We start from the raw sequence: 144,179 nt of genomic DNA on the forward strand, positions 1-144,179 counted from the left end.
ATCTTGTCTTTTGTATTTTTGCAAACTTTTCCTACTCAGCCATGAAAACTTTGTGGGTGTTTGCATTTAGACATTGTTATGCACGAATTGTTAAATAAATACACAAACTGATTGATATTCATGTCTGCTGTCAAAAGTTAGTTACCAAGGAAGTGAGAAGTATCAGCGGGACACTTGATTTCAGCATAATCAAGGAGGAGGCAACTGTGACTTAAACATTTACATCTGTTTGATTAAATGTCTTTTAGCTCCCCATTGACTTGCACTAGTTAAACAGTGGTCCCCTGCAGAAAACTGGTCTCCTTTAGAAAAGTGAAGCCTTGTTAAAGTAATGGAACAATTCAACAGAAGCGTAAACTGAACAGCTTGCAGCGGTCTAAAGAGTGAGAAACTTTGGTTCCCCATTGACTACCAAATGCAAATATGCCATAGCAGCCAGTTACTAACGCACAACAGCATGAAACACTTTGGTTGTCTTGAAGAAACGTGTATTTTTAGAAAGAAAAAAAGTGGATTTCTGTTGCAGGGACTTCTTAAAAAAGGCCCCCAATCCATTCCTCCATTCCTTAACTGCAGTGTGTAGCAGCAAGCCCCTGTCAATATGTCCTAATTGGAATGAATTGAGGTAAGAGTAGTGAAGGCAGGTCATGCTGTTTCTGAGTGGGAGACGGAGATTTAAAAAAAGCCAAAGACAGATTTAAAGAAGGATTGAATGAGACAAGGAGAGAAAGAGTTGCTATGCACCAAATTATACTAAAACTGTGGAATCCAACAGTCAATATTTTTGTCAGAAGTCCATTCTCTCATGTCTGGTGTGTGTGTGTGTGTGTCTGTGTGTGTCTGTGTGTGTCTGTGTGTGTGTGTGTGTGTGTGTGTGTGTGTGTGTGTGTGTGTGTGTGTGTGTGTGTGTGTGTGTGTGTGTCTGTGTGTGTCTGTGTGTGTCTGTGTGTGTGTGTGTGTCTGTGTGTGTCTGTGTGTGTCTGTGTGTGTGTGTGCGTGCGTGTGTGTGTGTGTGTGTGTGTGTGTGTTAGGGTGTTAGGGTGCATATGATATGTAAATTGTAGGGCTTCTTCCCCGCTGTTTGAATCAGAAGGCATTGGCCTAGTTCCCATCACTGTCTAAGCAGCCATAACATGCCGTCAGAGATAAGAGAGGGAAACAGAGAGGAGATTGAAATGCAAAGAGTGTACAGAAGTGATGTGTATGTTTCCTTTTTGCAGAGTAACCTGTCTGACTTGAGCTAGATTGTGAAAATGGATGCACTGATTGGGAAAGGATGTACCGATCCTGATTCCAATGTTTACAATAACAACTATGACATGATATGTTTTCAAGAAAGTCAGCATTAGCAGTACACATTCAATCATGTGAAACAACCTTTGTTAAAGCTTTCTCTTACAGGAAAACATTTAGCAAAACACCGCTCCTAAATCATGTTCAGCTCCTTTACAACTCTCTACTCAATATGAACAAGGTTTCAGTTCTTAAATAACCTCACTACATTATGTTTGGGAATCACACCGAGCCATATTTCACCTCCTGTGTATTTTTCAAAAAGAATACTAAAGGTCTGATCTTCCTCCAAGACACTTTAATAGACCCAGACAACAAATGTACTTTTTAAACTTAACTTTAAAACAAACCATATATTTTTATGGCAAACACAGTTGTTTTCAAACCATTGGCATCTTCTCAAAAACTGTTGCACCAATAAACAAATCAATAATTACTAATGTTTTGCCAAAAAAATTGTACATACGTATTTTTGACTTCATACATCAATCAATGCTGTAGTTTATCTCTAGTGTTGATACAGGCTCTGGTTCTGTGGGGTTAGGGTTCACGGTAAGCCTGAGCCAGCCCTAACTGTAAGCTTTATCAAAAAGGTGAGTCTTACGGTATGTGTGTGTGTGTGTGTGTGTGTGTGTGTGTGTGTGTGTGTGTGTGTGTGTGTGTGTGTGTGTGTGTGTGTGTGTGTGTGTGTGTGTGTGTGTGTGTGTGTGTAAACATCCATGTTAACTCTAGCCTGTCCTTTCTCTTAACCTCCAACCCCCTTTACTTTCTTTGTTGGTGGACATGTTTTAATAAATATGTCAGCTGGGAAAAGTCAAACCTCTCATTCCTCTCTCTGCCTCCTTCCCTTTCATTTGTCCTCAAATGTATCCACTTAAAGCCCACTTTCTCCTTCCCTTCACTGCTGCTCACACCGATGGTTAAAGAGGAAGCCGGCGCATGAGTTGAGACTCTGATTAAATGAGTCTGGGGTGTAGGAGGCGAGCTAATGTTTAGCATTGTCTGGCTGATTAAAGCATGGCAAACAACTGATTGCTATGCAGCTCTGCTCCTCACTGCTAACTCATACACAAGGCTGCTCTGTGCTCTCTCTCCACAGCTCTCCATCTCCACATCTCTCACTTTAATTCTCCATCTTTCTCCAGCCTCTGTAAATCTCTCAATCCTCTTCTCTTTGGGTCACTGTGATTTGCTTTATACCTATCACTATTACTAAGTTAGAACGCTTCATTTCCATCCCTTCATCTATGATTGTATTTGCTATCTTTTGCAGGATAGACCTCAATAATATTCTTTTTTTTATAATAATAATTATAACAAAGAAATGCAAAACAGACAAAAAAACGTTCAAGGTACAAACAAATAAAAGTAAATACATTCTCAAATAGTCTCTGTCATGTTCAACAGGGGCAAGGAGAAGCTTAGAAAATGTTTCTGGTCCGACCCCCTCTCGCGTACATTTTCCTTGAAAATCAATGATGAGGTCATCGTCATCAGCGCCTTGTTCGTCATGTTTTATACACATAACCATTTTTTTTTATAACAACAAATAACTTTTACAATGACAACAAATAACCAGTGGCGAGCCGTCAGGGCCCTCTAGGCCCTCTGTGAGGGCCTAAGATATTCCAAAAAATAATATTTAAAAACATTAAAAATATATATATTTTTTTTAAATATATATTTTTTTAATATTATTTTTGTTATATTTTTCATTAGTTTTACCGAAAAAAACTTGATTTAATAAAATAACATTTCCAAAGAAATAAATCCTTCGAATCTGCCTGTTCAGTCTCTGTTTGAATGTCAGTTACTATAGCGGGCCTCTCTGCGATTCACAGAGGGCCCGCTATAGTAACTGAACGAGAGAGTAATGTCAAATGACACAACAATTGACCAATCATATCTTCCCTCTAAATGGGTGGGTTTTATTATCGCGGACTTTATGACGAGTTCCGCCCGCTGTGAAACGTTTCTTGTTTCCATAGCAACAACAACTTCCTGTCAACAGCGTGAACTCGCCTTCAAAATAAAAGCATGCCAAATTACATTTAAGACATACAACTGCAATGAAAGTAACAAACACAATGCAATATCATTTTCAATGTCAAAGAACACAAATTGGGTTCACAGGTGTTGTTTTGTGTGGTAGAGGGTCGCTGTCATTGATGCGTTTTGCACCCTGGGCCATTGTTTTGATATTCCGCTGAAGTATACGCTGTGACGTAATAACTCTTTTTTTTTCTTTTTTTCGAGGGAAGGGGTGGGGGTCAGAGGGCCTACGTATAAAGCTCACGGCTCGCCACTGCAAATAACAAGTATGAGTTCACAGGTCCCGCTCATAACCATTCATGATTTGGTTTCGAAATAATAGTTTTAGTTTAGATAAACTTGTACAATAGTTCAGATCATCATTGCAGTTAGTCCACAGATCAGCACCTTTTGTTGTGATGCAATGAAGTTGATGGATCCATTTTCTCCTATCCTCTTCATGTGTACATTGTATTGTAACGCTCCCTATTCCTCTATCTTCCTACACTTCTCTATCCCTGAATGAAACTCAACCCCTCTCTTATTCTCTGTCCCCCCTCACAGCTATTTTCTAAAATGTCCCCAGCTCAGTTACGCTGCCGACAGCTCAAATTCAATTATTGCAGAGCGTGTGATAATCCCAGGCCACTGATTGGTCACAACACAGCGACACAAGGACGGTCGGAGAGGTAAAGGGAAACAAAAGGAGACATGGTTAATATCTAGATATGGTAAGACTTGTCAAATGTATAAGTGAACGGAAGGAGAGATAAGGAATAAAAAGCTCAACATTTACCCTATTCCTTTGTATCCCCTTAAAGCCCCTGGTATCCTTCAGACTCGAGCTAAAACAAACAACCCTGCCCTTAAAAGCCCAGCCCATAATCCCTGTGTAATCACTACGGCAGCCTCACCACGCATAACCAAAACGTGAGAGTGAAGACAGAGACGTGTGTGTGTGTGTGTGTGTGTGTGTGTGTGTGTGTGTGTGTGTGTGTGTGCGTGCGTGTGTGTCTGTGTGGAATCCACATCAAAGGCCGGAAACTAGAACCACTAAATGCAAAGACACTGGACACATGTATCTTCTGGTACAACAATCGTGTCTGTTTCTTCTGTTTTTTTTTTAGCCAACCACAACTGGAAAGTTTCATGCACATGTCTTATCCAACGTTGCATAAAAAGTATATTTAGTGTTCTCGCCCCTGTGCTAACACAGTCCTTCAAATATCTTTTGAAACCAATACCCTTTTTTCACTACAGTTACGCCATCAAGCATTTTGTGTGACCGTTTTCATATTTTGAGATGAAATTATCATTTTTCATGTTGCACAAATGTCATTTTGTACAATCCACACATGATATTGCCTTGTAAATTGATCTCATGTCCCATGGCTCTAGGGGCTTTATGCCAATATATTACATCTTATTTGCTTCAATGTCATGTCAAGCCAGAACAACAGCAAAACAAAATGGTAGTGTCATCTCTATGTAGGATAAATAACTCATCTCTCAAACCATGATGAAGGAATTCAGCACCTACCAGAGGCTTGTTAACTATCTTAATTGGTCAACATGTGGTCAATCCATCAACTGGATTCAAATCAGTATCCAACACCGTCCTGTTCGATAGGTTGCAAAGATCACCGCTGAAGCTGTCCCTAAACAGCCTGCTACAGTACATGTGTGCACACAATTTACTCTGAATGTCCAACCATTTAAAGCACCAGCCTTTAAGTAACACTCGGGTCATGTTGCAGTTAGTGCAGCATGTATTTCTAAGTGGTGTGTGTTTCCTTTCTCGTGTCCAATCACCCGTAAAATGGCAACAGGCAAACAGGCTTAAACATCCTTAGTCACACACACACACACACACACACACACACACACACACACACACACACACACACACACACACACACACACACACACACACACACACACACACACACACACACACACACACACACACACACACACACACACACACACACACACACAGTTGTCTGAAGTAGTGCAGTTTGGAGGTGTTAATACTTTATAACCGAGACGTGTTCAAGGTGAAGAGGGAAACAGCTCTGTCATCGTGCCGCTTCCTCTCCCTGTCCTTGCACTCTTTCCTTGTGTTTTAAATTGACTTTTAGCTTCTGTTTCTGTTCTTTTCAATATGTCTGTACAGTTGTGTGTGTATGCACGTTGGCCCGGCTCACGTTGAATATACTCTTACTGTTTGGGGTTTGTGGGTCAGTGTGTTCGTCTTCAGATGTTTACACCGTGACACACACTCCTTAATGTGCCATGTTTCAGTTTCAGATGCTGGTCATTACATACGTTAATGTACACGCTTTGCCGTTTGCTATGTCAATCTGACATGGTTTCACGCTGGGCAACATTTCCTCCTTCAAACATCTTCTATTTTTATTCTCTGTTATCCTTGGGCTGAACATGTGCTGACTAACACCATCACATTTCTAACCTAAAGAGTTATTCTACAAAGTGCTTGTTATGGTTATGTGATTCTATACAGCAAGGACACTCGTGAAAAGCAGCCCCAAAGGCATTCAAAGCAAGTCTTCCTTAACGTAATGATACTCCAACGAGTCCTTTCTATATTACATTTTCAGTTTACCCATGACCTGACAACCCTCGCTTATATGTTGCATTCTATAGAGCGCATGCTGACAGTTAGCCAGTTAGAAAACACTAAACAAACACATGTGAACACCAGTGAACATCCAGGGAGCGGACTGCTGCCCCCCCGCTGTCTCACGGAGAGATACCGCAGGTCTTTCCTTCCTGCAGCGATCAGACTATACAACCAGCACAGCCCCTAGTTGACCCCCCCACACACACCACAACACAGACTTTATCACCCCTTGCTGCTAAATACCAACAAACTAGTGCAATATGTGCAATATATAAATGCCGTTAATAACTGTGTAATATACCTGGCTGCTAAATCCTTAGAACTGTTACAAGGTGTGTATTTTGTATTTTGTAAATTGTGTAACTTGCTGCTGTTAAATACCAACCACCTATGTGCAATATGTGCAAGATGTGCAATATATATAGATGCCGTTAATAACTGTGTAATATATACCTGGCTGCTAAATCCTAAGAACTGTTACAGGATGTGTATTTTTTTTTATTATGTCACTTTTTTTTTTTTATTATATATTTTTTCATTATATCATAACTTAGTACTTTTTTTTAAAATGCATGTCACATATTTAACATAAGTAACATTAAGCTGTCTGTGGCTCTTTTTCCTGCTGTAACTACGCAAATGTCCCCTCTGTGGGACTAATAAAGGTATTCTGATTCTGATCTGATGTCAACACAAGTGTGCAGGCAGCGATAAAACTGTCTTTTGAAACAAACGTCATGATAGGGTGAAGATGAACCTTGAAAAAAAAAAGTATATGTTCATAAAATCGATAAGTTTAAGAATAGAAAACACTGTTAATGATAGACATGGTTTAAGAGTTTAAAAATCACATAGAGAAAATGTATAAATTAACTAACACATCATATACTTGGAGATATCGGCAATATGTTAGAAAATGGACTGTATACTTATACAACCCTTTATCCAGTCTTTACGACCCATCAAAGCGCTTTAGTCATCACAAGTCATCATTCACATTTCATTCAGACAACAATGTGCCATTTACTATAAGCTAACATTCACACATGTTAACACAACGTTGCCAGGAGCAATTTGGGGTTAAGTCATGATCGAAACCACAACCTTACGATTGAAAGACGACCGCACTCTCTCACAGTCACAGTCGCCTGTGATTGTTACAGTGAAATCTGATTTACAGTCAAAATCAAATCCTCAAACATCACAAAACATGTTTGTCTCAGTGGGCTTTAACGATTACACACAAACAACAGTGCATTCAGGTTCCTGAGATCAAATCGCCAAAATAATCGAGTATTTGTTTTATCCTCTACTTCAATTCAATGTCTTACATTTTGAATTTGAAAAAAAAGTTGAGGTTTTTTTATCCATTTCTTTTTGTTCGTTTTTTTTACTACAAATGCCCCCAAAAACCTTTCCAGGAGAAAAATCTCAGTTTGAAAGTTGAAGACTGATCGTTTCTGATCCAGACGTTTTGTGGGGTGAAAATTGGTTGAACAGTTTGGTCCTCGATCATCAGAAACAGAAAGGTGAGAGGACAAGCTTCATAAAAAATCATGAAAAGAAAATATATGTCTCTGACCGGGGAGGAAAATCAATCCATCTTTTAGTTTTCAGATATCTTGCTGCCCCTAACTTAGACACATATTAAAAAACAACTAAATAATATGAAGAGATTGGGTTAAGGACTTAAAGCCAATGTGCATTAAGCATTTGAATACATCCAAAAGACTGACTCATTCATTGAAATGCATTCTATCTGCATACTAGACATCCAGGAAAGAAAGGATGGGTGCAAAAAGAGTCTGCAGTTGTTTACAAGTTCCAAAAATATCCTTTAATTACATTTGACAACCTGCCCTTTATCTTAATCTAATTATGTCATTTTGCATCCAATGTAATAAAGGCCTGCCAAATGCAATAATGAAAATGTGTATTATCATCTAGTGTTCCCCGCTGAATGGAAGCCCCTGCTGGCCCGGTAACAAATGAGCACGGTGTCAGAGCTTTTCAAACCCTGCCATTATCAAAACACAGACATTTACAAAAAGGACTGCCTAGCGCTCAGAGCCATTCAAAACAAATTGACATCCGGCGCTGATGCTTTGTGAGGAAACGTTTCCTGAAATGTCTCAATGTAGGACACAGAAGAGCTGCAAAACTGTATGATTATATATATATATATATAGTATTACCATGTTGTATTGTTAGTTAGTGAACTGGACCTAGCTGTTAATTAAGAAGAAATATCTCAACAAATCCTAAAAAACACATGATAGAACATCTTGTTTTGCCAAACTATAGAACCACATAGACTTTTTATCAGATGTCATTATGTTGTTTAGCAGAACATGTAAATGTGACCTTGTTACAGACCTACAGTCCTTTCAGAATAAACACAGGTCTCCACAGGGTCATTCTTAGTTAGGATAAGGCAACATCATTATTTAGTCAGGTTTGGGGATACCATTGTTGTTGGGAAAAATTATACGGAAGTGGCGTTGTTAAGTGCGAAAGTATTGTAACAAATACATATTTCTGGTTCCACCCAGGACACAAAGATGTCTCCTGGCTAAAAGTCTGTACTTTTTGGATAAAAAGTTTATACTCAATCAGTTCTTACTCAATCTCTTGTTCGACCTTTCAGCAAACCGTCCTGATCGTCATAATAACTACGGCCCCTAGAGGGCTTTATCGTTTGAGCCTCTGACATGACGTCTCGTTTTTGTAATTGTACACATGTAAAATACAAATCATACAATATTTACTTAGAATAGTTACATTGTACACATGACTAAATGATAGACTACCTGTTTGCTTGCTAGCCAAAATATGTTACAGAACTGCCTCCAAATGCGCTGAAGGTAAACGGATAAAAACTGATATACAGTAAGTCCTCCAACGGAGATATCTCTGTTGGAGGACTTACTGTATATCAGTTTTTTTCCGTTCGTATCATATGATATTGACAATATGATTTAAGTAAAAGGTGCATTTGAAAGCATTAATTATACAGAACTTCCTTTGATTTTATATCAGTGGAAGCGTTTTTTTGAGCTCTGCTTGTTCTAAAGAGGACCCTTTCTGTCAAATGTGGGGAATAATGTCTACAAGAGGCAGCAAACATGTGAACACCATTCACTTTAATCTGATACCTTGTTTAAAGAAATCTGTGTATTTGACTGTATACTGTGAACATCTGGAATATATCCACAAGAAAGCTGTAGGCTACATATGTCTCTGACACACTTCTGCAAATACATATTTAGTCAGAAAACGAGTTAAATGATGACACTTAAATATAATGATATGAATAAATAAAAAGTGTGGCTTTACTCAAATACATCCCAAAAGGAGACATTCATAAACCTTCCGTTATACCTGGCTGAACTCTTTTCCCTAGAGTATATTCCCTCTTTGTCCTGATTGGCCAGTTGCTATTTTAAACGGTGCTGTTAATGAGCCAATCATCTTTCAGAAAGAAGGGTCTTCCACAGACGCTCCTCCCTCTTCTCCTGTCATTGGTTGCCTTTGAGATTCTAAGTATACGCTTTCAGCCAATGAGGAGAGAGCAACTGTTGCATTCAAAGACCCCCCCCCCCCCCGCCCCCTCCTTCTGCTGCAGCCTCTCAGTCTGGATTCAGATCTGAAGAGAGGAACAGTGTCATGATAAAGGGGGAATTATGTGACCTAACACTTATGCATTAAATACAACAAATATATCGCAGCATAAGTGTTTTTTTACACACAAATCTACATACATTTAAATACATTTAAACCACAACTTTGCTTCACATCTGCAAAAGTCAAAAGTGGCTCTTTCGAGATGTATTGCCCTTAATATGTTGTATATATAATTTATGTAATGCCACGACTAATTCCCACATCCCCATGTTGATTTAAATATGAACGTAATAACGAGATATCATATGATTACTGTAACAAGCCCGAATAAACCGACAGAGGAGAAAGTGAGAGAGGATTACTCTAGTTTCCAACGCCCTCCATCGGCAGCGACATCTCCCTCCCTCTCTCTCTCCCCCCCCCCCCCCCCCTCTCTCTCGCGTTCTCTCCCCCCTCCTCCCTTTGCTGCTGCCGCGCGCCCGTTCGTCTCGCTCACACCGCTTCCGAGGCTCGTGGAGAGAGGACGGATAAACGGCGCTGACTGAACCGGATTTCATACCCGGAGGAGGGAGGGATGCCACGGTGATTTCCCTTTTTATTCTCCTGACAACCACCTCTATCACCACCACTCCTTTCCATCACTTCAGTATTGGAACCTTATCAAGAAGACTGTCTGTCATCATTTTAATTTCATCTTGCTTGATTGGTAAGGGGATTTTTCTGCCTCTGCGCTCCAGCGGATAGAAAAAAGGACATTTTGGGTTTGTTTTTTTCTCCTCCAAGCGCACACTCCTAACAGAACAAACTGGGGTTCCCATCAGTGGATGTGTTGGACATCTGATAGAAGAAGCAGTACTTGTTGAGAGATCGGCTTGTATGTATTGGGGGGGATTTCCTTGGAGAGACGGACGGCTGCGCACGGACTCTCTCACTTCCAAAGGTAAGGCTTAAGTTAAATAATTCTGCATCCACACAGTCCCATTCATCCCCTTCGTTTCTGCGGAGGCTTTTTAATGAGCGTAAAAACCGGAGAGAGAGACCGGAGTGAGGGCTCTCGGTTCCCGGGATGCTGGTTCGAGTCTGGATTGGTCCAAACGCAGGGTTGTCACACATCAATTACACATTAAAATATCACCATGGACGTTTATGTGTGAGATACTAAGGAATATCACCACAGAGTGTTTGCGCATTACAGGTAAAGTGAGAGTGTGTTTGCTCTGCTGCTGAATCTGAGCTCACTTTCTTCAGTGGATGACGGTTGGATTGGTGCGTTTTATTCACACACTGTATTTCTTCACATTTCGAGCGCAGTGTGTGTCTGAGTGCGTTTTTTTCGCTCGTTTGGTGTGTCCCTGCGCGTCTGCGAGAGTGCATATCTGTGTGTGTGTGTGTGTGTATGCAAGTGTGTGTGTCTGGCCACGTATAAAGGCAGATCTCGGTGTGCATGCAGGCTCTCTTTTCGCTGCCTCCCGGAGCCTGTGCGTAACGGCGACGCACAACTTTTATTTGGATCACCGTTCACATGGGCTACATGTGGATCACATCATTCATAAAGGAGAGAAACCATTCAATCACTTCAACAATTCAAACGAGGCATACTTTTCTTGGAGTGGCAGCTATTTTACTGTCGTCCTCTTTTATCACAGTTTAAATAACCAACTCTATGCTCTCTCATCGTCATTTCCTCAGACTCGTCTTTGCACGGCTCATTTTCTCTGGAATCAAGCTCTTGAAATGAGAATCCCTAAAGATCCAATATGGTTAGTATTCAGTCCATTTTAATACTTAATACGGTCTTTGCTCTCTCCATGTGGTGAAAGTGCATAAAATTGCTTAGATATCATTGTGCCCGTAGGGTCATTTCAGACACATTCTGCACTCAATTATGTCCGCGCGCGTTGCTCCGCGTGCCTGCAGGGCCACATTATAGACCAGCTTTTAATTGTTGCGCATGCATATACCATTGAAATCTTAGTGCTGGTTGCTATATGATAAATTATGGATGCACGGGGCACCGAGCTGCTGATGAGTCGGTTTCAGTGAGTGAGATATCGGGGTATAATTTGGGCAGCTGCAATTCCGCTGCGTTTTCAGGGAGAGGCGGTCTGGAGTCTTTGGTATTCATGGCACAGCTCAAGATTGCTGCTCTGAAGCAATAATCTCTCCCTCTCCACCTCTCTCTCATTCTGTCTCCCACACTGTTGCTCTATGAAATGTCTCCCCCCTTCTCAGGCTCTCTCCCTTCTGTTTTAGTCTTATGGGAGCCATTGAGAAAATCATTTGCTGTTGTGTTTTCTTGTTGTTTCTTTAATCTGCAAACCCTTCGGAGGAACTTGCTGCAGTTTGTTAAACAAAGAGAAACTTATTGTATCCTCTCAGGTGATTTTTTTCTTGTTTACAGTGTTGTATCAGCGTTTTCCTCCACACATCCTTATTGTGTGGTTACTTCTCAGACAGTGCTTCGCTGTTTATTCCCGCCCCCCTGCATTTTCCTAATTAGTCTTCAGACCAGTCAACATTTTTAGAAGAAACACTGAATTCTTCCTTTTGTCTTCCGGCTCTGTGAGTTTAATTTGTGGCCACTCAGAAGACACATCACAGGAACATAATGCCTGTGTTGAATTGCAGCTTTTTTCTTCTTATAGTTGCTGTTTGACCGGGCTTAACATCACAACATTCTCACGCATGCAGTGTTTTTGTAAACAGCACAACAGTATTGCCCAATTTGTGCTCCATGATGTTTTGCTTAATTCACTCATTAATTCTTCTAGCGCCCTGCATTTCGGTCATAGTAACTCAGCTTGAAGGGAGAGAATCAAGAGGAAATGAGAGAGGAGAAACAAGGACATAAGAGTGAAATCAGTGTTTCATCAGAGAACCACCGCCGTCTGAGACCTGCAGACAGAAAGTGCTCGTCATCACTTGGCTATCTCAGGACATCTAGCTGCCTTCCTAGGGCTTTTATGTCTGGGAATGTGATTGTATATTCTTTAAAAGCAGAAGCCCCTTGTATCATGGTGAGCAGTATAGCAACCTGGCTGTGGATGACACATGAAAGCAGTTGGGATATAACACTTTTCACTGATGTTCAGCCAGGAAAATGGCAGAGAGAGTGACAGTAATGTCGGCAGTTTTGTGTACGCAGTGGCAGGACCTGGCAGTGGAAATGCTCTGTGTTCCTTATAGAGATATCATTACATGTGTGCATCGCTTCAACTCTGTTTGAAAAGACACAACTAGGCCAGAGAATGAAGCTACGCTGCTAATCAAGGTTACAGACTGTGTTTGCGGGGAGTATACAATAAGTGCTTGAGGATCATAAAGAGAGAAAGTGCCTCCACTTAATTTAGGAAAAATAGACCTTAGAAATCTTTGCATTGAGATTCTTTGGACTTTTTATTTGAGTTGCCACAGTTAGTTCTAGTTGGCATATGTAATCCCCGGACAGATGTTGTAAATCAACCTAAAAACACATTGCATTTCAAATAAAAGTAGATTCAATCAGTAGAAACATGCAAAATAGATGCTTGTAATAGCCTGATAAACAAACAACAACACAGACATGTGGCTTAGCATGTGATGACTTCATGAAACATTCACACTGTCATGTTTCTTTCTTGCAAGTGTGTCTTTGATTGTGAGCCACTTTTAAAGTCAGTATTGCCAAAGCTACTCTTCCCTCATTCTTCAAATGCATGTAGAAGGAGTAACGCTTGGCCAACTGGAATGAGTTTAAAGGAAACTGACGGCAAACACTGACGTAGCTCAGCGGGGGGGGGGGGGGGAAGAGAGATAGAAGGATTAATTTATTACACTGTAATCGTTATATTTATATTTAATTAGGCTCCAGCTGCTCCGCTCTCACAAACCGTAGCATTGTACATGTGTTTATTTGAAAGTGTACAAAGAGTGAGAAGGAGAAGGGAGATGAGGAGGCAGAAATCAAAGAGGAGAGTTAAAGAGCTGGGTGACGACAGAGGGAGCTGTTGGGCTTTCTGCAGAAACGACGCTCTGCTTTTTACAAATCCCTCTTTTTTCTTTCTGTCTCCATGACTTTTGTTTTTTCCTCCTTCGTCCCTCTCCCTTTTCTACGAGACAGAGAGATGGAGAGGTAGTTAGGATCCACACACACACACACACACACACACACACACACACACACACACACACACACACACACACACACACACACACACACACACACACACACACACACACACACACACACACACACACACACACACACACACACACACACACACACACACACACACACACACACACACACACACACACACACACACACACACACACACACACACACACACAGTCTGGATAAGCATGTCCACCCTGACTTCTGTTACCTTCAGATTGACATTACCACCAAGAGAGAGAGAAAGGGGGAGGAGGAGTAAAGATGGGGGACTTTTTTTTTTTCTCTCTTTGCTTCTGCTCTGTTTTCTCCCCGGTCCCTTAGACACAGAAACCCGAGTCAGCATTACAGACAACGGGTTCAGCTTCAGCATGTTTTTAATGTGTCTCAACCCCTTCCTGCTCCGAGTTTTCCAACAGATTTTAAATTGTATTTGTGCTGTCCTCTTCTCCTTCTCTATTTGAGACGACATACAGAGAATCCTTTCGGTTTGTTTTGATCCACAAACAGTTTCAAAATGCACGTCCAATCATAGGACATAATGGAGATATGTGAAGTAGGACAACCTGTTAAACTACAGTGTGACACTGACACTCAACCAAAGTATTTCAAGTATACAAATCCAGAATTGAAGAGTTCATGTATCACATAAACAAGCCAGAAAACACAACAAAACATATACTTTTTAACACCCAAACAAAAAGTGTAAATGTCGTAATGTGTACTTCTATTATTGTAAAAGATTAAGATCACGTTCATTAATCCCCGAGGGGAAATTCATCTTTTCACTCTTGCATTACGTTACAATTACACACATAGGCCTGAAATACACACACATGACCTATAGACATGCACTAATGAAGAGGTACCAGTCCACACTCTGTATCTTTGGTCTGATTTGGCACTTGAACCAACAACCCTTCTGTTCCCAAGCCAAGTTGTAGAGCGACTACCACCATGTATAGTCCCCTTTGCTGCTTTACTTTGATTTATGTGCTTCTATTTTGAACTGCGTCAAGAGAAGCATGCAAAACGTCTTTGTACCTGAGTGTAAAGACAACAGAAATATATTCTAATCCTCACTACTAAATGGCCCCTAATCATTCATTCCATCCGTTTGAACACTGGTCTTCAATAAGTAAGGTTACAGTGATTTATATCTACAGCAGTGCGATGGGATTATAACTCTAATCCCCAGATTAAATATCCGAGGCAGTAATTAGTGTTTCTGACCTTTAATCTCTCTACTTGCCCTCAGGAGGAAAGGAAAGACAGTGGTTGGTTTGTCTCCATTTAACGAGGGATATAAGGTAGATTTGGGGGAGAGGGGGGGGGGGGGTATTTCCTGGGGTATCGGAGCATGTGAGGATCACAGGTGGTTCAGTGTTGTTGACATAGCTTCCTGGCAGTATAATGTCCCGGGTTGAGTTTCCCCCGGACGTTTAAGCGTGGGCTTTGTTTCTTTTTGCTCATGTGGTTTCACTTAGCGCTCGGCATTCCCGTCACGAGAACAGTTTGAGTTAGGAGAGGGAAGTCACCCACATGTATAAATACGGGTTTAATAAGTCTTTTCAATCCAAATTGACATTTTAAGTCAGTCTTTTATCTATTAACTGTGTGAAAACTCTTTTGTTCATCTTTTTGCCAGCAACCCACTGCATGCTGGGATTTAATCGAATCACTTCTTAGACCCTGAATGAAATTAAAGCTAATGTTAGTACGCCGGGGAAGAAATAAACGTGTGACAGCGTAATTAATAAAAGTGTCCCGTGCTCTCGTTATCTTAGAGGAGAGTCACATTGAAGTCATTAAGGAGAGGCAGAAGCTGGAAGGATGCTCATAAAGACCTGGAGAGACAGGAAATAAAAGGCACCACAAATAAAACTAAAAAAGAACAAGGACACCACTTAGAGCAATTAAACAGCAACATGTGGCGGCACAGGAACACTCCAGCATCAACTGAATGACAACTTCTCAAAAGTCATTCTGCTTTTTCACCGTCTCTCATCCTCCTGAGAGCATAATAATAATAAAGCTGTATTTATATAACACTTTTTATACCACTCATGCAGCTCAAAGTGCTTTACAAAATGGCACATGACAAGTTACAAACAACCAACAAGAAATTCCCCTCAGATTCTTTGTTAAGAACTTGAAAAGGTTCATGCAGCACAATATATATCAGGTTAATAAACACAAGCAGGTAACAGGTGTGATAATAACAAAATAATAAAATACATATAATAATAATGGTTTCTCTCTGACAGAGAAGACACAAGAGTCGATGCAGCAATATAAAACTCCATAAAACAAAGTGAACATATAGGTACAACAGAAATACAAATGAAAAGATTAAGACCTATAGAATAAATAAAACAATATTATAGGTAAATAATAAAGACTAAAATAACTAATGCCTCCGGCTGTTGCAGGAAGTGTGACGGTGTTTAAAGTTAGAACACGTTGTTTCTCTATAGTTAGTTTAACCTTTCCTCTCGTACATGTTGTACAGATTTACTGCCAGATGACGATGCCGTGGTGTGTGTGTGTGTGTGTGTGTGTGTGTGTGTGTGTGTGTGTGATAATGCCAGATCGATGTTAAATCAGGATTAACGAGTGATTTCATTGATCTCACTATTGATGATCAGAACGCAGCGTTGACGGTGGACATTGATCGGATTAGAATGAGAATGGATTACTCCGGATAGAGAGCGCTATCGATCAGGGCACGTTGTGTGTTCACTTGTGTGTGTGTGTGTGTGTGTGTGTGTGTGTGTGTGTGTGTGTGTGTGTATGTGTTTCTCTGTAGCGCACATGACATTTTGCAGGTGCATTGTACAGTTCTTTTATATGTATGTGTGTGAGGGAGCATATCTGTGCTATCATTTGTTTTCGGTGACAGTCGTTAGGTGCAGTCTGGTGGTTTGTAGTCTCATGACGCCGGTCACATGACACAGAAGCTAAGAAAAGAGAGGTTATTTTTTTTTGTATTGCCAATTTTATCTGCAGGGGCTTTAAGAGAAGGAGAAAAGGATAACTGATGAAGGTCAAAAACATAAACCCATCCCCCTAATGAATATCTGGAGGTTTTCCATGCGTCTTTCAATCACAAAACTACTCCAGATTGGGGTCAGGGATTGTGTTGGGGTTTTGTTTTAAATGCCAATTAATAATCCACAGTTGAAAGATTTCCTGTTTGACAGATTTTTGCGAAAGAGAGGAAGAAGGAGGAGGAGAGGAGAGTCTCTGCACGAGGGTCAAGGAGAGAATTAATGAGTCGTTTGCCTCTCATTATTCAGGATAATAATTAACAGTGTGTGTGTGTGTGTGTGTGTGTGTGTGTGTGTGTGTGTGTGTGTGTGTGTGTGTGCGTGTGTGTGTGTGTGTGTGTGTGTGTGTGTGTGTGATCATTTTGTCTTGAGAGACACCAATGAAGCCTCCTGTCTTTCTCTCGTACTCCTCACAGACTTTTTCCCATTTTCAGCTTACAAATATTATTTTAGAATCATTTCAATCAATCAATTTATCACAACTTATGAGTTGAATGTTCTTAAATTGCAATTGGACATTACTTACACTACATATTGATTATCATACTTTTTTATCATTTATTTGTATCAATCAATACACGTCTTTAATAATTTTCTCTCTGTCCTTCACCTTCATCTTTCTATCTCTTTCCCTCTATCATATTTCTCCGCTAAGCTTGCCAGTATGACACACACACACACACACACACACACACACACACACACACACACACACACACACACACACACACACACACACACACACACACACACACACACACACACACACACACACACACACACACACACACACACACACACACACACACACACACACACACACACACACACACACACACACACACACACACACAGTGAGTGTGTCTTTTCAGACAGTGTGTTGTGGATTACCATAATTAACATGGTTATGTTAATTGTTGCGAGCTAATTTTGCTGATGGAACACATTTGTAAAGGTGAACTTTATGGACAGACGGTTACAGCCCCAAGTTACAGTGTTACAGTGTGTGTTAAGTGTGTGTGTGTTTTCCATGTTAACGTCTGGCAGACTGTCTCGAAACAGGTGTGCATCGTCTGCAAAGAAAATGTATTTTGCAGAGTTCCCAGACACACACCCGCTGATGCTAAAAGCAGAAGCTGAACAATCTGTCATAGGCTGGAAAAAATACACACACACACACACACACACACACACACACACACACACACACACACACACACACACACACACACACACACACACACACACACACACACACACACACACCACACACACACACACACACACACACACACACACACACACACACACACACACACACACACACACACACACACACACACACACACACACACACACAGGTCAGCTGAAACAGCCCATGCTGCTCAGAGCTTATCTGATGATGGCAGGGTTAGATGGAGGACGTTGTGAGAAGAGACCAGCAGATAGACTGATAGGTAGTTTAACTAAAAAAAACGTTGCCCTGATGGCTCAGCGATCTAAAAAAACCCGCAGCTGTGACCTCCGTCTGGCCGAGAACATTCGTCATCCGTCCCTCTATGAACGTTTCCTTCTTTGTTTTGCCTAACAAGAAAATGAGGAATTCAATTGAAAGGCGCCGTGCACAGAGGACGGCCATAGTTGCATAATGAACATCTCTAACATATCGCTGGAAGACAAACTGTTATGATGTGTGGTGTCCGATGTCATGGTGGAGGGGGGGGGGGGGGGGGGGGGCTCTGGCGTCCATTTGTAAAAACGCTCTCTCTGGAAATGAATGGCCTAATCTCCGTGTTTACCAGCCCGGCTTCTTTTTTCTAACTACATTATTTATTTAGCATCTTTAGCTTCCCATTGTGAGAGAAGCATTCTGGAATATATTTCCCGCAGCGTTTCCCATAAAGAAAAGCCTTCAGTGTTTTCTGTGGTGCCTTCAAAGGAGCGTGGAGAAATATGGCAATAACATTGGAAACGATTTACCGGCAAAACCGTTTTGTTTGGTTGTATTATTAGCCACTTTCACACTAAGTACTTTGCCGTACTTAGTACCTAGCACTTAGTACCCCCATGGAACTAAAGAGCAGATCGCGTTCACACCGGAATAAATTCCCTGAGGGAGGATTACGCAAATGAAGCCGCTGACGTCACTTCTTCTTCTTCTGCTTTGGGTTTACTGGCAGGCCGCAAACCACTTCAGGGCGTATACTGCCACCCGAAGTCCCCGGCCGGAAGTCCCTGGAGTTGAGTAAATCGCCAGAACACCGACACCTCCTCCACCGCTCCCATGTTTTTTTTGTTGTGTTGTCATAAGTTAGTCTCTCTCCGTTGGTGCGCGGGGCTAATGCTAATGCTAATAATGCTAATGCCAGCAAACACAATGGCGGCTTCACAAAACCTTTCCGAGTTTTACGGGGCGTGGTTTGCAATTCGCCCAGCCAATCAGAAATTGGAACTTTTTTCTCCCCAGGAAAGTCCCACCTCTCTAGCAGGGACTAAAAAGGGGGGGAAAGTTCTCATGAACTAAGTTCTCTTTTTGGTGTGAACGCAAAATCCCAGGAACTATCGGAAGTAAAAGGGAAAAGTATTCCGGTGTGAAAGCGCCATAGTGAGAAATGTGGCAACAATAGAGTCATGGCAGCTGATTTTTCAAGTTGTCTGCCGCTGTAGGAGCTTGTTATGACATTGTGCTGAGAGAAGGCTCATTCCTCTGCTGCATTGTGGGTAGGAGTGTGTGTTAGTAATGTGTTTTTTACCAATGATTCACATGTGTTTCAAGCAAATAAAAGTCATGAAACACATGTGTTGCCCATGCTTGGACAGCTATGAGACCGTGAGGAGAGAAATGTTTCTACTCCATCTGGAAGAGGAAAGGCTTCTTGGTCACACACATTTTAAAGTTTCAAAGTGTGTGTGCACTCCCAGCATTAACCACTCAGCATGCTGGCAGCGCTGCTCTTAATGTCAGAGCAGCGCTTTGATCACACGGGGACTTATCGAGCACTCCTCATCCTCTGCTGTCTCTCCTCTCCTCTTTCCTTTCACTCCCTCCCTTATCCTCTCCTCTTATCTCTCCTCCATTCCTCCTCCGGTGTTCTTTAGTATTCCTCCCCCTCTCTCTTCTCTGAACAGACCTGATAAAAGTCTAAAAATAACCCAAGTTGAGTTTTATTATAAATATATATATTGTGATAAAGTCACGAACAACTGCTTTCTGGTATTTTCACTTAAGAGGCCCTTTTATGATTAGAACTTATATAGGTTTTAGTGCATATAAATGGTCTTTCCCACACACTCCACCCCGTCTCCATTGGACTCCTTTGTTTACTTCCAAAACATACACATTGTCCGTGATAGGCTAAGGGGCGGGACATCTCTAAGGTGTCGACCAATCACACCAGAGCCGGCCAGCTAACCAATCAGAGCAGACTGGGCTCTGGTTTCAGACAGAGGGTGAAAAGAGGTGCTGCAGCACAGGCAGTATGTGAACAATAAAGAGCTTTTTGAACATTCAAGCATGGAGACATGTCCCAGTAGAGACACTACATACTGATATACACCTGAACATCAGCAGGAGAGGACTCTTTAAAGTAGAGACACTACATACTGATATACACCTGAACATCAGCAGGAGAGGACTCTTTAAAGTAGAGACACTACATACTGATATACACCTGAACATCATCAGGAGAGGACTCTTTAAAGTAGAGACACTACATACTGATATACACCTGAACATCATCAGGAGAGGACTCTTTAAAGTAGAGACACTACATACTGATATACACCTGAACATCAGCAGGAGAGGACTCTTTAAAGTAGAGACACTACATACTGATATACATCTGAACATCAGCAGGAGAGGACTCTTTAAAGTAGAGACACTACATACTGATATACATCTGAACATCAGCAGGAGAGGACTCTTTAAAGTAGAGACACTACATACTGATATACACCTGAACATCAGCAGGAGAGGACTCTTTAAAGTAGAGACACTACATACTGATATACACCTGAACATCAGCAGGAGAGGACTCTTTAAAGTAGAGAAACTACATACTGATATACACCTGAACATCAGCAGGAGAGAACTCTTTAAAGTAGAGACACTACATACTGATATACACCTGAACATCAGCAGGAAAGGACTCTTTAAAGGAGAGACACTACATACTGATATACACCTGAACATTAGCATAATAGGGCCCCTTTAATATAATGTTTGCTAAATTAAGCATCAAACTGCCGCAGAAATCATCCATGCATACTTGTTTTTTATCACATAATAAGTATGTTTACTAATGAACCTCTCTGCTCGTTGATTCAGCTCAGTAGATATGAAGGTGTGCTCTGAAACAGAATGTCGATCCTGTGCAGATTCACACGCTCAGCATGAGGGTCTTTACATTATATAACCACCAAAACACAAACAAGACTTTGAGATGTGACGGTGTAGTGGCCGATGATGAGTCATGCACATACACAGGGGAGAAATGGAGATAACAGTGCACTCTAACACACACAGTTCACACACACAAACACACACACACACACAAAGCGTGTTTTTCTTTCTACAAGACAGAGCATTACTGCAAGGTTGACCTCTTTACCATAATAACTCCGCTCCGGTCTCCTCTCTCTGTCTCTTTCTTTATTGTTTCGCTGTCCTCTCTTCCTGACTCCCACACTCTTTTTTTAAGCATCTTTCCTTCTCGTTCCGACCCTCTGATGTTTGTTCCGCCTCTCTCTATCGATGCTTCATTGCGCATGACACTTAATATGGTGTCACATGATTGAATGAGACTGCTACTTCTTCATTGAAAACTATTAATTTCTGTGTGCAAGCGGCTTTATGCACCAAATCCTTTACCATGACTCAGCCGTACAGAGCAGCGTGCATTTAATACATCCGCTTTTTTCTGTCTTCTTCCATTTTGTTGAGAAAGCCGCTTCTTTGGTCCCTATATCTAAATAGTCTCGATTTCTCTTTCCCCGCGTTCCTTTATCTTCCGCTTCCACTGTCTCTTTAGGTTTCAGTCGCTGCTGTGACTGCCTTGACCTTTTCAGTGAAAGGAAAGAAGTGAACGACGTATATAGCCTCCTCTAGGACAGGATCATTGTTATTTTACTATGAAAAGGAACCAAGGTATCTATAGGGAAGTGCATTGACTGATACAAGGCTTGTCTTATAGGGAAAGATCTTGAAAACACAGATTGCAACCTTGCTGAGTGTGTGGCAAATCACAAATGCACACCCATCATCCATTGCTTATTAGATATTATTTCCAATACTGTATGTGTAATGGACGATAACATGGCAGTGGTTGTCCTTGCAATTCATTTGAAATGTATACAGATAGTGAAGCTGGAGTTATTTATAAACCCGGTGATGTCGCCATAGCTTTGAGCCATTTGCAGACATGGTATATGTCTGCAGAGCTTATGTGGAGTGACATCAAATTAGTGGCTGCCATGTTTATTTTTATTATGATGTTACGAAAGCAAGCAAGTGCCATCAACCCTGTTTATTTTGTACTGGCAAGGTTGAGCTAACAAGGTCGCAGTGCATGTGTGTGAGAGCGCACATGTCACTCCAATGTGCCGTGCGTGTGTTTTCACATACTGGTGCTAAAGCTGACCGTGCAAGGTCACCGTGAAAACCTGTGATCCTGAGAGCACCTGAGCGTGAGCATCAGCAGAGAAACGCAATGCTGTCCGTCCACATATGTGTCTCCTTGTGGTGACATATGCAAGTTCACCCTGGGCTCTGTGTGTGTGTGTGTGTGTGTGTGTGTGTGTGTGTGTGTGTGTGTGTGTGTGTGTGTGTGTGTGTGTGTGTGTGTGTGTGTGTGTGTGTGCATCATTCTCCTATCTTCATGAGAACCAGGTGTCTCAACAACTGGAGAAAGACCTGGGATTTCCTCCAATAGATGATTTAAGGATTGCTGGTGAAACATACAGCATGGATTAAGATTTTATGAAGTAGATTAAGTTGGGGATGTACTGATGCATCGCCCAGACTTTGGTATGGGCCAACAATGTTCATGTTACCCTATTTACCACCATCGGCAAATAAGGTGACATGCACGGCAGTCGCCTGTATTTCATTTGTATTACTTTTTACTGTTAACTATTGGATTATGACGGTGAAAGAGAAACAAACTGACTGTAATGAACTGAACTTAAAATCTCCTCATTGAGTATTTAATAGTTAAGCAGAGTACAGAGACGTTTGTTTTGGCTAAAACAAGGTTCATATTATGTCAATCACAACAAAAATTGTTTGTGTTCTTGGTACGAAAGAAGAGTAAATAACAACAAAGCAATAAACAGAATACGTTGGCATCGGTAGAGATATTTGACATGCGTGCATCCCTATATTAAGCCCATTAAAAGTATTTACAAGTATATTGTTATAGCAGTTCAAAGGTGTGTGTGTGTGCGTTTGTGTGTGTGCATGCGTGTGCGTGTGCGTGTGCGTGTGCGTGTGTGTGCGTGCGTGTGTGTGTGTACGTGTGCGTGTAAATACAGGGTAAATACATCACGCTTGTCTAGACAGCTGTTTTGACCTTTTTCATATGAGAAAATAGTCCTGATGTTTTATTCACAGAGCCTGCTGATATTTTATTCAACAAGGCAGTGCAGGGATCTTTAAGAGCAGATTAGAGCAATAAGAGCGGCATGTCATCAGGTTTCACTCTCCAGATGAAAATAAATATATCAAAGCAAACGTCTCGCTGTGACAAAACGCCTTTCATTTATGAGGATGTCCTTATTCTATAGATGCTAAGGAGGTGATCAAGAGGTCTGCTGCTTACCCTGGGTGTAAAACCAACTGTGACAAATACATGAATGCATCAATCAACATAATCCAGTCATTCATGGGCTATTGTGTTGAGTACTTGTACTTTTGGTACAATGTCGTATCTCTTCCACTGCTGGTGTGGCAGGTGTTGAGGACCAGATTTCTTCATCTGGTGACAAAATTGTGGGCATAACAATGTGGGGGAAAAGAGGGAATGACATGATGCTCACTTTATGGCTAGCAAGGAATTGGAAATGAGAACAACTGCTAAAGGAATCTGTGTCCTAACTACTGGGATTCTGGCAACCAAAAGTTAATATAAAATAAATAAAAAACATTAGTCTGGAATCATTTTGGTCCTATATATACAAATTGAGGATTTACTGCTAGATCTTGGCCCTAACATGCATTAAGATCAATTAGATATCTTAAAAACAAGGGAGAAACTGAATTTATTCAGATGGTTGTCCATTGACCATCGGTTTGGGGGACGTTTGTTGAGATATGAGCTTCATATTTTGGTCCTATATATCAACATTGATGATTCACTGCTAACTCTTGGCCCTTACACACACTTAAGATCAATCAAATCCCTTGAAATCAAGAGAGAAAGTTCAGTTTTTTCAGATGGTTGTCCATTGCCCATCAGTTTGGTGGGTTTTTGTTGTGATGAAACCTTCATAAGGGGGTCTTTGGTTAGAGGGAATAGTTATTTTGGTCCTATATATCAACATTGATGATTCACTGCTAGCTCTTGGCCCTTACACACACTTATGATCAATCACATCTCTTAAAAACAAGGAAGAAACAACGTTTTTCCAGATGGTTGTCCATTGACAAACATGCATCAGCTTGGGGGATCTTTGTTGAGATGAACGCTTCATAAGGGGGTCTTTAGTTAGAGGGAAGTTTGGGAGTTTATTGAGGTATGTGATTGCAGCGCAGGACAACAAAGGGCTCTCTGTGTCAACCTGGAGGAGGAAGAAGGGAGGGGACGCGGCTCCAAAAACCATGTAGAGAGAGGGGGGGGGGGGGGGGTTATTATCAAGCATCCAAGCACGTCTGAGCATTGGTTTGGAGCAGGGACAGAAAATGGAGGGGGGGGGGGGGGGGGGGGGGGGGGGAGAATGAGAGAGTAGGGGGTATCGTTTCCAGGGGAGGATGTTTTTGGCACAATGACCCTTGTGTCCTCAGTTTGTCATTGAGTGGAGTGTTTGTTGGCAGTCTGAGGGTGAGGGGTGGGAGAGGCCAATTCATACAGATAATTGGGATCATTACACATGCATGGAAAGGGTAATGATCCGCAACAGAGCTGATCAATTCCTCCCTTTGACCCGGCAACTCACCATTCATCTTCATGCATCCAAAATATTATAATACACATTATTAATCCACATCTGAAAAACAACAATGTAGTAATGGTTAGTTGGTTCTTGTACGACCGATTAGTCGCCGTTGTTTAATTGGATTTTCTTCTTGACATTTGCTTAAGAGTGTGTATGTTTTCAAGGCTGATCCTGCAAGTGCAAATGCCAAACACGGATCAATAACATGTTGAAATGAAGCCCTTCAAGCGTTTAATATGTGCAGTGTTGTGTTTGCTGTATCAGCGACAGGATCAAAGGTCAAATCAATCCAGAATCCAACCACACTGCAGAACCCATACTTCTGCAAAACACAAAAAACAAGGCTTTCTAATTCTCCTTTTTTAATTTACTACTTTCCTAATGGTGTTTTCTATTCATTATCCAAGGTTAAACTGCTGACATGAAGAACTATTATACATTTAATAAGTTATTAGCTATCTTGTGGCCTTACAAGTGTGTGATGCTGCTGCTATGAAACCCCTTATTGCACTTTATCATTATGAATAAAAAGTGCTTTGAAGCGATAGCCCCGTTAACGGCTTCTAGGTGAACAGATCATGACCTGACAATGAGTCTGAGTGTTCAGCTGGTGAGGTCTCCAGGGGCTAATGTGTATGTAAAACTGTGTCAGTTACTGGATAAATGGGATGGGGGGGGGGGGGGGGGGGGGGTGTAGGGAGGTCTTTAAAGGCTTAGTGGCATCCAGTAAGACGTTGTGTTCTGCCCCTTGCCTCCTCAATAGAGCAAAGCTAATCTGACTCTGCTTTAAAGCTTCCTCTCTCGTCTCTCTCCGTCTCTCTTAGCGACTCGGTGTCGTGCTCAAGGGCGCTTTGACTGGACTCGCGGTTGTTGATGCACACATATTGCAATGAAAGAAGAAGGGTTGACCTTTGAACCAGATCTGTCAGTCAAGCTGCTGATGAAAACCTGCTGCCGGTGAGCAGAGGTCTCCATCAACTCTGACTCTGACATATGATGGTGTCTCTGTGCACGGTCCTCCCTCTCTATCATTTGACTAAGTGTGTTTCGACCCAAACTACAGTGGATAGACAGTATCTTGCAAATACAGTGCAGAATAATACATGTTATTACATGGCTTAGTTGAATACTCGATTCTGATTGGTCAATTCAGAACACGTGACACGTTGTTAATCCAGAACAGACAGACCGCTGTCAAGGACTTATTGACCGTTGTTAAGGACGCTCACATCTGCACAAAGAAGTCCGGTCGATTTATCTGTATACAGTTTGGCTGAAAAGCAAACTGCATGTCAGTTTGCTTTTCGAACTGACAAGACAAGAGCGACAAGAAAACAGCGGAGAAGTAACTGGCTTCGCGTCGGGCTCCTGATCAGCCTGTCGGTGTTCTTTTCCCCATAATGACCGCGTCGCTGCACATTATCCCTTACTTAAAGTGTCTTTGGATAATAATGATCCAATGTTTGATGAATTTTGTTGTGTCGCAAAAGATAAGCTGACAAGAAATAAAATAAAACAGGGCTTTTCGTCCAACTTAACTCAATGAGGATATGTAGGAATATTGGTAGACGAGGAGGAAGTCAATGTAAGAGGAAACGGTGTAGACAAATCAAGGATGACAGAGGACATTTGAGGATGCATTTGACAAAAAGATCACAATGGAGACAAAAGAAATGGGGAATTCGTAATGAGGTTTTAAAAGCATTAAAGTTGGCTTCCGTTACTCAGGAATACACAGACTGAAAAGTATATTATTACAGATATAGTGCAGAACAAGTAACGTTTAAAAAGGGTTATGAAAATAGTTTTCTCCAGCATTTTTTAAGATGCTTTTTCTTCAACTTACCTTGTGGAAATGATATGTTCCTGCTTAACTGGGATGTGTTGAAATATGTTGTTCCAATGAAAATCAAATATATTTAGTTTTCTTCCGTTTCTTCCCGTTTGTATTCCTTTTTCTATTTTTCTATGTTCTCTTTTTCTGATTTGTGAATTATTATGTAGTTATTTAATGTAATTAGATGCTTATATTGTTATGTCTAACCACATCACTTCTTTAAAAATGCAAATAAAACACAAAAAGTAAATAAAAGTTGCCTTATAAATGAATCCAAAAGACGAAGAAGATCATAGCTGTTCTTTCTTTTCTTACTAAAACTCAAAGCAACAAAACAAACAAAAGGTTATTCCAATAAACAAGTCTTATGAATGACTCCCTCTCTCTCTCTCTCTCTCTCCGTCTCTCTATCTCTTCTCTCCGTCTCCTCTTTGGCTCCCGAGGGTCACGGTGTCAGCTGTTGGACAAAAGGACAGCTGTATCCAGATCAGCCAAAGACCTACAAGACCCCGGGGGTAGGATTAAGCCAATTAGTAGCTGTCAATCACCCGGACATATCATGGACAGCTAGATCAATACTGGGATAAATGGGCGGAGGGTGGGGCAGACGGACGGAGGACCGTGGAGAGATGGAGGGTGTCTGGAATAAAGGTATCTAGCATAAGAGAGCAGATGGAGGGATGGCAGGAAATATAACTCTGTCTGATGTTATATTTCAGGTAGAAGACAGGCAAGAGACAATGTAAGATATCGCTTCCTGCAAAGTCACTGTGACAAAGTGCTGGGAATGATTCAAAGAGTATGAAAGATGAGGGAGATAAAATGCAAAAAAAACACCGTTTAATATTAGCTTTTAACATAGTTCAATATTCACAACTGAAAGCCACTTTCTGTGTTTCAATATGCACCAATATACCCCAAAGCAAATCCCTAGTATGTGAACTTGGCAATAAACCTGATTGTGATTTTGTTAGAGGGAATAAGATGTCGCTTCCTGCAAAGTCACTGTGACAAAGCACTGGGAATGATTCAAATAGTATGAAAGATGTGGGAGATCAAATCCAAACGCGGACGGTTCAACTGTCATATTGTACATTTATCGTCTTGCAAACACCTTTTTAATAATAGCTTTTAACATAGTTGTTATGCTAGTTCTATATGTGTTCTTTATTCACAAGAAAAAGCTTCTTTCTGTGTTTCAATATGCACCAATCTACCCCAAAGCACATTCCCAGTATGTGAACTTGGCAATAAACCTGATTGTGATTTAGTTAAAGAGTCATGTGCAGCACACATATTTGATGCATTGAATATTCTTAGTTTTTGTATATCTGTAGTAGCTTTGAGTAGTTTGTCGGTTTGTATAACAGTTTTCTATTTGTTCCTTTTGAAATAACTTAATACCACTTTCTGTGTTTATGCATGCAACAGATTCCTAGTATCTGAACTTGGCAATAAACCTGATTTCGATGAAAGAGTTAAAGAGTCATGTGCAGGGCAGAAATAGAGAATACAGAGATCCAGAGAGATAACTAAAGACCGGTGGCGGAGTAAAGCGGAGCCTCAGCTTGCATCCTCAGGAGGCGTTCAAAATGAATAGGTGTGCAAATCCCCCCCCCCCTCAACGCCTCCATTTCTCTCTCCTGATCATCTCTCCTCGCTTCCCATCTGTTTTCCATTAGAGTATTGGTGGGCGTGTGCTCTGTGTTTCCAAAGACTTTTTGTGGGAGACATCTGAGGATCTCCTTCTGACGGCTAGTCGAGAATCAATGAGCCTCCGAGAGAGAAAGAGAGAGAGAGAGAGGGAAGAAGAGGTGGAGGATGTGGGTGTACGTTGTAGGAAAGGAAAGCTAGAAATGATATAAAAAAAGGAGAGGAAATCGGATTGCAAAAGGGATGCAGATGGTTAATAAAGAAATATCAAATACAAGAGAGACAGAAAGGGTTTAGGAAAGATCATTTAAATCAAGAAAGCCCAGAGAAACGAGAATGACAGATTTATAGAATAGTATAAAAGGCAGAGATATGGAGTAGAGTGGGAAAGGAAGGATGGAAAACGCTGGCACATGTGTCACATTCACACCATTAAGGAATAGTTGAGAATGAAAATGCTTTCATATCAAAAAGCCAGTGTTTTGAGCCGACAGTGAATGAACTTTAAAGAATGTCAATTGGCAGAAAAATGGGATGAGGGGGAAAGGGAAAAAGAGGAGGAAGTCAAACGAGTGTACAAACATCCAAACAAATTTGGGAAGGCGGGGGAAAGTGGAGGATGCGCTTGACACAAAGAGCAGAGACAAAATGGAAGGGGAATTAATAATGAGGGTTTTAAAAAATATATAAAAAGCTGAATTAAAAGATTGGATAAGGAGGTTCTATAAAAAGTAAGGAGGGGAAATTAATAAAAGGCCAGATGAGTGAGGAAAGGAGGGGAAACGGGACAACATAGGAGACATAGGAGAAAGGGAGGATGTTGTTGTATGAATACCGAGCTGGGGAACATCTGGCATGACTCTCAAAAAGGTCTTCGGCCTTTTGAATTCATGTGTGAGGGAGAGAAAGAGGGAGAGAAAGAGGGGAGAAAGAGGGGAGAGAGAAGAGGGAGAGAAAGAGGGGAGAGAGAAGAGGGGGAAAGAGGGAGAGAGAGAGAGGAGGCGAGAGAGAGGAGCGGCGTACGGGGAGAGAAAGAGGGAGAGAAAGAGGGGAGAGAAAGAGGGAGAGAAGAGGGCTCGCAGAGCCGAAGAGAAGGGGGAGAGAAAGCGGGAGCAAAGAGAACAGTCTCGCCAGAGGAGGAAAAGAGGGGATTCGAACAGAGGGAGACGAAGGAGGGAGAGCAAAAGAGGCGGAGGCGAGAGAGGAGAGAAAGAGGGAGAGAGGGGCAAGAGGCGCCAGAGGGGAGGGAAGAGCTGGAGGAGGAAGAGCGGAGAAACAGGGGAGAGAAAGAGGGAGCGAGAGAGGGGGAAAGGGGGAGAGAAGAGGATAGAAAGGGAGAGAGGAAAGAAAGGGAGATGAAGAGCAGGAGAGACAAGAGGGAGACGAAAGAGGGAGAGAAAGAGGGGAAAAGAGGGAGAGAAGGAGGGAGAGAAAGAGGGAGAGAAAGAGGGAGAGAAGAAGAGGGGAAAAGAGGGAGAGAAGGAGGGGAGAAAGAGGGGAGAGAAGAGGGAGAGAAGGAGGGGAGAGAAAGAGGGAGAGAAAGAGGAGAGAAAGAGGGAGAGAAAGAGGGAGAGAAAGAGGGAGAGAAGGAGGGGAGAAGAGGGGGAGAAAGAGGGGAGAGGAAGAGGAGAGAAGGAGGGGAGAGAAAGAGGGGAGAAAGAGGGGAGAAAGAGGGGAGAGAAAGAGGGAGAACGAGGGAGAGAAAGAGGGGAGAGAAAGAGGGAGAGAAAGAGGGAGAGAAAGAGGGAGAGAAAGAGGGAGAGAAAGAGGGAAGAGAAAGAGGGAGAGGAGGGAGAGAAAGGGGAGAAAGAGGAGAGAAAGAGGGGAGAGAAAGAGGGTACTGGGTGGGGTTTGTTAGTCTAAAGCACTGATGCACAAAGACACACCAACCAGGCCTGCCACACTCACTTAAATACGCCCTGGGTGGAAACACAGAGAGAGATCGAAGGTTTGGAGCAAGAGAGGGATGGAGATTTAAAAAAATGAATGAAAGAAGCGAGGTTGGGGAGAGGGTGAAGGACAGATGGAGGAGGAGGAGGAGGAGGAGGAGGAGGAGGGTCGATTTACCTCGCTTTTCAAGGCCAGCGAGTCATGTAATCATCAGGATCTTTGATCTGTACTTTTTATGGAAGACATGTGATGTTTCTTCAGCTCATTTATTGGCTGGATGTTTTCTGTAATCATCAGGTCTCTCAGTTCATAGAAGCAGTCATACACAATATATCGTTTTTGATAAAATGAACCTTTTCATTTTATTCTGATGATGTTCAGGTTCATATCAGTATGTAGTGTCTCTACTTTAAAGAGTTCTCTCCTGCTGATGTTCAGGTGTATATCAGTATGTAGTGTCTCTACTTTAAAGAGTCCTCTCCTGCTGATGTTCAGGTGTATATCAGTATGTAGTGTCTCTACTTTAAAGAGTCCTCTCCTGCTGATGTTCAGGTGTATATTCGTATGTAGTGTCTCTACTTTAAAGAGTCCTCTCCTGCTGATGTTCAGGTGTATATCCAGTATGTAGTGTCTCTACTTTAAAGAGTCCTCTCCTGCTGATGTTCAGGTGTATATCAGTATGTAGTGTCTCTACTTTAAAGAGTCCTCTCCTGCTGATGTTCAGGTGTATATCAGTATGTAGTGTCTCTACTTTAAAGAGTCCTCTCCTGCTGATGTTCAGGTGTATATCAGTATGTAGTGTCTCTACTTTAAAGAGTCCTCTCCTGCTGATGTTCAGGTGTATATCCGTATGTCTGTGGGTCTCTACTTTAAAGAGTCCTCTCCTGCTGATGTTCAGGTGTATATCAGTATGTAGTGTCTCTACTTTAAAGAGTCCTCTCCTGCTGATGTTCAGGTGTATATCAGTATGTAGTGTCTCTACTTTAAAGAGTCCTCTCCTGCTGATGTTCAGGTGTATATCAGTATGTAGTGTCTCTACTTTAAAGAGTCCTCTCCTGCTGATGTTCGGTGTATATCAGTATGTAGTGTCTCTACATGTCTCCATGCTTTAATGTTCAAAAGCTCTTTATTTATCTCATACTTCCTGTGCTGCAGCACCTCTTTTCACCCTCTGTCTGAAACCAGAGCCCAGTCTGCTCTGATTGGTTTGCTGGCCGGCTCTGTTGTGATTGGGCAACCGCTTAGAGATGTCCCGCCCCTTAGCCTATCACGTACAATGTGTTGGAGCACCAGCCAATAGAAGTGTAACATAGTGACGTTTTTCTATTATTCATAACCTCTGACAAAGAGGGCTTTGTTTTTTTTTTACAAAAGTGTATTTTCTGCCTGCTTACACTCTTAAGAAGGCTCTGAATAATTAATAGTTGTTTCTTCAGTAACATATTGTTCCAACATTTGCTTTTCTTCCGTTGCTTTCTCTTTGAAATTGTGTTCTTCCGCACATTTGACAATTATTCCTTTAACATTGATTGATTGAAATAACTTTGAATATTTAAACTTCAGAAACTTCTGACAACGTTCCCTCTTTTCTCTCTGCATAATCGTCTTACCTCTTTAAAAGTGTATTCTGTCTAGCCCTTTGAGATCTTAACAAGCATATTTTCCGCCTGTTTTAACCCTCAAGGAGGCGCTGAATAATTCATTGGGCTCGCTCCCACTAGTTTTGCTAATGGGTCAGTCACAAAGCCATACATTTGGAAATGAGGGTAATCCACCTTTATGAGCCCCAGTGTGTGTGTGTGTGTGTGTGTGTGTGTGTGTGTGTGTGTGTGTGTGTGTGTGTGTGTGTGTGTGTGTGTTTAGGCGGGTCAGACTCTCAGGTTTTTAAGACAAGGAGCGTTTTGTCCAACACGAATTTTGCGTTGTGTGTGTGTGTGTGTGTGTGTGTGTGTGTGTGTGTGTGTGTGTGTGTGTGTGTGTGTGTGTAGCTGTCGAATGCTGCCAGGATTTGTAGCCGTGCTAGCACAATGACCCTTTCATCCAAAGAACCATCTGATCGTGTGTGTGTGTGTGTGTGTGTGAGCCTCTTTTCTATGCGACCCAATCTCTTTATCTGTCCAGAACAATAAAAGATGGCAGCCTGAAGGCACAGACGCAAGCGGACAGACAGCAGGACGTGTTTACTTCAGGGTCCACTGGCAGGGCCGCCACACACACACACACACACACACACACACACACACACCACACACACACACACACACACACACACACACACACACACACACACACACACACACACACACACACACACACACACACACACACACACACACACACACACACACACACACACGGCTTTCACACGTTAACCAGCCTTGAGGAAAGCCTGACCAAAAAAGAAAAAAGGTAGTACCAAGATTAACGTTTCGTAAAATACCCCAAGTATTTTTTTCAAACAACTTGTAAGATGTGACCAAATGTTGATCTGTTATCTTGTGAAAATAACATTATCAATTAAAACCCCCCAACAAAAATGATTGCATATGTGTCTTTACAGGGGGGGGGGGGTATTAATTAAATCTCTCATTAGCTGTGGTGTTTTTAAAAGGGATCTGAAATCTCAACACAAACAAAATGGTGTGCCCCCCACTGACAACAAAACACACCCTTCAGCCTTAAACTGATTGACTGAGGGCTTGATATGAGACATGTGTGTGTGTGTGGGGGGGGTGACAGTGGGGGGGGTGACAGCCTAACAGCAGGCTTTTTAAAGTGTAGGCGATTGCTCTAAAGTGTGGATGTAGCTTGTTGTTATTTATTGATGAAGGCAAAAACACAGAGTGTATATCTGAGCGTGAACCCCTTCCTCTTTAGGCTATTTGGTGGGATTCATAAATACTGACTTGCACTTATCTAAAGTGATCTACGGTGTCAGCTGAATGCTGGAGAAGCAAGTTGGCTTTCCAAACGCTTCACTACAGTATAAAGAGTGCAGTGCTGATGCCCTGAAGGCCGAAAACCCTCCAAGAGTGACAAAGCATTCTGGGAAATTGTAGGTTGTGTTTCACAATATTGCACATAGAGTTATTAAAAGGGCATCAGTGCAGACATGGCATGAATTTTAACAAGATTACATTCTGAGATTAAGGTCAGAATACTGACTTTAATCTCAGACATTTAAAAAAGAAAGTTCCTCTTTATCTGATTTATATTAGAAGTTTGACTTTAATTTCAGAATTCTAAGCTTTTCCTCACATTTAGATTTTTCCTCAAATTTGGAAATTTTGAAAGTGTTGTGTGGAATGACGTATTATGAGAACATCAGCAGATGCATTTTTTACATTTTAAGCACTAAATATTAAAATATATGCCTCGTGGAAAAAATAACTCACGGGGAGAGAAACTCACTCTGAAGGGAACTTTTGCATTTGAGCCTTTGCAGACCATTTACACGCACACGCACACGCGCACACACACAACACACACACACACACACACACACACACACACACACACACACACACACACACACACACACACACACACACACACACACACACACACACACACACACACACACACACACACACACACACACACACACACACACACACACACACACCCACACAACACACACACACACACGTCCCTATCTTGCCATGACACAGGTGTGTTGAGCTGGAAAGCCTTTTATCACAGCCTTCTCACGGACTCTAAGCCTCCCTGAATGCTCTGAAAATGATATCTTGTCCAAAGTGTGAGTGCTTACCTTTTGACACTCTTATAGCGCACAATATTCCTAGATTACAAACATCCGCAGCATGCAGTAGTGAGAATATTCACACTGTGAGCCACAGGAGAGAAATGAGAGCAGAGCGGTGAAGTAGAAAAGCTTTTTAGCTGCAGGATAAGAGCATATTAGGGAGGAGGCGGGAGGAGGCGGGGGGGGGATCGCTTTATTAGGTTTTGATGAGACGTGTTTTCAGCCTGCAAAATAAGTGAAGACTGGAATGAATGACTGCTGTTGTGATTGGAAAGGTTGTTTCCATATATGTCAAAGAGGGATTAGATCGTATCAAATAATGTAAAGGACTTCTGCTTTAGTCTGTAAATCACGAGTAATATTAGTCAGCGTTTTTGTCCACGGAATATAAATGAAAAGGGGAAAGAGGAACAAAAATGGAGACAGACGAGGAAGAAAAGGGTGCAATTTAAGGAAATGGAGAAGATGAAGAATAGGAATGAGACAAAAAGGAGAACAAGGAATGGAAACTCTTGTGGTCTTCTTCTCCAGCTGTGACACAAACTCAATGTGACAGCAATCACACAAGCTACCTGCTTTGCCATTTCAATGTTCTTTCTTCTTCCTCTGCAGATGTCTTTTTTGGCTTTCTTTAGACTCCTTGAGTAGTTCTCCATGACTGTACCCCCCCTTTTGTCCCTCAGTTTGCATGATGCTGTGTGGTTTTGGCTAAAGGACCGAAGCTATTTCTGGAATTGTTGATTGGTTGGACATGTTAAGAAAAGTCTGGGTTTATTCCTCTGCGCTGTGTCTCAGATGTCACATATTTTCGGGGTTTTATTTTGTATTTCTTTCTTTCTCCACAGCTTTTCTCTTACTGCTTATCTTACTTCTCTACTAAAGCACTTTGTACACTGTTTGTACACAATCAATACACTTTTAGAGTCACAAAAGATATCTAAAGTCCTCAATCATTGAACACATTTACTTAAGAAACCAAAACACGATTGAGGGACACTGAACGGTTTTTGGAGTACTGGTTCTGCAGAAGTCATTCAATCCTAGACAGCTTCCCACAGCGACACACATAAGCTCTAGTTTTCCCATCTGTACTGTATGTACTCATTCACCTCGCCATTTCAGGCCCTCACCTGTTTATCACAGTCTGTGTATATGCCAAGAAACAACTCTCTTAAGCGCTGTCCTCATTTCCTTTGTATTACCAGCGAAAAAGGTCACAATAATGTGCCTCGCATTGCAGAAAGAACGGTGTAATACAAGTCAGAGCAGATGTGCAGCTATATATGTATCTGAGTTTAATGTGAGTGCACGACAAGCTAATGAAAAACGTTGTGCTATTGAGGACAACTCGGATTTCTTCTCATGGGTTCGGATTAGATTTGAGGTTTTAACTTTTGAGTAAAAAACCAAACCTGTAATTGTCATAATCCTAAGTGTCTCTCCAATGAATGGTAAACATTTAGGATCCATGCGTGCACACGTTCTGCTATCGAGGACAACTCATCTCATGGGTTCGGATAAGATTTTAGCCCTATTCAGCAGATCCTAAGGAAACTAAGGAACCTTTAGATAGGGCTGTGCGATTATGGCAAAAATCATAATCACGATTATTTTGGTCAATAATTGATATCACGATTATTAAATACAATTATTCATTGACTTTGAAAACATCCATTTATTGAACTTTAAAACAAATACAAATAATAATTTGAACAGTATCTTTTTAACTTGTTGATTAACCCTGAACGTATAATTCAACTGAAAAAACAATACAAAAATAAATTAAATGATACATTTATATTTACATTTAAATAAATAATATCAAAATAATAAATACCAATAAACAAGATCAACAAATATTTTGGAGCGCACTTCAACAAGCTACTAAACATATGTAAATATGATAAATACAAATAAATTAAGACTAAAATAAATTAGATCAAATATGTTGCAGTGCAGTCACAACCAAGCAAAGCAAAATAATCGTTTTTTACGATTATGTTGTTTTCGTAATTGTGGCAGGCCAAAATCGTAATTGCGATTAAAATACGATTAATTGCACAGCCCTACCTTTAGAGTCAATAACCAACCTGTCATCCTCATAAGAGCATCAACATCCTAAGTGTCTCTCCATTAAATGGTTAACATTTAGGATCCATGCGTGCACACCATTCCCAAAAGGTCTAGAGTAAAGCAAATGGCTCAAAACAACTTATTCTTGTGATTGGATTACATTAAAATGTTATGAAGGATTCAAACTGCAATTTTAAATTGACTAAGGGATTATTATTGATGATAATCCATCAAGATTGAGCTATTTTTTATGCAAAAATAGTAGAATGTGCCTTTTAAACCTCTCAAATATGGAGATTATTTGCTTTTCCTGCTTTTTAATCATATAAAAGCGGTCTATTTTTGGGATTAGGATTGACGAAACATGACATTTAAAGGAGTCATTTTAGACTTCGAGAAACTGATGAACCTTTTTCACTATGTTCTTCTTCCACTACTATTTTGTGGACCAAACAATTCATCTAGAATATAATTAGCAGATTACGTGATGATGAAAACAGTTAACTTCATCTTTAGATATTCTACAAACGTGCATTAACCACTCAGGTAAATGTCACATGGCGTAGACATGTGATTGCTTTGAGTGTCTAAGTTCACATCAAAATGAAAAGCAAATGACACAGAAATAAGAGCCTGAAAGAGTGAAATCCTTATGGAAGATGTCAATCATAATGTCAGTACAGTGTGGGTGGTCCTGCAGGAGGCGGGGCTATTGTTACAGAAACAGTGTTTGGTCAAAAACACATACATATTAGTGGAGGGTGGATTTCTGAGACAAAGTAGTGAAGTGTTTTGTGTGTGAGAGGAAGAGGAAGAGGCCCTGCATCGTCTCTCATTTACATAACACTACAGTCCACTGCAGTAAAAACGGCACAATGATTGTAAGGCTGTGTGTGCAGAACCACCGGGGGGACACAGTAGGAGGTTGGAGAACACACACACACACACACACACACACACACACACACACACAGTAAAAGGCTGATAAACTAGTTGAGTGTGATGTAAATGGTTGGTCTTTTTACGCTCTTCTTTGTGTCTCTGATGTTTGTTCCTGTTGACTGGCAGCTCTCACAGTTCAACCTTTTGACCTTTAACCTCCCTGAAGTCAGACAGACTGAAGGCTTTCTGATGCTTTATGATGCACGGGAACGTTTGTATGAACACGGAGGGTCTTTCCTGCTCATTTAAATTCTCTGTTTGCTTAGAGTGTTGTGACACTGGGAAAAGGGACGCTTCCTGTTTTCTCACAATATGGAGAGATGCTGATTAGAGTGGAGGTGGACTGTTTGTAAGACCTACTTTCTGTCTTCCCAAAGAGACACGGAAAAGGACACACACTGTAATCCTGCAGGTTTGGACTGGATGCTGAACTCAACAATAAATACTTTTTCAATACAGCTTTATTTATTAAAATCACACAGCACAGCTCACACACCAATAAAAGCAACCATCTAAAATATGTCAATACGCTAATATGTATTTTACTAGTGGACATTGTCAAAGCAGTCCATTTATACGGCATATTTTTACAGCAAGGCATTTCAAATGAATACCTCTCCCTTCAAATGACCGATTATATTAATATCTCATCCTGTGTAACCTAGAATTCTTTTAGAAAATGTTGTGTTTGTCGCCTCCTCGGATAACCTACTGGCGGAAAGGTTGTAAATTGTACAAATGTGTTGAAAATGCATGTTTTTGCAAAGAAGTGAGCAAAGAACTGGATGAATTAGATTTAGATTTTATCCTAACAATTGTGTGTGAGTTTGTATTTGGATGTTATGTTATAGTTTAGCTGTTGTTATACGAGGCAGCGATTAACTTCAATTTAACAAGACTTTTCTTCAATGTCAGATTCTCTCTTCGTCGTCAAAGCAAGCGACAAAAAACACATTTTCTCCAACAGTTCAAGGTAAAAAGTGGTGATTCATTGAAATACAAATGACCAGTTTAAGGGTAGGATTTGTAGTCACACATGAGATCATTGTAGAGCTGCATCTGAGGCTGTTAGTGGGTTTTTTCTGGTCAAATAACTAATGGCTTTATTGAATGATAAACTAATCATTTAAATGCTAGATTATTCAATTATTGACCGTTGGAGACACTTCTTGGTTTCTTCGTTGGGATACAGTTTAAAAACCAAGCTTTACTTTCCCAAAAGAGTTGCACATACATATATAAATGAGCCTTCTGTGTAGATATAGAGATCAGGGGGAGATACAGACACTTTGAATGGCTTGGTGTTGCATACAGATGTCATCATACTCACTGTGCTCTCAGGTAATGATGCCTCTCCCTTTATCTTTGGGTGTGTGGAAGTGTGTGTGTGCGTCAGGAAAGTACAACAGAGGCAGACCAAGTGGCCATGTTCCACACATATAAAACATTTCAAACAGCAGCTAGCACAAAGAGATGGAGGAAGCAGGGAGGTGTGTGTGTGAGTGTGTGTGGGTAGAAAGTTGGAGTTTCTAACTGAACGTCTGTCATTACCGTGTCCTTGAAAAGCCACTCTAAGTTTCTATTTCCGTACATGCGCCACCCCTACTGTTGTAAACACACTAAGAACCACATGTATTTTAATTCAAAGCCAACACATGCATCTAAAAATGGTGCACGATTAAGGTGAAGCGATGATATGTCAGTCTGACGAAAGACACCCGAGGTCAAGAAGAACTATGATTCGTAAGGAGGATACATTGACCCTAGGTGGGTACTTTTCTCTGTGTATTGGCCAAAGGGAGGACTCTAAAAAGGGAGTCTAATTAAATACAAAGGAATAGTCACTAACAAACAAAAATAGCAAAAAAACAACCCTCACTATCAAAGTGGTACAAACTAACAAAAGGAGGCTGTAAGAAAACACAGCTATGCTCGAGGACAACAGTCAACGTAATACTAAGCTACTCTAGACACCACTAATCACAACAACACTAAATAACTAAGTACGGACCACACGAGTTAAGCCCCGGACACACCAAGCCGATTTTGGCCGTCGATGGATGTCAGGCCGACGATGAGCGTCCTGTCGCCCTACTCAGATTGGTGTGTCCTCGCTCCGTCGTGTCCTTTCGGCCGTGCCGACGCCTTTTCGGCCGAAAAACCCACCGATTCGGTAGGCAATCGGCCAAAGGCTGTCGGTCAAAGAAATCACTCTGATTGGCTGTTCAGCTAGCGAATCAGTGCATGATAAGCGAAACGGAAGTGAGGGACCCAAACAAACTATTAAGAAGGCAAATCTGAGATTTCATTTAACTCCAGCTCTCGACACAGGTTCAGGAAAGCCCCATGAGCTTCTCGCTGTAGAGTGAAAATGGAACGCACACGCTATTTGTTGTTTGTTTATATCACGCAGTCTGTTCTTCTTCTCTCGGTGTATCACGCAGTCTGTTCTTCCGGTTGTTGCCTCTTTTGAATGACGAATACACACTACCGCCGCCTGCTGGTAAGGAGAGTTATTGCCACTCACGCATGGGCAGTTCGTACGTGCTACTTGGCCATCGGCTGAAGTCTTTGCGGTGTGTTCCAGTGCGACACATGGCCAAGACGCAGGGACGCGAGGCGACACAACAGTCGGGTCCGTCTGTGTCAGTTCTTTGGTGTCAGCTTGGTGTGTCCCTACCTTTAAACACAGTTAACAGCTTTGTCTATGAGTGAAGAGCAAGTAGCGAGAGGCGTCTGTTCACACATCAGAGCCTCCCGACTGATCGTTGTCCACAGGCTTTGTAGTCATCTCCGGAAGGTGTGCGCCGGGTGTGCGCTGGGATTGGAGCGTGTCGGGCCCGGCATGCTCCAATCACAACCTTCGGGGGCGGACCAGGAGATGAGTAGCCAAGGACATCAGGGCAACCGCACAGCTCATTTACATAGAACACAGTCAAAACAGAGTTAACAGGACCGGCGAGGCGGCGGCCGTAACACTGGGCATGACCTCCAGTTGTTGGCTTTGATAGAGCCGACGCGCTGTCCACTTGCAGGAGTAATGAAAGTGGAAGAACTGCCCCTCAGCTCTGGTTCTCAGACTGTAATGAAAAAGCCAGAACATGTTGAGGAATTTAAATTGCTGCAAGTTGCTACAAACACTGAAATAGTTCAAATAGAAATCTGCGGGTTTCCCTGGAAATTATGTGGGAATCGATACAAGACGTTGAGCTCGATAATAACTTTTCGTCAAGAAATACTGCGAGTTGCAGTGAATCAAATCTTCCTGTTCGTGCTGAGAACTGAAACAAGTTTCTCCTCTTAAGCCTCGACTTACATTTCTTTCATTTGATTTTCTAGTGTTTTTATAGCATTTTCTTTCAGTGTGATGATCCTTCTGTTGGCAGGCATTACTTTGGCTTATTTCATAGCTATAGCTAAACGTAATACAGTCAGTAAACAAAGAATGACTTTCAGAAAAACTCTAGCCAAAGAATGCCTCATCTTTTCTATCACAGTTTGAGATTCTATGAGCATTATAAGCGCACGTCAATCTTGTATTCATGGTTTTGGAGACGTACATCCATACTACATTTGTTAGACTATTAGTAGCATATTAGATTCTTCACCATGAAAGAATTTGTAGCTCAAACTACCTGATAAACATACCCTGTAAACCAGGGGTCTCACACTCAAGGCCCGGGGGCCAAATCCAGCCCGCGACTTCATTTTATGTGGCCCAGCAAGAGCTTGCAAAGAATATAATACGTTTATTATACGGTTACATGCCACTTTACAGAAGCAGGTTGCCCATAAACTACATGTCCCACAATGCATCTCGTTTTGTGACATGCACACTGAAGAGACTTGCAATTATTTGCCCTGGACTTCTGCGTTCAGATGTAGTTAATTACCAAGTTATTATCCTATCCGATAATAATCCAATTCAGAGGCAATAATGTAATATAATACATTATTTTATATATATATATTATATATTTATATGTATATTGATATAGTTACAACCGGCCCTTTGAGTGCAACCTTTATGCTAATGTGGCCCGCGATGAAATTGAGTTTGACACCCCTGCTGTAAACGCTCTTAAGTAAGCACTCTCCTATCCTCTTTCCCAATGGGAGTTCACTAACAAATACTTAAACATTATGTCACATTTCAGCCTCGAGGGCAAAACATGTTGGAAGGAAAGAGGAACATTTGAGTACAGATTGACCGACAGCTTCAGCAATATAGCTGCTGTTATCCGCTAATAAATCAAAGCTTTAATTTCCCTGTACACCTTGAAAATGCCTGAGCACGTACTGCTGTGAACATGCTTTGAACCTCCGTTAGATTGGTTTGACCCCTGGTCATGTTTCTAATCAACCTCTAACACTTTAACTCCCATCGATTGCTGGAAGGGCTTCATTTCAAAAGGCTGAAGATCCACACGAGCCATCAGGGATCGCAGAGGCCACCGCTAACACGCTAATAGCATCGCAAGTGTCTCTTGAAAGCCTGCAGGATTAACATATAGAAAACAAAGGGAATTGTATTTGGCTCACTATCTGACTCTCATAAAGTCCCTACTGCTTTCAAGACAGAAAACAATCAAGGAGGTACTTTCATATATACATACTTTGGCGTAATAAGATAAGATAAGATGTACCTTACTGATCCCAATTAGGGAAATGTTCAATGATGTGCTATCCTTGAATTTCTACATTGGATATATCTGCAAAAGGATCAAATAAAGGACTTTTGGGGTGATTCGACAAATGCATCAATTCACTTTTTACATTATGAGTGTTCGACAGTACTGCAATACTACATGGTACAAGTGTCTGTCCATTGCTTTAAGTCAAAACTTCTCCACTAGTTGAAAAGCTGCTCCAAGATCAGGTCAACCGTTTGAGAAACTATGAATCTGACCCCAACTGTGTCGAAAACAGTGAATATGAACTGTTGCCATCAAATTGCAGATACCACGATTTAATACACAACACGGAAGAGCCTCTGAGATTCAGTTTAACGGTACACTAAAAATAGGTTTGCTAGAAAATGTGTGATTTGGGGAACAGGTGTTTACCTCCCTGGTGTGTTTTGTCCTGCTTTTTCGTTTTCGTCTCTCTGCTTATCTTCAGTTCGTCCCAGGACACACCCAGCATCTCCTCTCTCCTCTCTTAATCTCGCCTAGGATCCCCCGAGGCTGTTTAGAGGGAATCTTTGACAGTGTGTGTGTGTGTGTGTGTGTGTGTGTGTGTGTGTGTGTGTGTGTGTGTGTGTGTGTGTGTGTGTGTGTGTGTGTGTGTGTGTGTGTGTGTGTGTGGTAATAGTAGCTGTAGTAGTGATGACAGGCAGATGGGGTTATTCATCACCAGCCAAGCAAGCGAAACTCCCACCCTCCCTCTCACTATCTCTGTATATTTATATCCAAATGAAGCTTCTGATTAATGGCAGATAAAAGGAAACTCCTAAGCTACTTCGATCCTAAGCTCTTTACATTTGTTTTGTCTTGCGTGACCTTCTTCTCCTGCGCTCACCTCACAGGGGTAATGTCAACAGGGCTGCAGAATTCATTGAAATGTTATCGAAATATGGATTTCTGCAATATCAAAATCGCCCTAAGCACAATATCTGATAAAAGGCAAAATATCTGAATGAAGTATTGTGGAGCTGCAGATTTAAACAGGCCCAGATATGCATTTGGGCTTTCCCCTCTCCTGTAGTGTGTTAAACAGGTGTGTGTGTGTGTGTGTGTGTGTGTGTGTGTGTGTGTGTGTGTGTGTGTGTGTGTGTGTGTGTGTGTGTGTGTGTGTGTGTGTGTGTGTGTGTGTGTGTGTGTGTGTGTGTGCATGTAAATGGTCTGCAAAGGCTCAAATGCAAAAGTTCCCTTCAGAGTGAGTTTCTCTCCCCGTGAGTTATTTTTTCCACGAGGCATATATTTTAATATTTAGTGCTTAAAATGTAAAAAATGCATCTGCTGATGTTCTCATAATACGTCATTCCACACAACACTTTCCCTTGGATGTGAAAATGTAAATGAATTAGTCCATATGTGAAATCCATATGGGAAGACATTAAAACTCATTACAGCCTCATTTGGGAGTTCACATTCTGCTTATGGGTAGAAGCAAATCACTGCTCAAACCATCACACACACACACACACACACACACACACACACACACACACACACACACACACACACACACACACACACACACACACACACACACACACACACACACACACACACACACACACACACACACACACACACCCGTACATATGTACATCCACAAGCGCTTTGCACACGTGTCAAATCCCTTTTGACCACAAACATTCAGAGATCCATTCACGCCTTCAAGACTACATCAATGCACACTTTCTCACACAAACACACACATGAATACACTCTAAGAAACACACACACACATACACACACACACACACACACACACACCAACACATACATGCTGCAGGCCGCCAAAGCTCCATTATTTTTCTGAAGTGGCTTTTCAATTCCATGGCTGATGCTTGAGGGAGTGTGTGTGTGCGTGTGCGTGTGCGTGTGCGTGTGCCGTTGACATTAAACCCTCTGTCCAAGCTCGTTTGGTGCAGGGAACACGCAATGATGAGACAAATAAAATAAAAAGAACAGAGGACGAAACCTTTTGGAGAAGAAATCGTAAAAAACATTTTGCTCTGATCAGAAAAAAGTGTGTAAATGCCCAGTGAGATTAAATGGAAATGAGCTCATAGCATAAATCATCTCTAATATTTTGAGATTGATGCATGGTCATTGTTTAAATAAGACCTTAAAAAGTAAAAAATGGAAAGTCCCACATGTATCATTTGCATGTAAGATTAATAAATCATCCGACCAGCTGCAGTTCTTAATGACTGTGTGAGAAGACGAGTCGTGAGGTTTGAAATGTAAAGCATGCTCACTAATCGACTCATGAGGTGGCCAAACACCTGCTGAGTCGCCACATGGGGACGACTCAGGGTCTCCATTGATGTTACACATGGTTAACAGGTAGTTAAACATCCAGGCGGGAGAGAAAACTGAGTAACAGGCAGCAAATTAAGAGGAAACTATTTGACTTGGTGTTTGGACCTTGAGATGGCGAATCAGAGAAAAACAAAGCAGAATAATAAAGTGATTGTATTCATCGTTCTCTAGTGCCTCGGGCGGTGAAATGTTTACACTCTGAATCCCAGTCTAATACAAAACATGTCAGCTGGGTAATTGGGAGCAATAAAAGTGCACAATGACATTTTAATTATTAAACTTATGAAAGCATGGCAGATGTGGGGAATGAGAGGAGGAACAGAGAAAGTGGTCAGTGGAAGAAAGAATGGCTAAAAACAGCTATAAAAAGTGCCTGAGATTCTTTAGCCGTAGTTGTTTTGCCACCTCAGCAGCAGTTAGGAGTATAATTGATTACGGCGACCCCTATTTTCTAACTGCAGCCTCTTCATTGATCCAGTTACTGCTGCCGATGCTCTGCAAGTGATTCCCCACGTCATTACGGGCAAAAAGAGACTCAAAAACAACTTTAATGCAGTCAACTCGTCATTCGTAGAAAGAGTTAAGCAGGTTTGAATATGTGAGATGTGTCTAGATTTTGAAGCAGAGGCATTTAAAGGGGCCCTACTCTGCTCATTTTCAGAATGATATTTGTATTTCTTGGCTCTTTCCATGCTTTAATGTTCAAAAAGCTCTTTATTTTTCTCTCTTTTCACCCTCTGTCTGAAACCAGAGCCCAGTCTGCTCTGATTAAAAGCACAAAAACCTATATAACACACAAAGCTAATTCTGGAACTGACAATTAGCTTATAGTCGCCCCTATTACACGAAAAATATATACATAGGTTTCGTTTAAGCTCTACAAAATAATAAAATAAAAGATGGGGGATACATTTTCCTCTCTTGAGAGACTTTTATATAAACTAGCCAACGCAGAGGGAATGAAAAAGGTGGAAAATATAGCGTGACTGAAGATATTAATATCGATTTCCCGAAGTGGCTTTTGTCTGCAACCCCATTGTATCTCTCCCCTTTCTTTCAATATACAAACATACAATACAGCCGCCACACACTCCACCGGCAGCCGACTCATATGTTCTGCTACTTTACCTTGAAATCAATTTCATGCTAGGTTACAGCGTGTGTGTGTGTGTGTGTGTGTGTGTGTGTGTGTGTGTGTGTGTGTGTGTGTCCTCCAGCAGAGGTCTTAACCTCTACCTGCTGACTGTGTCTCCTTTCCTAAATTAAAAGACTGCATCACGTTACATGCAGCACACACCCACACAAGCTGAACACACACACACACACACACACACACACACACACACACACACACACACACACACACACACACACACACACACACACACACACACACACACACACACACACACACACACACACACACACACACACACACACACACACACACACACACACACACACACACCGGCAGCACATCGTATTACGTATATAAGGCAAAGCTGTAGGAGCTTGTGAAAAGAAACTCAATAGGCTTTTAACATTCATTTAGGGCTGACTTTAGCTAAAGCAACTGGATCTGATGGCACGTACGCTAAGACAGAGAGAGGCATCGAGGCTGACCTTACATCACAACCATTTGATAGCACCGCTTTAGAGGAAAGGATATAAATATATACATATAGAGAGGGAGAGGAGTTGACAGAGATGTAGAGGTGGGCAGAGAGACGGTAGGACGGCTGAGGAAGGAGAAACGGCTAAATATAAAACAGCTAGGTACAAAAAAAAGAGCTGGAAAGCATAGTTGTGTCGGGGGTGTGGATCAATTCAACACACACTCACAGAGCCAATAAAAATAACAGTAAATGGTCCGACGAGGTGCGTTTGCTTTACGGTGCTGTAACGCTGTCTTGTTTCAGGCTTTGATGGCTGCAGTGTGGGCAGGTTGCTAAAAAGGGCCCTGTTGTGCTTTTTGATAGTTTCCTGTAGCGTGGTATAGATAGATCCATACTTTATTGATCCCACTTTGGGAAATGATTTAAATTATATAGGTTTGTATACACGGAGGCGTGTGGCGCAGTGGTTTAGTGCGCTGATCTTTGAATCAGAGGATAGCAAGTTCGAGTCCCACTGCAGTCAGCATGTCGTTGTGTCCCTGAGACACTTCACCCCAAATTGCTCCTGTGGGGATTGTCCACAGTATTGAGTATGTAAGTCGCTTTGGATAAAAGCGTCTAACAAGTGACATGTAATGTAATGTGAATGGTCTGCAAAGGCTAACATCCCGAAGTTTCCTAAGGAGGGACACTAGTGTTTACTTCCATAACAAATTGACATCACTATGTAACTCTTGCGCTTCTATTGGCGCTCCAACACATTGTACGTGATAGGCTAAGGGGTGGGACATCTCTAAGCAGTTAACCAATCACAACAGAGCCGGCCAGCTAACCAATCAGAGCAGACTGGGCTCTGGTTTCAGACAGAGGGTGAAAAGAGGTGCTGCAGCACAGGCAGTATGAGAACAATAAAGAGCTTTTTGAACATTAAAGTGGACCTATCATGCTATATTTGAATAATATAGTGTAGGACCATACCTATATAAGGCATATTTATACTTTTTCTTTTTCAAAATACCAAACAGGTCATGCATTTTAGCCATGCCTCATTTTGCTCAATTTGACATTTTTTAGCTCTGTATTTGCAAGGGCTGATTCAGTGAGAACAGCACCATCTACAGGCCTGGCATATGTACTACAGCGTCTCCAGCGCTTTCGAACGGCAATGGCCGTGGCTGTCTCCTCCTGATTGGTGGAGTTGGCCCAATAGCCATAGCGCCACCGTCCTGACGTCAGGACAGTGTTCAAATCTGGATCAGTTTTGATCAGATCCGTTGCAGCCCCTTTTTTAGAGATTTGGGTATGGAGGAAAATAGAGAGGGTTGTGTTTTCTGACACTTGGTGAGTTCCCTGGAACACCGGGGACACATATTCATGTATGAAAGACGTACACAAGTGCATTTTGCATGATAGGTCCCCTTTAAAGCATGCAGACATGTCACAATGAGGACAATATGGCCCCCTTTAAATCCTTTAACATGTGACATGCTGTGATTGGTTGGTTGTTATGTGTGTGTTTTTTGGTTTACTGTCATTGAGTTCTCAACATTTTGAGGATCTTGGCATGTCCGGTTTGTCTCACGATGAATTACAAGCTGCTTCATGAGGTGCGAACATAGTTACTAGAAACATCCCAGAGAGAAATACTGCCGTTGGCTCGCAGCGCTATATTTCGACAGCAGTTTGAGAACGTGCCAAATTCAATTTCACTTAGTTTACTGTCTGGAGAGGAGACGTGATGAGGGGGGGGGAGACAGGTACAGGTAGAGGAGACGCAGAGAGATAAATGAACATCAGCTGCATCAAGGAGGGGCTGGGTGATAAAAACAAACATCCTCATATTTAACGGACTCTCATTTCGACTCAGAGAGAGTGTATAAAGAAATATATATGTCTGTGTGTGGCTTCGGATATCAGCCCCAATCTAAATCAGCTTGTCTGCAACTGGAAAATTAGAAGAGAGGACATCAAAGAGGAATGAAATAAACTCAGAATAGTAAAAACTGCTTTGGATTGATCTTATCTGTATGTCTGTTGAAGGATAATACACACCAATGTTATATATTTAGAACAACTGTGCTTGTAACTATACACATCCCTAGGCTTAGAAAAGGGCAATTTAAGTCCCAGGGTTGTGTGTGTTTGATGTAAACAGCCACATTTCCCATAATAACTCATATTTCCGGCAGCAGCAGGAACAGGATTGAAGCTGGCGTGCGTCCAGTCACACACCCACCACCGCTACAACCTCCAGGTCTCCTTTCAGGCTACATAATATCACTATTTATGGATGTTTACTGGAGGGAAATCATCCTTTTTCAGACAGTTTGCCTCTCCTTGACATTAGGTTGATGATCAGCCGACGATGTGAGGGACGGCTCGCAGGAGGGATGTTTCTCAGAGAAGGATCAAAGTATGAAAACTGTGTACAAAAACGTAGGAAAGAAAATACGCTTGCAGTGTTTGGCTGAAGAATCAAGTAGCATTTAAGTTGATAATAAAACCTCTAAAACAGTCCTGCGAGCATGTAATAAATGAGGAAGGACTGTTTTGTAGCCTCAAAATGACAAAAGGGTACATTAGGTGTATTCCATCTTGCATTGCTAACGGTTAAAGCAGCTCAGCTTCCCATTACTCAGGCACATGGCGGCTCTTTTTTTTGCTGATTTATCATTGCCACGGGCTTTCAGCGGATCTTAAAATAAACGGCTAAGACGCTGCTGTGAGTCTGGACAAATCACCAGATGTAAAGTAACTTTCATATCAAGCTTTCTTATTATTAAGTCTGCATGTTATTTCATGGTCTGGGCTCAGAGCAGGAATCCATACTGTTCCCTCCGCTGCTTCCTCCTCTCCCCAGATGCCTTTTAGAGTTGTCATTGGAGAGTGACCTGCATTATCTCTCTCTGACTCGCTCTGCCCGGCTCTGTCTCTTTCTGCGTCTGAATGGAGATTTAGATAAGACAGTCTGAGCTGCAAGAGAGCGGCCGCTGAATACCAAGAGACGGACCCAAAGAGAGAGAAAGGAGGCCGGAGAAGAGCCAGATTTACGGAGCATTTGCACCTCGTTTCAAACTCTTCTGCAACTCCAAACCTTCCTGTTTCTCATCAAACAGGTGCACAGGGAACTTTATCAATTATTCAAAGCATGCAGTGGCCGATGATGATGCAAGTTACACGAGGATACAAGGGTGATTTTACTGGATTCACTAAGGTAAATGCTTTCTGTTAGTTCACGGTGCAAATGTCTCTGCATCCTAGAGTAAATCAGTAACATATACATCTTAGTGGCAGTAGATCAATGCTAAGTGTGTTAGCACAAAGTACTCAAAGGAAGCTCCACTGTTGATAAGTTCAAGACACAGAAAAAAAGGATTGTTTGGGAGAAAATGGAGAAGCAATAATGAAGAAAAACAATATCCGAAGAATTTATAATTGGAGAACGGATGTACAGTTGTAGTTTAATGGTTTTTAATAAACTTGTAAGTGTGTGTGTGTGTGTGTGTGCGTGCGTGCGTATCAGAGTTATATTCTCGTGCCTTGATTCTGCATATGACACACACACCATTTAAGATGTCCCCCCGAGGTGATCGATGAGTTGATGGAAATGTCATCTGGTGCTGATACATTTGTCATCGCTCATCCAGACTCATGAGTTTCTGCTTTTTGGTTTTCAATAATCTTTTCTGCTCTTTTAGCGCGGGGTGGTTTGAATGCGGTGATTCATGGTTTCCTCTGGAGGCAGAGCTCTGACTGGACTCATTAATTAGTGTGCAGGACAATGAGCGCCTGTGTTTACATGTGATGGGGTGGGCTCCTCCAATCAGGGATCAGCATGACCAAAACAAATGCTTACATAACCATGAAGCTACTTTTAGGAAATATTAACTAAGTGACAATCTTGTATTTAGTTTGTACTAAAGGGGCGAGAAAAAGTATATACATAATTTGGAAATGTCCTAGTTGTATGCATTACTTGGTAGTAAAATGAATTATATAGACAAATACAATGTGCTTTTTTTTGGGGGGGGGGGGGTTCCCTTTCTTGTGTTTTAAGTGCATTCAAATGGTCTGCAAAGGCTAAAATCCCAAAGTCTCCTCCAGTTGAATTGGAACAATACAATAATTGGTGTTTTATTAGTTAAAATGGATTGTGTTTGCTCAATTTTGGAACTCAGATCAGCATCAGACCGTGTCTTAAGACAAACTGTGTACATACATACTTCGAAACAGTTAACTTACTTTTTCTTGCTACTGGCTGCACTTTGGTCGCCAAAAAAAAAGAAAAGAAATAGCCTTTTCACTGTTGGGTCATCTGCTATATAATACACAGTGGAGCAGTAATATGTTATTGATCCCAGGAGGGGACTTCTATTTTTTTCTTGCCCTTTTCTCCAAAGAGGTGAGAACATTGGATCGTCCGGTCGGGGACAGATTCGTAAATGTTAAGGTCATGACCCAACAGTGGATGACTTTATGTCCATGGGGTCGCAGGTGGTTATTAAATGGATATACATGATAATTATGTCATCATAAATACACAGATAGGAAAAGGTTGAGAGACTCGGTGTGACAGAGCATGATTTCCACTTGGAAAGTTCAGCGTGTCCTCGGTCTGAAGGACTTTCTAACGACTTATCCAACCGGGAGAGCATTAAAATGGAAATCTAAAATTAAAACGAACATGTCTAGCGTTATATTCCAGTGATGACATTTACTCGTAAATATGTAATTTATGGAAATGATCTCTCGACTATATGGTGTCAGTGGGAGCCACATCCCGATCTGATTAAAGGATTCATTCCCAGCTTCATATGTGCACTTGGTTGCTTGTTTGTTTCTTTAAAACAGACTTTAAAGAGGAAAATCACTGTGTGTCAGGACACAGTTGTGAGAGATCATTACATATTCATGCGAGTGTGTATCTGTGTGTGAAGTGTGAAGTGTTGGCTGAGCTGCTGTGTGAGTAAGAGAGCGTGTCATACAATAACAAACTATCTAAATGAAAATCATCGACAAGTGAAGCAAGTCATAACTGAGTGTGCACGTACATGCATAAGCAGCCGAGCCATGCAGAACTGAATATGTAAGAAGCAGAAGATGTATTCTCCCCCCTCACCTCCCTCCTCTCCCAGTCCGTTAAACGACTCTCGCTCGTTTCTTCTCCGTCTCTCTAAGTCAACATGTCAACAGGAATATATCTCTTCCCTCATACCACGTTGACGGAAACGCACGCCGTCGTTATCTGTTTGAGTTTGCTGTGTGTATGCCTCCATCTCTGAGTGTTTGTGTTCGGTGTAGTGTGTGTGTGAGAAGTGTTTTCATGTTGAGTGTGTGAGTGTACCTTTGGTTTGCAGTGTGTGTGTGTGTGTGTGTGTGTGTGTGTGTGTGTGTGTGTGTGTGTGTGTGTGTGTGTGTGTGTGTGTGTGTGTGTGTGTGTGTGTGTGTGTGTGTGTGTGTGTGTCAGAGTTCCCGTTAGCCGGTAATTACCGGACAATGACCGGTAAAATATGCTGAAGTCCAGCAAATCTAAATCTCTCCGGTCAAAATGTCCGGTCAAAATAATTTTCCCTTAGCGCAATACCGCATCAGTTGCGCCACTTATGTGACAGACAAGAATAGTATGTGACAGACAAAAGAGTATGTGACAGACAAAAATTGTCAATTCTAATGTCTAACACTTAATGTGGAGAAAGAGATGTCCTGTATGGGTTGATTGTGCGTTGATCTGTTGGTAATGCCTCGGGGTTCCGGTGGGCATGTAAACAAATGCATAATGCTGCGCTATACTTTGTGGCCTCATCCGGTTGCATAGCGACGCTTATTGTTTAGGTGTCTTTTAACAAGCAGGTAGTCATATCATTAGCTAGAACTAGCTAGATCTGATCGATATGGACATAAATGCGAGTAAAGTCTAATCTGACAGGAGAGAGAGATCGGCTGCTGCTGACGAGTCGACACGCAGCTCTGCATGATCCCCTGCAGCGGCGAGCAGAGCAAAACACACTTCAGGTTAGAAAATCACACGTAGCTATTTTAATTACCTCTCAAACTACCTAAACTAGTTATAGATATGTTTAGTTTTACTGTCGGGTCACTCATTACTGGATCCGCGAGCTGCATGATACTGACGGGCTGTCAGGAGAAGGAGAGAGCGCTCCGTTTATTATTCCCCGCGTTTTTTGTAAATTACTGTACACTTTTGAATAATGTAGTTAATCTACTATAATTAGTTTGTTTAATGTCGAATCATATCAATTTGTTTTAAAGCTCAATAAATAACAAAGAAGACCTTTAACCGGCACTTATCTAATTTTGTCCGGAAGATTTCAACTTTAACGGACATGTTGACCGGCAAAAAAATATTCTAACGGGAACTCTGGTGTGTGTGTGTGTTTAGAAGGCTGTGTAGTAAAGCAGTTGCCTCACAGTTTTAGATATTGCAGTGATTTATATATGTCTCTCCATCAGCCTTTACCCATGCCAATGAAGAGAAAGTGGTGCAGTGATGACACACTTTTAGTTAGCATCACATGTGCTCCGTTGACAAAAAGCTTTTGGAATATAGCAAAAAAATAAGATCTAAAAACTAACATTTATCATTTTTCAAGTAAAAAGCTAACGTTAGCCTATAAACACATCACAGTCACATGACTTCATGTCAACAGCGCTAAGCTAAAGGCGGCTAATGCTGGACGTGATGCCGTTTAGTTGTCCTATTTAGACACTTATTAGCAACTATTTTGAAGACACAGGAGCTTCAGACACTTATAATGTATGATTCATGACAATTATAAACAATAGCAAAGAATGCATTTCACATTATTTGTGTCGTTCGTACTACTACCAATATGTCTCATTTAGACACTTGTTAGAAACCTCCTTTGTTAAGTCTCACCAGTGGAGTATTTACTCACGTATTTAAAGAGACAAAGAACAACCACAGACCTTGTTTCAGGCATCTAACCCAAAACACATTCAATAAACCATTGACTTTGAGACAAGGGTACAGGAAGTGGTGAAACGCTGACTCATTTACGTGTTTTAGGACTCATTCCTGCACCACTGTGAAGTCTCCTCTTGTAGTTTTCCACCACATTCCTGTAGCAGTGACACAGGATGCAGTTCTCTCTGAAGTTCACACACAGTTTGTTGTGGCGACAGCAGCGGGGAAGAAAGCCGCCCGAGGTGCATCAGAAGCAATCTTAGCAAATGAAAATCACGTTGGTGTACTTCATAATTATTCATATTCCTTCTCAACATAAAAACAAAACCGGAGGGGGGTGGTGTATAACAGGATCAGAATCCAGTTGCATGCCAATAGGGTTTCATCTGTGGTGTATTTGTACTGCAAAAATCAATTAACATCACATAAGAATGACACAAATACTATAACAATGTGCTTTTATTTTCTGATGTAGAGCAATTGGACTTGATGCATACATGGATGTGTTGTCTTGTTTGTGTGCAGACACTAACATCTGAGGCACATATCCTACTAGGACAATAAAGCCTATCTTATCTTATCTGTATACCCCCCTCTCTCCAAATTGGGGTCACCACATTGGCAAGTGCTGCATCCTTAAATTAGTTTTTTTCTTAGAGTCCAAACACGAGTTGGTTTGGTTTTTAGTTTGCTTATCTTATGTCCACAAGGGAGAGGAGAAATTACTCTACAATCCAATTTTGAACACACAATGAATATACAAAAAGCAAATGACTCCCAAGCGGCTAATAAGTGTTTTGGCCGTGTGAACGCTGAGGGTGAAGTTTCAAATTACCTCACTGAGTTTAAAACATGGTCTGCTTTTTGTGAGACATTACCGAAATATTTAAATAAAGGGAAATCAATGTGGCAAATATATTGAGCTACATTTTACAAAAGCGTCGCCAAAGGACAATATTAGATTTTTTTAGATTTGTTTGTAATAGTTACCGGAGACCTATGAATTTAAGATGTCATTGTAAAGACTAGACATTAAAAACAGATTACACTGGCTTCTTATTGGACTTTAATGACACATTATCAACCCTCAGTGTGATTAGTATACAGTAGAAATTAGCTTATGTAACAGCACATTTTGAACCATTAAGGATTAGCAGTTTGCAGACTTGTGTAGCAAGCTATGCTAACACTATACTGTATCCTCTTACATATTTGTATGCAACATATGATACACGTTATAGTGCAGGTTATACTAGGGCCAAATGGTTTTCAGTAAGGATCGTTTGTTCAGAAATAAGAACACGGTTTTAATAAGCAGCTTTAAAGCTCGGAGGATTGGCTTTCAAACTTCTCCAGCAACACGGGGATCTCCATCTTGCCGCAGCTTCTGCTAAGATCAAAATCTGTTGTAAAAGCAGCATCAACGTGAGATTGATGACCTTACAATCATGCCTGCTGTTCCCAGATTCTGCAGATTTAGCAAAGAGGGATGAGGGCTTTCAAGAGAGTGCAGCTTACAACAACAGCGAAAAGAGCATTGACATAACTCAATGTGGTCTAAAATGTGTGTTTGTGTTCCCTGACAATATAGCAGATTTATTAGCCGTCTATCAATTCATATAACGATTACCAATCAAGGAATAGTTTATCCTGCAAACGTGTGGACATCAACATGTTCGCTCATGTCATTGTGCATTTAATATATTTGAGATGTTTGGGAGGGCACAAAGAACTGCCAACTGAACAAGAATACAAATAGAGTACAATCTTAAAGTTACAAGGTATATTTCAATATAAAATTATGCAACCAAATGAAATTTTTCAAGGGTAGGCAGCCCGGTATTGCGAGCCACTTGAGAGGAATAAAATAGATATATCTGACTTCTATCTGTCAGGCTTATCTAACCACATAGAGCTATTTCAGAGCATCTGACACAGGCTTGGCTCATACTTTTTTAGATGAGGAAGCGGAAAAATACTCAGCTGTCTAGAGCAAGTGTTGTAGGAGTATCACGTCTGAGCTCACAGATAGCATAGGGCTATAGTTACCAACCAATCCCCTTTAAAATAACCGGCCGCCACTTGCACCTGCATCTCCTGTAGAGCACTTTATTTCAGACGCAGCAATGAGCCAGAAGGGAGGTGAGAGGAGGAGGAGGAGGAGGAGGAGGAGGAGGAGGAGGAGGAGGCTTGCCTAAAGATACACAATATAAAAGACCAAAAATAAGTGCGTGGTCAGTCCAGTCAGACTGGTGCCAGATTTAGACAGGTGTCATAAACTGCTGACCCATCACATGCTGAAGAGGTCGCCTTTGTTTCCCACCATGCTTGCCAAAGTGAGCGATGCGTGTGTGCAGGTGGGCGTGTGCAGGTACCAGAACACTTCTTGTATACACTCGTACACTGAAATGTGTGTGTGTGTGTGTGTGTGTGTGTTTGAATATGCGTCCATGCACCTGTGAATGCATACTGGCGAATGAATAATACTGACACAGCTGGGATCCACCAGTCCCTGCCAGCCAATACGTGTGTGTGTGTGTGTGTGTGTGTGTGTGTGTGTGTGTGTGTGTGTGTGTGTGTGTGTGTGTGTGTGTGTGTGTGTGTGTGTGTGTGTGTGTGTGTGTGTGTGTGTGTGTGTGTGTGTGTGTGTGTGTCTGCCAGCTGCGCCCACTGTGCTGATCCTCAAAGCCTCTATCACATTCTGCTTGCATCATTTCACCGCAGTCGTACTGAGAGCATCAAACCCATGAACACATGCTCGCTGTTACGAGCACATTCACTCTCACACTCATGCGTATAATGACTTTCTTACATAAACAGCCATCCAGTGACATGAGATATAATGATTACATATCATGGGCGTTTTAAGCTGCTTGCTATGAAACATACAATTGATACATTTGATTTTTCTTTGAGGATATGTTTTAACAGCGAACAGCAGTCACTAGTAATCCCTTAAACATCTCATTTTAAAGAGGTCCTATTATGCTTTTGGGGGGTTTTCCGCTTTCCTGTTGTGTGTTTTATAGGTTTTAGTGCATGTAAATGGTCTGCAAAGGCTAAATTCCCACAGTGCTTGTTTCTCCTGCTTTGTTATCTTAAGGAACATATGGAAATCTCTATGTAACACTTGCACTTCTATTGGCTAGCGCTCCAACACATTGTACGTGATAGGCTAAGGGGCGGGACATCTAAGCGGTTGACCAATCACAAGAGCTGTTGTAAATGTGGGTTTGTGGTAATGTATAAATTGGCACGTATCTGTGATAAGTTATCGAAGTAATGACAGACAATCTGAAATCCTTTAAAACTTTAAAACTAAATTGACAGTGCAGACAAATGAAAAAAATAAAAGGATTAAGCTTAGAAATTACATATAAAGAGAGTCACACATGTGCCACACTTTTGGAAAAATGCCATCATTGCCTGATTTAGTCATTAAGTATTGAAAGCCTGTATAACAAAGGGAATAAAATACCTTTCAGAAATGTCCCGGCTGGCCCTTGGGACCCTAAATCTCAGCCGCTCGATCTCAAAATGATTATTTTCAACTATCAGATGGCGCCCATTCAACTGCTGTGGTCAGTTAGTGCTGCAGAGGAGAGGGGTTATATTTCAGGACAGTGCTAAATGACAAACAGCACCCAATAACCCTCCATTATTGTCAGGAAGGTCTGCAGTGGTCTTAATGCGTTTTAAACTCCGGGTCAAGAATGACTTCAGGGCCTCGGATGCGGCCAAGTTTCCTCGAGAAAAAGGTCAAAGTTATACTGCCCTGTAAAGCCGAGAGCAGAGGCTGTGAGAGGAGGAAAAACTGGCTTCAAACTTTATCTCCAGTCCAGACTAACTTGAAATTGCTGTTTGCTTTTATAGCTCTGCATAACATGAGGCGTTCTCTCCCGCTTTTGTGTTCAATGCTGAGCCTCCAATTGGCTGCTATCACGGGATAAATCCCAACATCTTGATTTAGAAACTATGAAACACCAGATTGTAATCCCAGAGAGTGTAATGTGTTTGGATAGAGCTCAGCTAGAGGACTCTAATCAGAATAATTATTCTGGTGTGGCTCCAGCTTCAGGCCTTTTAGCTAATGACAGACGCAACACTAATGGCTGCATTTCAAGCTGTCTATTTGCATGTGTGCATGGCGTGTGTGTGTGTGTGTTTGAGAAAGTCGGCATGCTTACAGCGCTTGCAAACTGATACGAAAATCCCTCCAAAAAAAGACAGATTTCTGGTTAGCTGTGAGATGATGATTATCCTTAAATGGCTTATTTTTCTAGCAGCTGCAGCATAAATCATTTCATACCTGCTTTTTGTCTTTTGTTGCACAGAGGAGGACTCTTACATCACGCTGAGTGTTAAGTGCTGCTGTTTGGCCTCTTGTTGTGCAGTGCAACAGAGAATAATATAGCGGGGATGTGCAGTGCTTAAAATCTATAGATCCACATGATAACAGTCTACCATTAGGGATGCACTCTGCAGCCAAAACAACAATATGTTCATGACTGGAGTGTTTCCATACATCATGACGTCTTTCAAACACCTGTATGTTGATTGTTATTTATTGCAGGAACAAAGCATGAGACGTAGGCTTCTCACATTGAGGGAATCACTCTTTAGATATGAATGCAATTCATCAAAACACAAATCAATACCCAATATGATCACTCTCTGGAAGCCGTGCATCTGAATGCAACACAGTTGTTTGCAGCCGACTCCCAATCGATAGGCCTTTATTCATGCACTGCATATCTCAGACAGTGTGTTACAGTATTGACAGTGTTGTCTCGGGGAATCTTGCAACACCACAACACGGTGAAATCCATTTTCCCCTCACATAACGAGCTGTCATTTTCTGCTTGGAATGAGCTCAATCGTCGGTGAGAGCGATAGCACAATAGTGATTGGTTTGATTCCACTGTGACATTGCTCTTATTACACAATACTGATTACTGCAGGGCTTTCAAACTGTACTGTGTACGCACGTGTTGCTTTGGATCAAACACATGTATTCCTTTTTTAACAAGGTGACAGGAGTCTCTGCATACAAAGCAGGCTGATCTGATACATGATAACAGTGATAGCATGATAGGTGTCTTACTAACGCTGAATAATTATTGGTTTTAAAGGTGTTTTTGGCAGCTGGGCGTTGACGGGACATCACTCTCCTGCTGTTACTTTCTTGAAATGCAAAAGAGTGAAACCATTCTTTTTAATTAATATGATATTTTATGGGAACAGGTGAGGAAAAAACACTGGGAGAGAAACGCCATCTGGAGGGAACACAGGGATTTTAGCCTCTGCAGACCATTTACATGCACCATCCATCCATACATCTTCTCCCGCTTATCCGTGGTCGGGTCGCGGGGGTAGCAGTTCCAGCAGAGAGCCCCAAACGTTCCTTTCCCCACATCAACCAGCTCTGACTGGGGGATCCCGAGGCGCTCCCAGGCCAGCGAAGAGATATAATCCCTCCACCTGGTCCTAGGTCTACCCCTCGGTCTCTTCCCAGCTTGACGTGCCTGGAACACGTCCCTAGGGAGGCGCCCAGGTGGCATCCTTACTAGGTGCCCGAACCACCTCAACTGGCTCCGTTCGACACATTTACATGCACTAAAACCTATATTACACAACACAGGAAAGGGAAAACCCCAGAGCATACTGTAATAGAGCCTCTGAAGTGAATTGCTTTCATTTGTGTCGTCGATCACGCAGCACTTAAGAAGGCACTGAGGTTATTAGAAAGTATAAAAGTGATAGACGTCTTTGTAGCTGTAAAACTCTGTTTCACTAGTTGTTGCTTTGAAATCCATTTAACACAGACACACGACCTCTCTAACAAAAGTATTTTCCACCAAAGCCACTAAGGGCTGATCTTTAGTCCTTAATCAAAACGGAGGGAAGGTTAATTATGACAGTGTCGCTCCTCGGAGCTGTTTGATCTCTCCCTGCACATTCATTAAGACGTGGGTAAAAGAAATGTGGCACGGTGGATAAAGGCAGTCTTTGGCCTTTTGATATTTAGCCATTACAGCAATAAAACATCTCTCTCTATCCTCATCTCTTCACTCATGCACCATCACACCCACATAATGACTGGATGGAGGAGAACTTTAAGAAAAAGGTTGCTTTACTCAGTTTGTTTTAGCCTTGTTCACCCGCTGGGCTTCTCACTGATGGAGGCGAGAGCTTTGACTCGGCCAGATAACAATGGGGGTGCAATGGAACATTTTAAAGGTTTTCAAAAACATCTGTGATCAATTGTAATCGTCCTCCGTTCAATCAGTGCTGCTCCAAACACTTAGTCATGTCAAACTTCTGAATGTAAACTCATTTTGGGGCATTTTCTCCATCACACATTCACCAGTACAGTGGTGCAGGGATGACATATTTTCTATTGCCGACCTGGAAGTTAGCATCAAAGAGTTTCCTCCAAAAATAGTCAATGGGATTTTTCAATTGGTTTTGGAGTATTGCAGAAAACAAGATCTGTGGCAAACAAACGTTTCTGATATTTACAGGTTTTGTTCAGCAGGAAATCTTCACATATTAACACCACCTTTTGTTTTTTGAAGAAAAAAGCTAACGTTAGGCTATAACTGAACTACTGCACGGTCACATGACTTCACGTCACCACCGCTAAGCTAAAGGTGGCTAACATTGGGCTATTAAGGAACTACAGCACGGTCACATGACTTCACATCACCACCGCTAAGCTAAAGGCGGCTAATGTTGGGCTATAAAGGAACTACAGCTCGGTCACATGACTTCACATCACCACCGCTAAGCTAAAGGTGGCTAATGTTGGGCTATAAAGGAACTACAGCACGGTCACATGACTTCACGTCACCACCGCTAAGCTAAAGGCGGCTAATGTTGGGCTATAAAGGAACTACAGCACGGTCACATGACTTCAAGTCACCACCGCTAAGCTAAAGGAGGCTAATGTTGGGCTATAAAGGAACTACAGCACGGTCACATGACTTCAAGTCACCACCGCTAAGCTAAAGGAGGCTAATGTTGGGCTATAAAGGAACTACAGCACGGTCACATGACTTCACATCACCACCGCTAAGCTAAAGGTGGCTAACGTTGGGCTATAAAGGAACTACAGCACGGTCACAGTCACCACCGCTAAGCTAATTGTAGCTAATGTTTGGCGTGATGATGTTCAGTCGTCATATTTAGACACTTGTTTGCAACTATTTTTAAGACACAGTGGCTTCAGACACTTATAATATCCTGATTTATGAAAATAATAAACAATAACAAAGAACGCATGTCACATTATTTGTGCTGTTGGGTTTCAATTGGTTTTTTACTACTACTACTACTACTACTACTACTACTACTACTACTACTACTACTACTACTACTACTACTACTACTACTACTACTACTACTACTACTACTACTACTACTACTACTACTACTACTACTACTACTACTACTACTACTACTACTACTACTACTACTACTACCACCACTACTACTACTACTACTAGATGGATAAATAGATATATACTTTATTAATCAAAATTTGGGAAATTCTTATGTAGAGATTACCAGTATCATTAGTCATGCCATGGAGTACTAAACAATTAAACACCACTGGCTCAATAAGGGGTGTCACATAATGCAAAAGATTTACTGTTTTAATTAGTTTCTGGACAGAAATGCTGTACTGGCAAATGTAAAATCAGTAAATCATACTTATGATGCAAACATTTAACTTTTGCGTTCATTAAAAAAAGATGACATCACACCAGTATTGCTCTTCAAAACTGAAAGCAATACCTCATAGCAACATTTAATATTTATAGCAACATTTATATTTCAAGCGCACCCCCGCAGTGTGAACAGGAAAATGAAATGAAGAATCAGGGCCGAATTTGACAAAACCAACGGGCCTCTTGAATACATAATGTCAAAGACTTTCAGCCAATCGTAAGGAATCAGGTGTGCATTGTAATGAATCAGGACAGCAACCGTTAATCTGTGAGTTTGTGTTTGTGTTGAAAAAGTGTATTCCTCACTTTGCATCCGGCTCTGTGGTGAAAGCCTTAACGAGCACTGAGTCGCTGCACAACCAGGAAGTGACTCTGTGAATTCAGAGTAGTCAACACATGAATTAAATATACTATATTTCTTATATTCCTCGCTTCCCTCATGCATTGCTTCAGTGCAGTTGTTTGGGAATAAGAAAGTGGAATGCAATACATTTAAATACTGTTTGAAAATCCACAAATCTCTGCAGGATTTCCGCCTGCTGCGTCTTTGTTGATGTTGCTTTCCTTTAATGGCATGGAAACTGTTTTGAAACTTGCAAAGTCATTGTGGAGAGCTTAAGGAAGGCGGATTAGAGAGAGAGTCTGACGGCTTCACATATGGAGGTTGAAAGAGATGTGTTTGTTTAAATGTGCATTAGAAACCATTTTGTTATTACATTTGTGTCCTTCTCCTGAAATGTCCCGCTATAAACGAGCCACATGTGTTCCTCTCACTCCGTGCCCTGCATCATAATCACATGAACATAATGAGATATGCAGTACATTCAATTACCTCATATCTAATTACATCATAATCACTTCATACACAATGTCTTTGAACCCTTTTCCTCTTCAATAAATGCTATTTCTTACATGTGATTAACTGAATGCCCTCTCTTCTTTCCCTCAGATCTGTGTCGCCGTGCAGAGAAAACCCTCAACGTAATGAGCTAAAGGTGCGTTCTGACATTTCTTGTGTGTGTATGTGTATGTGTATGTGTATGTGTATGTGTGTGTGTGTGTGTGTGTGTGTGTGTGTGTGTGTCCTAGAATTACTATACTTGTGGGGACCTAAATCTGTTTACACAGTCACGTGTGGGGACTGGCTTCCCTTATGGGGACATAATGGAGGTCCCCATAAGGGGAATCATTAATTTTAGGGTGAAGACTTGGTTAGGGTTAGGCATGTGTTGGTTATGGTTAAGGTTAGGATAAGTCTCCAGGAAATGCATGTAAGTCAATATAATGTCCCTTGAAGTGATGTATACATGGTATGTGTGTGTGTGTGTATGTGTGTATGTGTGTATGTGTGTATGTGTGTGTGTGTGTGTGTGTGTGTGTGTGTGTGTGTGTGTGTGTGTGTGTGTGTGTGTGTGTGTGTGTGTTTAATCAAAAGGCTTGTGAATTGGCATCGACACATCAGGCCCCACTTGCCTGTTTAGCATTCTGTTTAACTGGCTCCCTGTTTCAGAGAGGGATGGTGAGAGCACACAGAGAGCTTTATCTGCAACCCTTTCATTCAGCCTTTCATCCATTATTATTATATTGGTGAGTTTTGTTTCCCTTCCCATCGTTGCCTCTGTTTCTCCAAGCAATGATCTCTGTCCTTCATGCTTAATAGGAATGTATTCTGAATTGTTTAGCTTGTATTTGCCTACAGCAGCTTGTTAGAGAGGACTTGTTCAAATGCATATTTAATATGATCTCATGCCTGAAAATGCGGCTCACAATGCATTCGCCCTCTGGGCACGGGTTCCCAAAGTCACCGTATCGTGCACCTCACATCTCACATACTAAGCATTATTTCATTCGACTGAAAAGTTGAATAGATTAAAGGCAGATCTAATCGATCCTGAGTGTGCTTATCAGTGGCTGGCAGGCTGACGAGCCGATTTCAGAAGAGCATATTCTAATCCTTCAACTGCGGGCAGGAAACTGGAAAAAGACAAATAGGTAGAAAGACTTTGAGACAGTAGGTCAGGCAGGAACCACAGAAGAAGAAGAAAATCTAATCTTTGAATATTTTAAGTCTGACAGAAACGTGAATACCTCGATTAAGGATACCACCAAGGATACAAAAACTACTCATGATCATGCATGTGCAAAAAAAGTCTAGTTCATGATTTACTAGTGATTAATATACTGTAATGTGACTTGCAATGGCAGTTTACATTCAGTGTGTTGTCATCGTTCAATGTCTTTACAACAGGCTTGGATCAATATGTTTTTTATTTATAGAAGGCCACAATTCACGTCATTAAAAGGGCCCAACTATGCAGATTGTATTTGTATTTCGTGCTTCTATTCTACACTAAAACCTATAACACATTACAGGAAAGGGAAAACCCCAAAAAGCATCATACGGCCTCTTTAAAGAGCCAGGAAATCAGCTGTTATGGAAACACTGACTGTATTTGCTGACAGTTATGTCCACATTTAGAGATATGATCATTATGACCATATCATCCACTGTGAGAGAGTCAAATATTGTCTTTTAAAACTGAAATTAGTCGGACATAATTGAAGACTAAACCTTTTTCAACCATCTGGTTTCGTCTGGATAATATGTATTGTGTGCCGGTGTCCTCATTGACGTCAATAGATCCCGCCGGTAACTTATCATGATCCCTGCGTTCAAAGGGTTTAGCTATGCTGCGTCCTGATTGGATGTTTAGACTTTTGACCTCGAATCCGGCATCTAAGCTCACATCCCATAAAAGCAGCAATTCATCCGCATGACCTCTTCTGTCACGGTGACACTCAGTGGCAGGCAAACTGACAATGATGTTCTGTGTGTGTGTGTGTGGTTGTGTGTGTTTCTTGGATTTGTAGAAAAAGAGATAGAGAAGGGACAAAAAGTGCTTATCTGAACCAGTCTCAGGTCACATTATCCCCGTCTCTCCCCCTCTCTTTCTCAGATTAGTGTCTCCTGTTGGCACATGGCTGCTGAAAGAAAGCAACAGATTTATAGTTGTGTGTGTGTGTGTGTGTGTGTGTGTGTGTGTGTGTGTGTGTGTGTGTGTGTGTGTGTGTGTGTGTGTGTGTGTGTGTGTGTGTGTGTGTGTGTGTGTGTGTGTGTGTGTGTTCACGTGAATGCATTGTGCAGCTCGGGGCTATGTTTCTCAGTTATTTCAGTTCTACACCAGTTTGCCACAGCAGGGGGACATTAAGAGGAGCATCCATTCTCTCGCAGCCTGTTGTGTTTCCATGATATGGGGAGATAGTTTCTAAATTACGCTCTATTCCAGTTTACAAGCAGTGATGCAGAGTTCTTTACTTCAGCTAAAAGCTTTAATACGGAGGCCCCAAAACATTTCCATTGGGAGAAACAAGCTGCTGTTTCAAAAACAACACAAATAGAAAAACACTAATGTGCCAAAACACATGCAAATGAAGAAACACCTGCCACAACTTGATGAAACATTAGCAGCGTTAAGAAGACATTCACCAACTTAACGAAACAAGCGTAGGGGTTACGCAAAGCGCTGCACAAATGAAACGTTGGAAATACAAAACTGCAGGTAAATAGAAAGGTGCAAGAAGATCAATACACAACAAAAATGGGGACACTAAAAAGTGATGCACACACAGGACGGGGACCATAGCGCTTGTTGACTTTAGGGTCTAACTAACCTAGTCATTCATCCGATAACATTGTAAAAAATTAGCTGATAAAAGTTACATTTTAGGTTGTTTTACAAAGTTGGCCAACGCTATAATCCATCAATATCAACAACTGCTCCAATCCCAGCTGTGTGCATCACGTTTTAGTGACTGTTCTTGATGCATGGTAAATAAATACTGCTGGGGATAGTGGTGGTCTAATGGATAGTGAGGTGGGCTGAAGATCGCAAGGTTGTGAGTTCAAATCCCGCCAGGAACACCACCACTAGTGTGCCCTTGAGTAAGGCACTTAGTCCTTAGTTACTCCAGGGAGAATGTCCCTGTAATTGGTAATTGTAAGTCGATTTGGATAAAAGCGTCAGCTAAATGAAATGTAATGTATATATTTTGAAGCGGCAGAGCTGCACACATGTGCAACAACGCCTGGTTCAGGGTCCAGTTCTCACACTAGTTGTGGCAAAATGTCAAGAATTACTCGGAGATATAGCAACTGATTTCACATGTTTCTGCTACATTACTGCTCTTGGCTCTGTTTGCATGGACACAACGTATCCAGTGCATTCATGTCGTGTTTACAGCAGCATCATTACAGATTGTGTGAAGCTGCAGTGTAACGATTCCAAAAGGAGATTTGGAAGTGAGAATCCCCCTGAAACGGCAGTGAGCTCCTGCCAAAGGTTTATACCAAAAAAACATCAAAAAGCCTGTTTTCTGATGTGCTAATGATCCAATTGACTGTGTATGAAAGACACTTGTGCTTTAGAAAAGTGGGTCGATCAGGTCAGGATTGCACCACTCGGCATTCGTGCTTTATTCATTGTGCATTTGTGGGCAAATGTTCCAAGGCTGGAGCACAATGTAATCTGGCAGAGGATGTGATTTAGTTTATTAATTATGCATTGATCGTGTGGCCACTTAAGAACGAGAAAAACTGGATTTCTACACGCGTAATGGTATTAGCTCAGATAGCAGAGGCATGGTTGCATTATAAAGAAATCAGCTCTTTGAAGGGAACTCTTTAAATATTGTCTTTTAAAAGGAAACGCGTTAAAGTTCAAGCTTTGTTTAATGTCACGGTTGGAAATTATTTCCTCAACACACAGAAACATGTCGGACATTTGCAAAACATGAGAAACTCGGGTAATTGTTAACAAGTAGGCAGTATGTACAGTAATGTAACATCAGTGGAGGGTGCAACATAAGCCCCTTTTCGAGTGTGAAAAGCAGGAAATGCTGTTAAAAGTCGTTAAACTATCAGGCTCATATATCTTTGAAAATGTGACACTGATGGGTGTCTGGGAGGAGAGATAAGGAGCAGGAATTAGGGAGGAGAGGATTCCTTTTCCATGGATTTACACAAACACACACACACTGGGTTTTAATGCCCTCTACCAGTATTGATTACCCAGCAGCCTGACTGATTGAGAGCTAGATATAAAAAAGCACACATCAATAAAATAACCTGCAGAGACTGTTAAAGACACTGCCCCTTCCCACCCACAAAACACACTGGATTCATTTTGTCCAGAGGTTCAATGAGATGCAGCTGTAACAGTTTTGGGATGCCAGGTCTGTAGCAAACCCCCAAACTACTTCCTTTTTTGAGTTGTTTTTGGGGGGATAGTGGGCGTTTCTCAATGTCGAGTAAAGCTGCTCCAGAGCCACTATTTCAAGCATACTACGTCATCGAGTGCCGCCGAAGTACTGTTCCAATCTCCAGCATACTTGGAATTCTACCGAGCCCGGCGTACTTCGTAGCGAGAAATATCGAGGCTGCACATGTGTAGACTCCGCGGTCTTAAAATTCCCACAATGCTTTGCGCACGGACCAATTTCCCCAAATCTGTGGCGTAAAATGTAATGCGGGGCCTCTCATATGACGCACACCTGCACACTTGCTCGCCTGTTCCACTCTTCGTTTTCCGAATGCCAGGAAGTATTCTTGCCTCGCTTCTGAAGCAAGATGCTCGGCAGACATGTGCTACCAAGCAAGCGTACTCGACATTGAGAAACACCATATAGTAAATCAATTCACCAGATTCAGCAGATTAAAGCTCACTCAAACCATTTGGAAAAACAACCTCACAGTCTGCTTACTTACTTTTTTCAGCTAATTTACCTTTAACACATGCAGTCAAGGTGCAAGAAAACTAAGTAAGTTGAAGCAAGAGGGCAGAACTTGTTTATACATTTTTTTTAAATCCTTCCTGTGAGAGCTAATTAGATTAGATTCAGCTTTATTGTCATTGCACGTAGTACAACGAAATGCAGATTGCATCCAACAGGAAGTGCAAAAAGAGTAGATAAACGCCATGAGCTTACAGTATATTTCCCATATTGATTACAGTATCAAAGTTGATTGCAAATGTGAGGCAAGGTACAGATGATTAATACATATTTACAGACAAGGTGCAAAGTTGAGAAGCATACATGGATAAAATTGCAGGGCATACATTTACTTAACTGTAACCAGACCATGAAAGTGTGTATTTTCTGTTCAAGAAATATATTATTGGTTAACTGAACTAATGAAAGTCAATATTAGAATTCTGCCAGTCAAATATTCCTAAACTTTGATTTGTTGATGGGCAAAAACTCATAAAAAATAATACATTGGTCACTGAACTAATGAAAGTCAATATTAGAATTCTGTGAATTCATTGGTCGATGAGTTATGGTTATAATTGGTCGGTCCATTACTGAATTAAACGCGTTCGCTTGCTTTAACTTATCTGTCTTTCAGATATCGGAGAATTGTGTTAGTGTCGCTGTTTGTGTACTTGTGTGTACGTTCTTGAGGCTAATGATTAACTGTTGATTGTGGGACCACTTAAAAATGACAAAAAGTCTCATTTTTTAACCACAGACAGGCGTTAGCAGCTGGTGATGATGACATATGAGGCCACATATCAGCGTGTTTGAAACATCACTTGTGTAGGATCAGTGGAGGATAACAGACACATGTCACTACAAAAACTCTAAATCTTGCCAAGTATATGTGTCTAATATCTAGTCAGAATATATCCCTACACCTGATATAAGACATACTAACTTCAGAAGTAACACTGCAGTGAGATATCGGGTCTTGTTTTTAGACAATGCATCATCTTGTTAAGTCAAAAAATCTTATTTTGAGTCGTATCTCAGATGAAACACGTATCTTTTTACGTATTTATTAGAAATCACCAACTCACATCAGAAAACAGAAAACTTTTGAGCATTTGCGGTTTATATTGTAACGCAACATTTCCTGATTCTGGTCAAATATAGTTCAAAATGAGTTCTCCAGCTAATTACAAGATCTGATTTATCTGAATATCCCTTCTTATTTCAAGAGATCTTACCAAGCTAATATTCACTTGTTCGATTGGCAGATGTTTGTACTTATTTCAAGTGAAAACAGCTTGTTTTCAATATTGTTTAACTTATTTTTGGAGCAGCATTTTTTCCAGTGTGGACACAAACTGCAACTTTGATGCATCTTTCGTTATCTTTTTTAGTATTTGCAGTGTGGTTTAGGCTTACTCCTGAGTAAGAGCATCAGCTTAAAGGTGGGGTAGGTAATTCACTTCAGAAACATTTTTTGTTATATTCCATGGAATGCTCTTAACATCCCGATAGCAATGAATATATTAAATGCTTTGACAATAAATACATTAAATAAATGTCATCTGTGGAAGCCGTGGCGCTGTAAAAAGCACGACCAATCATCTGAGCCGGCCCTGCTAAAATAACTGGATGGCCTACCTGCCTGTCAGCCTTCCATCTCGTGCACAAACTTATCTCGTGCCCTCATTGGTCATGTGCGCGTTCGTGTGTGTTGGAGGAGGGGCTCTGTAAGGAAGTCTGAAGGAAGGGGCAGATCTTTTTCGGTTGTGTATTTTCAAATTCTAGCGCACTCGAGCTGGTTTCTCCATTCTTACCTACCCTACCCTTAATGTGCAGAAATGAGTGAGAGGTACAAAGCAGCTAAAGATGTCAACTGCACATGAAATTAGAAAAGGTTTTTTTGTATTCCTCCTCTGGATGTTGAAGTGGTCTCTAAGTGAGCAATATTGAAACTATTGTGTGGATTGACGCGCTTAGAAAGTGAAATAATTGCAGTCTCATTGTATTAAATGTCTAGCAATTTGAAGTCCTCCCTCTGACAGAGCTAACACCGGTAATACATTAAAACTTTCAATTGAATTTTACTGACATTTTCTGCCGTGTTTGTGCCTTAAACACCTCCAGAAATTGGCAGATTGAAATGGGAGCTGAAATAATGTAATACCCAGTAATGTTGGAATTAAACCCTCGTAAACACAGGTATATGATATTTGGAAAGTAGGATTAAGTAGGATAAGAAAGGCAACACTGGACATTCTAGTATCTTTCTTGCCTAAACATGCTCAGTTCTGTCCACAATGTCCAATTTAGGGGGATTGGAAGTATTTATTTTTGTAAAAATATGTCCTAGATATCTACTGATCGGAGCTTTGGGAACAGTTTGAGATGAGATCAGGCGATGTTTAATTTGAGGGCTTAAGGGGATGCTATATCAGGAGAAAATGGCATTTTAGAAACGGAGGGAAATTGCTTTTTTTGGGGGGGGGCTCAATAGATGCAAGATATGGAGTTATCCTCCAATATGAGATTACAGGCTTGGCTTCATCGACCAAGCCTAAAGTCACAAAGCCACCTGCACCAGAGAAACAAAGTGACCCAAATGATCAGTATATTGCTTTAAATAGAGATAAACCATTGCAGGTGGATCAAATTGTACGGATGGAAAGAGCAATCTTTTTCCTCACAGATTGTTAAAGATCCCTTTATCCTTGTGTATTGGCCTTATTCATTTTAATCATGCTCTGCTCTGCGTTGGCCTTTATCCGTCGCGCTGTGCTCTGAATTTCTATTCACATCTCTGTTTCGTCTCGTTTCTTTGCCCTGTTCTGGCATGTCATTGCTGGATTTCGTGCCGTTGTTCTGTCTATACATTTCAATCTGTTTCATGTGCACAGATCAGAATGTAAATATCCCATAAGCACCATCACACAGCAGTCAGCAATGCCCGAGCAACAAGAGGATGAAGAGGGGGAAAGAATGTGCAGATAAATGTGTTTGCGGTGAGATTACCGTGCATCGTAAAGCCTGCGAGGAATCAGAGCGGGATGGAGGAGAGAGGGAGGAGACGGAGATTCAGGGAGTTCAACGGGAGAAGGACATGAAGAGGGGAGGAAGGCGAGATGCAAATATGTTTATGGTGGATAAATGAGCAGAAAAACAGAAGGACATGATGAGAGGGAGGCACAGAATCAGGAGAGGATGTCAGAAGTCAGAAGTACTGAAATACAGAGAGATAGAAAACAACTGTAAGCCCCTGAGGATTAACTATATGGGGAAGAATGGGAAAAGGAGGATCTCCACCTCCTATCCTCTCAGCCTCCATTTGATACCTCTCCCTCTCTTTCAGTCTCATATTCTAATATCTCCAGTCTCTATTCATCATGTTGGAACAGAGTCGCTGAGCTCGCTAAAGCATGAACACACATGGCTAACCTAGCTGGACACAAATCCCTCTCTGTTGGGTTTTATTTCTTCCTCTCCTCTCCCACTGCTTCTAATTCTAGTAGATCTCTTCATTTCTCTGTCATTACCGTCCATTGTGTTCTCCCTCATTATTCCCCACTTGTTTGTGGTGCAGTTGAAAGCAGCGTAAACTCTTATTACCTGCTTTTCTTCTCCATCTGTGGTGGTTTGGCAGCTATGCAAACGTAGCACGGGGGCCAATAACACACTGCTGTTGTGGTCGGTTTAACGAGATTTGCTAATAAGATGAACGGGGCTTCCTGCTGATCAGTTAATGGTGCGTTCACTGGTCCTCCGCAGTGTAGTGATTCACAGTTTAAACATTGAAAACGGTGGATTGAAGGGCGAGTTAATTGCTTACGTAATGTCGGTTGAACAGTCATTTAGTTAGAGTGCAGACATTTTGTGGTAAAACAACTCATTCAACTGTGTTTTTAATTAAGAAAATGTCATGGTTTTGATTTTATTTAAAGGAATTGGATTGGATCTACATGTTTTTACGTCTTACTGTAAAAGTGAGGTGATAGGGTAAGTAATTGTTATTATCTTGACCCTACTACTCCTACCATTGCCTATAATAGGAGTTTTTAATACCTACACAGTAACGGAAACAAAGATACAGTGTTTTTCCAGGTGTGTTTCCTGTGGCTTTCGTTAGTTTGCGTAAGCTTCAGTGTCAGAGTTTCAGCTTAGCTTGGATCCTCTTGTCAAGGAACATTTCCTACATGTGTGGGGATCACAGTTCAGCTCCGTACTCACACGCTGCAGTTGAAATGGAGATAAAAAAATAAACATTTTCACAGATGTAGCGTGAACTCAGTTTTACGGTGAATCAGCAGTTACTTTCCAGTCTGTAACCTTTTCTCCACCTCTTCCTTTCACTCCAGTTTTTCACAATAGTTGCTCCACTCATGTCTCTCTTCTTCTTATCCATTTGTTGTGTTCTCACTTTTGATTTTAAAGTTCATTCTTTACAAGTCCAAACCTTAGTTGTACTTTAATCCTGCACTCAAATGTTGCCAAAGGTGATATGTAAGACACCCTCATGCCTCGATGCAAGGTCATCCGTCCATATAATCAGGTTTTAAATGGATTTTCTCATCTTTAAACAATCAAGACCATCACAGGACACAAAGAAATACAAATAAGCTCAAGCTGAAACGATTCCCATCATATCCACGTAGCCTGTAGCCCTTTCTTTTTGCTTCAGATCCGGCCACAGTGTACTTATGTCGACCTCACAGACTTTATTGCAGAAGCATAAATCAGTCTTTACGTTTGCTTGATACTCCCTTTTTTCTTCTTGTGGTTATGTGGCCTCTCCTTTTCCTCTTTCTCCTACCTTTCTTCATTTCGCTGTGGTCGTCTGTCCCTGCTCCCCGAGCCGTTAAGAATCTCAAGTATTTTATTTTTCCTTTAGCCTCAAATCAATTCCAGACGCCACCGTTTCCTGCCCCCCCACCTCTCTCCTTCTCGCCCTCCCTTTGGGGCTATAGACCGAAACCACACACACACACACACACACACACACACACACACACACACACACACACACACACACACACACACACACACACACACACACACACACACACACACACACACACACACACACACACACACACACACACACACACACACACACACACACACACACACACAGAGAAATGGAGTGAGAAAGACAGAGCGAGCCGCATTGAGAGTCTCAGGTTTTGCTTTCTTTTCCATAGCATGAATTCCTCAAACTTTCCTTCCTCCCCCCCCATTTCTATTCCGGGAATTGTGTGTTTTATTTTTTGATTGAACAGCTTTTTCCAAAGACCAATCCTCCCTTTTTCTCCTAGCGTTTGTCTTGGCTTGTCTCCTGTCATACTCATCCATCTTTTTATCTCTCCGTCAGATTAAAAGGTGCGGTGACAGTGTCATGAATCCCTTGTGATAGAGAGTGTGTGTGATTGTGAGAGTGTGTGTGTCTGTGTCTGTGTCTGTGTCTGTGTGTGTGTGTGTGTGTGTGTGTGTGTGTGTGTGTGTGTGTGTGTGTGTGTGTGTGTGTGTGTGTGTGTGTGTGTGTGTGTGTGTGTGTGTGTGTGTGTGTGTGTGTGTGTGTGAACTCTAAACCTCTGCAGATGTCTTCAGTGAGATCCTTTTGAAGTACTTTATTAATTAACCATGTGTGGATGTGTACACACATGAAGAAGAAGATGTCTGGATGATTGATTCTGGACTTAACAAAACAAAGTCTGGCAGCTTCTGAGGGTCACGAGTCGTTTTTATTTCAAAGCGAGAGATAATAAGCAACATTGGAAAAACCTGTGACATGTTCTGCAGCGCCATGTGAATATCCATATTCATTTTCCACTCTTAAGTATATTCTAAATGTCTCCCGGAGTAATTATAGTGCCACTCCAACTCCAAAGCTATAATTTGCTAAGATGGATCCAACTGGACTGTGAAGGAATAAAAGACAAAATGAACAACAGAGAGACGGAGAAAGAGAAGGACTGAGGGATAATTAAAGAGCTGGTTAATTTAGGACACCCTTCAACTCTACATTATAAGGTTTCCATTAAAGCCAATCAGGGCTTTAATACAACACTGCCTCTTTTTTAATTTCCACAAGCTTAACTCTGAATTGTGGACGTCATAATTAACTGTGGAGTTCTTCCTCCCAATTATCAGGAGTGAACGGCACAATAGTCACAAAGTTAGAGACCAGGAAGAGGGCAGTCCCATGCAAGCCAACAGCCAATAGACAGCAGACAAAAGGCTAATTGGAGCGACATTGTTTTGTCCTCAAGCTTAACTACATCTCATCAGCCCGCCCGTTGTCTTACTGTCTATTTCTGCTGCTCATTAGGAGAAAACACAGAGAGCTGATTGGGCCGAAAACAAGTTGATGACCAAACCAGAGAGATTTTCCTCCTGAATTCAAAAGGCCAAATCAGGAGCAGATGAAACATTAACCCCCCGTTACCGCCATTGTTTATGTCTTCATTACGTTTCGCTGCATTGGAAAGACATTGTTCCCCAAATGTATAGTTATATATCCGAGGAGAAGTTCATGTTAGTTGTGAATGCAAAAATTAAGACATTTACAAGTGGCGGCTAAACTTTTTTTTTTAAATACAGAGATTAAATCTAAGGACGTATATGTGCTCAAGTATTGTAATTAAGTACAATTTTGAGGAGTTTGTATATTATGCTACTAGACTTATTATTCTACTCCACAACATTTAAAAAGCCAATATTGCATGCTAATCTAACAGCTTTACATTTGACATTGCAGAATCTGATTATTAGCTAATCCAAAATATAAATTCTAATAAAAAACATGTACACATCATTATAGATTAGCCAGCAGCAGTATATGAAGTAATCAAAATTAGCTTCACCTTTACCAACAGTGATGAATGAATGCATCAATATTTAAAATACTGAAATTCATATATTCTGAAAGAGGCTTTTACGCACGACGAGTATGTTTACTTTTGTTACTTTAAGTATATTTCGATGTCAATACCCTTGTAGTTTTACTTAAATATGATTTTGAATGCAGTACTTTTACTTGTAACAGCTTTTACCCCCAAAAGTGTTAATTTAGGTGAAAAAGTGCTGGATACATGATGAATGTTACTTGAAATAGTCAAACCATGCAAAGACAACAACCTCTCTTACCATGTGGGAGATATTAGTTGATGTTTTTCTATCATTTGATGAAATGCATGATGTGAAGTTATGAGGCAGCTTCTCGTAGTCACAGAGACATAAAACAGGAAGGCAACTGGTCCAATAATCTATTAAAAAAAGGCCCCAAACATCTTTACCCAATGAATCCAAAAAGCCATCTCAGTCTCATTAGCAGAAGGAATTGTTGTGGTTGCTCATAAATTGCATGTTATTTCCATACAAATGAGTCTGATTATCACTAATTGAGGATGCTAATCAAAATGAGCATAACTAAATATTGTTGTCTCAAAAATACACATGAAAACAGAGTATGAAATAAAGTACTTTAAATATAATAGTTTAGCTCGGCGTGTGGAGAACACCTCCCAACACAACAATGGCAGAGTTAATTAGGTGCTAGTTAGCCGAATGCAACAAATGGCAGAGTTTGAGCCGTCAGCGCATTGTTTGTCTTCCTCATTAGCAACTTTGTTTAATAAGCACTCTGTAAATTAACAAAACATGCCATTTATGCATGTGTTGTGCCAATAGCGATAATGGGGAAGCTACTCATTACTGATTTCTAAGTTCTTGTAATGACGTTTAGCAATTCTCAGAATGCGCCTTTTTTAATTCCCCACCAATCAATCAACAATACTTTAATAATCTCAGGAGGAAATTTGGTTTGTGACTGTTATTAAATACATATTTATATAAACTCAGCCTTAGACTCAGAGTCATGATGAAGACTCAGGCTCATGATGAAGATATGATGAAGACTCAGGCTCATAATTAAGACATGATGAAGACTCAGGCTCATGATGAAGACTCAAGCTCATGATGAAGACATGATAAAGTCATGGTGAAGACTCAGGCTCATGATGAAGACTCAGACTCATGATGAAGACTCAGGCTCATGATGAAGACTCAGGCTCATGATGAAGACTCAGACTCATAATGAAGACATGATGAAGACACAGGCTCATGATGAAGACTCAGGCTCATGATGAAGACTCAGACTCATGATGAAGACATGATGAAGACTCAGGCTCATGATGAAGACTCAGGCGCATGATGAAGACTCAGGCTCATGATGAAGACATGATGAAGACTCAGGCTCATGATGAAGACTCAGACTCATAATGAAGACTCAGGCTCATGATGAAGACTCAGGCTCATGATGAAGACATGATGAAGACTCAGGCTCATGATGAAGACTCAGACTCAGGCTCATGATGAAGACATGATGAAGGCTCAGGCTTTTGATGAAGACTCAGGCTCATGATGAAGACATGATGAAGACTCAGGCTCATGATGAAGACTCAGACTCAGGCTCATGATGAAGACATGATGAAGACTAAGGCTCATGATGAACAGATGATGAAGACTCAGGCTCATGATGAAGACATGATGAAGAGTCAGGCTCATGATGAAGACTCAGGCTCATGATGAACAGATGATGAAGACTCAGGCTCATGATGAAGACATGATGAAGACTCAGGCTCATGATGAACAGATGATGAAGACTCAGGCTCATGATGAAGACATGATGAAGACTCAGGCTCATGATGAAGACTCAGACCCAGGCTCATGATGAAGACTCAGACTCATGATGAAGACTCAGACCCAGGCTCATGATGAAGACATGATGAAGACTCAGGCTCATGATGAAGACTCAGACCCAGGCTCATGATGAAGACATGATGAAGACTCAGGCTCATGATGAAGACTCAGACCCAGGCTCATGATGAAGACATGATGAAGACTAAGGCTCATGATGAACACATGATGAAGACTAAGGCTCATGACGAAGACTCATGGTGAGGACATGATGAAGACTCAGGCTCATGATGAAGACATGATGAAGACTCAGGCTCATGATGAAGACTCAGACCCAGGCTCATGATGAAGACATAATGAAGACTAAGGCTCATGATGAACACATGATGAAGACTAAGGCTCATGACGAAGACTCATGGTGAGGACATGAAGAAGACTAAGGCTCATGATGAAGACATGATGAAGACTCAGGCTCATGGCAGCCATGTGGTTGTTGCACAACAGTAGCATTGTTATTCACAGAAAAATAACAAGTAAGATTAAAAAATAAACCTAAAAGTAGAAAATAGTAGAAATCTTATAGGAGAAAGTGCAACAGGCTGAGTGCACGTGGACCTGAGCAAAGACAGGCTGAGTGCACGTGGACCTGAGCAAAGACAGGCTGAGTGCACGTGGACCTGAGCAAAGTACACTGATGGACAGATTGATGAAGAGAGTAGCAATTTATAAAGGAAGTGCAGGTATATCTGTCTTTATTATTGTTAGACGTAACAGTTACTAAGAGCCATAAAGCAGGTAGTGGACACGTTGGATGCCATATATTCTAAAGATGATAAAACATATGTTCGAGCAGCTACACTGCTCCTGTCAGCAGATTGAATATGACGCTGTTCCTGAAATCATTGACCTGTTTCCTAAATGGTCTCCAAGGCCCAAGTGTTATTAACCAATTACTGTTTACTGCTTTTATGCTAAGTGGGTCCATATCCACTCTCAGTCATCCCGCCGCTTCCACACGAGGGAATCTGTTGATGCCTTTGTGTGTCTCCAGAGGAAACTGATCTGCCTCGCTGAGGGAAAATAATCCTCTTCAGACTGTTTCTCTCCATCAAAAATCCATCAGAGCTCCGTGACACAAAGTACATTACCTTACAGAGATGGATAACAGGGGACATGGTTGTGACTACTGCTGCTCCCAAACACGTCTACTGGTGGTGTATGCATTGTGTTTCTCACTGTGCCCTTCACATCTGAGCGCGGTGTTATCAAAGACGTGATCATGGTGTGTGGAGTCGTGTTGTGTGCCTTTGAGAGGGCTTTGTGCAAATGATTTAGGAAAACATAATTTTCCCAATCATTTCTTTCCCAGTCAGAAGCCTGATGAAGTACAAAAGCTGGAGAGCATAATCATGAACGCCACCACAATTAAATTATGTAATTATTAAATTCCCAAATGTATACTATTAAGATGTCCATGTTGTGGACATTATCAGCGCTGGAATATTCAGTACTGCGTCCCCTTTAATGTAACAAGATATTAATGGAGTTAAAGTGAGGTTGATTAGAGATAATAGAACATGAATAGTGTGTGTGTGTGTGTGTGTGTGTGTGTGTGTGTGTGTGTGTGTGTGTGTGTGTGTGTGTGTGTGTGTGTGTGTGTGTGTGTGTGTGTGTGTGTGTGTCAGAAAGCAGCAGACGTGAGGTCTTGTGGGTGGTAATTAGCACATGGATTTCACTAATGACTGAACAGGAATCAGCAACTTCTACACACATGCTAACAAATTCATAACAGTCAAACAAGGACACACACGCTGAGAAGATTAACTCTGTTGTAACTCTGTGTGTGGTAGGTGTGAGTGTGAGTGTGTGTGTGTGTGTGTGTGTGTGTGTGTGTGTGTGTATTTCGCAGTTGCTAGCCACTCATTAATACCTATTTTACCGAATGCTGAGAAAGCTTTGCAGCTTTTTCTTTGTAATCACTTTACCACACACACACACACACACACACACACACACACACACACACACACACACACACACACACACACACACACACACACACACACACACACACACACACACACACACACACACACACACACACACACACACACACACACACACACACACACACACACACACACACACACACACACACACACACACACACACACACACACACACACACAAGTTCCTCTAATTGAAAGGCAATTAAGCCTCAGGTTTCGTGGTGTGAGCTAAACGCCGGGTGTCTGTTTTCAGCTTCGCTCTGTTTTTAAGCTTTTAACAGACCACAAAGAGCCGGCCACCGAAAGGAGACACCCAAAGTGAACTTTAATACACCGACTCCCCTTCTATCTGTCTGTCTCTCTATCTGTCTGTCTCTCAATCTGTCTGTCTTCAAGTCTTTCCGTTTTCTCTGTCCACCTCTGCCCTCAATGTCACTTTCTACGTAGGTTTTCATACTTACATTTTTCGCAAAATACCCAAAAATATAAACTAATGCTAATGATTACTACTTATCCAGTATATGCAAACAAAAAACCCATTGGGCTTATTCAGAGCCTCTATAATGTTAAAATCTAAATTGTATATAAAACACAAGATCAATATAGAAACAACAGCTTGAATTCAATAAGATTGGCAAACTTTAAAAAAAAGGTATTACTAAAGGAGGTATTATACAGTGGTCAAATGATTTTCAGACATTCATTGTTAAAACATTCTTTAGAGGTACAGCCATGTGTTATATATTAAAAGCTATTCCAGATTTGTGTTCCCTGAAAACGGATAAATAGAAATGTATTGTACCCCCTACCTTTTAAAACCGAATGCATTGCATGATGATTCTATCTTTCCAGCATCTCAGAAATGTGTGTTAAATTAACTTGACAGTTTCTAGGACGACTCTTTATTTCTCCTGGTTGTCATTCTCTGCTGCTTCAATTCATCGTTCCCTTATTTCCAATCTCTCCCTGCAGAATATGTTGCGTTAAAATAACCAGACGTTAAATGAAAGGAAGAAGAAAAGACCTTTCCAGTTCACAGCTTTGCATCGACAGCAGAGCAGCTCTGGGATTTGTTCCGGAGAGTAGGAGTGGATTTTCTTACAGTCAAAGTAAATCTAATTTTAAACCTCGCATGACCCTCTTTTGCATCCCAGCAGGAAAATGGCAGAAAAAAAGAAAATCACATCTGGTTCAAATATATTGGAGAGGGTTATAGAGGGGTCCAGTGGCTGGAGGAGTGTGTGAATAGTTACAAGTCTAGTCCTGATGATAGGAAAGTGGTGTGTTGGGGGTGGAAAAATATCAAATGCATATTAGTCAATTTACTGGAAACATTTTTAGTTTAGGTCACGTTCACATCGAGGAAAAATTACCCTAAAACACACCTAGAAGCAATTTATGTCTTAATGTGTGCATATGTATACATGTGCCTGTTGATAGTGTATATATAGGATATACATATTTTTATATATATTTGCATTTTTGTATTTGGGATTGTGGGAAACGGTTTTTCGATCATTCTGTCTGTACACACGAACTGAAAGATTGACAATAAAGTTGACTTTGATTCATCGTAGTTGAGTTTAGTTCATGATAGGATGCCTATTAATTAAGCTGTTTTTTAAAGTGCATCTAACCTTTGTTTGTTGTATTACCTCATTTCAATTCAAGTTAAACAAGATACAGCATCTCTAAATTCAGTGAAACCACCATCTTTGTTCATGTCGGCACAGACTTGCCACCGTGCCGAATGACACCAAGGTGGCAGGAACAAACGATGATACAGTGACTGTGAGAACTCAGAGGAACAAATGTCGCCTGCAGGGAACAAACAACACATTTTACACCCAACCGGTTGGCTAATTAAGACGAAATTCTTAAGTTTCAAAACTAAGGGGGGAGTTGGAGTTCACTGCCGTCAATGCACATCAAAGACGACCGCATTTAAATCTGTAAAGATGATAAATGTTGAGAAAAACAGCCAAGATGTGATCAGGCACCTTCTTAATCTTTGTAAAAGTCACCATCCATTATCCCATCATAGATGTATGGATAGAAATGTCTCAATTTCTCTGGCATGATAGTCGATTATAGTCCATGTTTGAACGGCCTTGTCCAGTGTTAAAAGGAGAGACTATAAGAGGAAAATTCACAACATATATACTCAGCTGAACTCCTTCTATCTCCTCTAATTCTCATATGTATGCATCACTCCTTTTGTACACATTGTGCAGACAGTAAGACCATTGTTTGCTTTTACGTCCCTGACACACACAATATGTGGAGACAGGGCGGAAGAAGTATGGTAAGACACACACTGTTAGCTACATACACATTCACACGCTGTGAGAGCCAAGGTAGACGGGGATATATATCACATCCGAACATGAATGAATCACCTTTATTACCACTGACCCCCAGAGAGACAGGGAGAGAGAAAGTTGCAGTGCAAAGGGAAAAAAGCAGGTTTAAGTTTGCTATGTATAGTTTCCAGCAAGTTATTTTAATGCTTTTGTTGGAAGAGGTTCCCAAAAAAGAGCGAGCAATGAGAGTGAAGCAGGCAGAGGGAGAGCTGAGAGACAGAAAGTGGGAGTTATATAAAGAGAGATGGAGCAAAATAACTCTCATTGTTGTTCAATGCAAAGCCTCCAGCATTGCTGAGATAGAGGCGAGAGAGAATGAGTAAAAGGCCCCAAAGTGGTGCACATGGTCAGCAGAATGGTTTTAGGGTATTTTATATAATAGAAGGATTTCTGATTGCTTGGTCGAGTTTATTGAAGTGTCATTGTGACCTTGAAATATATCTGTAAAGTCAAAAAGGTGTGTAAAAGTGAACAAAAGACGTCGTGCTGCAGAGAATTGCAGTCCAAAAACACTACAGCTGAGTCAATATAGTACGAAACACATTGCATAAGCATAGCATTGTTAAAGTACGTATGTTGTCAACAACAATGTAAATATGTGATAATCAATCACAAAAAAACAGCACATTTTGTTCAAGATGGGATACCAAACCATTGATACATATTTATTGGCTTGCATGGCCACACTTGTACTGGTAGAAAGTGCCAGTCGAGCCAATCATCAAAGCATAACAGTCCAACGTTTCAGGTCTAACTGCAGCTATGATCAAACACTTCTTAATTCTGCAAATTAAATCACAAGTGCAGTCCTGTGTAATCTCAAAAAAAGACCAAAGGCAGCATGAAAGAAAACTCCATCAGCCATTCATCCAGACTTAGAGGAATTCTACATAGTGTGTGCTTTGTTTCTGGAGATAATCATTGTGATTGCAGCTGGTCCGCCATCACAACTCCTCAGACTGAAGAGGCACAGTGTGAGAGGGAGCCAGAAAAACACACGACAAAAAAAGAAATGCATTTACCTTCACAGTCTGAACACAATAACAACCACTGTCTGGTAACCCTGGTGGTCTTAATGCGGTTTGGTGCAAAGTAAAGGAATGAAAGAAGGAAACAGGACTGATTCAAATTCTTATCAGTCGATGTCAGAAGATTTTTACAAGAACTTGGTCGATATGAAAGTTTGCTTTGGCCGTCGGAGTTCATGTGTTTGTCTGAGGTCAGTGGTTTGATGCAGTCAACATGTTTTTAAAGTGGACCTATCATGCTATATTTGAATAATATAGTGTAGGACCATACCTATATAAGGCATATTTATACTTTTTGTTTTTCAAAATACCAAACAGATCATGCATTTTAGCCATGCCTCATTTTGCTCAATTTGACATTTTTTAGCTGTTTTAGCAAGGGCTGATTCAGTGAGAACAGCACCATCTACTGGCCTGGCATATGTACTACAGCGTCTCCAGCGCTTTCGAACGGCAATGGCCGTGGCTGTCTCCTCCTGATTGGTGGAGTTGGCCCAATAGCCGTAGCGCCACCGTCCTGACGTCAGGGCAGTGTTCAAATCTGGATCAGTTTTTATCAGATCCGTTGCAGCCCCTTTTTTAGAGATTTGGGTATGGAGGAAAATAGAGAGGGTTGTGTTTTCTGACACTTGGTGAGTTCCCTGGAACACCGGGGACACATATTCATGTATAAAAGACGTACAAAAGTGCATTTTGCATGATAGGTCCCCTTTAAGTATCCTTGAGCAAGATACCTAACCCCAATTGCTCCGTTAGGCAGGTCTACAGTATTTTATGTATTTGTTACAAAAATGACTTAGTTCCCACTTGACAGTTAACGGAAAGAAACAAAACAAAAAAACACCAAAACGTCACATGTACAAGGAAAAGTACAACACCCTCATCTGAGTCCTACTTAAAGTGGATAAAAGGGTCTAAATGCAATGAACATGTGTGCAGTGTGTGTGTTAGAGTACACACACTACATACCAGAGAGACCCACACACACAATTGAGAGAAATGAAAAGGACAATCATGGTGATTCATCCACTTATTCACATCATTTAGTGTGATTGGTCAGTTCGTGAGAATATGTCAGCCGGCGGGGCATGTCGCGCTGAATTCCTTATTTTTCTTTTTCTACCCAACTGACCTTTGTGACACACACACACACACTCCTCTAATGTTAGCCAATGAATTACGGTAGTCTAGGCCAACACTTGACTCATGTATTCACAGCATTGCTACGAGCCCAAGGGAAGGGAATGACACACACACACACACACACACACACACACACACACACACACACACACACACACACACACACACACACACACACACACACACACACACACACACACACACACACACACACACACACACACACACACACACACACACACACACACACACACACACACACACACACACACACACACACACAATTCTAATGTGACTCTTGAGTCATGTATTCAGACAGAGGAGGAGGTCTGGCCAAAAGGCTAGCTCGCCCTGGGGAGTCATTATCACGCTCTCTCTCTCTCTCTCTCTCTCTCTCTCTCTTTTTGTGGAGCTTTTTCAGCCATAAACTGAAATGTAAAGCAAACAAAAGAGAACATTGGAACAAGAGTGAAGCAGGATTTTCAAGCGTTCCCCATGAATAAATGCTCGCAATGTTTCAAACATCTAGCTCTTTTCTTCCTTCAAGAAACTCAGTTATACATTTAACTCCTTCAGTGGGAGGAAACCGTTTCTTAGCAATATTTCTCTTTGACATCAGGTTCATTTCATTGTAATTAAACAAGCCATTAAAAGGGGACCTATCATGCAAAATGCACTTTTAAGTATGTGTCCCCGGTGTGTCAGGGAACTCACGCAGCGTCAGAAAATAAAACCCTCTCTTTTCCTCCGTACCCAAATCTCTAAAAACGGGGCTACAACGGAGCTGATCCAGATTTGCGTCCGATATGACGTAATATCTGAAATGTGGACCCACGGCCCTATCAGAAACGTTGCTATCAGAAACAATGCCCGACTGTTTTGGACGTAATATGGTCGGTGTTTACATTAGCATCGCTAACACTCAGAGCTAACCTGTACTGGAGAGCATGTGTGTGAAGAAGCAGGAAATAAAAAGGAACTCACCTTGTGGTATAACCGGCAAGAGAGAAAGCCTTTGAGCTCCATACTGTTTCAGAAAGAATCCTTGATAATCCATGATATGGCGTTTCATCACGGCAGTATTTAGTTTAGACAGTAGCTGCCGGGTCCCGCATGAGCTCAGCCCCCTCCTGTTTTATTTTGTATCAATTCTTTTTTTTTTTAAAGCTTTATACCCAAATCAGCACTTTTGAAACAGGAAGTGAAATAGAGGGATATGAGGCATGGCTAGAATGGGTGATCTGTTTGGTATTTTGAGCAAAACACTTCATAGACATGTTTTTTATATATTTGTATATATCTGAGACCTATGCTATTGCCTAAAAACAGCATGATAGGTGCACTTTAATATTCACAGTCACATCGAGAATTACCGAGCTGTCGCGTTGCTACCAATCTGTTTCATTATTGTTGTTTTTTTATGTGTTTGACTTGACAGTTTTTGAGGCAAATAACAGATGACCGGTGACAGGGTTTCAGGATATTGGCGGAAGCAATTTATTTTGGACTTGTTGTGCTTTCGCTTGTTAAATAAAGCCGGCTCTTAGAGTAATTTGACGTGTTAGTGACAGTTTGAGAGCGTGTGAATAGATTCTGCATAACAGCTGTCAGCTCCCACAAGGGTTCATAATTGTTTTGGTGTTACCATTGTTTAGACTTGTTTTAAGCTTCAAAGGAATTCACAAATTACTTTACCTGCAAGTGACAACTTCTAAGAATAGATTTCCTTGAGGTGTTGCTTTTCTTTTCTTAATAAAAAGTGTTGTCCAACTCTATTTCGAAGAAAACCGCCCTCATTAAAAGAGTTTCCTTGTTGGTTTCAAGTTACTTTAAAGCCTAAATGACTTTGTGTAATATGAAGCATTTAAGCAATATCATCCTCACGTAATTACATCTTCTCGTCTCTGGTTTTTGTGTTTGATTTCACTTCAATCCTTTGAGGTAATTTTTGTTTCTTTCGTATGATGAGAGAGGCAGGTGCCAACTCGTCTATTCAGCCTATTTTTAATACACTTTAAATAGTTTAAGAGATTTTTTATTAGATTTACATTTGCCAGATTTACATGTAATTACATCTTCTCGTCTCTGGATTTTGGGTTAGATTTCACTTCAAACCTTTGAGGTAATTTCAGTTTAGTCCCACAAATGTTGCCTCCTTGTAGTGGCAAAGACGAAACATCTTTAAGGCTTATACAGACAAATGATAGACAAGCATTGAACACACACACACACACACACACACTTATGCACATCAATCATAAGACTCAAGGATAATTAGCCAGATGATGAGCCGGTGTGGGATTAACTGTCCACACTTTCCTTTTGGGCGCTCATGTGGTCAACAGGTGCAAATGAGCCCTGAGGGGATTTTCTCATCTACTGATCTATTGAATATTAAACACACACACATTTTGTAAGCACTAACTTTCTTTGATAAGGCAAAGAAAGATCAGCAAGAAGCAATTATAACAAAAGAACATCTGAAGAATATAGGCCCTGAAAAATCAAACAGTGACAGCTAGAAAAACTAATTTGTTTGTGTTGTAAAAGGGATGTGTGCAAACAATCACTTACTGACAGCTTCGCGCATGTGTTGAATGATTTAAAAACACTGACAGCTTTTGTGCAATTATTCTGAGTTCAGCTGGAGCTGGATTGGCATTGATCGGACGGCTGAGAGACACTCCAGGTTAATGTGGAAAATAACATGGAGGATGTGCAGCTGTGTCCCAAATCTCCTGTCAGCCATGTCAGGGCCGTAATGGAGGTTCATTGGTGAAGCAGCTGTGTGCAAATGAACCATCGATATACTGTTAACTAATAGGCTGGGAAATGAATTATCTGACATATAGGTGCGAGTCAATGAAGTGACATTATTCCCTTAATGAAGTGGAATTAGTTAAACCTGTTTCTAAATGTGTGTCAGTATTTTTTGTTTATTGTATAAATAAGGCTAATAGAAACACTGGGAGAAGGTTGCGGGAGCGTGAGGCATTGAAACGTAACTATATGCATGAAGGTTGTCAAAAAAAACCTTGCCTAATCCAGAATTTGCTCCTACATTTAGTGGATAAAAAACGATTGTATGTGACATAGGTGCGAGTAAATTAAGTGACATTATTCCCTAGGGTAATTAGTTACACCTGTTTCTAAATGTGTATCAGCTTTTGTTTCTTGTCTTTCGTATGATGAGAGAGGCAGATGCCGACTCGTCTATTCAGCCTATTTTTAATACACTTTAAATAGTTTAAGAGATTTTTTTATTAGATTTACATTTCCACAGATTGTTCCGGTCAAAGTCTGGTAAATACCCACTAACGGAAACACTGGAAGAAGGTGGTTATGTGGTAGCGTGAGACATCAAATCATCCTAACTTAACCAAATACATGGTCTGGGTTAAAAGGGACAGACAAACACACTTGTTGGTACTAAAAAGCTAGATACAAGAAGAAGTAACAATTAATGCAGCATGGATGGTAGAGCGCCGATCATCTTTTGTCTTACATTTGGCATCATTAGATTTCATTCATTGCTACAATTACAAATTATTTTTGTCATATGCCTAGGATTTTCATTAAAACTGCATTTAAAAAAAATGTGTATCTAGTTTCTTGGAAGGAGCAAGCAGTTTCTTTCTTGTTTTGGATCATTTTTCTGTGCTCATCTTGCTGTGTTCAACAGATGAAACTGAAACGAATCAGGAAACCACATTTCCCTTTATCATTTATTTGCTCTTCATCAGTTAGATTGTACTTGAAGTGGCTGTAAATAGAGTGATACGGGGACCTGGTGCTGCCTCCCACACTGAATCAGTCTGGGTCTAATTGAATTCAAGCTAATGAGTTTACTGACAGCGTTGTCTGGGTAATTAGTGCAATGTCCTAATCAACACAACAACCATTTAAGAAGTCCGATCTCTAACTGCAGTCAATTAACAACACCCTCTGTAACAGACAGGAGTGAACGATCACAGAACATTTGATGTTGTTTCTGCTGTCAGAGTTACATTCGTCACTGTTATAAAGATGAATGTCTTCGCACGGTAGAAGTTGTACTAAAATGAATGTAATTTGGTTTTAATGTTGTTCTACTTTGATCTCTTTCAGGCTCTGTGATCAGAAGAGAGAAGGAGATTACCAATCGTACGAAGAAGAACAACAACAACAATAACAAGGAAAAGAAAGTCCATATCGTGGAAGCGGGTGATGAGTATCCTCACCAACAGGCTCCTTCTCAGCTAATGAACTAGGAAGACCATCATTTTGTCAGCAGACACAAGATATCACCTCGGTGGGAGCGGCGCTCCACTGAGAGGAAGCAGGAAGTGAAGTGAACGTTGAGATGCTGGCGATGAAGCGGACGGGCCTCGGCTCGCTGAGGGTCTTCCTGCTGTTGGTGGGAATCTCAGCGCTGTGTAGCGTGGCGTTAGGAACCAGGAGAGGAAACACTGCCCTGGACCACAGGGGCCACAGACACAGACATTCAGGTGAGTCAACGGGAATCAGACGGGACTTAAAGGTCACCTATTATGCAAAATCCTCTTCTTCATGTCTCTTCTTCATCAACACGTGTCCCCTCTTCTTCATGTCTCTTCTACATCAACACGTGTCCCCTCTTCTTCATGTCTCTTCTACATCAACACGTGTCCCCTCTTCTTCATGTCTCTTCTACATCAACATGTGTCCCCTCTTCTTCATGTCTCTTCTACATCAACATGTGTCCCCTCTTCTTCATGTCTCTTCTACATCAACACGTGTCCCCTCTTCTTCATGTCTCTTCTACATCAACACGTGTCCCCTCTTCCTCATGTCTCTTCTACATCAACATGTGTCCCCTCTTTTTCATGTCTCTTCTACATCAACATGTGTCCCCTCTTCTTCACGTCTCTTCTACATCAACATGTGTCCCCTCTTCTTCATGTCTCTTCTACATCAACATGTGTCCCCTCTTCTCCATGTCTCTTCTACATCAACATGTGTCCCCTCTTCTTCATGTCTCTTCTACATCAACATGTGTCCCCTCTTCTCCATGTCTCTTCTACATCAACATGTGTCCCCTTTTCTTCATGTCTCTTCTACATCAACATGTGTCCCCTCTTCTCCATGTCTCTTCTACATCAACATGTGTCCCCTCTTCATGTCTCTTCTACATCAACATGTGTCCCCTCTTCTCCATGTCTCTTCTACATCAACATGTGTCCCCTCTTCTTCATGTCTCTTCTACATCAACATGTGTCCCCTCTTCTTCATGTCTCTTCTACATCAACATGTGTCCCTTCTTCTTCATGTCTCTTCTACATCAACATGTGTCCCCTCTGTGAAAAGAGACTCTGAAAGTTTCAGGAAAAAAGATTCTCTCTCTTTTTGTCCTGATCCATTTATATAAAAACCTGTCTGTAAATGAGCTGATCAGATTTTGGCCACTTTATGATGTCATAACGATTTCTTGGCTTGTGTAACCATTAGCCAATCACCAACCAAGGTATATGATATTTGACTCATAAGTGCCATCACCAGAAATCCAAATTATACTTATATAGCGCTTTATCCAGTCTTTCCAGCCCCTCAAAGCACAAGTCATTGACCCTTTCATACCTCATTCATACAGAGCAGTGCCACTTGCTCTAGGAAGCTAACATTCTCACACACTTACACACACACCCACACACTGTTGGGCCATCGGGAGAAACTCAGGGTTCAGTATCTCGCCAAAGGATACATCGATGTTGACCACATGTTTGGGATCGAACCAACAACCTTGGTTGAAAGACGACCACGCTTCCTCTCAGCCACAGTCGCCCTAAACTAACCCTACAAAGCTAACTAAATGCTATTTCATAATTACAGCATGGTCAAATGACTCCCTGTCCCCAGCGCTTAGCTAAAGGCGGCAGCTAATATTCAGTGTAATTTAACCGAATGCTAGCAACTGCTGTTTTAAAATTCAACAGTTGGGTACTTACTCACATATTTTATGCCTCATCTTACCAAAAACATAAAGAAAACACCATTGACTTGGAGACAAAGAACCGGGAAGTGGTGAAATGCTAACAACTGTATGTGTTTCAGAATGAGAATATGTGTTATTACGAAGTAGGTTTACACATACGAGGAATTTGCTTCAGTGATTCCTGCTCCACCTGCTATGTGTCAGATTAGGGATTGTTTTGCATCTGCCTGTATCGAAACACACAGCTTCATACTGTAACTGATGCTTTGTGAGATACATCTTTCACTTGACAAAACACAGATGGTCACACATGCCACTTATTTCCTTTGTATGCATTTCAAAGTGACAGTGATCTCCCTTGTGACCACGAGGCACTTTATACTTCAAAACACCAGCAATCCATATCTGACAATTACAATCCAGCTGTGTTATCATCCATAAGAATTGACGCAAATATTTACTTTAAGTAATGTAAATGTTTATTACCCTTTACATTTGCAGAATGGGAAAGCACTACATTGACATTAAATTGTCAATAATGTGATGCTTACTCTAAAATCCCCCAAAGCAGTTTGCATTATCACATCTTCAGTGTATTTACACTCAGAATGTATGCATCCGGTTTATTGTTGTGTTACCTTTCCTTATATAGCACAGCTTTATAACACACGGCAGCTGCTCTGTGCCGACACAGCTTGAAACTGAAGTGCCTGAAAAAAAAACACTTGTTGCTGTGAGTGCTCTTCACAGAACCCACCCACATTGTCTCCGATGGGATTTAAACTTGTGACCCATAATTTGAAATATTCACAGCAAACAAACGGCAGCTGGGGTTATCATTCCTTTATTCAACATGGATTGGTTCAAACATTTTAGTTTTTAACCATTCATGAACCCAATGAATGTGGTGTAGACTTTCATGTATTGGCTTAAAGGTCCCCTATTATACTGTTTTTCATCAATATATTATAGGTCTCAGATATATCCAGAACCTGTCTCTGATTGGCTGAAACACCAAACAGATCATTGTAGGATCCCATCATCCCCTCTGTTTCAGCCCTGTTTCCAAAGTGCTGATTCTCTGTCTGTTACTTTAGATGAAAATAAGGAGCCCCTCCCCACGCCCCTCTGAGAGATATTTGGTTACAAAGAACACAATGGTGCTCTAGGAGGAGATTCAGGTGATAAGGTGGGGGGGGGGGTTACCTTGGTTGGTGATTGGCTAATGGTTACACAAGACAAAACATCGTTATGACATCATAAAGTGGCCAAAATCTGATCAGCTCATTTTCAGACAGGTTTTTATAAAAATGGATCAGGACAAAAAGAGAGAGAATCTTTTTTCCTGAAACGTTCAGAGTCTCTTTACACAGAGGGGACACATGTTGATGTAGAAGAGACATGAAGAAGAGGGGACACATGTTGATGTAGAAGAGACATGAAGAAGAGGGGACACATGTTGATGTAGAAGAGACATGAAGAAGAGGGGACACATGTTGATGTAGAAGAGACATGAAGAAGAGGGGACACATGTTGATGTAGAAGAGACATGAAGAAGAGGGGACACATGTTGATGTAGAAGAGACATGGAGAAGAGGGGACACATGTTGATGTAGAAGAGACATGAAGAAGAGGGGACACATGTTGATGTAGAAGAGACATGAAGAAGAGGGGACACATGTTGATGTAGAAGAGACATGAAGAAGAGGGGACACATGTTGATGTAGAAGAGACATGAAGAAGAGGGGACACATGTTGATGTAGAAGATACATGAAGAAGAGGGGACACATGTTGATGTAGAAGAGACATGAAGAAGAGGGGACACATGTTGATGTAGAAGAGATATGAAGAAGTGGATTTTGCATAATAGGTGACCTTTAAATGTGTTGACAACAGATGTATTGATGCATGTTTTTGTGCTTGTAGGTCACTCGTCACTGCACACACACAGACAGAGGACAGGGAAGGAGGGGCAGGTTCTGCACCGGTCCAAACGAGGATGGGTCTGGAACCAGTTCTTCGTCATTGAGGAATACACTGGGCCTGACCCGGTGCTGGTGGGCAGAGTGAGTACCAAAAAGCGAGTTAATGAAGTGGTCTTTCATCCATTTCTCTTCTCTGGTGGAGAAAGGTCAAAGATGGGTGTATGATAACAGTAAAACAGGAAAATGTGTTGTCTGGGGATGCAAAATGATTGAAAGAGAAGGATGAAAGGAATATAAAAAGGTTAGGAAAGTGTCGACAGAACTATAATTTCACGGGAAGACTAGGGGTAGAGGAATGTGAGAATTTGATTAGGGGTCTTGTCAAATATCTGGAACAAACTCCCAGAAACCTGCAGGTCCGCTGCAACTCGGACTACTTTTAAATCCAGGCTGAAGACTTTTCTTTTTGCCGCTGCTTTTAATTGAACTATTCACATCTTAAACTGCACTGCAACTTGTATTCATGTGTTAGTCATGTTTTATTATCTTTGCTTTTTGATATTTCTAATGTGTTTTATGCTCTTAATGTCTTTCATTTCTGTAAAGCACTTTAAATTGCCTTGTGTTGAAAAGTGCTTTATAAATAAACTAGCCTTGCCTTCTCTGGAGTCAAACTGAATACATGCATGAATAACAAATTGGTCTAATAGCCAAATTGCCCTGCGTTTAAAATCATAGTTTTCAGGGTGACAGGCAGGGAGCCAACTCCAGCAGGATTTCAAAGTGCTTCTCCAATTTTGTCCGGAGTAAAAACTATTTCACGTTCACTTTCAAGGTGAAGATGATGTGTGGTTCTCCTCCAGAAACACCACATCACTCAAAGAGAGCATCGGCTTTCATAACAACAACCCACAAATGATGTTTACAATGCATCATATTTCATCCTGTAGGGGTTGTACAAGAGGAACAACACTTTAATTGAAAGTTGAACATTATTCAATTTCCTTTTTCGGATGACAACGTTTTAAATCTCCAAGCTATTAGTGTTTGTGGTCCGTCTCAGCCTTTCCACTACAGACTTGAGGAATAGACGTCTCGTGTCACAGCTGTGATGGAAATTCATTTTGAGCAATAGTACTGGAAAACTTTGGAAGCTCGAACTTACAATAAGATCAAGGAAACATTGTTGCTGATATCTCCTTATCTGCATATTTAGCTGACTCTTAGGCTGGCCATAAATATATCTACCTGTAACCAAAACATGTCTTTACTATAGTATATACTAAAAATCTGAGACAACAACTAAGGATTAAGATGGACGTCACAGATGTAGCTTGTTTAATAATAATAATAATAATAATAATAATAATAATAGATGACATTTGTATAGCGCCTTTCAAGGGACCCAAGGCTGCTTTACATGGTGAACAAACAGATTAACAAAAGGAGCAAATAATAAAATACAAATTAAATGAATAGCAGTAGAAGTGGAAGCATTGGGACTCTGATGTCAAACATAAGATCTGATGATCAAGGTCTGATGATTCTGGTCTCTTTGACATGAGACCAGAATCATCAGACCTGTCTTTCACTTCAACTTTAACACCATCCAAAATCCAATTGTTATCAGCACCAAAGCTGCCTTTTATCCATTCAGTTTCTTTATTTTCATTGTGTCTCACTGTTAGGAAAATATCACTGGTCACCGGCTTGAGCTTCAATCTCAGGATCCATGTGTTTCTGATCCTCTCCAGAATGGAAGTAGTCATCACATACAGAGCATCAACTAGTTCCTGAACAGTGTCCTTCACATGCTGATATCCAAGAGAGGGAGTTACACAGTCACAAGATGGAGGAATAGAAAGCAGTATTCAATGTTTACTTCAGATTAGCTCCACGTCAGAAATGAGCATGCTTGTCATATGTCTATCTCCATAGAGGCTGAATCATCATGTTAATCACATAGCTATCATATGCCTAAAACAGTCCTGATGCTCTTCTAGGTAATCATACATCCTGTCATGTACACAGCTACAGTTGGGATACCTTTGTTATCATGTTACTCTGATATTGGAAGAGGGCATTCAGTATTTTCCCAACACTCACCCTCTTCCTCCCCCCTGTTGCAGCTCCACTCAGACGTAGACTCCGGCGTTGGCAGAATAAAGTACATCCTGTCGGGCGAAGGTGCGGGAACGATCTTTGTTATCGACGACAAGACGGGAAACATCCACGCCACGAAGACGTTGGACCGCGAGGAGCAGGCTCAGTACACGCTCACAGCGCAGGCGGTGAACCGAGACACCAACAAACCTCTGGAGCCGCCCTCAGAGTTCATCGTGAAGGTCCAGGACATCAACGATAACCCTCCAGAGTTTCTACACGGGCCGTACTATGCCAGGGTGCCTGAGATGTCCAATGTTGGTGAGTAGTAGAAATATTTATTTTATTTTTCAAATTGATTTATTTTAACCTATTTTAATTTCTTGTCAGTTTTACTTTTATCTTGTTCTGTATTTATTTTGATTTTGTCGTTATGTTTTCTTCTTGTTCTTTAAAGCACTTATAGCAAAGGTGCTATACAAATAACGTTTATTATTATTATTATTATTAAATAAAGGGTGAGGGGACAGGACGAGAGTGGGGGAATGCTTCGATTTAAAGAATTTAAAATGTGACAACAGAAAGATTGCAATTTGGTCAAATGCTAAAATGGGCAATAATAAATACATTGACTTTCTGCAAATAATATAATTTGTTGCCAATCCTTTTGTTCTTATACTTAAGTAAGACTTTTGAATGCAGGACTTTTAATTGTAAAGAATATTTTTACAATTTGTAGTATGGCTACTTTTACCTAATAAATTAATTCTGAGTACTTATTCCAAAACTGAGTCTATATGCATCTCAGCTAAGTATTTTAACATACTGAATTATAATCTAATAATGTAAATTGTACACTTTTGTTCAATAAATAAGAAGTTTGGTTTTAATCTGAGTGCTCATTTTCAACTTTTAATTTGAGAAATTCAGTCCTTCAAAAAATATTGTTAACAGTTTTGTCCTGGATGATTATTAGTGCTCCATTTTGTTTGATGTAACTAAGCCCTGGTTTGAGTGAGAGCTTATCTTTAGAGCTGACCCTCAAACTTGTTTGCTGTCCAAATATGAAATATAATTTGACAACAGCAGCAGTTCAGAAGAGATACTCAATAGCACAGAAAGTCTATCCGTTGAACATTGAGTGATGTTTCCTAATGAAGTCACCGATGGAGTGCATTGTCAGTGTTGTTTGTCTGCTAAACAGCTCTTTTCATACATTATTAATTATCCCTGAAATCCGACCACAGGAAGTGTGACGGAGGGAAAACAGACCGAACCATTAGCTGACAACAAGCTTCTAAAAAGCCTTTTCTTTTCTTATGCACAAAAAGTAGTAGCAGAGAAAACATTTAGCATTAGATCGGCATGGATGAGACCTCCTGCCATTTCCTCCGAGTCTCCTTACTTACAGCTTCTGATCTTTATAGATTTTCTTTCAAAATAGGATGTGGTCAGGGAGAGTCTCAACCCCTCTGGGCTGACCTGGAATGAACCACACTGGCAGAAACTCTGCGAGCCAGATACATCCCTTCATTGAATGGGCCGGTCTGAAAGGACTTCTGAAAGGACTTGTGAATAAGTTCTGTTCAGGCTGTTTTTTTCCAACCATCTGCTTCCCGAGTTGAATCCTGAATGCAGAAAGTCTGGTTTCCATCATCCACAACCACAGAAGTGGAACAGAAAAGCTGTAATTTGACTAACTAGGTCCATGTTCCCTCATGGATGTCAGAATTAGAGCAAATACAGAAGGCAGTCTCTTTCAAATTGTTGGTGAATTACCCGGTACACTTTAGGTAGCTGCCACATTGAAGAAAACTTGATTACAGTTATATACCCAATGGATTTTTGTTTGAGTAGAAAAGTGGTGCTCAACTGGAAACATCAAAACAGTTTATGAAACTGCAAAAAGATTGTAAAGAAGCTTAAGCAGCAGAAAACACACTGTTATCGATATGAAGCACCCAAAGGGCCCGGAAAATATCAGCCCGTTGCAAAGAGTCAGCAGTTTAGTCCAACTTGTGCCACCTAAAGGCAAGCAATGTAACAGCTTTTAAAACCGTTGGCATGTTGATGTATCTCAAATCAGGGAAGCAAAAGTGTTCAACTACTCAATGAGCTCATTGCAATTACTTTGGCTGATGTCTTAGCTCATTTCTAACCTAAGCTTGGACAAGAAAGGCAAAACAACTTAAAGTCTGACCAAGTGCTGTCTTTATAAGTCTCATGGTTGTGTGCCTAAAAGTTATATATGATTAGAAAGATATTGAAGCATGAATACATGTAAGAAATCTTCAAAAGTTGACATGGTGATGGTCAGGATTAGCTTTTGATTGTTATACTGCAACAATTTTGTCATTGTAAGATTGTTTTTATGTGGTACAGAATAAAATGTAACCCCATAATAAAAGTCATACATCTCAAGGTATAAAGTGCAGTTGGTATTACTTTTATTTCGAGTATGTTTTATGAGTCGTGTCACATCTGCTTAAGGGAATTTCAACAATAACGCAACATTTTTCAAACCTCTGCACATCTGATTTATTTGGCTTATCGCCTCAGCTTAATGGGTTTTTATAAATCAAGGTGGGGGTTGTAGAACTCTGTCACCACATGCTGAAAATATAATGTTTTATTTAAAAGTTGAAATTCGTCTGAACTGGCATGATGAAACGTAGAGAAATAAGGAGTTTGGACCAGCCTCACAGGAGCAGTTCAGCTGAAGTGTCAAGCAGAGGGAAAATGTTTATTTCATTTCCTCTCCTCATGCCGCGGTGAATTGACACTTTGAGACAAGACGCTTTGTCAAACCATTCTTGAACCGAATCACTGAGTCATCCACTGACTCATCTCTCTTTTCCGTGTGTGTGTGTGTGTGTGTGTGTGCAGGTACGTCCGTGATGCAGGTGACGGCGACAGATGCAGACGACCCCACCTACGGGAACAGTGCCAGGCTGGTTTACAGCATTCTGCAAGGACAGCCGTACTTCTCTGTGGAGCCGCAGACAGGTGAGGCTGCAAACCTGTCATTGGTTTACACACAACTACAAACACACACAAATGCAGCATCCCATGCTCTGTCTCAATATGCATACTTCTTGACTTTAATGCAAAGTATGGCTAAATGCACTAGAAGTCCAGATGGTGCAATCATAACGTTCAAAAAGTTGGAACGCTGGAACCATTGACCGACATCTTGGCTACGTAACCATCCGCAATTCACAAAGTTGAAACGCTGGACACTTTTGCACCCCAACGACCGCCATCTTGGCCACGTAACAGAAGTAATATGACCATCCATAAGGCTGGGAACTCAAACCTGCCATTGGTTTACACACAACTACACAACAACAATTGTTACATCATGTAAATAAAATAAGATAAGTACTTTATTGATCCCAATTTGGGAAATGTTGGCGTTGCAGCAGCATAAGACCCGTGCTCTGTCTCCATATGCATACTTTAATGCAAAGTATGGCTAAATGCACTATAAGTCCAGATGGTGCAATCACAACGTTCAAAAAGTTGGAACACTGGAACCATTGACCGACATCTTGGCTACGTAACCATCCGCAATGTTGTTAGCTTGAGTAGACGCAGCGATATGCAAATAGAAGTTATACATGTGTTCTTTGTTCATTATGGAGGTATTATACCACTAAAACTGGTGTCAAAAAGAAGCCACATTTAATTTGTATAGGGTTATTTAAGCAGTGTGCAATGATTTGCAACTGAAAACACTGAAGCCGAAGTTAGCTAACTAGCTTGGGCTCTTTTTTTGGATAGCAAACAAATCCGGCCCCCCCAAAAAATCAAGGTTGGTCGCCAGAATGTATAGAACTGATCAAATTTGGAATCAAAACTATTGTAAGATATTCCAAATGAAACAATTAAAGGAATGACTGTGTGCAAGCCTTTACAAGATGGGCACTAAGACACTATATTCAAGTTCTTTAAGAAAGATAAATATGATACAGTGCATGATTGTGAACCACAACACTCTAAACAACAAGAATTAACTGCTATGTACATCATCCCCCATGTGGATAATGTTTGTCTCTAAAACCAAATGGAATTCATGTTTCTTTTCTGCACCAAAAAATCTAACATAATCGCTGCTGCGGGGATCATGTAGCAGCACTCTGCAGTGAGAAGAGGTCCCCAGAGGACATTCTGCAGAGCCCGGGACTAATATTTTGGGTTTGCAGAAAATAAATTGGATGTAAGAAGAAGAAGAAGAAGAAGAGAGGCAAGGACAGAGAGACTTGGAGCTGCGATGGGCGAGGGAGAACAGGAAGTGAGAGGTTAGGGTGGCGAAGGAGAGAGAAATTGCTTTAGAGAGAGTGCGTTCATGAAGAGAGTGGTTACAGAAGAGGATTTGGACAGGATACATATCTGACTAATCAAACCAGTGTTGGGTATTTGACTGGCTCAAATCCATAGCTCGCATTTCTAATTGGTTTGGAGATTATCAGCTTTGCATGCTGTCACACACACACACACTGACACACACACACACACTGACACACACATTTGGCATAACATGACAGTGGAAAGCCTCAGACACTGCAGCTCGACATGGAGGAAGAAAGAGCGCGATGGAAAGAGAGAAGCGGGTGATGAATTAAACAGAAAGGAAGAATTACCGGGGCTTGAAATGAAGCAAAATAAGACTTCACACAGAACTAGAGTTCTTATTTAAATTGACGATTAAGCGATGTGTTCCTGCAACAACAAATATCTTAGAAATAAATGACACAGACTATTGGGAAAGTAAATCACAATAAATATCATCATTATAATAATAATAATAATAATAATACGTTTATTTAGTAGAGCACCTTTCACAGAAATATAATTCACAAAGTGCTTCACAAGAAAGGAGAAAAGTTAAGATGAAGACCACAGAAACATGAATACAATAACAACATGAGGCAGACATGTAAGGTTAACATAAAAGCACAACACAGACCACGTGGAGTCCTGAAAGGAACAAACATAAGAACAGAACACATCACACACATCTCAAGTAGAAACAAAAGCCAATGTAAAAAGATAGATGGATCATAGCGATGAATAAGGACACATAAAGAAATGTAATGTGAGTATTCACTTGATGTTTAAATATTTCCATCCAGGTATAATTCGCACTGCGCTGCCCAACATGGACCGTGAGGCGCGTCAGGAGTACGATGTGCTGATCCAGGCCAAAGACATGGGGGGTCACATGGGGGGGCTGTCCGGCACCACGGAGGTCAAAATCACCCTGACAGACGTCAACGACAACCCTCCAAAGTTCCCACAGAGTGAGTGAAATACCTTACATCATTAACTGCTCGTGAGTGTGAGTGTGAGTTTATGTTTATGTATATGTGTGAGTGTGAGTGTGAGTGTGTGTGAGTGAGTGAGTGAGTTTAACCCAGAGAAATATGGCGCTAGCTTGCCATATACAGTGGAAGCTTGGGAAGTCACTGTACGAAGCGTACAAGATAAGCACTTATCAATTATTTAGGGTTTATACTGTCCCCCTGCAATGGTGTGTGTTGTGTGTGTGTGTGTGTGTGTGTGTGTGTGTGTGTGTGTGTGTGTGTGTGTGTGTGTGTGTGTGTGTGTGTGTGTGTGTGTGTGTGTGTGTGTGTGTGTGTGTGTGTGTGTGTGTGTGTGTGTGTGTGTGTGTGTGTGTGTGTGTGTGTGTATGTGTGTGTGTGTGTGTGTGCTGGGTTGTAGATTTGATGTTTACAGAGAAAGAAAAAAACAGACATGGAGGGAAATACAATTTGTAATACTTCTTTTAGCTCACATATTTGTTGAAAAATATTGAATTTATTTAGGAACCCCATATCAAATAAGTGGTTTCTGCAGGTATTGCTCCAGGGTATTCTTACCTCTTGTATAAAAGGTAAGAGTAAGGCTTTTCTTTGACTGTTCAAAAAGTATTCCATGATGTTTTCTGATAAAGTTAACAGATGGAGAACTAGTCTGTTTTTTAAGCTACAGCTCATATTAAACTGTGGGAGAGAAAACAAGGATTTTAGCCTTTGCAGACCATTTACATGCACACAAACTTATATAACAGAATAGGAAAGGGAAAACCCAATAAAGCGTAATAGGGCCTCGTCAGTGATTTTGCGTCGCTGTACTTTTTCTAGTCTCCTTCTTTGTCAAACACCCCCTCTCTCTCTGTGTGTCTGCATCACATCCTCCACCACGTCGTGGAGTTCCTTCTTTCTGCTCCTGTCTGTCGTTTTGTTTTCTTGTTGCTCCACGCTCTCCCTCCTGTGGCTTTGAGCAGAGAAACTACTGGCACAGATTCAGCCGAGGAGCTGAAGGAGTGGATGGAGAGAAGAGACGAGGAGAAAGAGAGAGACGAGGGCTCAGGATTTAGCCTGTGGAGAATCTGAAAAGACGAGGGAAGGGAGAGACACGAGCAGAAGCAGCGGATGGAAAAGACTCAGAAAAAGAGAGACTGTCAAAACCATCCTCTTCTGAGTATTCAGTAGTCTGCAATGCAAAGATAACATCTGATTCTCTAGGCCACACAACACATTTGAAGGAGTTACAATTAAGGGAAAAAAGTATTATATCCAGCAGATTGTCTTTGGTATTTATGTACTACATATTCGGAAGTTTCCATACTAAGATGATGTCATTTTAATAGTGCAATGGGTTATCGCATTGCCATAACATTAGTCCTAAATTGTTCCTGTACCAAGATACATATTGTTGGGTTTGGTATTTGAGCCCCTTTAATAATTAATCCTACTTTGACAGGCTCAGACGATGCGATCTCTGAGCACAAATCCTGCAACTACACATATTTATTTGAAACCTCCATCTTTGGTTCCTGTCACATAAGGAGATCTCATCGGGATTTAATATCGTAGAAGATATACCTTTTCTTGTCATCGTGCATTTCTAGGAACATTACATTACATTGCATTTAGCTGACGCTTTTATCCAAAGCGACTTACAATAAGTGCATTCGACCAAGAAGATACAAACTAGAAGAAACCAGAATCATATAAGTACGTCAGGTTTCATAGAGCCAAAACATTTCAAGTGCTACTCAACTAGCTTTAGATAAGCCAGTCCTTTATTAGTATATAAGTGCTTTGTTAGTAATTCTTTGTTAGTAATTGTATTGCTCAAAGTGGAGTCAAAAGAGATGAGTTTTCAGTCTGCCCCGGAAGATGTGTAAGCTTTCTGCTGTCCTGATGTCAATGGGGAGCTCATTCCACCATTTTGGAGCCAGGATAGCAAACCCACGTGTTTTGCTGATGGGAACTTGGGTCCCCCTCGCAGTGCGGGTGCAGCGAGCCGTTTGGCTGATGCAGAGCGGAGTGCACGTGCTGGGGTGTACGGTTTAACCATGTCCTGGATGTAGGAAGGGCCAGATCCATTCACAGCATGGTACACAAGTATCAGTGTCTTGAAGTGGATTCTAGCAGTTACTGGAAGCCAGTGAAGGGAGCGGAGGAGCGGTGTGGTGTGGGAGAATCTAGGAAGGTTGAAGACCAGACGAGCCGCTGCATTCTGGATGAGCTGCAGAGGTCGGATGGCACATGCAGGTAGACCAGCCAGGAGGGAGTTGCAGTAGTCTACAAAAAGTAGGAACAAAACCATTAAGGGGTAGACAGACAACAGCAGGAAGTCAGTTGAGTTTGGACTAAAAAGGACAGTGTATTTCCAATTCAAAACCACTCAGAGCGCCCTTTATTCAGTACAATGATAAAGAGGTGATTGTTGTGAGGATTTGTAAGGATGAAGTTTCTCACCACAGGCTATCCTGCTGTCCCCAATTTCCAAAGTGGATATAAAACATTGTAAAAATAAGATAAAACAGAACAACATGCAGGTTTTATAACCAACCTTATCAAGTGTTTACAAGGTACCCCTTTGCATTCAACCAAACATCCTCTCTGCATCGGTGGCAGTTTGCATCTGTGATACAAGACAACACACGCAGCAATATGGTCTGGAAGCAGGTACATTTGTTTAAAAAAGAAAAAAGGTGGAAGCAGTGCAAACACCTGCAGGAGAGAAGCCTCCCAGATGGTGTGAATGAGGACAGTGATTAGTTATTTAGTAGCTGGGCAGAATGAGAGAGAGAGAGAAAAAGGAAATCAGATAAGCAGAAGAGGCAAAGCAGGCGGTGGAAAAGAAATTCAGATTCAAAGAGAAAACACAATGAAAGAGATACAAACAGATATAAGACACAGCTTGATTCCCTCTCTGCTGCTTTTCACTTTCCATTCAAGCTGTGTTTTTATTTCTTTCACTCCAAGGTTTGATCTCTCTCTCTCTCTCTCTCTCTCTCTCACATATTTTCCGTCCTTGTAATTCTCTCCATTTCACTTCCTTATAAAGCATATTTTGTTTGTCACTCCATAAGCATCCATCACAGCAGACAGGAGGAGGGGCGGAAAATCAGACGGATAACAAGCCATCGTTCCTAAAGTCTCTCTTCAGTCTCTATTAGACCGACATGACAGAGAGGGTTTTGTTAAATATCGTTAATACATGTCAGCCAGCTTTCTTTCCCTCTGGTTGAGCATCGCAGACTAAAAGCAGATTATAAGAGACGTCTGAAGCTCTGAAAGATGATATTTTGGCTGATGTCTGCAGGATTGTACTTTGTATCAGTGTCTTTTAGGATTGCTAACACAGAACGATTCTCATCACCAAAACACAAACACAAATCCATCATTAAAACGTCTGTCACGTGACTTTAGAGTGACTACCGAACAGGAAGGTTATATCCAAACCAGAGAGGAACGATTAATAAATGATAGCCAGAAGTAGAGGTGTAATATTATATGTAATATATAAAAAAAACTAAGAAGACAAACCAAAAAAATAGCAATAGTGTCAACAAATATCCACTTTCTTGATAAAGCCATTACATATTGCCATTCTTCTGAATTAAGCAAAGATGACTTGCTGTTTTTAGCACTTTAATCTAATGTTTAGGTAATATAACTTCATGACAAAGTGCTCTAAGAATAACGTAGCCGTACAAATCATCCTAACTTCTAATAAATAATCAAATCTTTAATCAGAATAATGACAAAGGAATCCGTTTAGTTGACAAAACAAATCTGATTGTGGTGTGTTCTACTGTAAATGTGCTATGTTGGGTGTGGACTTGAATTGAACTTGAAATGAATTAGCAACTCTCTAGTCAACAGCTGTCCCTTAAATACAATCATGAAATAGCTGTGTTATGTTCTCCAAACCATGCAGATGTTATTTACAAAAGAAAACAAGTAGCATACATGCATGACTTGTTTTGTTAAACTGTAGATATATACATTTCCTGTATGACGGGTGCCAGGCTGCATGTGTGTGTCCTGTCATAACGTTTAACTCGGCTGCCGGGAGCCACCGAAGTTAAGCTACTTAGGAAAAGCAAGAATGGAGCGACAGGAGAAGAGATGGAGGAGGAGGAGGAGGAGGAGGAGGAGGAGGAGGAGGAGGAGGAGGAGAGGTGAGGATGAATGGAGGGATTTGGAAAAGGAGGAGAAGCAAATTAAATATGGAGAGGAAGGGAGACAGTGAAGCATATGGAGAGGACAGGGAGGAAGAGGAGGGACGAAGAGGAGGGATGTGGAGGTGGAGGTGGAGGAGATGGATGTCTCCCACTCTCTTTTCCTCTGAAGCCACGTGACCAAATGAAATTTCACGAATCACAGGATTGCAACACCTGGACGGGCAGGATAAACATGCAAGTGGTGTGCGAGCTGTAAAGTGACGAGGCAATACACGCATGAGTTATAGAGGAGGAGGGAGACGGATTTTGGGGGGGGGGGGGGGGGGGGAAGTATAAGGAGGGTGATGGACAGAGTCTGAGGATTTTATGATAAGACGAGACAGATGAAGGGAGGAGAGATGGTTTAAGGGAACATGAAAGATGAGAGGGAGGGGGGAAAAGATAAAAGTGGAGCGAGAGGAGACATATGGTCCGGCTGCTCTCACTCTGCAGCCAGGTGTCCGCTCACCTGACACTATAGGGGGGATTTATATCCGTCGGGCAATAAGAAAATCCTTCGGGCCGTATCAAACAGATGGCAGAGTTCATTTTGATGCCTCGCAGCCCTCTGAAGCTGACCCCGCCTCACATAGTGCACACACAAGAAGACTTTAAGTGGTGTTGAATACAAAAGCAAGCCGTGACGAGTTGATACTGATATCACGAGATGGCAAGAGTACACACTTCCTTTCCTCAAGTAGAAGTACAGATACAGAAGTCGTCAGAAAAATAAGTAGTGGAGTAAAGTACTGATACCAGAAAAATGTACTTAAGTACAGCAACAAAGTATTTGTACTCCACTACTTCCCACCTCTGCTAATAAAGTACATGTTCTGCCTTTTATTTCCCCCTCAGGTGTTTATTCCATGTCGGTGTCAGAGGACAAAGTGCCGGGGGAGGAGGTGGGCCGCCTGAAGGCCAAAGACCCTGACATGGGGGACAACGGGATGGTGAACTACAAACTGATAGACGGAGACGGGATGAACATGTTCGAGATGAGCACCGACTCTGAGACCAGAGAGGCTGTGATCAAACTGAAGAAGGTAAGGAGACACAGACGTGGAGATCAAACGCTGTATTTGATTCTGTTTTCGGCCACATGGGGGAGATTGTTTTTCTCCTCATCCAGAAATCACAGAGCAGCGTTATGATACATTTGGAGTCTTGTTTCTGGTCAAATAAATCACATTTCCCTCTATTTTAGCTCAGTTTTTGGTCCTTCACGAAATATCACTCAGGGGTGTCAAACTCAAATTCATCTCGGGCCACATCAGCATTATGGTTGCACTCAAAGTGCCGGTTGTAACTTTAAGACTATATAAAAATACATATATTTAATATATATAAAATAATGCATTATATTACATTATTGCCTCTGCATTGGATTATTATCAGATAGGGTAATAACTTCATAATTAACTACGTCTGAAAGCAGAAGTCTAGGGCAAATAATTGCAAGTCTCTTCAGTAAGAATTTAAAAAGAAAAGCCAAATTCTGAGAAAAAAGTCAAATGAGAGATGCATTGTGGGACATGTAGTTTATGGGCAACGTGCTTCTGTAAATCGGCATGTAATCGTATAATAAACATATTATATTCTTTCAGAGCTCTTGCGGGGCCACATGAAATGAAGTCGCGGGCCGGATTTGGCCCCCGGGCCTTGAGTTTGACCCCCCTGCTCTAAATGCTTAATGTTCAACTATGTTCAACAGCAGTTAGTTAGTTAGTGAGTGAGTGAGTAAGTTAGGATAGTGACGTTTTACCAGAGATCAAATAAGTAATCAGACTCAGAAATCCTTTACATGTACCGCATTGGGGACATGTTCAGCATTACAGCAGCAAAGGGCCAGTGCACTCATCTAATCAAAATATAAACAAATAAGCAAAAACAAAGTGTAAATTAAGATTCAAATTTCCCTTTAAACAGTTCACAATGAAAATAGTATGCGGCACGGAAAGGGAGAAAGTAGCAGTCGTTGGTTGCCTTTATTCCTCTGGTCATAACAAGTCTTTATATTAAACATTTGATAGGAAGTCACAGTTTCTGGTAAAGATTGCTGGACAAAAGCTAACAGTGGCTACTTCCTGAGTCGCCTACTTTTTCAATTTACCTGCAGATATATACAGAAAAGCAGTTAAGTGAGAGCTTTATATACAACCGACATTTGAGTTAATATGTCTGCTAATGTCATGTGTTAGAAGAAAGAAGGACGTTTGATTCAGTGTGAGAGAGAGTGCATTAACCTCCATGATGCCCTAGGCCAGAAAGCTCATGTCACACACACACACACACACACACACACACACACACACACACACACACACACACACACACACACACACACACACACACACACACACACACACACACACACACACACACACACACACACACACACACACACACACACACACACACACACACACACACACACACACACACACACACACACACACACACACACACACACACACACACACACACACACACACACACACACACACACACACACACCAACTGTAGCTCTCAGTGATCCAGCTCAGCACACACAATTACTTTCTCTCACTCACTCTCTGTCTCTCTAATGCATGCGCACACACAGTCTCTTATTCTTTCATATACACACACACAGTGCTAGGTCAAACACACACACTCTCTATTTTAAACACACACACACACAGTTGTATGTGTAGCTGCGGGTCAGGATTATGAACTGTGGAAGTCATACAGTAAAGAACTATCAAACGTGAGTCGGAAAATAAGGAAATGCGCAACAAACTCCAAAAAAGGCTTCTTTTGTAACCTCTCTTGGATTGTTATCCTAGAAATTAAAAGAAGGAATTTAACGATAGACATCATTTGATCCCGCAGAATCTTAGCGTACCCTTATTTGGCGTGGTAGCATGTAATTACAGTATGTGTTTGATGGCGTTGGTGGTGAGCAGCGTTTCCTGTCCAGACAGCGATGACGTAGCTCCTCAAAGAGCAGCCAGCCTTTCTACTGATGCTGTGGGAAAATGTGTGTCTGAATCAATCGATAGCAGTCCGTTTCATGCCTTTTCTCACAAGCGTCTGCCTGAGTGATTTCTTTGGAGCTCAGTGTGAGAGCGTGGCATTAAGACTGCCGGGGTAAAGGCCTCCCATCAAACCACAGAGTGATAATGAGTAACTCTCCCTCTATTCTCTCAACAAATGCAACGTGTGGGAGCCCTGGAGCAAGGCACTTAACCCACAGACGAGCAGAAAGAGAGGGGGGGGGGGAGGGGGGGGAGTGTGAATAAAAAAACTGAACAAAAGAGTGCCTCCATTACTTGTGTAGGAGGGGGCATCGTGAAGCAGAAACGTGACTAAAGTAGAGATCTGATGAGCAAAGTAAGACGCTCCAATCAAAATGAAGAGAGACACTGATTACACTCAAGTGAAGAGTGTGTGTGTGTGTGTGTGTGTGTGTGTGTGTGTGTGTGTGTGTGTGTGTGTGTGTGTGTATGTGTGTGTGTGTGTGTGTCTTTACTGTGTCCTGTTATCACTCAGGGGAAATCAACCCCTTTTGCCCCCAGAAGGCAGCAACCACACACACACACACACACTAATGTATGAACTCCCACCTAAACACAATTTTGAAGAGTATCAGGAGTAGCCTTCCCTAATCTCTATTCTCTCTCCCTCACACACACACACACACACAGGATGGGCTTTAATCAGCTATTCTCTTTCAACTGTGTCCTGACGAAAGCAGTCCACAGAATATTAAGGAGCCGAGTGTGTGTGTGTGTGTGTGTGTGTGTGTGTGTGTGTGTGTGTGTGTGTTAGCCAGAGAGAGGGAGGCCTTATTGTGAATATTATTATCTCACACTGATTACACAAAGAGGGAGAGAATGACGAGAGAGAGAGAGGGCGTGAGGAAACAGAGATATTGAAAGAACTGGGTCAGAAACATCGTACCTGTCATCGACACGTTAAACGTCCCACACTGAATGAGAGAGGAACGATCCATTGAGAAGAAACGTCCCTGAAGCAGTGAGTTATTTGGCAGCAACATCACACGAAAAAACAGATGAAAGGGCTGAAGCAAAGCAGGTGACATGGGGACGGGCACTAGAGCTCGGCTACGTGGAGAAAATCCAAAAAAACAATATCGTTTGTAAAAACAATATCTCAATGGACTGGTGCAATGTCCAAATAGCATTAAGTGCATTATTTGGTGAAGGTAAAATATGTGAAAAAATATAAATAAAGTTTTGTGGAGATGCAGAGAAGTCCCGCCCCCTACAAACTAAGTACAGACTTAACTCAAATGTAAGTGAAGTTAAGAAAACATCAGACATTTTTTTCCAAACGTATCATTCCCTCTAATATCACAAATCATATCGCAATATTTTGAAAGTGTGTGAGGACCCCAGGAAGAATAGCCAATGCTCATGCTAGTGCTAATGGGGATCAGAAAATGCAGCTCTTGGTGACATCCTAATGACTGCTAACCCCTGCTAAACCTTGTGTGTTTAACTAATACATCCAAAGCTTCTGAGTGATTTTCCAACACTTCACACAGGGCTTATGAGGCCGCACCTCCCACTGGGATTTCAAGTGTTGGTAGCCGCGAGATGAAAAGATCAAACTGACTCCTGGGACTCAACTGGTTCAACATCCAGAATGCTGGCTGGAAACATAGTGATGAGGGGTTTCATCTGGGTTCATAATACAGCAGTGATACCCAAAGTGTGTGTTTTTTTTTAATGTGTCTACAACGGATCTGCTCTTGAAGTCGCAGCCAAGTGCTGTTGGCAATGCAGAAGTGTTCATAATCATCCCTTTGGTATTAAACTGTAGCTGATGCACAATGACTGCCAACTATTGTTGACTTAAAGTGTTTCCTCTGCAGCGAGTAAGATTTAGAGAAAAGAGGAAGATTGATTAGAAGCATGCTTATCGGGTTGAGGGTCATGGAAATGCACCGAAACGTTGGTACTAAAACTTATGTGTCAGTTTGTGGTGTCCAAAAATACTTTTTACCAGAATCAGAAATAGGTAGGTTAACACATACGAGTAATTGTACTTGGTGTTGTGGTGCTTAGATAGAAAAAAGATTGAAAACACAGATAGAAAACTATGATAACATTAAAAAATATTTTAAAAGATAGTACAAAATAGCAATATTGAATATGGTTGTAATCCTAGAAATAGAATAAAATAAAATATGTGCAGTAATAAAAAACAAGATATTGTGTACATTGTGTACATTAATGTAATGCATAGGGTCTATGATGTGACTTAGATTGGAAAAGTGACGTCTTATAGTTGCCAGTAACAAAACTTTTGGGGTCTAAAAGTTGTAAAAAGTCGAATCTGGAGTTATTTTACCTGTACATGTATTTGACGGTGCGGATTAGAGGCGGGGCTTAAGCAAAACGCAAGTATACACGCTCTATTGGACCAGATACATTTGGTATCATGAGTTACGCTAGTTTGGCTTCATGCCACTGAGCAACTCTCATAGGAATGAAAGAGGTCTCCAACGCTGTATCCAGTTCTCTTTATACATCTATAGTCATTGCTCTGTAATTGCTAGGCCACTTTTTTCTGTTATGACTGAATGAAACGGTGACGTGAGTGAAAAGTGTAAGGTTTTCTTTTGGGGCCATTGAGTGTCATGCCTCAAAGCACACACTCAAGTCAATTCAATAGCGAGGCCATCACAAGTCAATGGGTTTTCTCCCAAGTGAATTGGAGCTCCACTCAATACGAGTGAATTGAATCTCAGGGTTGAACGGTGGCCTACCTGTGATATTGAAAAGCAATGCCAAGGGTTTTTTAAATGGTAATGTGTTCTTAATTCACTCGTGTCGATTATAAAAGGGTGTAATAAATAGGAATACAAAACAAGTGGAAGTGCAGTTCTTCTGTCGTGGGAATTAAATCTCCAAACACTCCCTTTTATCCAGTGGGGTCCCAAACTCCCAAACCTAATCGTGACTCTTTAAAAACAGAATTATTTAGTTTCCATCAACAAGAAACAGACAAAGGATTCATTCTGGGTCCAAACTACTCATTTCATATCACGTCATATCAAAGTATTGTGCATTTGGGTTGCTCTTGCTTGTGTCCGTCCGTAGGGATTATGGTAAAAGTTGGACTGCTAAAAAGACATGTTTTCATTCATGTAGCAACAGCTCCCCCTATCAGAGAACAAGGATACAACACTGGTGACTCAATGCTTTTCACAGTGTCTGCAGTGGCTAAACAGTGCTTGAGATCCAGCATTTAGATGACATTACACTGCACAAAGATATGCATGTAGTAGAAACAGCTACTATGAATGGGTTTACATAACAGATACATAATATAGAGTACAGGAAGAGGCAGAAACCCCTATAGTTCCCCTTAAAATAACAATTAAATAACAATTAAATGCACAAAAAATGGAAGTGTGTTTCTGAAATGTATGAGTATGTGTGTGTTTGTGGGTGTGTGCGAGAGGGATATTGGTTTATACACTTTTACTGACTTCTAAGCAATAGTAGTGATAATTATCTCTATACTTGAAATAAAACAAAGCGTGTAATACAACATGGATGGATGGATATCAAATATCAAGAGAAAGAAAGCAACAAAAATCTGATAAATGGTCTTTTAGGCGAAATTATCTTCCAGAAAAAACACATATTAGCGAAATATAGATGAAGTAAATAGTATATTAGCGTGAATAGTTTCTGAAATATGAGATGTGGATGCTGATCGGGTTGCAATCCTAACTAAATGTTTACTGGATGGCCGCCTCCAAACAATATAATTAAACATTGATGAACTTTCTAACTTCCTGATTTAATGACCTCTGTACTTTCTATCTCTCAGCCCGTGGACTTTGAGACGAAGAGGTCTTACACTTTGAAGGTGGAGGGATCCAACCCTCACATCGACCCTCAGTACGTCTCATGGGGGCCGTATAAGGACGAAGCCACAATAAAGGTATGTAAAAATAAAACACGTTTGTATGCATGAGCAGGAGAGCGACTGGATAAATATCACAGGAGTGTTTCAAATGTGTGTTTTGTAGATCTCAGTGGAGGATGCAGATGAGCCTCCTGCGTTCGTAGCTCCCAGTTACACTTTTGAGGTAGAAGAAAACGCGCCTGAAGGCACCTCGGTGGGACGAGTCCACGCAAAAGACACTGATGTTGCCAACAATCCCGTCAGGTAACACACACACACACACACACACACACACACACACACACACACACACACACACACACACACACACACACACACACACACACACACACACACACACACACACACACACACACACACACACACACACACACACACACACACACACACACACACACACACACACACACACACACACACACACACACACACACACACACACACACTTAGTCAGGCTTGTAGCAGTGGGAGCATTTCAATGTTCACTCCACTGTGTATTGGAAAGTTGCCAAAACAACATCCCTTTTAAATAGTGTTCCTTCAGCTACACTGAACAAACAATATGACTCAGAGAAACTTTGCTTTACAACTCGTATTTTTATGCAGATTACATGAAGAGTTTTTCAAACAGAATATGCAAAATAGGATTACAAAGGCAGAGCCTGACACTTTTTATGAAAATCAACAGAAAAACAATCACTGAGTCCAGACTTTTTTGAAACAACAAGACATGCTATACAGAAATTACACTTTGTGTTATTGTATTTGAGTTGAAACCGAATTATCTCCATAATATTGGAAGCTCAATATGTCATGTGTGATAACAGTGTTAAATGTGTGTGTTTTTTCTCCGTTTAGGTACATGATCCCTCTGTACACAGATATAGAGCAGTTCTTCAGCATAAACCCAGAAGACGGCATGATCACCACGAAAAGACCCCTGGACAGAGAGGCACAGGCCTGGCATAACATCTCTGCATCTGCCACAGAGATAGGTACGTGTGCAGAGACAAGATCTAAATATAGAGATATCTTAAAACGGGCCACAAATATGTTCATTTTCAGGTTCATATCAGTATGTAGTGTCTCTACTTTAAAGAGTCCTCTCCTGCTGATGTTCAGGTGTATATCAGTATGTAGTGTCTCTACTTTAAAGAGTCCTCTCCTGCTGATGTTCAGGTGTATATCAGTATGTAGTGTCTCTACTTTAAAGAGTCCTCTCCTGCTGATGTTCAGGTGTATATCAGTATGTAGTGTCTCTACTTTAAAGAGTCTTCTCCTGCTGATGTTCAGGTGTATATCAGTATGTAGTGTCTCTACTTTAAAAAGTCCTCTCCTGCTGATGTTCAGGTGTATATCAGTATGTAGTGTCTCTACTTTAAAGAGTCCTCTCCTGCTGATGTTCAGGTGTATATCAGTATGTAGAGTCTCTACTTTAAAGAGTCCTCTCCTGCTGATGTTCAGGTGTATATCAGTACGTAGTGTCTCTACTTTAAAGAGTCCTCTCCTGCTGATGTTCAGGTGCATATCATATATTTATTTTTCTCATACTGCCTGTGCTGCAGCACCTCTTTTCACCCTCTGTCTGAAACCAGAGCCCAGTCTGCTCTGATTGGTTAGCTGGCCGGCTCTGTTGTGATTGGTCAACCGCATAGAGATGTCCCACCCCTTAGCCTATCACGTACAATGTGTTGGAGCGCTAGCCAATAGAAGGAGTGTGTGGGAGAGAAACTCCCTCTGGCGTGAACTTAGGGATTTTATCCTTGGAGACCATTTACATGCACAAAAAGTGATGTAAACACTACAGGAAAGTGAAAACCCCAGAAGCATGATAGGGATAAGTAAAAAGGGACTCAAGCTGATCTATGTCGGCATGTGGACGTCTCTGTGTTTGTTTCCTATATCTGAGAGAAATTCAAACACACATTTTTGTTCAAAAAGTATGTGGATCGTGACTCTTTATTGTCTCGTCTGGACAGTCACCTGTTAGGTTTAAATGTGAAGTGACACAATGGCGATGAGACTGTCAGTTCTGATTTACTAGAGAAGAGCTAAAGTCAGCCAGAATTTACTCTTGGCTGTCAGAGATTTATGCCGCTGAAACGTTGTACTCTGATATAGGATGAAGAGAAAAAGTCAAAGATGAACAAACAGATGGAAAAATCCCAGACAGCCACCAGACTGTACGTTTTCTGCCGTTCAGATCCCACCCTGTCATTCTGCGGCTCTGGATCCACTCCATTACATGTTATGAACAACATTTACGGGCTTTCCAAGCTGCTGTCTTTAATTTATACTCTCTGGGTGGGACCTAAAGTTAGCATTATTCGCTGTGAATGTCTGAAGAACTGCCTGAAACTTGGCTAACTAATTATATATTCAGCTAGAAGGGATTGGCCTCATGGAGAAGCTTGGTGCTGTTATTTTTGTTCAGAGTAACTCGTTTTAACCCTGGTTTGTATTGCAAGGCCATGGATTTGAAGGGAAGTTAAGTTTTTCTGCATTTAATGTCAAGTTGTTGCTTTGAAATACAAACAAATACTGATATATATAATGTGCAGGATGTCTAGGATGCCAAAGACGAATTAACCTTAGATTTTTCTTTTAACAATACGAACAATAAATATGATCAAATGAAAGAAAGTCTAAAAGCATACAGTAGAAACAGATGTTGACACACCATGGATTGCGACTGGTTATATATGTCAGCTGTTCACTTTAATTCAACTGTATATTACGGTGTGAATGAGGTTCAGCACATAACGTTTTTTGGTAGCTGCTAAGTGACACAAACATGAATCCAAACCCTGACACAGCATGAGAAGAAGTGAAGTTGAGGCCCCAGAAACCCTCATTAGTATCCAATCCACACCACAAAAACTTCTGCTAACTATACAGAAAGTCTGAGGGGCGAAGAAAGGGGGAAATGCCCGTCGTGTCACAGCCCCCCCGGTTTCGACCACTCTAACTCTGAATCTGTGAGCCACAGCCGCCCCACCCTGCTATTCTGTGGTCGGGGCTCAAACTACCAGAGCGCCTCGTGGTTTCCCTGTGGCGCGATAGACGCCAGACGGCCAGATGGAAAAGAGCTCGCAGCCCACAAAACTGGGACCATTGCAGGCTACGCTAACCGCTAACAGGCCCTGGAAAGCTAAATAAATGTCTGGTAATGACAGGGTAGTGGAAAAGTCTTAGTGACTAGAATTACAAATATGCAAGGCAGCGCGGATGTGATGTTCTTTACAGAAATGGACAGTGAAGTGTTTTCTCCTCGAGTTGAGCCCCCGATTCATCAAGAAAACTGTCTACATTCGGTCTGCATCACACATGTTTCCCATCATTTTAATCTTCAGTAGGTATGGAATAAGATTAGATTCAACTTCATTGTCATTGCACAGAGTACTGGGAGAACTAAATGCAGTTTGAAAACAACCAGAAGTGCAAGAAGAAGCTGTAAAGTGCAATGTGATGTATAGCTATAATATAAGTGTATAAATATGACATAAAAAACCTGAAGCCTGAACAGTATTAAAAGGTACAAACACTCTGAAATGCAGAACAAACCCGTATAGAAGTAGCAGATACAAACAGTATAATATAAACACTATAACCAAAGTTAATATGAAACACTATAGACCAGTATTGACTTGACATTTGTCGCTTTAGCATATCAAAACCGAGTCAGTAAAAAGAAAGTGTGGGAGCAGTCGAACTGCGCGGCACACTGACTGGATATATTGACGTCTCGCAACATCGTGCCTGTAATTTCTATAAATCAGAAATAACAAAACGCCGGCTGAGTGGCGGAGTGATTGACAGGCAATCTGTCTGGAAAATATTCATGGTTATATTTGAGTTGGGCTAATTCAGATTACACAGCAGACACTCAGGCAATCACACACACATTCAGGCACAGATGACTGTCTGTTTTAAATAGCCATGACTCTGCTTTAGGTTTCTGTATAGGAGGCAACATACTGATGATGTGTGTGTGTGTCCATGTGTGTGTGTGTGTGTGTGCAGGAGGACATCACCAAGACACCAAAGTGCGTGTGAACATCAAAGTGAAAGATGTAAATGACAACGCCCCAGAGTTCGCCACCAACAACGAAGTCCACATGTGTGAAACTGTTGTGCCGGGAAAGGTACGTACATCTGTATGTGTGTGTGTGTATGTGTGTGTGTGTGCGTGTGTGTGTGTGTGTGTGTGTGTTTTGGGGGCATTTAGGTAAAAATAAACAGTAATCAACACAAATTGCTTCTTTCTGATCTGTATTTCTGTCCACATAAATGGATGTGTTTTAGTGAGATATTGGCAAACCAAAGATTACATTTACCCGGATAGTAGTTGACATTTTATGTGTTTCTGTGTGTGTTCCTGTGTGTGTGTCAGGTTATTGAAACAGTGAGCGCCGTGGACAAAGACTTGATGGCTCACAGACAACACTTCACCTTCAGGCTCGCTCCGGAAGTCGCCCACAACCACAACTTCTCCGTCAAAGACAACAGAGGTAGGAGACCTTTAACGTCTTATTCTATTCATCTCGTTTCTATATGTTTCCCACCCTTTTTCTAGCAGTACCGTTTCTTCATCTGCTGCTATGCCTCCCCCTCCCCCCCCTCCCCCTTTGATTAGATCAAAGCATAGCCAGATGGAGGCTCACACCACCTTGTAGAGAGCAGCAGGTGCTCTGAATCTCTCTCACACACCAGCGAATGCACACATGTTGTGCGGGCTGTATTAATTGCAGTGGGGTCTCTGTCCGTCTGTACATATATCTTAGGGGGCCGACTGATTGAATTAAGTTCTGTGAGGGCTGGGAGAGAGTCTTACGGAAAGAAAATGAGACACAGAGAGTGAGAAAGGCAAGAATAAGAATAATACAGAACGAGAAAAAGAGGCTGTAAGAGACTGAAGAACACAAAAGTGGGAATTGTAATCATGCTGAGTTGAGCATGGTCAAGATATCAGTATGTAGTGTCTCTACTCTGACATGTCTCCATGCTTTAATGTTCAAAAAGCTCTTTATTATTCTCATACTGCCTGTGCTGCAGCACCTCTTTTCACCCTCTGTCTGAAACCAGAGCCCAGTCTGCTCTGATTGGTTAGCTGGCCGGCTCTGTTGTGATTGATCAACCGCTTAGAGATGTCCCGCCCCTATTGCGTACAATGTGTTGGAGCGCTAGCCGATAACAGCTATGTGTAACAAGTAGAAACAAAAGGAGTTTTACTCAAAAGACTCTTTAAAGGTTAGGAAATAAATGCAACAAGTATGGCCCTACAAGTGTAATAATAAAGATCATAAAAGTTTCAAAAGTGAATACTGCAAAATGTGTCTACACTACACTACACTGTAGCTATGTACAAATGACAATAAAAGCCTTGAATCCTGAATCCTACATATGATATTCTAATAATTGCTCATTTCAATATATGTATTTGTATCTTTCTCCACAGACAGCACAGCCAGCATCTATGTTCTCCGTAAAGGATTCAGCCGCGGGACCCAGGATGTGTACTACCTTCCCATCGAGATAAACGACAACGGCCTGCCCTCCATGAGAAGCACCAACACCCTGACCATCAGAGTGTGCTCCTGTGACTCCAGAGGCACCATCCTGTCCTGCAACGTGGAGCCGTATGTCCTCGCAGCGGGGCTGAGCACCGGTGCGCTGATCGCTATCCTGGCCTGCATCGTCATTCTGCTGGGTGAGAACCAGAATCAGAATACCTGTAAAAATGGAAAGAAAAAAAGAATGATGCATAGGCAATTTTAGGTCAAAGTGTGCAACAAAGTGCAGAAACAACAGGCAGAACTAGGCAGAAAAAATAAGCGAAGCATCAGTATGACAGTATATCCTGAGTGTGTGTGTCAGAATCAGAATCATTAGTTCCACAGAGGGGAAATGTACATTATTACAGCAGAAAAGAGCCAAAGACAGCTTAATGTTAGCTAAGAAGCATGCATAAAAAGTATTAAAGGGGACCTATCATGCAAAATGCACTTTTTGATGTCTTTTATACATCAACATGTGTCCCCGGTGTGTCAGGGAACTCACGCAGCGTCAGAAAATAAAACCCTCTCTCTTTTCCTCCGTACCCAAATCTCTAAAAACGGGGCTACAACGGAGCTGATCCAGATTTGCGTCCGATATGACGTAATATCTGAAATGTGGACCCACGGGCCTATCAGAAACGTTGCTATCAGAAACAATGCCCGACTGTTTTGGACGTAATATGGTCGGTGTTTACATTAGCATCGCTAACACTCAGAGCTAACCTGTACTGGAGAGCATGTGTGTGAAGAAGCAGGAAATAAAAAGGAACTCACCTTGTGGTATAACCGGCAAGAGAGAAAGCCTTTGAGCTCCATACTGTTTCAGAAATAATCCTTGATAATCCATGATATGGCGTTTCATCACGGCAGTATTTAGTTTAGACAGTAGCTGCCGGGTCCCGCATGAGCTCAGACCCCTCCTTTTTTGTTGTAAAGCTTTATACCCCAAATCAGCACTTTTGAAACAGGAAGTGAAATAGAGGGATATGAGGCATGGCTAGAATGGGTGATCTGTTTGGTATTTTGAGCAAAACACTTCATAGACATGTTTTTTATATATTTTTATATATCTGAGACCTATGCTATTGCCTAAAAATAGCAGATAAACCTTTACCTTTAAAGATAAATAAATTATAATAAAAAAGTTACACAATTTACAAAATACACATCCTGTAACAGTTCTGAGGATTTAGCAGCCAGGTATATATTGCACTGTTATTAACGGCATATATATATATATATATATATATAGCACATATTACATAGCTGGTTGGTATTTAACAGCAAGGGGTGTTATAGTCTGTGTTATTGCATCGTCATTCTGCTGGGTGAGGAGCTAAGACGCTGCTTAAAAATTGGGAGATTTGCTCGATTGGGAAGCTTTTATTTATAAACGTATTCTTCATTAGTTATTTTCTCACATTCCCCTTTATTATTAGTCAATTAATTGAACATGTTAGAAACAAAACAAACAATAATATTAATAATAATTATCATTATAACAAAGAGAAGCAAAATTTAAAAAAAACGTTCAAGGTATACAAAAAAATATATATATTCTCAAATAGTTTCTGTCATGTTCAAAAGGGGCAAGAAGAAGCGTAAACACGTTTCTGATCCCCCTCTAGCGTACATTGTTCATGAAAATAAAAGATTAAGTCATCGTCATCAGCATCCAATAGTACTCCAATTTAAATGAACAGTTTTTTAACAAGGGGTCACAACGTGATTAAGGTCTCAAATCCTAAAAATTCAACATGAGAATATGAAAAACTAAATGTATAGAAATCAAATCAATAATAACTGGGAAGCTATTTTAGAAAGATAGTGTCTGAGGACGAGAGGTTGTCGAGAGTTTCCCTTTCCAAGCACAGAACAGGAGATCAGAATATATGTGTTCCGTGTTCCCTTGGTACAGTGCACAGGAAGCATGATATAACGCGGTCTAGTCGTTCTGTGATTTGTCCATAAACACAACCAATGTGGTTCCTTAAATTTGGGCTTTGTTATCCCTTTCGACATATTCCTGGATCTTATTATCTCTCCAGTAAGAACTGCTTTGGTGTTTTTGTGTAAATGAGACTTCTCGAAACGTTAACACGCCTACTGGATCGTTGCCAATTCTCTGGCGAACATCACAAAATACTTGTTCTAAAAGCTGGAGGTGAAAAGTCAGTTTTATGTCCAGTCATAATGATTTGGACGTTTGCTTTTTTCGCATACAGGTCCATCGGGTAACGTCTATATGTCAAAGTCTGTCAATTGTATGTCTAAATTACGCCAAACACGCCCAAAATGTACTATACAAATTGGTGAAATGTGGGAATCAGAGACAGGCTGTTAATGTTGCACTGCATCGCTCAAGCTTTTGTTAAAATAACCTTGAGTCGCATGTGTATCAGCCGCTTCTCTCCTTGCGTAATCATATTTTCTAGGACGTAACAGAATGACATTTTTCTTTGTTGGGTTATTTTGTGAAAGTGGGCCTAAATTACTCTAAAGAAATCTTTAAATGTTGTCTGCAGCCTTGGTTTTATTCATCAGCTCTTTGGTTTTCCCACATTGCAGCTGTTATCCGGTTTATTATTTTCTGTAATGTATTGCCCATTGTATTCTCACAGGTGGCGATTACGCTTCTTTCTGCCCTAAGTACTACCAAACGGAGAGTTTCTTCAACATCTGGCATGAGAATAATTGAGGTGTACAGCACAATACAGTGATGGTATTAATGAAACTGTCCAAGGTCTAATTACACCATCTCCCACAGTGCATACTAATTATCCAATGCTGGCTTGCCTCCTTTCTTCACAGAGAGTGTGTGAGGATTGTTATGTAATCCTTAAATGCAGCACAATTTCTGATTCTTGTGTTCTTGTGTTTCTCTTTGGCAGCAATCGTTGTGTTGTTTGTTGCGTTGAGGCGTCAGAAGAAGGAGCCATTGATAGTGTTTGAGGAGGAGGACATCAGGGAGAATATCATCACGTACGATGATGAAGGAGGCGGTGAGGAAGACACGGAGGCTTTCGACATCGCTACACTGCAGGTATCTCAAAAAGTACCTATACTTTGTTCATATTCAGCTTTAGCATTTGTTGATATTTGAATACTTTGTACCTCATTAGCCAGCACCATTTTTCTTCAGCTCTTTCTCATTAACTAACTTGATGAAAAGGTGGAAATGAGATAAGATAAGATAAGAGTTACTTTATTGATCCTAATTTGGGAAATGTTTGCGTTGCAGCAGCATAAAAACAACAAAACAAGGCATTACATAGTAGAAATGAAAGAATAGAAATAAACAATACTAGAATTTAAACATCTCAAAATAGAATTAAAGCAGCATTAAAAAGAAGAAAATATACAGTAGGCATTGAAGATACATTTGGCTCACCATTTGACTCTCAAAGTATAAAAAAGCAAACACTTGGAAATAAATAAAAGGACAAAACACATTTTTATTTTTCTCCACCGCATTAGGTCTTTCAGGGCGAGTACACAAGTGTTTATGATATATTAAAATCTGCTCAAAGATTGAAGGTCAACCCTTTGAGAAACTCTATAAATCAGCATTATACCATGATATATTAACATTGTCTCTGACCTAAACCATGTCCTGAACAGCAAAGATTCAGGGTCTCAGGATTCAATATGGTTACACTGAAGAACTCCTTCATGCATCAGTTAATCCTAAAGTTATATACGGAGTTTAACCCAAGCTCTGTCTTGAACTTCCTTTTCCTTAGTGATTTAAATGTTATCTTAAAAGGTCTGTGTCCTTGTTTCTTGTTGATGTTGCAAACACAATTGCTGTGATGAACGAAAAAATTTCAGACTGGTGCTTTCTTTGTACTCACCCAGAACCAGAGGAGTAGTGGAGTACAAATACTTCGTTACTGTACTTAAGTACATTTTTCTGGTATCAGTACTTTACTCCACTACTTATTATTCTGATGACTTTTTACTTTGACTTCTTACATTTTGAACACAAATACCTGTACTTTGTACTTCTTACATGTTGAACACAAATACCTGTACTTTCTACTTCTTACATTTTGAACACTAATACCTGTACTTTCTACTTCTCACATTTTGAACACAAATACCTGTACTTTCTACTTCTTACATGTTGAACCCAAATACCTGTACTTTCTACTTCTTACATTTTGAACACAAATACCTGTACTTTCTACTTCTTACATTATGAACACAAATACCTGTACTTTCTACTTCTTACATGTTGAACACAAATACCTGTACTTTCTACTTCTCACATTTCCCAAACAGGCTGGTTCCTTTAGTTTGAATGTGTGTTTGGTGGCGTGATCATTATTATTTAGAGTCATTGCGTGCCTATTGATTTGAACACGATCCGTGTATCCATCATTTCCTGGTCTTCTCTAAAGAAGAGGGACCAATGAAAACATTGTCATGTTGCCGTTGTTCAGCATGGAAACATTCATTAGCTAACAATGACATTATTGTTCTATTAATATAAAGGGAGGTCAGGTACTCTTTAAAACAGCTGCTAGTTATGGGTACTTTTTACTTAAGTACATTTCAAAGCCCTCTTTACTTGAGTAAAGAAGTTTAGTCAGTACTTCTACTTTTACCAGAGTATTTTTAAACACAAGTATGTGTACTTCTACTTGAGTAAAGCATGTTTGTACTTGTACCATCGCTACTAATGATGTTTGCAGTAAACCTTTTACTTTAAAGATCTGTTTCCTTGTTGATGTTGCAAAACTTGCTTTGACAAAGTATCGTGAGGGTTTATCTGACTGCTTCTCTCTTTGTATTCGCCCAGAACCCAGACGGTGCCAACGGTTTCCTGCCAAGAAAGGACATCAAACCGGAGCTCCAGTTCCCCCTGAGGCCCGGCGGCGGCCATACTGGACACAGCGTGGACGTTGACGACTTCATCAAAACGAGGATTGCGGAGGCCGACAGCGACGCGACGGCACCGCCCTACGACTCCATTCAGATCTACGGATACGAGGGCAGAGGATCTTTGGCGGGGTCGTTGAGTTCCCTCGAGTCCGTCACGACCGAATCTGACTTGGATTATGACTACTTGCAGAGTTGGGGGCCGAGATTTAAGAAGCTGGCGGATTTGTACGGGACCAAAGACTGCTTCATGGACGATGAGGATGAAGAAGACTCTTAACAGTGGTCTTACTGAGTGGACGCCCCCTTCTGATTTATTGATTCCATGAGGATTTGTTAACTGAGGGTTAACACTCCCCAGTACCCACTTGTTACCAACCTGATCAGTACATGCCAATGTGTCAACGGACGTTCCTTTCCATGGTCCTCCAAGACGATTTGTTAATGAACACGTGAAGAACGCTTGGACTACGCTACCACTTTTTCCCCAAATGTCTCCAGTATGTCTCTTTCCCCTTTCTCTTTCTACAGACTCGAGCATTGCAGGGCTGGGAGATTTGTTATGTCACCAGTTTGTCCGTTGGAAAGTAAATGTTGGGGAAAAAATGTTGCTGTGTGATCAAAATGAGCTGCTTTTAGCTAACTGTTTAGTTTCTTAGAGGTTCTACACTTTTCTGGACTGGATTGACGTAGGTCCTCGATGGATCCCCAGAGAGATTTTACCTTGACAAGTTTCTGAATGGGGTGTATATCGAGGAAGAAAAGCTAATTAAAATAAAAAGTTAGCATGGGATCCAGCAGCTGCCTGATGTTATGGAAGAGAAGTGTTTATGTGTCGGTGGGGGTGAAACAAAATGCTTTTCCAATGTGTTGTTGTGTGTGCAGATTCAGCAGGTACTGTGGTTTAGATAGCGTGACAGACTCTGGGTTGTTGATACTCTGAAGGCGCTCGCAGCATCTTCACAGTATGGTGGCCTTATAATAAATAAACAACAACTCCAGGGGTAAACAGAACAAGAGTAACAATAGAGACCGCGAGCTTCAGTAGCGGCACGCAGACAAATGAACTCACGAGGACTGTCTGAGTGTCTGTGAAAATGCTACCAACTCTTTTTTTTATACTCCCAAAAAGACTCAACATGGATTTGATTTGTGGATGACTCCATGTTTTTCATTCTTCACTGCAGAGAAGATGTGAAAAGAAAAAGCTGCCCTTCTCCACGCCCCCCCCCCCCCCCCCCCCCCCTTGTGTCCCCCCTTTCCCTCCCATTAACAATCATTTCCAAAACACAGAGTCCACCAATGAACGATCACTTCCTCATTCAGAGTCCACCAATGATGATCAATCAGTAAAAACCTGTGAGCTCTAAAAAATCGCCTTAATCTTAACGGACACTCTTGCAGCGCAGTGCATTCTCTCCGTTCTCCTTTTTGTTTTTGAAAAGTATATCCAGAAAGCAAACTATTCTCCATGTTAGGTATGTACAGAGCGGTGTGCAGACATGTGATATATCACTTCTCCTGCACTATTGAAACAGGATGTGGGGGTTTCTGTCGGCACGGTACATGTAGTGTCCAAACTACGGCCCGGGGGCCAAATGTGGTCCGCGGGACATTTCGACTCGGTCCTCAGCAAATTCAAAAAGTATAATGGAGTATGGCCCAAAACTGAAACTTGAGCTTTTCTTGTATTGTACTTATTAAATATATCTGTAAACATATATTACACAGTAGTGTTCATAAGCCCAATGTTCAAATTAATTCAGTAAATTAAAGTGGAAAACACGTTCTAACAAATCTAAGTTGATACGAAAAAAGCCCAATAACTTATACATAACAAACTTGAAATAAACCCTCGCTATTTCCTCTTATTATAAGAAATCTGAGTAAGGAATAACCTGCTAACACAATAAATGAAACCCTCTGGAGAGCTGTGATGTAGGCTGTTTATTTTTCTTAAAGTAGATTCAAGTATCAAGAATAATGTACCTACATTGGATTGACTTTTCCAACTTATAACTGAACTTATGAGGCGATATTCCTCTAGTGAGTGGCCCAGCCCTTCGTACATGTTTCTGTATGTGGCCCTCGTTGAAGAAAGTTTGGACACCCCTGATGTAGACGGAGTAAATGTACCGTTGTGTTTTTTCCTCCAACACCAGCTATGTTGGCGGCAACAGCTGTTGTATCAACACGTGTTGCTAATCAAACATAAAGCGTGCAGCCTGGAAAAAACCCAAGGTGTGTTTCCTGAGAGGCTGAAACCAGAACATCCTTTTTAATCGTGCAGGTTCAATCTCTTTTTTAATGTTATTATATTATGATTATTATTATTATTGTTGTTTTTTATTATTGTTATTATTATCATCATTTTTATGACAATAACTGTTCTTTCTTTGGCTGCAGCTACACGGGAACAAGTTCATGTTTAACTTTTTGCAAATTTGATGTTTTTTATGGTTGTTTAAAATTTTTCGTTTTTCTACAGCGATAACAAACATACTGCCGAAAGTTAAAAATGAACTTCACCTGTGTGCGAACAACCTCTTTCATTTCTTTTGTTTCTTCATTTTGTTTCATTATTTGGCGTTTCTTCGCTCTTCCTCCCCGCTCAAGAGGAGACTAGCAATCTGTGTTTGTTGCAGTGAGAGAACGCCTCCTTCTTATTCTCTGTCAAGTTTTATGGTACCGATTTGTACAATTTTAAAAGTTCTTATTTTAGTATACATGCAGAATATTCCAGTATTACAACAAAAAACATGTTAAGAAAGATAAGATTTAAAAAAATATGTTACAGCATCACACTTATATTTTCAGAACATTGTAATGTTGCTTTACTATGTGCTTCAATCTCCGAAGCGAAAAAAAAACTTTGAAATAAATGCTCTTTTTATAAAATTATATTCAGTTGTGTGTGTAGTAGACTTTATTTTCTTGCTTACAAATATCTTACAAAGAGATATACTGAAAGATACTCATTAGCTGAAGCATTGTGGGTCTTTTCTGGGAGAAATGTAAGGAAGACAGAAGACATAGTCAATGTGTGCAACGAAACATACATATGGGAACGCAGCCTCTCACCTGTTGTCCCAGATTCAATTAAACACATATCTATGAGATTTACGTTGAAAAGAGCAAACACTTTGGGTACTTGGACATTTCCTTTTTATGAAACATTGACATTTATTCACTGCCTGCCACTTAGATAACTTTAGAATATCAACTCATTACGATATGAATGCTTTATTCTGAACTTAAATCAACACACAGTGAAGCTGAGATCGATGGAAATGACATTAGTTTTGTAAGTATTAAGAAAACTAACTCTTAAATCCACATACAGTAACTAGTGGTACCTGTGCTTAAATTACAACCCTTTAACTCTGGTGACACACACACACACACACACACACACACACACACACACACACACACACACACACACACACACACACACACACCACACACACACACACACCACACACACACACACACACCACACACACACACACACAACACACACACACACACACACACACACACACACACACACACACACACACACACACACACACACACACACACACACACACACACACACACACACACACACACACACACACACACACACACACACACACACACACACTCCTAGGGGAGCAGCACTGAGAAGGTCAGGCTGCACTTAGAACAAAGAAGTGAAATAGAAAGAGAGACCGGAACAACTCAGTGTGAGCAGGGAGAGAAGTGATGCAGACAAATTATACTTTAAACCATGTTGCAGTGATATAACTCATAATGTATTACTTTAAAGGGGGGAGGACTTTTCTGACGCTGATTGTATTACATAACTTTCAGATCCTCTTGGAAATCAGCAATGAATTGGGGTTGCAACTAACAACTATAATCATTATCAAGTCATCTGATTATTTCCTCTATTCATAGTTTCTTAAAATGTCCAACAATAGCAAAAACATGCTCAGCATAATTTGCCAAAGATTGGATAAAGTTTGCATATTTGTGAAAGTCCAAAACCCAAAGAAAATCAATCAAAGGCTAAATATTCAGGGGGGAAATGACTTAAATGATTAGTTGTCAGCCTCAATGACTGCTTGGTATTTTAGGAATGTGAGTGTGGGAGAGGAATATGGTTTTATTCAGCCTACAATGGGGGTATTTGAATAATCTTTTGTGCAAGTAAGACTCAAAATCTGCAGTGAAATGACCCTCAAGAGCTGAGACCAGACAGAGAGAAAGAGGGGAGGAAGCAGAATGTATTTAAAGCTGCAAAGACTGTAAAGTCAAATACATTTCCACTCAAAAGAAGGTAACTTGTTAACATAGAAGGAGGTCATTTATAGGATGTAATAGTATCTGTAGTGTCTGAATTAGTGTGAGTTAGCTTTTCAGTTTACCCAAAGATGACTGTCATACACTGTGAAATAGCAGCATACTATAGGAGGTGATCAGAAGGAAGTAATACGTTCAATATTCTTTCAATTGATAGAGTGCAATTTAAAGACATAAGGGGGTATGCTTTCCCACAGCTGACCAAAGGACTGGAACTAGAGGAAGACGTATACATAATACTGCACAATAATTAGCATAGTACGTGAGATGGAAGGAAGAGGAGACCTAAAAAAAGAGGAAGAAAGTTCAAGAGCGAAGGTGGAAAAATAAGTAAACATTTGTGCCTTCTGCTACCCGGGGTCCCAGTGGGGAAGAGGGAGGAGAGAGGGAGGAGAGAGGGAGGACAGGTGAACTTTTGCACCTGACTGAACCTTTCCGTCTGTGTCCCAGCGGGAGAAAGAAAAGGAGACAGAAGGAAATCGAACGGACCATTCAAAAAAAAAAGGAGGAAACTAGTGTGTGTGTCAGCTAGAGGTGAGACAGAGGAAGGACATAGAGAGAGGAGAGGATGTAAAGGAAGGAGTTTCAGAAGATAAGGATAAGAAAGCAGAGTGGAGGTGAACTTTTCAACCTGTTTATGCAACGTTAAAGGGGACCTATCATGCAAAATGCACTTTTTGATGTCTTCTATACATAAATATGTGTCCCCGGTGTGTCAGGGAACTCACGCAGCGTCAGAAAATAAAACCCTCTCTCTTTTCCTCCGTACCCAAATCTCTAAAAACGGGGCTACAACGGAGCTGATCCAGATTTGCGGCCGATATGACGTAATATCTGAAATGTGGACCCACGGCACTATCAGAAACGTTGCTATCAGAAACAATGCCCGACTGTTTTGGACGTAATATGGTCGGTGTTTACATTAGCATCGCTAACACTCAGAGCTAACCTGTACTGGAGAGCATGTGTGTGAAGAAGCAGGAAATAAAAAGGAACTCACCTTGTGGTATAACCGGCAAGAGAGAAAGCCTTTGAGCTCCATACTGTTTCAGAAAGAATCCTTGATAATCCATGATATGGCGTTTCATCACGGCAGTATTTAGTTTAGACAGTAGCTGCAGGGTCCCGCATGAGCTCAGACCCCTCCTGTTTTATTTTGTAATCTTCTTTTTCTTTTTTAAAGCTTTATACCCCAAATCAGCACTTTTGAAACAGGAAGTGAAATAGAGGGATATGAGGCATGGCTAGAATGGGTGATCTGTTTGGTATTTTGAGCAAAACACTTCATAGACATGTTTTTTATATATTTTTATATATCTGAGACCTATGCTATTGCCTAAAAATAGCATGATAGGTGACCTTTAATAGATTCATTAGTCTGATGAACTTCCTGTCTGTCTTCTTCTGCCGTTACCGTTAGTGTTTACTTCCTGTTTCCTGTTTGGGTACGGAGGAAAAGAGAGAGGGTTTTATTTTCTGACGCTGCGTGAGTTCCCCGACACACCGGGGACACATATTTATGTATAAAAGACATCAAAAAGTGCATTTTGCATGATAGGTCCCCTTTAATGTTCATGTGATTTCAAACAATGCCTAGTTTGAGTGGCCAAGACTGAAGCTTTAGATAAAGGTTTACAGTACATGTCGGCAGAATGAATTGCACTTGCTTGATTGTAAATGTGTCAAGTGTAATACAAAAGTAATACAACGACTATATAACAAATCACTTTCCTTGGGAGGAATAATAGCCATTTTGAGTTGTAGCTGAACACTGCCTGTGTTTTTTTTATCCCTCGTTTCCATGCAGCAGCCCGCGTGCACTTGAGCATTATGGGAAGAAAGAGGAGAAAGCATGATTCAGCAGATTGAGAGAAAAGGCAGAGTGGGAAAAAATGCAAAAGTCATTTAAAGTTTTTCATTCCACGTTTAAACTTTTTAGCTGAGCCCTCCAAGACAAATTGAGTTTCAGTCAGAGGCCTTAAAAATACAGAAATATCTGAATAAAATGTGTTTGGTTTATGCTGAGTCACGATTTGTAGGAAACAGAAATCTGCCTAATCACCCGGGCTAATGTTATATTACAGTAAGAGACGACCACAATTATAAGTCTTGAAATATGGACTACAGGAAAATCTAAATATATGCAAAATAGAAAGAGAAATATTTAAGTCTTTAACCTGCACACTCCGAATATGTATATATGTCCATTCAAATGATCAACTTGTTACCATGATATCTTGTTTCAACAGTCACTTTATCACTTAATTTTTTAATGTGTGTATTATTATTTACATTTTTATTCCATTTCATCTTAATTTCTTACCTTGAGTGAATCCTGTTTTTCACCATGACCCTCCACGGGGATAAATAAAGTTTCTTCTTATTTAGTCAAGTATTTAGTAAGTATAACTATGTGAACATATCAGAATGAAGTATTGGGAAGTCCCGCCCTTCAAACAGTAGTCTACAGACTTAATTTACAAAAAGAAAGTTACAGAACTTGTCGTTCCCTAAAATAACTATTACTTTTTTCCAAATAATGCAGCCCTAATTGATTGGTACATGGATGACGTATCTTTGTAGCATCTCAGAAGCTCCCTTGACAAAAAGCAATAGGATTTTCCGATCGGATGTTCATGATACTTCATACTTTATGAAACACGTTTATTTAATCTCCACATCTCAACGCCACTATTTGTTTTCTGAAGTGCAAATTCAATCACCAGAGGTAAACATGTCTAATTTAGAGATTAGTTAGCAACCCCTTTTTTTAAGACGTATAGAAGTTTTGAACATTCACAAGTGGGATATTCACTGAAGTATTTCATGTCGTAAAACAAAACTTGAAAATCTCTTCAGCTTGTATTGACCATAGATCATATTTCAGGTTTCTAACTGCGCCACTTTGTGTTTTTGGAAGTGCAAATGCAATCACCAGAAGTAAAAAGCTATTAGCTAACACGGCTAATTTAGACACTAGTTAGCAACCCCTGTTTTTAAGACGCATAGAAGTTGCGCCGGATTTTATGTCCGTTAAAATCTCTTCAGCTTGTGTTAACCATAGATCGTATTTCAGGCTTTTAACCACTATTCAAAAAATTGTTTATTTTGAGACGAGGGAATCAGACGTGGTAAAATGCTAAGTAGTTTCCGGGTTTTAGCACTTGTATCTAGTAGCAGCTGAATGCCTTATTATTATGATCTTTCTGTACCGACACCATCACCTATCTATGTTTATTTTCCATTTTCCACCTGACTCGTCAGCCTCTCTTCTCGTCATTTAACTTTCCTCCTTCTCCTCTCTCCGTCCATGTCTCTCTGCCTCCCCCTCCTCACCCCCCTGTTCAGATAATTACAGTTCATTCTGTGTCAGTGTAGGGGGATCCCAGGCTGCTGAAGGCTGATTAGTTTTTAATCATGAAGTGGCACTTGAGTAAACAGGGAAATATTCTTCCCAATCTCACCAGAGAGGAGAAAGAGTGTGTGTGTGTGTGTGTGTGTGTGTGTGTGTGTGTGTGTGTGTGTGTGTGTGTGTGTGTGTGTGTGTGTGTGTGTGTGTGTGTGTGTGTGTGTGTGTGTGTGTGTGTGTGTGTGTGTCTGCGTGTGTGTGTCTGCGTGTGTGTGTGGTGTGTGTGTGTGTGTGTGTGTGTGTCTGCGTGTGTGTGTGGGTGTGTGTGTGTCTGCATGTGTGTGTCTGCATGAAATAGTTTGTGTACAAGCTGGATGGATGTCCTTGGCTGCGCTGCAAACAGACAGACAGGAAGTTAATTAACCAGCCAGGCAGTAATGTAGTTATTCATACAGTCTGCCAGTTAGCTGTAAGTTGGTTAAATGTGTTTTTCAGCTGGATGTCCTTAAATGAACTGCAAACACACACACAGCAGATTAACCCATCAGTCAGTCAGTCGGTAAGTTAGTTAGTGAAATGGAAAGTTATTTAAAGAGGGTTAGCTTCTTCGTTTGTGGATCCGTTAATCAGTTTGGCAGTGAGACCGATCTTTCAGGAGGCACCTTAATCCAGCCGGCATTTAACAGATGGTATAATGAGGGAGTCTGACTCAATCCAAGAAAACTCTGAATATTGTGTTACACCATCAAAATAACTTTAAAATGTGTTGTGATAACACAAACAAGTCAAAGAATGCTCATTGTGATTTATATTCAAAACATTTTAATTGATAAAGAAGCAAATGGTATTTTTGTTGTCCTTACTTCCTTATATGCAGTTCATTACTAAACTCAAGCAAGTTTCAAAAGTAAATTTAGTCAACGAAGCTTCAACAGAAACCTTGCATCAGTTACTTTAAACCTGTCTAACAAAACGGCTGACACAAACTAAAACAACTAAGCTAGAGTTATATAAAAGGTAAGTTAAAGGTCCCATGTCATGCTTCTCCGGTTATTACCCGTCCCCTTGTGTGTTATGAAGGTTTTTCTGCATGTAAACGGTCTGCAGAGTCAAAGACCCTCAAAGTACACCCTGTAGCGAGAAAAACTCTAACACAGAAAATACCTGTCTATGCTGCCCCAAAACGCCTCGTTGGAGATTTCTCTTTTTCCATTAGTCTTTTCCCGGGAAACGCATGACGTCATCCCGGAACCAAAATGGACCAATCCGCGGAGCTCCTCACACACCAGGATCCCTTGGCGTCACTATCAAACGCAGTGGGGGGACCTTTAGCGTACATGTTCAACTAACAGGGAGTCCCATTGACTTGCATAGAGCTCCCTGGTTGGTAATAGACGAGTTGGGATCGCGGAGAAATGCTCTCCGCAGAGCCATTCTCACAGCGTTTATTTTACTCAATATCAAGCCACACTTATTGTTTTTACTTCGGCTGTGAGTGTTTGTGTGTGCTCAAGATGAGTTTCGCGCTGTCCCGCCGACCCGGAAACCACACCAGTAAGCCAGCTCACTGAGCAGCGAGCCTCGCAACGTCCCGACCAATCAGAGCACACTGGGCTCACAGGGAGGGCGGGGCAGGAGCTCCAACAAGCCGTTTAGGACAGAGAGTGAATACCTGGTGAATACACATACTATACAGAGATGCTGTATGAGAAACCAATGTGAGTTTGGAAAATTGCACAATATAAATATATTCTAGTAGACCTCAACAATGGAAATATGATCAGTAGAAATGGCCATGACAGGGGACCTTTAATGACACCATAAAGACATATGCAAGTGACATTTACGATATTTTAGTGAACTATCTTTGGTTTCAGAAGGCGTAAATGATTGTACTGATCTAAATAAATGTCTTTCTGTCGTTTTAACATCTCAAGCGGCCGTGCTAATGCTAATTATACATGAGTAGCAACAACATTAAGTGAGTTTATAATGATGAATGAATTGTGAATGATGAATGAATTAACTGAGAAAAGTCTGTTGAATTTCGCTGTGTGAACACTTGGTACCTGGCTGTCGGATAAAGGCCAATTGCCAAGAGAAAAATCTTTGTGAGGAAAAAAGCATGACAAAATTAGAACGAAATGACATACACACATATTTGACAAAACATGTATAGATTATAGTCAAATTAAAACTGGCAGACAACTGCAAGTACTAGAGTACACTTAGCATGAAATTGCTATTTTAAGTGGGTCTTTCTTTATAAAAGAATGCAAATATAAGTTTTGCAGAAAATTGTGTCACTTTTGGTGAATAGAAACTAACTGAAAATCCCACAATAACACAAAAAAACGAACAGATAAAGACAAAAATCAGCAACTCCCAAGTTCTGCAAGATACAATGACTGTATTTATCAATAGAGTCTGGTGGATTTGGTTACTTCAGTTCCCTGCAAGAAAATGCTCCAAAGACAAGGTTAAGCAAAATGTTCCAAATAAAGCGTACAGTTAGGCTGATATTATAGGCAGCAACAGACACAAATGCCCATAAAGCAACACTTACTTCAAAAACTGAATCAATAGACGACAAAGTCCACGTTCAAAGGCAATTATGTTTGTCTGAGCGATGTGTTGGAGTTGAAAGGCAACTGTTTGCTGATAATGATGTTTCCTGCTAACTCTGTCTGCATGCCCTCAGGTGGGAAACTTCAACACAGCAGCGACTGTGGTCCGGATAAATCTCAGCATGTTGCACCTGCTGCATGTCCCGGGGAAACACGACAAAAACAGGAAGGGTTTTCATGCTATTTCCGAAAAAGAACTCGACAGTTGTTGGCAATTAGTTGAGATGAAAGCTTAGCAGTGTCTGAAGCCACCAGCTGGACTATTATGTGTCAAAAATATGGGTTGAGGGTTGATGCTCAAAGCTGTGTCATGGGAGGATTTAAATGCGTCCCAAAATGATTAGGGATACATTTTGTATTCAAGGCAGAATTATTTTGAAAATGCATCTCCACATGGTGCAGTATGCAGGGAAATCAAACAATGACCATTGTGTGGAGTTAAATAAGTCTGAAAATTGACTTTTGTCGGGAAAAAAAGGCTGTAAATGGACTGAGAAATATCTAAGGGAAGCAATGTCATAATAAAGTAATGAGGGATGTTTTTGGATATAATTTCAGACGTCCATCCGTCCAAATGTATTGATGTGTTGCTTCTACAAACTGCACTGTGATTTTGAACAAGTCTTAGTTTGATGGAAAATGGATGTGAAAGCATTTTAGTATTAGAGTGGATTCAAATATTTCCCAAAGAAGATGAATAATCCTGATAAAAAATGTGGGATGTTAACGCTAATTGTGTGTGTGTGTGTGTGTTTCAAACTGAGGCGGCAGAGAGGGACAGAGCGGCCTGTGTCTCAGTGACTGTAGGTTATGTAAAAGCAATCAGTGGCCTGTTTAATCTTTCAGAAAGAGAGCTTGCTCATTTCCATAATCATCATCTCTCTTCCCCTGATCCCCCACACAGAGCCACCAGTCCAAGACGGTGAAACAAGTGTGTGTGGGATCCAGAGAGAAACTCCTTCATCCTCTTCATCCTCTCCTCTTCTCCTCCGGCCCTCGTCTATCCTCATAATCCCCTCTGGTCTCATCAGCAGAGCTCTCCGGGGGGGGAAGCCTTCACAGTGAGGGCTAACACACCACATCTCAGAAAGAGTCTCCTGGAGGCCATTCAAAGAGTCACACACAAAAACAGTGACAGAAATATGTGTGTTTAGAAAGGTACAAATGCTGCTTCTTTCCCTCCTTTAGACCTCTGACTAGGGCTGCATGATCAGAATCAGAATCAGAATCATTAGTCCCACAGAGGGGACATTTTTCTGTTACAGCAGAAAAGAGCCAAAGACAGCTTAATTTGACCTAAGTAGCATGCATACAAAAAATACTGGTTTGATTGACACTGCCATGAAGATAGGTTATTCTATTCTTGCATCAATATTCCTATTTATCCTTGATATGATATCAAAATGATCATGGTGTGATGTTTGGTGTGAAGAGGGTCTGTGCCAAACAAATGTTTTCTTAAAGGTCCCATGTCATGCTTTTCCGGTTATTACCCGTCCCCTTGTGTGTTATGAAGGTCTTTCTGCATGTAAACGGTCTGCAGAATCACAAACCCTCAAAGTACACCCTGTAGCGAGTAAAACTCTAACACAGAAAAGACCTGTCTATGCTGCCCCAGAACGCCTCGTTGGAGATTTCTCTTTTTCCATTGTTTTCTTCCTGGGTACTGTGACGTGCCCATACCCAAATGGACCCATTGGTCCAAATAGACCAATCCCTGGAGCCGTTACATTACGTCCGCGGAGCCGTTACGTTAAGTCACTTCCTCACACACACACACTCAATCTTTTCTCAGCTGCAGCTCCGCCGATTTCTCCTCCCTGAGACGGTGGGGCGCGGCTGCGGGTGTGCGTGTGTGTTCGGGCTGGGTCTCACTGTCTCGCAGACGACCAATGTGAGTTTGGACAATTGCACAATTTAAATCTATTCTAGTATACCTCAACAATGGAATTATGATCAGTAGAAATGGCCATGACATGGGACCTTTAAGTCATTCGAATAATATATCTAAATATAAGATATTTTGCAGGCCCACCCCTGGCTTAACGTCAAACAAACACTTTGATTGGCGTTTAATGTTTTAATGTTAATGGGGCCATTTAATGATCATTTTCAGGTTCATAATTGTATTTTTTACCTCTGCTGGGACATGTTTCTATGTTCTAATGTTGAAAAAGCTCTTTATTTTTCTCATACTGCCTGTGCTGCAGCACCTCTTTTCACCCTCTGTCTGAAACCAGAGACCAGTCAGCTCTTCCCCCAACTTCCCCTGGAGAGAACTTTGGGATTTCAGCATTTGCAGACCATTAACATGCACAAAAACATATATAACACCACACTACAGGAAAGGAAAAACCCCAAAAACACAGGGCCCCTTTGAGTGGGTTGAATAATAAGCTGTATTCTGTCTCTCAATCAGTTTCTACATGTATCTGATGAGTCAACTACAGCAAAGCCTGTGCATATTTCAGTTAAATTGTTTCCAAGCCAGAGATTGGATGGAGCATGTTTACACTGATGAGATCATAGTTCCTCCCTTGGAGCAATCAAGACCACACAGCAGTGATACCATCTTGATTTTAAATGTAGATTCCATCAAGATTGGCTTCCTCTCCGAGATTGAACGACCACACAAACTAAAAAGAGTGAATATGCACAGCTGTATGTTTCAGAATGACTAGTGGGGGATTGGAGCAGTTTCTGGTGCATGCATTTCCAGATGAAGGCTCCGTTTGTCAAAATGTTCCTTCAGCGAAATTGCTCAGCATGCGGGAGTTCACTTTGCTCAAAGATAAGAATAGGTGTGCAAAGAATGTGTCTAACATTATGTGTCACATAATCCTGCACACAAATTGCCTTCCTTTCTCCTCGGGAAACAACTGCCTGTTCCTCCAGACTGCAGTCACTCTCCTAACTTCACTGTCTATCATCCCATCACACCGGCAAGCATTAGTGACAGGTCTGTATTTTCCTCATATTGTTATTGGATTTCTTAAAGCTAAGGAACAACTCCGGTTTGAATTGTGATAAGGATGTATTTGTACTGCAATCTGGAAGCAATGGCTGCCATAGTGAGGTAAGGTAAGGTACGTTTATTTATATCGCACATTTTCAGACACAGGCAATTCAAAGTGCTTTACATCATCATTAACACTTAATAAGAAGACAACAGAAAGGAACACAATAAATAAACACATTGGAATAACATATTTAAAAAAGAACATGCATACAAAAAAATACATTGTAAATACGGTAGGTGCTAAAACAAGTTAAAAGACTTCTGGGTAAGCAGATACGTAAAAAAAGTAGTGTTTTTAGCCGCGACTTAAAATAACTCAGCGTTGGTGAAGACCTCAGGATTTTTAGAAGTTTGTTCCATTTGTGAGAAGCTAAAAAACTAAAAGCAGCTTCGGCGTGTTGGTTGGAGATAGAGCAGAGGAAAAGCACAGCAGAAATGTTGTTTTTGGCACAAGTGCTGGCACAAAACAAAAAATAAAAGTGTGGCTGTAGCCAGTGGTGAATCGCAGGTTGAAATGCAAATATGAAGTCCAACGGGCAGTAGCCAGAATTCTGTCTTAGAGATAACTAACTGGACAAACAATCCACATCTTCCATCTGGCTGGAACAATTAGACTGTTGGATGATTGATCTGCTTAATTCAAAGCTCTGTTATTGGACCAACCAAAAATCTGTAATCTGATTGAATCCACTATAAAACTCCAGTGCATGACTGGTTTGTGGCCAAAGAGATCTGATCAATAACAAATAAGCGTCCTCCAGAGGATGGACAAGCTGAAAGGAGACTTCTTCACCATCATGGCTGCATGCACCAATGATCCCGAAACGAAAAGAAAATATTACAGCCAGTAATGCAGATGCCAAAAAGGCCAGAGATACGGAAGAGGGAAAGGGACACAGGTGAAAAAAATGATGTGGCCAAACCAAAAGTTCCTTATTAGTCTCAAGATGTTGACTTTTTTTCTCAGATTTAGATTTTATTACTGAGATTCTTTTTTCATAATTCTGAATTTCATTTGATTTTTTTCATAATTCTGACTTTTTTCTCAGATTCTGACTTAAAAACTAAAAATCTGACTCTGACCTTTGTCTCCGGTTCAGACTTTTTACTAGCTTTAATCTCAGAACTCTTTTCGTTTTTGGTCAGATCTAAAAAAGAAATTCACAAGTGGCCTTAATCCTCTTCTGTACAAAGAAGCAGAAAAAGGGGCAAGAATAAAAAGGAGGGACTGTAAAGAGAGACAGTCCAGATTAATCTCTCCCTCCTTCTACCATTTAGCATCAACTGAACCCGCTCACATTTAATGAACTTTTAATTAACTGATCTTTCATCGCAAATCTAAAGCTAATTTGGTGCATTATGAAACCTCTTTGTGGGTTAGCCAACGTGTTAAAGCTGACGATTACTGTAACATGTTACTGTGAATTCTGCAGTCATAGGTGTACATGTGCAGGGTGTGTGTGTATGTGTATGTGTATGTGTATGTGTATGTGTATGTGTGTGTGTGTGTGTGTGTGTGTGTGTGTGTGTGTGTGTGTGTGTGTGTGTGTGTGTGTGTGTGTGTGTGTGTGTGTGTGTGTGGTTCACAGATGGGTTGGATATGCAGCGTGGGCACAGAGGGGCTTGGCTGAGCTACAAGCCATATCAGCCAATAGCGTCATTACTCACAATTAGAGCCTAAACAGATTAAAGAATGGGGTGACAAGCAGCCACCTAGGCATGGAAACGAAGAAATTATTGGCCCCTTGATTCCCCATTTTAGTTTATTTCTCATGCATTGCTCCTTCATTCTGAATCCAGCAGCATGAAGATTTGTATCATTGTGAATACTCTGAAATTCCTGCCTTTATAACTTTGACTTCACCTCTAGACAATGGAGTTACTTCTAATGGTTACACATAAACGCAGGCTGAAGCCTTCCCTGCTTATCAGAATTACCGAGGGATATTGGTAATTTGGTTTTTGCCCATGCACACGGGTCATTTCAGTCAGTCATCCAGATGGTAAAATATCTTACTGAGGGAGGGTTATGGCAAACTAGGGACTCGGCACACCACAAATACAAGAGAACAGCAAAAAAAAAGGCTATAACAACTGTTGCTGTATATATTTTACTGTATGAAACAGACGGCTGCTGCAAAGGTCAACACGACACAACACAATGATTAAGGTTGGATTAAAATATCAGGGGGGGCTGAATGATACCCCAAAATTGAGTGGGCAAACACATTGTTTCCCATTCAAAGGCTATGCAATAAAAAGAGACCCTACTATGCTTTTTGGGGTTTTCCCCCACATGTTAATGGTCTGCAAAGACACACAAAGACACACAAAGACACACAAAGACACGGCTTACCAACAAAAACTGTGTATCTATTAGTTTCCTTTTGGTCAATGTTGTTGGTGCTGCTGTAGCTAGCAGGCTAATATAGCTACAGCTTAAGTTATACATGACAACGGTTTATTTTCTATTACAGTTTTCTTTTTGGTCAATGGTGCCGCTTATTTTCTAGCAGGCCTATGCTTTTTGAGGTTTTCCCCCACATGTAAATGGTCTGCAAAGGCAAAAATCCCTCATTCCCTCTAGCTGGAGTTTCTCCCCCACAACCTGCCTGAAACGCCTCCATTGGTCTGCTTTTTTTGAACCCCCACAGCATGTGAACATGTCACAGTAAAGGCACAAAATACAAATATGAACCAGAAATGAGCATGTCCTCTTTTACATGTCGTACAAGGTTTTCCTCATTGGGACCAAAAGGTAACATCAAGAAATCCCCCTTCCTAATTTCTCTCTGCGGCTTTTCTCCTCACCTTTTTTTCTGTGCAATAAAATAGGAAAGAAAAATGTTCTTTCAGCTGCAGAGATTAATTGAGCACACGGTGGATTCTCTCGGGGGTTTGATGTGACAGGTTATACCGAAGTGCATAATTGGAGCTTCAGGCTCACAGTAACTGCATTTCAGTCAGACAACTCACGTGTTTCTTAATATGTTTATTAGAAGCAGCATATAGTTTGAGTTTGGCGTCTAGGCTCGGGCCTCATCACTCCACAGATTTACAAAGAACATTGAGTGATGATTAGATAACTATCCCCCTGAGCCTACAGGTGGAAGCTGGGGTGGAAGCTGGGGTGGAAGCTGGGGTGGAAGCTGGGGTGGAGGTGGGGCAGGCGAGCAGCAGCAACATGAAACACAGCAGCAGGAACATGAACGTAGCAATAGCAAGTGAACACAGCAGTGGCAGCAGCAGCATAGCGAGGCAGAGGCAGGAAGACCTGGCAGCTTCAATAGAGCGGCATGTTTAGGAGAATGTGTTTGATTGGTTGTGAGAGGGACGAGGTGCGCCACATATTATCATTGGTGCTCGAGTTGACTGCCTGAACTAGCTCGCAGGCTTCGCCCCATTTAAGACATTGCTAAGTGATTTATCTGATACAACTCATGAAATTAAAAACTTTTGTCCGGATTTGATAACACATGGGACTGTCCTTTGTCAGACACGGCATTAAAACATAATTTAGTTATGATTTGTTGATGAAGCACAGGTTAAGGTTCATCTTTATCTGAATCATGTTGGTCAATAATTCAAATATTCAGTCAGTTCTCCCCAAATATTTCCCAGATATTCACTGCTTCTTTTCAGGTTAAATCAGAAGAGAGGGAGATACTAAAAAAGATGGTTAGGTTGCTTTAAAATATTAACCACATTATAAATATACAATGTGTTGTATTAAGGGTAGGCCTATTGCAGTTGTTATGACATTTTTTTCCTCAAACCGAACAAATTATTTATTGTTATCTGAACATAAAATAATGATGTGACACTCGACAGTGCCTTCAGGAGACAAACCCTGAGGAAACTATTCTAAGTAAAAAGGTTACGTAAGGAGAGACACTGAGAGACGCTGTCTGTTCGTCAATGAGTTTTATTTCATATCAATTTGTGTGAAATGAGGTTCAAGTGGGGACATAATCCTGTGTACACACACGGCTAATGTTACCAACAAAAACTGTTTATCTATTAGTTTATTTTTGGTCGATGATGCCGCTTATTTGCTAGCATGCTAACACAGCTATGGACATGTTTTGAATTAAAACAGTTTCTTATCTTATAGTATAGTTTCCTTTTGGTAAATGGTGTTGCTTGTTTGCTAGCAGGCTAACACAGCTAGGGTTATCCTTAAAACAATTTTTATCTATAAGAATTTCCTTTTGGTAAATGATGTCGCTTCGTTGCTAGCATGCTAACACAGCTACAGCTAATGCTATCCATTAAAACTGTTTGTCTATTTGTTTCATGTGGGTGGTGTTGCTGTTGATAGCAGGCTAACACAGCTAGGGTTATCCTTAAAAAAATGTGTATCTATAAGAATTTCCTTTTGGTAAATGATATTGCTTTGTTGCTAGCATGCTAACACAGCTACAGCTAATGTTGTCCATTACAACTGCTTATTTGTTTCCTTTTGGTCGGTTAATAGTGTTGCTGTCGATAGCATGCTAACACAGCTACAGCTAAAGTGATCCATTAAACAGTTTCTTATCTTGTATGGTTTCCTTTTGGTCAATGGTGTTGCGTGTTTGCTAGCATGCTAACACAGCTAGGGTTATCCTTCAAAACTGTGTATCTATTAGTTTCTTTTATGTAAATGGTGTCACTTTGTTGCCAGCAGGCTAACACAGCTACAGCTAATGTTATCCATTAAAACTGTTTCTCGTCCATATGAATTTTCTTTTGGTCGAAGGTGTTGCTGATTGCTAGCATGCTAACAAAGCTACAGGTATGTTATCCATTGGAACTGTTTATTATCTAATAGAGTTTCCTTTTGTTCAATGATGTCCCTTTTTTTGCTAGCAGGCCATCATCTACTGCTACCAATGAAAACTGTTTGTAATGTATTAGAGTTTATTTTTGGTCAATGGCATCGCTTGTTTGCTGACAGGCTAACATAGCTAGCGTTATCCTTGAAAATAATTCCTTATCGGTGTTAAGTATGTTGCTTTGATGGAGGAGCCTGCACTTTAGACAACACTGTAGCTTCCCTTCATTTAACAATAAAGCCTCTGTATCTTGAATCTTCATCCCTTGTTGTGCATTTTTTCTGCTCTTCTCTTATTGTAATACCTCCTCGCCATCTCCATTTGTATTTCTTCTCTTTTCATTTTCTCCTCTCCTCTCCTCGACATTGCCCCCCCCTCCTCTTCTCATTCTCTCTCCTCCTCCTCCTCCTCTTCTGACAGAGCTATGAATAACAATTAGAGGATATACAAGTCACTGAGAAACCGTTTAAAAGTTTGAAATCACTTCTCTGTAAAGTATCAGCCTGTTTCAGCCTGAGGGAGGGTGGGTTATGGCTAAAACCAGGGCCGTTGCTGCGGATACTGAGAGAAAAAAGAGGGGGAAATTATTATTTCTCTCCCTGCCAGTCCTCAGTAAAGAGGAGATTATTTATCAGCCGTTCCTGTCTGGTGCCCAGAGAGTTGGTTATCATGTGAGAGCAACACAAAGAATCTGTGATTGTAGTCGTCATGCCGCTGCAGCTTTAATAACAAGCTGCTAACAAAGAAACGTCTTTGGCGCGCTGCTTATTAAACACACCGAGGTGATGGCAGGTACATTTTATGTGGGGATAACATCTGTGGAACCTGTGAGACAAAATGTATTTCATTATCATTAATATATAATTTTTACTTAAAATTTAAAAAAGGGAAAGGGAAACATACAATAAAGAGCTTTTTGAACACTAAAGCATGGAGACATGTCACAGTAGAGACACTAAATACTGATATACACCTGAACATCAGCAGGAGAGGACTCTTTAAAGTAGAGACACTACATACTGATATACACCTGAACATCAGCAGGAGAGGACTCTTTAAAGTAGAGACACTACATACTGATATACACCTGAACATCAGCAGGAGAGGACTCTTTAAAGTAGAGACACTACATACTGATATACACCTGAACATCAGCAGGAGAGGACTCTTTAAAGTAGAGACACTACATACTGATATACACCTGAACATCAGCAGGAGAGGACTCTTTAAAGTAGAGACACTACATACTGATATACACCTGAACATCAGCAGGAGAGGACTCTTTAAAGTAGAGACACTACATACTGATATACACCTGAACATCAGCAGGAGAGGACTCTTTAAAGTAGAGACACTACATACTGATATGAACCTTAAAATTAGCATAGTATGGCCTCTTTATTAACATTTTCCAAGCATTGTCCTTTGGCTTGCCCTTTTCTCTTCAAATATGTCCTGTATCTCCTCCAACACATTAATCTATTTGGCTTCAGCACTCTTTCTTAAAATGCCCAGCTTTTAGATTCTACTTGGTTTTATAAAACTTAATGACAGGACTCGTTTGAGCTCCATATGTCAGCTTCTAAAAACCACAAAAGCAACATTTTCCGAGCATTTTGAGAAGAATTTAAAAGGCGTGCAAAGATGTGGGACAGCTATTTCATGTTGGTTTGGCATCGTGTAGTCAGGCTTGAGATGTCCAATTAACATCATGGAAAAGCCTTGGTCATCCACCACAATAAATCCCAGAATTATTTTCCTCATCAGCTCTGCTTTGTTGTTGTCTTGGGTTTCCCACGCTTTGTCTCTCGTTCTAACAACTTTGTTTCCCTGTTGATCTTCATCACTCTGTGCTTCTTCTTGTGTTAAAATCCCAAGCTGCTTTTCTTGCAAGTTAAACCGAAATGGCTGCTTTTATTGTGAACTGTTGCAGGATTTCACAAGATTTCCCAGGGTACTTTGTCAATGCTGTTTTATGTATTATTCAGTGTTTTTGGCAAGTGTTGAATGTTCTAATTACTGAAATATTTAAATCAGATTACATCTTTTAAAGCAGTGTTTTTTCTATTTAAGATATACATGGGGGTACAATACATGATGCAAGCTAGAGTTGTTTAATTATTTGACAATTTTTTCAAATATAAATGTTGACTAGTGCAATATCTTAATTGCAGTAAGTGATATATTTGTTAAAGGCAAAATATGCCACAATATCTGAATAAAGTAATGTGGAGCTGCAGAAAATACCTGGTATTCCTCACACTTAATAAATAAGGTCCTTGTATGGTGCAGAAAAAATATATATATATGTTCAATGATAACATGAATAAGGTTTCCATAATGGCCAGTATCCAAAATCGTTAATATTATCACAACTGTAATCAGAGCCAAAATGATCAGCCCTCATGCAATCAAAATCTCCACACTTAAATACACTTTTAATACTATTTTTTTTTTTTTTTTTATACTATACTATTTTAATATTATATACTACTATAATCAGATTCAAGGCTTTTATTGTCATTCGTGCATAGCTACAGTGTAGTTATGACTATTATTAAAATATTAGGCTACAGGCTCCTCCAACAGTGCAACACAATAAAACAGATATACTAGTGCAAGTAAATACAAATAAAATAGAATAGAAATAGTGCAAAAAGAGTGATAAATAATGTGTGAGTTGAAAACAGGTGAATGTTATGGATGTTCTAGTTCAGGTGTCTAACATTGCATTAGTTCTTAAATATCTGTAATCAAACCCTAAAAAGAAACAGAGCAATGCCATTTTCTGAGTGGTTCTGCTTCCCTAAATATCCCCCTCCCTTATTTTTGAATCCCCCTCTCCTCCACTAACCAATTTCCACCACAGTCACCTCTGTCCCCTGCACCGCCTCGCGCCGGCTAATTGAAATTGGCACATTTAATTTAGCCCCACAGCCAGCTTCATTCGGGTGATGGATGGCGCTGGATGAGTGTAATTGAACTTTGGAGAAAGAGGAAGGAAGCAGAGGAGGAGACATCAATTAGCATAACCTGACTGGCCACTTCATTTATCAGCAGGGACCGAGGGCTCGGAAGAGAATACTACGCAATACAAAGGGAGAGAATAAAATCAGTGAGCCTTCTTGTGTTTTTCAGTAAACACACAATGCAGGAGAAGACAATCACAAAGGGAAACACGACTGTACGACTGACAATTAAGAAATCTCTGGATATGATTTAATCTTTTTAGAATTAAGAGAGGCTGTGGATGTCTTTAATGCTCCTTTTTACGTAAAGTTTTATTTTTGGATTCCTGTCAAACCTCTGCTTCTCCCGTATTTCTTCGTGAATTTAAATAATCCTGTCTTGCTTCTTTTTTTTTAAATGCAATAGAAAGGAATAGAATAAAATCAGTGAGCCTTCTTGTGTTTTTCAGTAAACACACAATGCAGAAGACGACAATCTTTATGGGAAACACACACTGCTGTACGACTGACAATTAAGATCTCTGGATATTATTTAATATTTTAGAAATGCTGTACCTTTCGTTAAGGCTCCTTCTCACTTAAAGTTTTATTTTTGGACTCCTGTCAAACCTCTGCTTGTCCCATATTTATTTGTGCATTTAAATAATCCTGTGTTGCTTTTTCTTCCTTTGTTTTACAAGCAGTCACTTCCATCATTTAATTTCGTCTTAATGTACATTATTTATTTCACATTCTGTTCTTGTATATAGACTTGTTGGAGGAGCTCGGGTTATAAGATTTGAATTGCCATTTCTACACTGTAGCTTAAAACATTAAAACATTTTAATCTTGAATCAGCCCACACTGACACCACAGTATGTATTTGTATGTATGTGCATTCATCACAACTAATTTTCACTTTTTTATTATTTTTAGAGTATTTTAAGACTTAATTCGCTACGTGTCTCTGCTATGTTTGCTAGATTCAGACAGGTAATGTTTCAAAACAGTCAGCTTTGGTTAAGTTGCATTAACAACATGTATATCATAGTTCTGTGTTTCAGCTTTGGTTCCCTTCAAAGAAAGAGGCCGTATGTGCTCATAACAGAATAAAAGATCAGTCGCAAGTTTCCCATAATAGTCATTTTTAACAAGGAAAATGCACATGTCATTACAGTGTATCTGAGAACAATATTATCAATGCTGTTGTATTAGTATAAGTTCATTTCATTGACAATTAAGTCATTTTTCAAGAAGCTGATATGTTCTTAATTTGTGGCATTTTTGTTAATGGATTTTGGTCTGTGAATATGCATAAAGGGCAATTGAATGGGTTTCTAAATGTCAAAGTCGGTGCATAAAAGGTCAAGATTAACAGAATTAGTTGTTTGATATGCTTTAATTTAAGGAAATCTAAATGAGAAAATCCTGGTGGCTTGCCAAATAGGTGAAGTGAGAACGAGGACCATTTAAATACTGAATAAAAAACAAATATGGATATTGATATTAGCACCAGACACTTGCCAAATGAATGAAATGAATATGATGAGTATAGGCGGGTAAACAGCGAGGAAATGAACAAATGGATGGCTAGCTTTTTATAACATACTTTGCTTGCCATACAGGTGAGTCAACAGGTTTTATTAACTGGTATCCTCCAAAGATGGACGAATTGCTGTTGACAACGTCACTTTCTCATTCCCTTTTGGATCGTTTTAGTGGAAAAGTCAACCCGATTCTGAGTCCTGACATACATGGAACAAGTACCAAGTGACAGGCAAACAAAAACATCTGCTTTAAACATGATGAAGTACTTCCTTCACAATCCACCAGAGACGTAGCCTATATATGAATAGTACACAATCAGATGTACACACACACACACACACAAACACACACACAATCCACATAATATGGAAGTCATGGGGAGAAAGACTCAGGAAGTACTCGATAACAAACACTGTTTGAAGAGTGTTTACACAGCTTCCAGGCAAAACACCACTTCTACGCGTCTTCATTTTTTTGAGTTATTTCTTCTTCCTTTCCTTATTAGGATTTCCATCCTCACTTCCTTTCGCTCCGTCTCTCCTCCAGCTAATTAGATCAAGACATATAGTGTCTGCGTGACAGTATTCTCCATAGAGCGCAGGGGCAATATGAATAATTGAGAAGCTATTATCCCCTGCTATTAGACCCTGAACAGAGCAACAGGGTTGGCTGACACGGATAATACACAACCGCTGTCATCTGTCATCATTTGTGTCCGCTAATGAATAAAAGGACATCTGTTTTCTTTCTTTTGTCCAAGTTTCTCTAATAGCCATGCTGGTATTCCTATCACAATTAGTGTTGTTGTGTATCAGTCTGTAGAAGAGAGTCTGTCTCCAGATATGACATTAAAATTCAGTTTGTATCGATGTCAATAGAAGCTTCCTAAATGAGATTTTTTCAGCACTGAATTTGCAAGTCAAAATGTTATCGTTATTACAAAATGGTGTCCTACAATATTCAATTCACAGGAAGCACAATATTTGGTAAATGCTGATGATGTGCTGAAATACAATTAGTCCCATCCCACAGATTTGTTTCTGCAGTCTGAACAATATACATATTTTTTTAATACACATCCGACCTTGATCATGACCAGTATGAATACCTTTTGAATTTGAGATACTGTATACACAGATATCCAACATAATGGCAATTAGTTACTTTTTCCAAATCATGCAGCCCTAGAATTTTAGTTCCTGTTTCACTTTTGACTTATTTGTTGCCCAAAAAAGTAGAACATGTCGATCAAATTCATCATAGACAACACTTTTTCATCATCATTAATACTCAAGAGACGGAAGAATGCCTTAATTATGTAGCTGACGTTAAAGTTAGCTAGCATTTCTTCAGGGAGCATTGGTGTCAATTAGCTCTTCAAATATAACTGTCTGTTATTATGCTAACTTTCAGGTTTCATAATTATATTTTGTACCAACAAAATGACAATGGGCTCTCAATATAAATACTTTTTTAAGCCTTAACCTTTGTGAGGAGAGCACAATGCTAACAACATGCTAACATGCAGCTAACAAGCTAAAGCTCACAGTGAGGAAACTCGAGGAAAGTCTCACAGAAATGACTCAGGGATGCATGTCGGATGAAAACGAATAGGTGGACGGGGTACTGATGCGAGAGGGATTTACATCAAAGCCTACAGAATTGATTGGATAACTACAAATTGGACATGGCTCAGTGAAGATAGTGGATGTTAGGGTGAAAGCCATATATGAAGCAGTAGCACTGATGGCCTTAAACCAGACTATTTTTCAAAATGTAAACAAAGTTTTTGCAAATGTACTAGCTTAACTTAACTTAAAATACATTAAAAGTGTTACATCATTGGTGTTACAGTCCATATGTTAATGAATGATCAGATGCTTTAACAGCAGCAGGACATTAATATGTTGTGTAAAGGCAGATCTCCTGCACACACACACCAGTGGTGCTGAGAGGAATCCAATCAGAGAAGGTATTTGCTTTTTGTCACAGGGGCAGAGCAGAATCTGACTCTTTCCTACAGCTTCTATTGATGTCTTTATCTCTGCTCCACCTCTCTCTCTCTGTCCGTCTGCTCGTCCTTTCAGCTCGGACGCTGCTCTTTTCCACATCTTCTCTCACAGCAACAACACACCATGCACCCTGAGTGGGGGAAAGAGAGTGTGCGTGCGTGCGTGCGTGAGTGAGAGAAACATGTGTAAACCTGTAAACCCCACACCTTTCCCTTTAAAAACATATACGTATAGCTCTTGCTTTAACACCTACAGGCTAAAAGCGTATTTATATACTCTTACAAAATGGCAGCATGGATGGAGGTATTTATCTGAATAGATTTAAGTATGTGATGTGTGTTCTGTTGCAGTCTGCATGTGAGGTTTTAGTAAACAGCTATAATCCACCATGGGATGTGTGTAATGGCAACACACTTGATGTAAGCTTCACTCACTTCCCTTTCATGTCCTAATTGGGGTGAAAGGACCAAACTAGCATATTTAATTAAATGTATCCTAAACCGCAAACATCACAGCTTGCAGTTTTCCATACCATTTAGTGTATTTAAAATGTTTGCCTTTACCATTGAAACTCATTTCCCAAACTTTATGAAAGATAACTTCTGGAGACTTGAAACTTTCTTGAAACAGGTCATCCATCACCGGCAGCAGCAGGTGTTTCTCTGCTGCTGTCAAGACTTGATTGATATGTCTGCAGTGTGAACAAATCTGACTTTCCATATCAGTTGTGCATGCAGATGACAATCCAGCTGTGGTGTATGTTTGGCATTAAAATTAGACATCATGCGTCAATTTGATGAACGAACACAAGATCAACAACTGGTGAAAAAAGGCAGCTGACACCTGCTTTAGTTTGAGCGTAAACACTGTCAGTTTCTACTAAGTGTTATCATCGTCTTATCCTACAACTTAAAAACCTGGAGAAACGTAGAGATAGTTTAATCAATCAATCAATGTTTATTTATATAGCCCAATATCACTAATGTTACATTTGTCTCAGTGGACTTCACAGTTTGTACAGAATATCAGTATGACAATACGACACCCTCATGGGGGGGAAACCTAGGCTTGACAGTTTTTCCACTAGTATGTCAGGTATGATGGTGTTAAAAGCTGAGCTAAAATCGACAAACAGCATCCTGATATAGTTGCCTATAAGTTAATATAGTCAATGTATTAGCTATAAATTAACATTAAAGAGGCCCTCGTGTGCT

The 144,179-nt window shown here is 40.8% G+C and overlaps 1 protein-coding gene across 3 annotated transcripts; it reads left to right on the forward strand.

The window, feature by feature from the left end:
* Nucleotides 1-10,133: 10,133 nt before the first annotated feature.
* cdh11 (cadherin 11, type 2, OB-cadherin (osteoblast)) lies at nucleotides 10,134-119,509 on the forward strand. 3 transcript variants are annotated; one of them, XM_034135922.1, is made up of 16 exons: nucleotides 10,134-10,532; nucleotides 61,347-61,392; nucleotides 85,508-85,887; nucleotides 89,278-89,417; nucleotides 91,406-91,700; nucleotides 94,266-94,385; nucleotides 96,515-96,682; nucleotides 101,761-101,948; nucleotides 107,755-107,868; nucleotides 107,957-108,096; nucleotides 108,712-108,848; nucleotides 111,877-111,998; nucleotides 112,247-112,364; nucleotides 113,312-113,563; nucleotides 116,303-116,466; nucleotides 118,216-119,509. In XM_034135922.1, the coding sequence occupies exons 3-16, from the start codon at nucleotides 85,743-85,745 to the stop codon at nucleotides 118,573-118,575; spliced, it is 2,463 nt and encodes an 820-aa protein (XP_033991813.1). In that variant the 5' UTR covers nucleotides 10,134-10,532; nucleotides 61,347-61,392; nucleotides 85,508-85,742; the 3' UTR covers nucleotides 118,576-119,509. The 3 variants fall into 3 exon arrangements, with proteins under 3 accessions (XP_033991813.1, XP_033991815.1, XP_033991814.1); XM_034135924.1 differs by having other exon boundaries at nucleotides 116,303-116,454; XM_034135923.1 differs by lacking the exon at nucleotides 10,134-10,532 and adding an exon at nucleotides 11,310-11,352.
* Nucleotides 119,510-144,179: the final 24,670 nt, after the last annotated feature.

Source organism: Trematomus bernacchii, unplaced genomic scaffold (assembly GCF_902827165.1).
Source record: "Trematomus bernacchii unplaced genomic scaffold, fTreBer1.1, whole genome shotgun sequence".
NCBI lineage: Eukaryota > Metazoa > Chordata > Actinopteri > Perciformes > Nototheniidae > Trematomus > Trematomus bernacchii.

What these genes read in the sequence shown, in the direction of transcription:
- cdh11 (XM_034135922.1), top strand. Translation starts at nt 85,743, where the DNA reads ATGCTGGCGATGAAGCGGACGGGCCTCGGCTCGCTGAGGGTCTTCCTG. An exon ending in CTCTGTGGAGCCGCAGACAG is followed by an intron (nt 94,386 to 96,514) that starts GTGAGGCTGCAA and finishes ATTTCCATCCAG; the next exon opens with GTATAATTCGCACTGCGCTG. An exon ending in TGCATCTGCCACAGAGATAG is followed by an intron (nt 108,849 to 111,876) that starts GTACGTGTGCAG and finishes GTGTGTGTGCAG; the next exon opens with GAGGACATCACCAAGACACC.